At 44.6% G+C, this 144,179-nt stretch overlaps 4 protein-coding genes across 7 annotated transcripts in view; 1 reads left to right on the top strand and 3 right to left on the bottom strand.

Moving 5' to 3' along the window:
• LOC125892440 (uncharacterized) overlaps positions 1 to 5,174 on the bottom strand; it is a 15,761-nt gene extending 10,587 nt beyond the window's left edge. The window contains exons 1-5 of one of the 3 annotated variants that reach the window (XM_049582464.1): positions 4,697 to 5,174; positions 1,555 to 1,902; positions 1,235 to 1,268; positions 1,108 to 1,154; positions 1 to 458 (exon numbers count right to left, since the gene is read on the bottom strand). The exon at positions 1 to 458 is cut by the window's left edge and continues 919 nt beyond it. In XM_049582464.1, the coding sequence (XP_049438421.1) occupies positions 420 to 458; positions 1,108 to 1,154; positions 1,235 to 1,268; positions 1,555 to 1,902; positions 4,697 to 5,128 (900 nt within the window). In that variant the 5' untranslated portion in view covers positions 5,129 to 5,174 and the 3' untranslated portion in view covers positions 1 to 419. The remainder of the gene's footprint in view (positions 459 to 1,107; positions 1,155 to 1,234; positions 1,269 to 1,554; positions 1,903 to 4,696) is intronic. The other 2 variants (XM_049582465.1, XM_049582466.1) reach the window with 2 other exon arrangements.
• A 4,828-nt stretch (positions 5,175 to 10,002) lies between these two features.
• LOC125892430 (suppressor of tumorigenicity 14 protein-like) lies at positions 10,003 to 30,112 on the bottom strand. Its single transcript, XM_049582447.1, has 19 exons — positions 29,691 to 30,112; positions 25,715 to 25,877; positions 23,817 to 23,947; positions 23,586 to 23,656; positions 23,095 to 23,288; positions 21,883 to 21,918; positions 21,233 to 21,461; positions 20,985 to 21,121; positions 20,761 to 20,858; positions 19,114 to 19,214; positions 18,363 to 18,496; positions 18,128 to 18,232; positions 17,745 to 17,852; positions 17,465 to 17,581; positions 14,560 to 14,685; positions 14,278 to 14,461; positions 13,252 to 13,523; positions 12,139 to 12,275; positions 10,003 to 11,604 (listed from the first exon to the last, which is right to left on the bottom strand). The coding sequence occupies exons 1-19, from the start codon at positions 29,730 to 29,732 to the stop codon at positions 11,443 to 11,445; spliced, it is 2,547 nt and encodes an 848-aa protein (XP_049438404.1). The 5' UTR covers positions 29,733 to 30,112; the 3' UTR covers positions 10,003 to 11,442.
• Positions 30,113 to 37,863: 7,751 nt separating this feature from the next.
• Positions 37,864 to 129,977, bottom strand: kcnd1 (potassium voltage-gated channel, Shal-related subfamily, member 1). 2 transcript variants are annotated; one of them, XM_049582449.1, is made up of 9 exons: positions 129,735 to 129,977; positions 110,807 to 112,058; positions 101,218 to 101,463; positions 96,289 to 97,001; positions 43,620 to 43,782; positions 42,445 to 42,528; positions 40,079 to 40,174; positions 39,576 to 39,826; positions 37,864 to 38,421 (listed from the first exon to the last, which is right to left on the bottom strand). In XM_049582449.1, exons 2-9 carry the CDS (start codon positions 110,960 to 110,962, stop codon positions 38,214 to 38,216), a joined length of 1,917 nt encoding a protein of 638 aa, XP_049438406.1. In that variant the 5' UTR covers positions 110,963 to 112,058; positions 129,735 to 129,977; the 3' UTR covers positions 37,864 to 38,213. The 2 variants fall into 2 exon arrangements, with proteins under 2 accessions (XP_049438406.1, XP_049438407.1); XM_049582450.1 differs by lacking the exon at positions 129,735 to 129,977 and adding an exon at positions 129,435 to 129,507.
• Positions 52,824 to 54,901, top strand: LOC125892438 (tripartite motif-containing protein 16-like). Its single transcript, XM_049582462.1, has one exon. It carries the CDS (start codon positions 52,836 to 52,838, stop codon positions 54,522 to 54,524), a length of 1,689 nt encoding a protein of 562 aa, XP_049438419.1. The 5' UTR covers positions 52,824 to 52,835; the 3' UTR covers positions 54,525 to 54,901.
• Positions 129,978 to 144,179: the final 14,202 nt, after the last annotated feature.

The raw sequence follows: 144,179 nt of genomic DNA, 5'->3' as shown, positions 1-144,179 counted from the left end.
CTCCTGGTTTCTGTCCTCTCCTGGTTTCTGTCCTCTGGTTTCTGTCCTCTCCTGGTTTCCTCTGATGGTTCTGGAGACAGCTGTGGGCCTTTAAGCTTTACACGCTGATCAGTCAGCAACAAACCAGAGAACAGCTGAGGATGATGGGAATGTCATTCGTTTATGAAGCAATGAAATACAGACGAAACTCTGAATGTTAGCATGCTAACTTTAGCTAACGGTACAAGCTGTAAAAGCTAAAACACACTGATCTGATGAAGGTGAAAAAATGTCATTAAAACACAAATACAGAAAATATGAATCACAGTAGAGACATTTCATTTAAACCCTCGTAACAAAGCACAGCTCCAGTTAACTGATAAACATAAGAACAGATTAAAACACGGTGACAACATGTGACCGTCATGGCCGACACATCTTTACTGCACGCCGGATGGACCTGGATCCTCACCGCCCCCCTGTGGAGAGAAAAACACAGTTTCAAGGGTTAGTTAATTATCTTTATGTGAATACATCACCATCATCATCATCATCACCATCATCTCTGTATGTCGTGTATCATAATTGTAACACACAACATAAAGACTCATGTGTGCGCTCTGACCTGTCACTGCTGAAGTGGAATATTTCTGTTTGTGTGACTATTATTAATTAATTAATTAATTAATTAATTAATTAGTGAAATCAATGTGTTTATCAATGTGGCCAGTGAAGCTCAGTGTGTTCACAGATTGATCATCATATCTGTGATCCATTGTTTTTGTCTCCTCAAAGACTCCAGGTCAGTGAAATCTGATGCATCAGTGACCTCTGGTGGTCACACAGTATATTACATGTCAGTAAGTCTTAAAGTGAGAGTTTGTCTTAGTTTCTCTCATGAGCTGGCGTCATGGTGTCAATGCCCTGAGGACATGTAGCAGGAAGAGGTACAGTGTAACTGGATGGACAGACAGACGAGTGTGTGGACAGATGGAGGGAGGGATTTTCTGTTTCCATTTTCAGAAATCAAAATAAAAGAATGACATGAAGTGAGTGTGTGTACGGTTCATCTCTTCTTTTTGTTCCTCTGTCTCATCTGTGTGTGTCCAGCAGGTGTTGGCTCATTACCTGGTTTCCTGCTGCTCCATGACGCTCCATAAGAGGGAGATTTTCTCCTGCAACATGAAAACATTTCTGTCACTGTTACACATACTTGGTTTCATTTTGTCTGACAGAAACATGTGGATGTATTTACCTGGCTGTCCTGTGGCACGGTCTGTGTCATTGTCCTGTAAAGAGCCATTTTCAGAAATAAGAATAAAAATAACTGAGAAGCAATCAATATCTCATCTGTTTCTGTCCAGCACATCATGAGTTGTACTAAAATATTTAATTTAATTCATTAATACATTTTAAATCAATTCAAATTAATTCACAACACTTGATCTACTTTTCACAGTTTGGGCTCGTCCTCTAAAACTGGAGGAAACTGTGCCAGAAAAAATATGGACGGTCAGTAAAGCAGATTTTATTGTGAAGGCACTAACTGGCCGACTCATGAGATCAGACACAGACCTGTGCTCCGTCACGGCCATTGCTGTTGTTGCTGTTGCTCGGGTTTTTGCATTTCTTCAGGTCTTCCTGCTGTTGTTGAGAAAGGCTTGGTTCAGGAGATTTCTTTAGCACATCTTCAGCAGCAACATACCATTTGTCCCATGTGTTGTTAATGATGATTCCAGTCAACTGGTCTTTTGCTGATTTTGTCAAAATTTCTTTCAGCACATTTTCCTCTTCGTCCAAAACCACACTGTAATATTGAATCTTCATGTTGTAGCGCCTGGATTCTTCAGAGCAGTTCTTTGGTACAAATGATGATATAAAGGCAAGCAGCAGGATAGCAAGGAGGGTCGACATGCCAGCAATCTGAAGAGAGAGGCAACAAAGATGGTCAGATTATCACCACAGACGCTGAGAAACAGCCATAATAATTTTATTCCATTACAGCTGTAGATCGCGAGTTTCTCAGGAAAACAGACCTCATACACTTCCAACACACCAAATATACAGTATGAGAATCATTTCCCACAAGGTGTCATTTCTAAAGCCTCTTTTACACTGACTGTTCAAGGTGGGAATATCACAACGTTATTCTGCCTCACACTTCTGTACAAAAAAAGTACAATCATGGAAAAGGGGACTGAGTTGTTTCCTCTCTGAGCTGAGGACGAAGGTCATAACAGAACTGAAATGGTGTCTGTATGAAAGGGACAGTTGGCAGGACGAGATCAGGACGATGTGTTATGTGCGTGGCCCACAGCAGGAGATTAAAAAGCAGCTGATAGCAGTTAGCAGCTAACTCAAGAACAGCGGCTGTTAAGAGCTAGCAGCTAACTCAAAGAAGAAGAACAGCAGCTGTTAGCAGTTAGCGGCTAACTCAAAGAAGAAGAACAGCAACTGTTAGCAGTTAGCAATCAATCAATTCAATCAATTTTATTTATAAAGCCCAATATCACAAATCACAATTTGCCTCACAGGGCTTTACAGCATACGACATCCCTCTGTCCTTAGGACCCTCACAGCGGATAAGGAAAAACTCCCCAAAAAACCCTTTAACGGGGAAAAAACGGTAGAAACCTCAGGAAGAGCAACTGAGGAGGGATCCCTCTTCCAGGACGGACAGACGTACAATAGATGTCGTACAGAACAGATCAGCATGATAAATTAACAGTAATCCATATGACACAATGAGACAGAGAGAGAGAGAGAGAGAGAGATGCAGGTAATGACAGTAGCTTACAACAACATTATTTAAAGTAATAATATTATAGTTATAGTTCTGGTTACTGCGGTACAATATGTTGAATGTATGTATTAATATCTGGCAGTATACATGTGTGACAATAGTCATATGTGTATAATAACAGTAGAAGTATGACTAATGACTAATGATGGCAGCAGCACAACCACACACGTCACGCTGTCCAGGCACCGCTGTGATATGAGTTAATCTGAGAGACAGTGGAGCATAAAGGCTCCGGAGAAGAAGCCGAGTTAGTGACATCCAGAATGGCCGAGAGAGAGAGAGAGAGAGAGAGAGAGAGAGAGAAGGTGCCCGGTGTATTATAGGGGGGTCCTCCGGCAGACTAGGCCTAAGTCAGCCTAACTAGGGGCTGGTACAGGGCAAGCCTGAGCCAGCCCTAACTATAAGCTTTATCAAAGAGGAAAGTCTTAAGTCTAGTCTTAAATGTGGAGACGGTGTCTGCCTCCCGGACCGTAACAGGAAGATGATTCCACAGGAGAGGAGCCTGATAGCTGAAGGCTCTGGCTCCTGATCTACTTTGGAGACTTTAGGGACCACGAGTAACCCTGCGTTCTCAGAGCGCAGTGTTCTGGTGGGATAATAAGGCACTATGAGCTCTCTAAGATATGACGGAGCTTGACCATTTAGAGCTTTATAAGTTAACAGTAGGATTTTAAATTCAATTCTGGATTTTACAGGGAGCCAGTGCAGAGAAGCTAAAACAGGAGAAATATGATCTCGTTTCTTAGTTCCTGTTAGTACACGTGCTGCTGCATTCTGAATTAGCTGGAGAGTTTTTAAGGACTTACTAGAGCTACCTGATAATAGAGAGTTACAGTAATCCAGCCTTGAGGTAACAAAAGCGTGGACCAATTTTTCTGCATCTTTTTGGGTCAGGATAGGCCTAATTTTCGCAATATTACGCAGATGAAAAAATGCAGTCCGTGAGGTTTGTTTTAAATGAGAATTAAAAGACAAATCTTGATCAAATATTACTCCAAGGTTTCTTACAGTAGTGCTAGAGGCCAGAGCAATGCCATCTAGAGAAACTATGTCATCAGATAAAGAGTCTCTGAGTTGTTTGGGGCCAAGAACAACAACTTCAGTTTTGTCTGAATTTAACATCAGGAAATTGGTGCTCATCCAGGTTTTACAACTTGAATAAATACAACTGAGTATCAGCCGCATAACAATGGAAATTTACAGAGTGATTTCTAATGATGTTGCCTAAAGGAAGCATATATAGAGTAAATAGGATTGGTCCGAGCACAGAACCTTGCGGAACTCCAAAACAAACTTTGGTACCCAAGGACGATTCATTATGAACGTGAACAAACTGAAAACGATCAGATAAATATGTCAGTGTTATTGACATGTGATGTCATTGTTATTGTTTATAAAGAGCTGCTGACATGTATGTTATATGTCACACTAGAGGCCGACACTGTTGTGTTACATGTCATGCCTCTTTCAATTCTGTGATGTCATCATGCTGTCTGACATCACACTCATTAGTTCTGTGTAAACATGTAAATGAGGTGTGATGACAGGACTTGGTCGCCGCTCTTTGGCGCCACCTCTGTGTAAATGGTCTCATGTGTTCCACATATAATCTACCACATCAAAACCCTCCTACAACACTCAGTATAAACACTGTGACGCTGCTGCCGTAGTCTTCTCAGGAAATGACGAGTCTGGATAATTATTTTCTGAAGTAAATGGATAAATATCACGTCATCCTGAAGGACTCATCACAACAACACAGAAAATAAACTCATGATGTGGAGATAAATTCTTACAGCCGCAGCTGTTCTCAGCATCACAGTGAGCAGATACTGTGCACACACTGATGACAGAAGACGACCACAGTGAAACAAAGGAATGAGACAGACTGACATGATGTGGACAAACACTCACCAAGGACTCGATTTTCAGTTCAGCGATGGTTGTGTGATCCTGAGCCGTGAGGTTTTGTTGAGGTTTGCAGGCCAACTTTTTATCACTCTTACAGCAAACCCACCAGTCTCCATCGATCAGCACAGAGATGACCCAAATCAAACCTATGAACCCTGCTTTGATGATATGACACAATAAAGCCCAAACACTACTGATACAGGTAGAGGTACAGGCATATTTCCAGGCTCTCAGAAACGTCTTGTCCGTCCAGAGTTGGACAAAAAATATAATAAAGAACGGCATAGCCATGAAGGAATTGCAGCCGCGACCTGGAGCCTCACAATTGCACTTCAAATCCCTGTCGAGCACAACATTGTGAATAAAAATCACAATGATTGCGACAAAGGTGCCGAGTTTCTTGAGAGCAAAATTTGGAAAGACGCTCTTCTTCATCTTTGCTGCAGAGTCTGTGACTGCTGAGAGCTGCTGCCTGTATTGTCTAAATATACCAACTGAAACCAACCACACCCTCTGTGCTGACTGAAAGTTGCTTTCCTGAGAGAGTTTGACTGTAATGTTACAGCAACACATTTCTTCATATCTAAAACTGACTTCCTCTTTCACAAACAGTTAATGCTGTCAGCTGCATCTATTAAAACTTGAAAATTAAAGTTTTTACTCTTTACTTTCTGATCATTTCACAGAGAAAATGAATGCAGAGATCACTGGACACGACACTGCATGATTAATGATTCCCTCCACAACACATCTGAGAACAGCTGCAACAATACTTTGTGTTGTTTCAGTGAATTTTAAAAGTGCAGAGCTGATCCACGTGAAGAAGGTGTGAAGTGCAACAATACAGTGCCTCCATGCACACACACTGAGTAAGATTCATGTGTAACACAAGAAGGAAATGATTTGCCTGAGAAAAGAAACCACAAGTGTTCGTAGTTTCATGGTGTTGTTGGGTGCTCAATATCTTTTATTGTGCACCTCTAACTCTGCAGCGCACACTGTGTGATGATCATTAAAAACAGACTCGATGCTCTGTCATGGTAACTCGTCCAGTGAAAGCTTCGTCTACACATCAGCTGTAGCATCAGCGTCAGTATGGAGACAGGACAGGAACCTCAAACTGTGGCATCATAATGAACACTGACAATAAGACATGGACAGAGAAAGGAAACAGCAGCATTCAAACATCGAGTATCGACAGTGAAACAAGTTCCTCTGAAAAATGAAACAAGTTTTATAGATTATTTCATATTAATTTGGATTCTTTCACATTCTGGTGTTTTTTCTGACAGTGGTTTTTAGTTTCATCACTCTGTCACTGTTACTTTCCTTTGCCAGACTTCATGTTGAAACAGGAACACTAGCTGTTGATACTACATCATATGGAACATATGGCATCAACACGCCCTTATAAGAATGAGGACTTCACCATTTGGTTCTTTCTGCTGATTCATTCATTTGATTCTCTCAAACTTTATGACCATTCTTATTGAAATACAACTTCATTTTTTTTAATGCAGTGACTTTATACTCTCTGGTATCATTATATCTTCATGTAGTAACATTTTCCCCCTTAAGTTTTAAACCTTTGTTATTTGATTAATAATTAATTAATTAATTAATTAACAGTGGCCCTCATAGTCTCTAAAATTTGAAATGAGTACCTAAAGACAATACTAGGACTATACAGTACAGTATTACTGTACACACACACACACACACACACACACACACACACACACACCTAGTGGCTAAGTAAGGCTACTGACTTTGCCATGGAAGGTTGGATCTCGGTCAGGGCAGGTAACACATATCCAGTCTGGAACCTTATGCAAAGTCCTTAATGCTGCTAGACTACTTCAGGATGAGTGAAACCAAACTCAAGAGTCTTGAGAAATGGTCTACTGGAACAAAACGTGGATGGAACTGTTGGAATGCTTCTATACAAGTAACCCCAATGAGAAGACCTACATGCAGAGGATGTGGGATATTTGGATGCTTCAAAACCCAACATCTAGGCTAACAAAGAAACCACTCCGAGCCCAGTGTTCCAACATCCATAAACGGCAACTGCTATCACAACTAGAGATTGATGAGGTGCAACAAACATGCTACAGCAAAGGGGAACCAGGACAACAGGTCAAAGTAGGGATGTCATCATCATCCTCACAGATTGGGTGCCAAGCCCCAACAAGCCCTTACGACACAGATTCCCTCACAGCAAGGGCGAATGACCTGAGATTGAAAATCATGGACAAACTGGAAGCACAGCAACCCTGAAGCCGATTACCAAGGCTAAGTGACAAAGTACCTTCTGAAAGTCTGAAACTAGGACCATTACTGAGACAAATCAGTTGATATACACCACAGCAACAGTGATCCTGGAGATGCTTGGCTACAAGATGAACACCATGAGCCACAAAGAGAGCTTCCCTCCATGGAGAAGGAGGCTGGAGGCCAAGATCAAGGCAACACGGAGAGAAGCTAGTCAACTCTCAGAGCTACAGAAAGGTGTGGGGAAGAAAGGGATCCCTAGGAAGTCCAACGAACTGTCTATACCTGAAACACTGGAGACTGCTGGGCAAAGGCTCACAGCTCTGGCTACCCGCCTGAAGAGATGCACAAGAGAAGTAGAAGCCAGAGGAATAAACATGTTGTCCACCAAACCATTTACATATATATGTAAAGGGAGCTGAATGTCTCCCCTTCTGTTCCTGAGATATGACATTAAAACATGATGTCACAGTCAAGCTGACCTTTGACCTTTATTTTATTCTGTTAAACATTTGTGTCAAGTTTTGTCATAATTAGTGTATGAATTCTTGAATTATGGACTAAAACATGTTTTGTGAGGTCACACTGACCTTTGACCACAAAATTCCAATCAGTTTATTCTTCAGTCCAAGTGAACGTTTGTGTCAAAGTTGAAGAAATTCCCTCAAGCTTTTCTTGAAATATTGTGTTGACATGAATGAGATGGATGCAGGGTCACAGCGACCTTGACCTTCAGCCCCTGAGCACCAAAATCTGATCAGTTCATCATTGAGTCCAAGTGGACGTTTGTGCCAAATTTGGGGAAACTCTCTCAAGATGTTCTTCAGACATCATGGTCATGAGAATGGGACTCATGACGGACAGACCTACAAACATAATGCCTGAGGCCACGACTAGCACCGACTAAAACCTGGCTACATCAGAAAGACGCCAGACTGTGTGAGAAGTAATAAATAAAGGTAAATAACAAGTTAAAACAAATTATGGGATAGTTGTCATTACTTTGAACAGTTGATTTTTTAGCGTTTTCCACTGTTTACCTTGTTCTCCCTAACATGTATTAGCAGCTGTTAGCTGTATAAGAACAAACTTTTTCACTGACCGTTGTCATCCATCCACTGGTTTTACAGGTAAACATGAAAAAAAAACAAACAAAACATTTTTTGTGAATTTTTGTATTTTGAATGGTTTTTATTGCCTGAGTTACCCCCGACAGGGACAAGTTCAATTTCACCAAAATAACCAGAACATTTGTCTCCTGTATAAAATGAGCGGGTCCAGCACATTCATGATCACCTGCACCTGCATCTGTCTGTTTAATCTTAAAAATGAATTATAATCATCTGACAAAACTAAACTACAACTTATCAGACCTTCAGGAAGGTCACAGCAGAGTTTCCTCTGTATCCTTCCGGTGAGAAAATTAAAGGAGTTTAACTGAAACAGTTCTTTCATACTGCAGCTGAGCATCATCCATTAAGTTATATATGTATATAAAGCTGTTAATAATCCTGCAACACAAACTGAAAATACAACCAGGACAAAGGCAAAGACAGATGAACGAGGACACGCTGTACAAATAAATACAATCAGCAGGAAACATCTAACTGCAAAGACTACAAACATGGACATTAAGAATGTCACAAAAATAGCTGCTGTGAGGTCGTACTGCTCAAACATTAACAAGACTAAACAAATTTAACAACGGTGGAAAACTAAAAAAATATCTCACACGGTCTACTATATTTTATGAACACAAAACATTTTTAAAGCAATCATGTTTGATTTCTAAAGCTGAAAACAATCCAATCTAATATTTATCTAATTTTAATTAAAACAGATTTAAAGATTTTAGTTAAATCTTTTGCTTTTTAAAAATATTTTCTGTTAATTTTGTTTTGTACTGTAAAGCATTAATTGAAGAGCAACCTGGTGTAAAAGAGCTCTCAGGAACCTTTAAGGGTTCCTTCAAATATTAGCTTGGTTGTTCTACTGAATACTGATGACATTGAGATTCTCCGAGGACCCAGGATGGTTCCCTGAGGAGCTCCTTCATTTAAGTTTCATGAAAGCAGACAGTTTTTCTCAGATTTTCTTTTATTACTTTCTTTTCTGGGTAAACTGCTGGAGCCCTGTTTGGACTGCACAACAGTTTGTCCTCTGTTCTTACGTAATGATAGAGTTTTCAGTATTTCTACAAACTGATGTCACCAGAACAAGTTCTCAATCACACCTGCAGAAGTGCCTCTTGGCAGCAGTTGGCTGGATCACCACTGTCTCTTTTTGTTGTGTGTGGGATAGAGAAATGTAATGTAATTATTATTTCAGATGACAACATGCTTGTTAGTGTTAAATCATCCACATCTTTTGGTTCATTTATCAAATTTCAGACAATAAAGAGAGAAATATCTTCTATTACAATAACGAAGGCTCGACAGTAAGAAAAACAACAAACCCAATTTTAGTTTGGGACACTCTGAGTAAGAGAAATACAACAGACCAAGAAACTAAAATCTGCATTTTGAATCTATAATTTTACAATTATAGATTAAATAAATTAGTTCCAGTTATTAAAAACTTTTTGTTTAATCTGAGCCAGTTTCATAAACGATGGTTAAAGTAAAGATTTATTACTGAACTCTGGAAGGTTGATGTATGAGTTTTTGTTGCAGCATTTTAGTTCATGTTTGGAACATGTTTAAGGGCTCGAACACATGACACATTTTTTGCGCCCTTAAATTCATGTTTTCAGAGTAGTAAAGGGCCAACATCTGAGCCCTGAGATAAACAAAGTTCAGCTTTTGGACTTTAGCAACACGCATCGCATGTCATGTGACATGGTTATGGTTTCATAACATCTTGCCGGAGGACTACAGTTGCAAATTAGCCGGCTGGCTAAAACTGGCACATTTACAGTAATGTTGATTAATGTGTACGGTCCTTTTTTATAAATAAAACAAACTGAAACTGAATCAACCAATCACAACTCGTGGGTAGCCCCCCTTTCTTCTGTAAATATCAGTCTCTGAAGCTCGGGCCACAGTGCCTGCGTGAGCAGCTCGTGTGTGTCAAGGTACATCCTTGGGATTTGTTTCTTTTTTTTTTGCGGCCATGTTAACACATTAGTGTAGCCACACTGCCTGCATGTGCAGTGCTGCTCAGGTGCAGCGTGGCTGCAATATGTCTAGAGAACTGGAGTGTCACCGATTTTTTCTTTTAATGATCATATTGACATGACACCACCTGTCACTACAGTTTCAACGTCTGTAAACATCATCGTAGCAGCACCGCAGCAGAGACGCTGTCTTTGTGTTTTTGTGAACACCACAAGTGTGCGAGCTTCATCAGTTCAGCGAGGTAATCGTCACACGCTGCTCACACAGGCAGTGTAGCCCAGGCCTGATACATACAGAGAAGCAGTTGATCATTTTAGTGCAGGGTTACACGGAGCTTCACATGTCCCACAGACAATATTCAGTTAACAGTCAACGTCTGGAGAAAGATCAGCTCTGAACTCAGGGTTTCTGGTATGTAGGCTATGATATGGTGCTGGTTATGGTCGCCAGCAACTAGTTGGCACAGAAGAGGCACAGCAGCAGCAGCTAGTGCCGGACCTCGCCTTTTCCAGATGGTTGAAAACGCGGCATGTGTTCCAGCCTAAAGGTGGTTCCTCAGGTTTCAGTTTGTTATGAAGCCACAGTGTCTGCAGCCGTGACTTTAATCACATGACCAGCGCTCAGTGGAAACGGCCAACGGCGTGTCATCCTGGAGTTAAACCCTGAGGTGAAGCTTTCGTTCTGAGAGCGTGTGACAGAGTTCAGTGTTCTAACTTGTTGATCCTGTTTAACTCGTTCAGTCCAGTTCAGAGAGTCTAACTGCTGAAGAGCTGACTGTGGTTAACACAGAAACTGTCGTTCTGAGCGCATCAAACCAAAAACACAAACTGAATCCGTTAAATCATTCACTCTGCTGATGACTTAGTATTTAAGAGAGAAGACTGAGATCATGAGTCGACGTTTGAAGCTTGAATGTTCATAAAATCTGAGAATATTAAAGTATTTTCCTTTTTGCCCTGAGAATATTTTATCATCATTATTTACAGTACAAGTAAAAGTCCTGCATTCAAAACCTTAATGTGAAAGTATGTGCGTATCAGTAAAATGCAGTTAAAGTAATAACAGACAGAATGTATCAGTAAAACTGCTGCAGTAACGTGTCTGTGTTATTTGGTTTAATCTACAGACATGCGTCAGATCTCAGAGTCCCTGAAGGCATCAGATAGATGTAGTTGAATAAAAAGTACAGTATTACCTGTGAGATGAAGAGGAGCACAAGTATAAAGATGTTTTCATAGAAACATGATTTCTAAACTTTAAAACCTTTAAATAGATTCACAGACTCTGCTGTGATCGTCAGTAAAAACAGTCCCCGTCAGAAACGTCCAGGAGAAATCCCCGCCATGCTCTGCTCTGCCGCTACACTCCGCTGTTCTGCTTTATCCAGCTGCGGTATTTGGTGACTCTGGTGTAGACACCGGGTTTGTTCCTGCGAGCGCAGCCGTCACCCCAGCTCACCACGCCAGCCAGGAAGACCCGCCCACTGAGGCCGGTGACGGACAGCGGGCCGCCGGAGTCGCCCTGAGAGGATCAGAGAGGAGAGTTAGAGCAGAGACGATCAGAGCTGCGAGCTTCAGACGGGTGCTCTGAATACGAGGGGTGGATCTGACTCAGAGACGATGGTGACGCCTCGCAGACAGCCTGTCACTCAAAGAGGCCCCGCCCTTAATTATATAAATCTCAATAAAATGTGAACATGTGAGTTCTATAAAAGTTGTGATGAACGTTGAAATGATCTGCGGAAACCAAACAGGCTGTAAACATGTTTATTTCTACATGTGAACATGGAGGTCTGTGGGGACTGACTCACTGTTGGAGCCAGCCTCTAGTGGACATTAGAGGAACTGCAGGTTTGGATTCATGTTTCAGCCTCGGAGGATGCCATTTGTGCCAAAATCAGTATGATACACAATCAATCAATACGTAAACACAACAAGTTCAGATTCACGAGATGTGACTGATGGAGCATTTAATAATGACTGATGTCCTGTGACATCATGTTATCATGAAGGAGGAACACACGTCGCTCTGAGTGTCAGTGTGTGTTTGTGTTACCTGACAGGCGTCCACGCCTCCTTTGAGGATTCCGGCGCACAGCATCCTGTCAGTGACATCATCTTCCATCAGAGTCTTGCACACTGTGCTGTTGATGATCCGAACTTCCGCCTTCTGCAGGATGGTCGCGGCGAGGCCTGACACACAACACGATCACATCTTAACAAACATGTCTGTGACTGCACAGAGATTTAATGTTGATCTGAATCAAAGTGAGTTACAATGAACTACTTTTTACATACAGGATGAAAGTTTTAATATGATTATAAAGACATATGAAATCATGCTAATCCTGTATTGATGCAAACAGTAATCAGATTTTCTTCAGCAAATGTTTCTCTAGTTTAGTTTTTAAAAATATGTCTAAACTTTCAACACTGTAGTGAAGGTTTAATCAGACATTTTAATTATATTTTCCAGACATTTTATCAATTTTTTTTTTTACATTTTATCAACATTTTTTATTTATAATTTATCAATATTTTTTCCAGACATTTCATTACCACTTTTCCATTTTTAGAACATTTTTTTCTGGCAATATATTAATAGTAATGTATTAATTTTCAGATGTTTTTATTAACATTTTTTGGATTATTTATTAATATTGTTTGGACATTTAAATAACATTTTCTCAGACACTTTAATGACATTTTTCTGAAATTTTATTAAATTATTTTCAGACATTTTAGTAATTTTTTCAGATTTTTAATCCACATTTTTACGTACAATTTATTAATAGTTTTCTGACATTTTCTTAACATTTGTTCATACAACTTATTAATATTTTTCAAACATTTTATTATTTTTTTCAGTATTTTTTTTAAATATATTTTTGAACATTTAAATAAAAGTTTAATATCATTGTGAAGTCTGACTGTTTCATTTCGTCTCTGTCCTGTAAGACAGCCTGAGGTTTGAAAACGTCTTCAATAAAGTTAAAGTGACCACCTGTCAGTCAAACAGCGTGGGCGGGACTTTGACAGTCTGTGAGGGCGTCTCTCAGACTGACAACTAAAATCTTTTTCTTCCGTTTTATGTCAAACAAACTCAAAAACATGAGGAGCATCACTTTCTGTCAACGAGCTGTCAGGTCTCTGTCCTGTGGTGACTCACCTCCCTCTCTGGTGGCGCCCCAGCCGGTGATCCACGCATCTCGGCCTGCTGGGAAGTCGTAGGTGGCGGAGGGCAGACAGATGGGCCAGATGTTCTGGTTGAGGGTGACGTTGGCGTCCAGCTCCATCAGAGCGATGTCGTTGTCGTAGGTGAAGCCGTTGTAGTCCTTGTGAGCGATGATCCGCCTCACGTTCCTCCTCACCGTCCACTCATTGGTCTGACTCTGCACGTGCAGACCCAGCAAGGCCTCCCATTGGTCCGCCTGAGAGTACCTGCAGCGACACACACCGAGAGGTCAGAGGTCAAGTCTGAGAGGTCAGAGGTCATGTCTGCTGGAGGAAGCAGGCGAAAGTTCCATAAACATTTTAAGACATCAGTTTTCATAAAACAAGAGCGAGTCGAGTCAGTTAATCGAAAGAGGGAGACACAAAGCATCATGGGAAGTTTCTACAGCCAGGTATAATTAAGGTTTTGTTATGATGTCATGTTTGACATCACATGTTGAATCCCTCCAGCCTAGAAGAAGAATCTGCGAACTCGTGTTTAATTAGCTCTGTCAGACGTTTCTGCTGCTCCTCCGCTGTGGACTGACTTCCTGTGCCGGGCCAATCACAGCCATTTATCTAAGACGGGGGTCAAAGAGCGGCGCCAGCCAAGATGGCTTAAATGACATTAATCACAACCTACAAACGGTGTGTGTGTGTGTGTATGTGTGTGTGTGTGTGAGAGATGGTCTTTACTCTGAGCAGCAGCCAAATAACATTAATACAAGATTCAGTTCACAGCTCAGACAGCAGCTGATAAACTGTTAGCACATGTGTATCATACTGTTGCAGATTCATCAGCTGATCACCACTCATGGCCGCCTCACAGCTCGCAGCTTCACCTCAGCTGTACAGTTTAATGAAGTTATGAAAATGTTTCAACACATTTAAAACAAATATATATCCACAGACTGCTAATGAAATGACTTCAGAGAGTCAGCAGGTGGTCTGCTGAACGTCTCTGTGTCTTTACAGCTCCTACTTCTTTGGTCCGCTGTCCTGGACGCAGTGGGCGGCGGTCAGCAGCCAGCGGTTACTCAGCACCGACGCTCCACACACGTGACCCGTTCCCCGGATCTGGAGGCTGACCTGCCAGGGCCACTCCCCCTCCCGTGACACCTGACCGCCCACGATACGAGAGCTCCGGTACGGCCTCGTCCCGCACTCTGAAAACACACATACACAAGAATACACACTGACATCACACTGCAGTTGGCTCTCTGTGTGTGTGTGTGTGTGTGTGTGTGTGTGTGTGTGAACGTACGGCAGTCGTCCTCATCAGAGCCGTCCTCACAGTCCTGCTCTCCGTCACACTCTGGGTTCAGTTTACTGATGCAGTGTCCGCTCCGACACAGGAAGGTGAACTCTGAACACTTCTGCAGAACCAGAGCTGAAACACACACACACACGCAGACACACACACACACACACACACACACACACGATGTGTTACAGGTCACAGAGTTTTCCTTTTACGTCGGTACAAACTGCAGCTGCCCTGCACACAACATCAGGTCATGAACTTTGACCTTGAACCAGTGCGCTCTTGTCAGGTGAGCATGACGGACAACAAGCTGATGGACCAGCTGATTAAGGAGGTGAGTTCAGTGTTTGGCGGGAGGCTGGATTCAGAGGGGACTGCGGTGCAGAGACGCAGGTGCAGCGAGGAGCAGACCATCCTCAGGACCTGCAGCCACCGTCTCAACAACATCACAGCAGGACGGAGACGCAGGCGCAGCGATCAGTGTGTTGCAGGACTGAACGCTTCAGAAGATTGTTCGTCCCTACGACCACCAGACTCTCCAACACCTCCCCCACCAGACACACCTCAGAGGACCTTCAGTCATTTAGGAACTCAAGGACGTTTTACTTTATTTATTTCATCTGCACCTTTTTTATTGTTGTCATGGTGTTTACTGTAGATTTTATGAGCTACTGAATATTCTAATAATTCTAATTCTAATTCTAATTCTAATAATTATAGTATCAACCTATCTGTCTGTGGTTACATTTAGCCAACACACACACGTAGTTACATTTAGCCAATACACACACACGTGGTTACGTTTAGCCAACACACACACACGTGGTTACATTTAGCCAACACACACACGTAGTTACATTTAGCCAACACACACACGTAGTTACGTTTAGCCAACACACACACACGTGGTTACGTTTAGCCAACACACACACACGTGGTTACGTTTAGCCAACACACACACGTGGTTACATTTGGCCAACACACACACACGTGGTTACGTTTAGCCAACACACACACACACGTGATGTTTAGCCAACACACACACACGTGGTTACGTTTAGCCAACACACACACGTGGTAACGTTTAGCCAACACACACACACACACACACACACACACACACACACACACACACGTGGTTACATTTGGCCAACACACACACACGTGGTTACGTTTAGCCAACACACACACACGTGGTTACATTTAGCCAACACACACACACGTGGTTACGTTTAGCCAACACACACACACGTAGTTGCATTTAGCCAACACACACACACGTGGTTACGTTTAGCCAACACACACGTGTGGTTACATTTAGTCAACACACACACACACACACACACACACACACACACGGTTACATTTAGCCAACACACACACACACACACACACACACACACACACGGTTACATTTAGCCAACACACACACGTGGTTACGTTAGCCAACACACACACACACACACACGTGGTTACGTTTAGCCAACACACACACGTGGTTACGTTTAGCCAACACACACACGTGGTTACGTTTAGCCAACACACACACGTGGTTACGTTAGCTAACACACACACGTGGTTACATTTAGCCAACATACACACGTGGTTACGTTTAGCCAACACACACACACACACACACATGTGGTTATGTTTAGCCAACACACACACACACACGTGGTTATGTTTAGCCAACACACACACGTGGTTACGTTTAGCCAACACACACACGTGGTTACGTTTAGCCAACACACACACGTGGTTATGTTTAGCCAACACACACACGTGGTTATGTTTAGCCAACACACACACGTGGTTATGTTTAGCCAACACACACACGTGGTTATGTTTAGCCAACACACACACGTGGTTATGTTTAGCCAACACACACACGTGGTTACGTTTAGCCAACACACACACGTGGTTACGTTAGCTAACACACACACGTGGTTACATTTAGCCAACACACACACGTGGTTATGTTAGCCAACACACACACACACACACACACACACACACACACACGTGGTTATGTTTAGCCAACACACACACACACACGTGGTTATGTTTAGCCAACACACACACGTGGTTATGTTAGCCGACACACACACGTGGTTACATTTAGCCAACACACACACGTGGTTACGTTTAGCCAACACACACACACACACACACACACACACACACACACACACACGTGGTTATGTTTAGTAATAAAGAACAGGGTTTGGCTTTACAATCTGACAGGAAGTGAACACGGGCCTCCTGGGTGACAGTGGTTGGTGGACCCATCCACACGCCCCTCCCGCCCCGTTAACTTATTTTTTTTTCTTCCCCTGAAGCTGCTGGGTGCTGTTAAATGATGACAGTGACTGGCTGCATATCAAGTCACTGACCAAGCACCAGTGTTCAACGACTTCAGAGTGAGACCGGGTCGGCCCGGCTATGAAACTGACAGCCTTTCAGCCTGATCAATGTGGGATGAGGATGAAAGTTTGTTTTTAATTAATATCAACTAAGATTCAGCTGTGAAAACAGGAAGTGAACATATGTTCATTTGCAGCCAACTGATTATTGGTAGGCTATCATGGTCGTGCAGAGTCAATAAGAGATTGTGATCTCTGATCCCAGCAGCTGTTCAGATGTGATCTGTGACCTCACTGGAAGATATCTGAGTCGTTCAGGTGAGAGCCAATCAGAGAGCGACATGTTTGAACATGTTTACAGTGATGAACGGCTGATCAGCTGTCGGTCATAATATGTGCACAGAAACTACTTCATTCTTTCTCCATGACACACCTCTGGGCTAACAGATTTACTTGTACAGAGAAAAGGGGGCGTGGCCATGTGTTGACTGCAGATGGCGGGACGGCAGGCCTTTATCAGAGTAAACAATGCTGTTTCTTACATTTCTCACACGTAGACTCGTCTGATCCGTCTGAACAGTCGTCTTTCCCGTCACACTTGAGCTTCTCCAGGATACAGCGGCTGTTTCTGCAGGAAAACTCTCCTGCTTTACATTTTACTGCAGAGACAGAGACAGAGACAGAGACACACCTCTGACTCTCAGACATCATTCACAGAGACAACAGTCATGCTTCAGTCCCTCTGTGCACATATGAAGGTCTTTGTGTCTGACAGATTCTCAGCAGTTTGTGTTTGACGTATGAAGCGTGACTTTAACCCACCACAGTTCTGCTCATCACTGTTGTCTCCACAGTCGTCGAACCCGTCACACTCCCAGAACTTTGGTTTACAGCGGCCGTTTTTACACTTCATCTGAGACGCATCGCACTCTGAAAGAAGAAACAACATGTCTGACTTCCTGTCTGTGTCTCAGCTCCAAACCCACCGCTTCCTGCTGAAGAAGAATCCATAGCCTGATCAGTGATTTCCTCAAACAGCTGCTCTCTCTGGTTTCTATCAGACAAACAGGGACTTTGTTGGGGACTATTTTCAGCAGCAGATTAATCCACATGTGGTGCTCTGGTGTGAAGCAGATGTGTTTAAAGCTGAGTTGTAAACACCACATCTGGGTGTGTAAAGATCCACAGTCGGTGTCTGGACTCACTGCAGTTATCCTCATCGCTGCCGTCTCCGCAGTCGTTCCAGCCGTCACACTGCAGCGTGTTGTTGATGCAGAGGTTGTTGGTGCACTGGAACCTTCCGGGACAAGCTGGTCGATGACATCAAACAGTAGAAACACCATGAACTGAAGGTGTGTCTGAGACAGAGGCCAGAGTGTGTAGTGACTAGCTAAAAAACACAATTTAAATAATAATAATAATAAAATTGAAATATCTTACGATTCGTCGGGACGAAGGCTTCGTACTCGGCGGTGAAGCCCTGGTCAACGTAGGACGAGTCCGAGTTAAATTTGATGGTCATCTTGTTGCTGCGGCTGGTGATCACGGTGCTCTTTGGTTTACTGCCACACAGTCTACAACACAGAGACACAGAGACGACTCTCTGAGGACGCTGTCGAGGGCGGACAGACGAAACATAGACTTTAAACACTCGGTTGTGATTTTAACCAGCAAAATAAAACTGTGACCTGTAGAGCATCATCATGAGGAGCCGGTGTCGTGCACGTGGCCAAACCTCGAGTCTGGAGTCAACATGATATCACAGACCTGGTGGAGCGAGCGCTCAGGGGAAATTTAAGACTTGATACTTGTTGTTGTTGACTTGGGATTTGACTTGAAACTTGTCGCACTTAAAAGGTACAGTATGCAGCTGTGATAGGATCGCATGATGCCACCCTCATTGAGTTCTGTGTAAAAATACAAAGGCTGAGACGTCGTAGCGGCTCCACAGCACCATCTCTGATCCATTAAAGGACACGACTCAGTCAAAGAGGCCGAGTACAAGTTTGATGATATCACGTCTGAGTCACTGCGTCCTCGCCCGGTCGCCACCGTCATAACTAACCCACCCTGTCTGAGTCAAACGTCCTACAGATCACAACAGTGGCGTCAAAGTCACAGTGATCGTTCACGTCCAAGTTTCTGACCAAAGCTGACAGACAGGTACGAAGAAAGAAAACTCATGTCTGACCTTTGACCGTTGATGTCAACGTAATCAGTGTGACACTGGCTGCTGTAGTTTCCCACGAAGAACTTGTTGAACTGAACCTTCACAAACTTTTCCTTTGACGCCTGAAACAGACAGATAACAGAGATAACGAAGAAAAGACGATGATCAGACAGAATTACAGAATCAGCTGAAACTGATGAATATCCAGAGACCACCACATGTGGAGGTGATAATTACAACTCTAATTCTAGAAAAGTTGGGGCGCTGTGTAAAATGTAAATAAAAACAGAACGCAATAATTTGCAAATCTCATAAACCCGTATTTTATTCACAACAGAACGCAAACAACATTTTACGTTGAGAAACATTTTTCTGAAATTTTTAAACACAGTTTTTTGCAGGTTGGTGAACCTCTCTGCCCATCTTTACTTCTGAGAGACTCTGTCTCTCAATGCTTATGTTCTATTGGGAATAAATCATGGGTTTATGAGATTTGCAGATCATTGCATTCTGCTTTTATTTACAGTTTATACAGTGTCCCAACTTTTTTGAGTTGGGGTTTACTGTGGGCAGGTGCATCCTGTCGACCTGTGAACATGAAGCAAACAAAGACACAGAGATAGAAGACACTGAGACTTCAGTTACTCTCGGTGAACTGGAGCTGAGAAAATATTTTATATTCGTGTGTTAGCAGTGGTGTGACGGGGACAGGTAAATCAAAGGCCTGGAAGGAGGTGCCGTTATGTCCGTGTCCTCTGTTGTAAGAACCATCCAAGAAGTTAAAGGAAAATATTCAATATGAAACAACAATACAAAAACCCACGGCAGCTACAGGAAGAGGCTCCGCCCAGTCACAGCTGCAGACGAGTGCAGTGCTTACATCATCTGAGCGACAGCGACACTGGAGCAGTCAGTCAGACTCAGCAGGTTCGGTGATGATGTTATATTAAAAGATAAATCTCTGTACGTTCTGACATCATCACTGACAGCTCAGTGAGAGTCTCACAGTCTCAGTTCTATCTCCTGATTGGATCAACAGGACGTCGGAAATGTAGAAAACACATGTATTAAGTTGATTTAAATAAATAATAATTGAATCTGCCGATCACCAACTGATTCATCTAAATGTGTTTTATTTCTAATCTTTGTCATGCTTAACTTTAACGTGTTTTAAAGGCGTCTGTGTGTTGTGAACAAAACAGAACACAAATTAAAACTAATTTCTAATAACGACAAACAATATTTACGTGCATTCCTCATTCACACATTCACACTACGAGCAGTCGGGAGCAGGTGGAGATTCTGTTAGTATCAAAAGATGGGAGCTGCTAACATATTGACTGATTCCTTCTGTCAACAGAACGTATGAATGAGACCTGGTGAGTGGAAGCTAACTGATAATTCTGGTTACATTTAAGAGATGAGGGAAATTATTTGGTCCTGAAGTGGAGACATAAGTCCTCAGGATGAACCCTACAGTCATATATTCGGTGACCTCCTGACCTTTCCTTCTGCACCACCATGAGGCTAAAATCACTTTTAAGACACCATGTCCTGATCACATCCTGCTCCCCGGAGGATGAACCCTGAGGAGTTTAAGGACTTTCCTCTGACGTCACCCTCAGAATAAACTTCACTTGTTCATCTCACCAGAACATGAGAACCCACCTCGATGGTCCACACACACGAGGTTTTCGGAGAATAGTTGGAGGGGAAGAAAGGTGAAGAGAAGGAGCCTCTGTCTCCGGTCAGTGTCCCTCCACACTCTGCACAACCACACAGACAGATCACAGAGACACGTGAGGACAACGAGGAGACGTCAGCTGACAGCATGTAGCATGAAACTCTTAGATCGATTTATTTTGCTGTTGTGTTTGTTCTTCCTGTCGTACTTAGCTGAGCCTGAGGGATCTGGGAGTAGTTGGCTCTGAAGCCGGGGAAGTTCTTGTCCCCGCTGGTGAGCAGAGTCAACAACAGGACGTTTCCAGAGGACAGGAAGGACAGAGACTCATGAGGGTATCCACACTGTCTGAAGAGGAGCACACAAACATGCAGCGGTTAGTGTCACTGTCTCTCTGATAATGAACCAGTCGTATCAGCGCTAACACTGAATGTCGGTAAAGCTCTGTGAGCGTCTCACTCTGTCAGGACGCGCTGCTCGATCGGAGCCAGGGAGTCGTAGATTTTGATGAAGTCTTGCTGACAGTCGTCCTCCAGGATCAGAGTGTGGAAGTCCAGGCGGACTCGGTGGCCGGGGTCGGCCCTCAGCCTCCACTGCAGGTAGACGTTGGGAGGGTACGAAGAGTCCGGAAACCCCGGAGACTGGACGAATCCTGGTTTACTGACGTGGACGTTGAAGGACTTTTTCACTGACAACAGGAAAAAGACATTTTTCATGACTGGCTGTAAAACAAGAACTCAGCTGCTCTAAACACAATCAAACTATCAGAGTTCATTCAGTTTGACACGCTAACCTTAACTCCATCTGTACACTCTGTGTGTTTTACAATAATGTCAGATTATGTTTTTAAGTCTTTTCAGTGACTTCCCAGTGGACTGATCCTAAATTCAGACTGAGTGGAAACCTTCAAATCAAAGTCACCATCACAAACATGTCAATAAAGTTACTCCAAAAGACGGACATTTTGTTCCAGTCTCAGACTTTGATGAGGACAGCCAAAAGCTTCAACAACACCTCGACCCTTTTCAAGAGTAACTTTACTTTGAAAGAATTTGATATAAACAATCTCACCAGGAAAAATACAATAAAGAGAAATCAACAGTTCTCACCAAACAAAGAGCTCCTCGTCATGCGCGGGTCGATAGCTGTGAACACAAAGACAAACCTTTATTTAATCTCCACAAACTGAATGATTTTACTGAAACCTACAGACACGAGCAGCTCAGACTGTTCGAGTTAACTCCGAGTGACTTGAACTTTAAATCAGCAGGTTGGTAAAGTCCAGTTCAGACCAAAGACCAGTGACGAGATGAAACCGTTTCAGAACGTCACAGAGAAAAGTGTCAGCGGTGTGAACTGGCCGGTCTGAGCTCGACTCAAGCCGGCTGATGATGTCATCTGACACTCAGCTGGTCAAATGGCCGGCAGCTGGTTTGAGAACATGATGTCCAGTTCAGACCAGAGAGATTCACAACAAGACGAGTTGAAAGGGACGGTGGGTCGCTGCTGCTGCTGGCTGTATGTGCTTATGCCCCGCCCACACACACACACATTCTCACTGACTGATGAATTGGCGCTGGTTATTTATATTATTGTGGCGTATTGATCATGAATACAGTCCATCTGATGCTGGTTTTGTTTCATCACTGTAGCCAGTATCTCACTATCACTATCCTCATTCAGATTTTAAGAAGCTACAAAAATAGACTGTGTTTTTTAGAAACTTGACATGTTTGTCAGTCACTTGTGGTCGATTAAGAATGGACCTGCGACGCACATCTGGACTGTGTCCCAGTAGTTGGGAACCACTGGTTTAGCCCCTCTCTAGTGGCTTTGATATAAAATTATATGGAAATGAAAAACAATAATTTCTTAACATTCAGATTTGTCATTGTTTCATTCTACAGCTGTAAAAATGTGCAGCCTGTATAATGATGTCACCACATTAATGTTTTCTGCAGTAACTCAAATGAGCAGGATAATTTATACGTCGTAGTTTTTAACAACATTTCACACTTATTCTAAAGTTTCACACAACAAACTGCAAACGTTGACACGAAGATACTGAATGTCGAAACAGCAGAAAGTAAACAGTCAAAAGACGGACGTGATGCACGAGCTCTGTTGATTCAGTGCCTGTAGAATTAAACATGGTCACATGAGATGAAACTTAACCTCCTCAGTACACACCTTGTTACTGTCTGTGGAAATGTCACCAGCTCCACATTTAAATAAATGTATGGATTATTTATTAGTGATAAACTGGGATAATGATGTAACATCAGTCGTGTGTTGGACGTGGCGTCACTGAGCAGTCGAACCTTGTGAGACGACGTTGTTGACGTTGAGAGCGTCGGTGGGTTTCAGCAGCAGGCGTCCGTGTCGGCCCGACTGACTTCCTGCCGACGGCTCCAGAGACTTGATGGCTTCGTCCAGCGAGTCCTGCTGGAGGACGTGGACGTCAAACTCTGACTGGTAATACGCCACGATGCTGTCGCCGCCAGCGTCTCCCTCACTACGGGAACACAGAGAAGACAAACTGAAGGAAGACGTGTTCCTTTATGTGTTCACATAATTCAAACTGTTACTACATTCGGCCGCTCGCACACTTTTACTGCAGTAAAGTTTTCACTGCAGGACTTTTACCTGTAGTGGAGTGTTTTCACAGTACTGTTACTGCAGTTAAGTATCCGAGTACTTCCTCCACCACAGTCAGCCTCAGATTTCACTTATTGAACGCTACAAACTAAAACGTCTTCAAGCCAAAGTTTCTGTGTCAGAGTGAAACATGAAGCGTGTTTGTGATGCGTACCTGAAGGCCTGAACCGTGGAGCCTTTGAAGTATTTGGTCAGCACAGAGTTTTTGGAGTAAATCAGTTTCAGCTGGAAAATAAAAAGGTCAGAAATATAGAGACATATTCAGATATCTGACATCATGTCTGTCCAGTGTCGTCACAATCACATCAGCAGATACAGACACACACACACAGAGCAACAGGAAGCAGAAGAGTCAGTGTGTGACACATCAGGTGTGACGTCTCACCTGTCTGTTGACCAGAGAGGCCAGCTGTTTAAACTTGGAACTGCTGGAATCTTCATAGTCCGGCTCAAAGTGCTGGTTGTTGATCTCCATGGAGCCGATGTAAAGTTTCTTCATTCTGACATCACGGCGTACTGAAGACAGACAGACAGGCAGGCAGACAGACAGGCAGGCAGACAGACAGACAGGCAGGCAGGCAGACAGGCAGGCAGGCAGGCAGCCAGACAGACAGGCAGGCAGACAGACAGGCAGGCAGGCAGACAGGCAGGCAGGCAGGCAGCCAGACAGGCAGACAGACAGACAGGCAGGCAGGCAGACAGACAGCCAGACAGACAGCCAGACAGACAGGCAGGCAGGCAGACAGACAGCCAGACAGACAGCCAGACAGGCAGGCAGACAGACAGACAGCCAGACAGACAGACAGACAGCCAGACAGGCAGGCAGGCAGGCAGGCAGGCAGACAGACAGACAGCCAGACAGACAGGCAGGCAGACAGACAGCCAGACAGACAGCCAGACAGGCAGGCAGACAGACAGACAGCCAGACAGACAGACAGCCAGACAGGCAGGCAGGCAGACAGACAGACAGCCAGACAGACAGCCAGACAGCCAGACAGACAGGCAGGCAGACAGACAGACAGACAGCCAGACAGACAGACAGACAGCCAGGCAGGCAGGCAGGCAGACAGACAGCCAGACAGGCAGGCAGACAGACAGCCAGACAGACAGCCAGACAGGCAGGCAGGCAGGCAGGCAGGCAGACAGGCAGACAGACAGCCAGACATCCAGGCAGACAGGCAGGCAGGCAGGCAGACAGGCAGACAGACAGCCAGACAGCCAGACAGCCAGACAGACAGACAGGCAGGCAGGCAGACAGCCAGCCAGACAGGCAGGCAGACAGCCAGCCAGCCAGACAGCCAGACAGACAGGCAGACAGCCAGACAGACAGCCAGACAGACAGGCAGACAGCCAGGCAGACAGCCAGGCAGACAGCCAGGCAGACAGAGAGTCAACCTCAACCTATGTATTTTATAAATATTAAAATTGATCCACATTATATTCAGATTAAGTTACGTTTTTTTAAATCTTAAACCAGCTGCTGCGTCACGTGACTGAGATGTTTTGTCGTGTCTGTTACAGTTCATTTGGGAGAACGATCTTTAAACGCACATGCTGCTGTTGTGTTGATATTAACGCCCTCTGTGCTGTCTGATTGTGGCGTTCGCTCCAAACCTACATGTGGTGGGAACACATGGTTGTTTATGGTGGAGGAAATTATCTGGAGCTCTGAGGAGGGTCAGACATTAAGGAACACCACAGAAAAATCCAGGCTGTGATTTGGCATCAAAAACCTTTTACATTTGGAGTTTCCTGGACAAACCTTATTGTCAGTCTGCCTGTGAACATCCGAGGGCTCTACTTTGTGTCTGTGAAGTTTCATGAAGCTGTGATGATCCCAGAGGTCACTAAAGGTCTTTTTATACAGTGATGTCAGTTTTAAAACTAGAATCACCGCCCTGTGGTTGTATGACTCCGCCCACCAGCCCACCCTGTGGTTGTATGGCCCCGCCCACCAGCCCACCCTGTGGTTGTATGACTCCGCCCACCAGCCCACCCTGTGGTTGTATGACTCCGCCCACCAGCCCACCCTGTGGTTGTATGGCCCCGCCCACCAGCCCACCCTGTGGCTGTATGACTCCGCCCACCAGCCCACCCTGTGGCTGTATGACTCCGCCCACCAGTCCAGTTTCAATAAAAGTTAGAATAAAAAGCTTCTGTATCAGTGGAGTGTGTTTGCCTCCGGCTCCACACTGATAACAGGACACAGACTTCACCTCTGACCCAGAGTCAGCTGGCCTGTGTCAACAGGTGTTTAAATAAAGGTTGTTGAAATGAACTCACAGTGAAAGTGCCAGACGAGCAGTCCGCAGAGCAGAGCCACAGCAGCCGCCGCCACCACCAGACCCACTCCCATCCACAGCTTCCTCCTGCAGCCAGGCGTCTTCTCCAGCTGCTTCGCATCCGAGGCCGGCAGGAACTGAAGGGTGGTGTCCCACTCATGGTCCTGCAGATGGAGGGAGGACAGAGGGAGGACAGAGAGAGGACAGGGGGAGGACAGGGGGAGGACAGGGGGAGGAGGAGGGGAGACATAAGGACAGGTAGTTCATTTACAGATAAACTCTTTGCTTTGACTCCAACACCTTCAGCTCGCTGCCCGTCAGACATCAGCTGGACCATGATGGTCTCTATAGAAACACGCTGTCTGTCAGCAGGTCTCACTGAGACCACGTCTTTCTGGGAGACAGTTGTCCTGGTGACGGACACACAGAGACATGGACATGTTTCTATTTGTTAAACTAAATGGTTTTTTTTTATCTGTTTCCTGTATAAAAACATCTGTAGTATGAGAGGACAGTAACTGATGCTGTTTCCCTCCAGTGGCGTCACACACCAGCTGATTCACACAAATCCCACAGAGTCCTGAACAGAAGCAGTTTGAGACCCAGAGGCTCATCTGGTGTTAAAGTGCAGCTGATGTCGAGGAGACGTTCACACACATCACAGCTCTTAAATCTGCCACAGATATGAAGTGATTATTTAATGTGTTGCTGAAACAACAGATGAGTGTTGGTTCATAGACAGACAGACAGACAGACAGATAGACAGACAGAGAGACAGACAGACAGAGACAGACAGAGAGACAGAGAGACAGACAGACAGAGACAGACAGAGAGACAGACAGACAGACAGACAGACAGACAGACAGAGACAAGCTGCTGTCAGAGTGCAGCAGGGTGTTGCTGTTGGACAGGAATGTCTTCAGCTCTGATGTTTGGTATGTCAGCATGTTGTGTCCTGTATGTTAAAGAGTCTGTCCACACTCTGACAGACGTACAGCTGCTCCTCCTCCACACCCTGTTACACTGACAGACGTACGGCCGCTCCTCCTCCACACCCTGTTACACTGACAGACGTACGGCTGCTCCTCCTCCACACCCTGTTACACTGACAGACGTACGGCTGCTCCTCCTCCACACCCTGTTACACTGACAGACGTACAGCTGCTCCTCCACACCCTGTTACACTGACAGACGTACAGCTGCTCCTCCTCCACACCCTGTTACACTGACAGACGTACAGCTGCTCCTCCACTCCCTGTTACACTGACAGACGTACAGCTGCTCCTCCACACCCTGTTACACTGACAGACGTACAGCTGCTCCTCCTCCACACCCTGTTACACTGACAGACGTACAGCTGCTCCTCCTCCACACCCTGTTACACTGACAGACGTACAGCTGCTCCTCCACACCCTGTTACACTGACAGACGTACGGCCGCTCCTCCTCCACACCCTGTTACACTGACAGACGTACAGCTGCTCCTCCACACCCTGTTACACTGACAGACGTACGGCTGCTCCTCCTCCACACCCTGTTACACTGACAGACGTACAGCTGCTCCTCCTCCACACCCTGTTACACTGACAGACGTACGGCTGCTCCTCCTCCACACCCTGTTACACTGACAGACGTACGGCCGCTCCTCCTCCACGCCCTGTTACACTGACAGACGACGCGGCTGCTCCTCCTCCACACCCTGTTACACTGACAGACGACGGCTGCTCCTCCTCCACACCCTGTTACACTGACAGACGCGGCTGCTCCTCCTCCACACCCTGTTACACTGACAGACGTACAGGCTGCTCCTCCACGCCCTGTTACACTGACAGACGACAGGCTGCTCCTCCTCCACACCCTGTTACACTGACAGACGTACGGCTGCTCCTCCTCCACACCCTGTTACACTGACAGACGTACAGCTGCTCCTCCACACCCTGTTACACTGACAGACGTACAGCTGCTCCTCCACACCCTGTTACACTGACAGACGTACGGCCGCTCCTCCTCCACACCCTGTTACACTGACAGACGTACAGCTGCTCCTCCTCCACACCCTGTTACACTGACAGACGTACGGCCGCTCCTCCTCCACACCCTGTTACACTGACAGACGTACGGCCGCTCCTCCTCCACACCCTGTTACACTGACAGACGTACGGCTGCTCCTCCTCCACACCCTGTTACACTGACAGACGTACGGCCGCTCCTCCTCCACGCCCTGTTACACTGACAGACGTACGGCCGCTCCTCCGCCACGCCCTGTTAAACTGACAGACGACGGCTGCTCCCCCACCACACCCCGTTACACTGACAGACGAACGGCCGCTCCTCCTCCACACCCTGTTACACTGACAGACGGACGGCAGCTCCTCCTCCACACCCTGTTACACTGACAGACGTACGGCTGCTCCTCCTCCACACCCTGTTACACTGACAGACGTACGGCCGCTCCTCCTCCACGCCCTGTTACACTGACAGACGTACAGCTGCTCCTCCTCCACACCCTGTTACACTGACAGACGTACGGCCGCTCCTCCTCCACACCCTGTTACACTGACAGACGTACGGCCGCTCCTCCTCCACACCCTGTTACACTGACAGACGTACGGCTGCTCCTCCTCCACGCCCTGTTACACTGACAGACGTACAGCTGCTCCTCCTCCACACCCTGTTACACTGACAGACGTACGGCTGCTCCTCCTCCACACCCTGTTACACTGACAGACGTATCAAACCATCAGAGACGTTTGTACAGGAGGGAAAGTTGCAGCTGCTGGAACCATCATGTCTCATCTTTTCTCCAGGAGCTTCATCTTTGTTTTAGAATTGATGGATAGATTTTACTCATTACGTTTTAAGCTTGAGACCCTGAAGACCCTCCAGGACCTGTATGGCTCCAAGACCCCCAGGTATGTAACAGGTCAGTGGCAGGTATGTAACAGGTCAGTGACAGGTATGTAACAGGTCAGTGACAGGTATGTAACAGGTCAGTGACAGGTATGTAACAGGTCAGTGGCAGGTATGTAACAGGACAGTGGCAGGTATGTAACAGGTCAGTGACAGGTATGTAACAGGTCAGTGGCAGGTATGTAACAGGTCAGTGACAGGTATGTAACAGGTCAGTGACAGGTATGTAACAGGTCAGTGGCAGGTATGTAACAGGTCAGTGGCAGGTATGTAACAGGTCAGTGACAGGTATGTAACAGGTCAGTGACAGGTATGTAACAGGTCAGTGGCAGGTATGTAACAGGTCAGTGACAGGTATGTAACAGGACAGTGACACATGAGTTATTCTGAAGTTATAAAGATTTAAACTGTAAAGACTCGCTGCAGCGCCACCTTCAGGACGACTGGATACCACTGATAATGATGTTTAACATGGGAACAGGCTGGATTATTATTCATGGAGGAGAGGTTTGAGTTACTCTGAAGGAGGAGGAGGAGGAGGAGAAAGAGAGGCAGGAGGCCCAGCACAGACCCAGTGACACCAGAACAAACCCAGTGAGACCAGAACAGACCCAGTGACACCAGTACAGACCCAGTGACACCAGAACAGACCCAGTGAGACCAGAACAGACCCAGTGAGACCAGCACAGATCCAGTGAGACCAGCACAGACCCAGTGAGACCAGTACAGACCCAGTGAGACCAGCACAGACCCAGTGAGACCAGCACAGATCCAGTGAGACCAGTACAGACCCAGTGACACCAGTACAGACCCAGTGACACCAGTACAGACCCAGTGAGACCAGCACAGATCCAGTGAGACCAGCACAGACCCAGTGACACCAGTACAGACCCAGTGACACCAGTACAGACTCTAAACAGTTTCAGACCTCCTGAACTTTATGTTTATTAATCGTTTTAAACAGAAACTACTTCCTGTCTGGTTTCTGTTTTTAATCTCAGGCGATACCGAGGAACCTGTACGGCCTGTGACGTCACAGTAGGTTTATATTACAGGTAAAGAGCTCACCTGTCGGGGACAGAACTTCTGTCCTGAGTCCAGTGAATCCATGTCACTATAAAGTCCCGGGTCGTCCCTTTCTCTGTACGTTAATCCGTCTTTACCGGAGCTTCCTGTCGTCTCTGAGTCTCGCGCTCTGCGCCATCAGCCTGGCATGGTGACAACAGGTGAGCGGCGACAGGTGAATCTGTCCTCAGGTACAGAGGCTCACACACCGAGCGACTCAAAACAAGAAAACGTTTAAAGTTAGTTTGTAGCTCCGGGTGTCGGTTCCGGTACCGGGTCGGTATTACCGGGTTCAGACCGGAAGAAGAACCGAACAGCAACAGCGGCTCGGTTCTGAAACACAAACAAAGATTTGGCGACAAGAACGAGGAAACTGGACTGACAGAAACCAGAGAGAGAACAATGACGGAGATGAGTCACGGCAGGTAGACTCCTACCTGAGCGCCTCCTCTTCTTCTGTGGAGGTGTATATGGCGGCTGACAGCCACGTCACGCATTACCGCCTCCTGCTGGAGACTGTCAGTTTAACAGTGTCCTCCCATCACTCCCCCACCCTGCTGCCTCCATCACTGTCCCTGTCCTCTCCAGATATTATCCCTCACCATGCTGCCAGTCCCTCCATCAGTGTCCCTGTCCTCTCCAGATATTATCCCCCACCCTGCTGCCAGTCCCTCCATCAGTGTCCCTGTCCTCTCCAGATATTATCCCCCACCCTGGTGCCAGTCCCTCCATCAGTGTCCCTGTCCTCTCCAGATATTATCCACCACCCTCAGACACCTCATGACACCGTCAAGACCCAGCCAAAAGGTCACTTCCTGTCTCTTCTGTGAAAACTCAGCTGCCAGACTTTGAATTAATCCAAGAGACAAAACCTGGGACTGGTTGCACAAAACACTTTAATTAGGACTTAATTTCTCCTTAGCTGAGGGATTTAGACAGTTGCACAGTATCCTTTAGGTTTCCTTAATTAAAGACAAACTAATTCACTGTGTTGAAAGAGATTTTACAGCGTTAACAGTTTCCATGGAGACTGATTGATTGTTATCGTCTCACTGAGTCATCTTACAGTAGTTTAGTATAAACACAGGAAACGACTGTAAGGAAAATGAATTCAGTCGAATCTAAAGGTTAAAATCAGAAGTGGTTCTCCTGGTCGCAGAACTCTCTGCTCAGAGTCGGTCCTTTTTTTATTTATCACCATAAACTCGTCATGTTGCAGTTAAGACAGAGTCAGAGGCACCTTAAGGGTTATTTTGTTTTCATTTTACTTTGGTTGCTAAGGGCTTTTGTGCAACAATTGAGGGATTCTTTAAGTATCAGATGAAGACCAGGAGAAAACCTTAAATACTTAAGTTATTTTAAGGAAACCTTAGCGAGAGGATTTAAGTTGTTTTGTGCAACTGATTTTATTATGAGGAAACCTTAGCCAGGGCTTTAAGGAAAATCTTAAGGTGTTTTGTGCAACTACAGCTGTCAGACAGATGTAGGGCAGGAAGAAGATTTACCTCTGAGATGGAGCAGAACATGAAAATACTCGTCTCCAGTACCTGGAGCTGTGGATCATTTCTCCTCGGTTGTGATTGGCTGAGCTGTAACTCACCTTCTGGTCACTAGAGGTCGCTGCTCCATCAGTTTCTGCTCAGACTTCATGAGTTTATTCTGAAGTGTGTGTGTCAGCAGCTGAGACCTTCTGCCTCACATGAAGAGAGAGTCACGGCTCTGGATGTAGATTTCTCCATGTTGTTACCGGCTTCTTCTTCTCTTACACATTTAATGCTATTGGACTTCCGGGTCAAAGCCCGGGGCGGAAACTGTGGAGCATGCTCAGAGCGCCTCGGCCAGTTTGGGTCTGATTGACTGTATACATGCAGGAGTCACATGATCTGGGTGTGTTAGTCCCACTGTGACACATTCACTGCAGGACCATTTCACTCACACTGACATGTTTACAGGGGTTTGGGCGGCAGTAGCTCGGTCCATAGGGACTTGGCTTGGGAACTGGAGGGTTGCTGGTTGAAGTCCCTGCTCGGACCAGATATGGAGTGTAGACCGGTAGCTGGAGAGGTGCCAGTTCACCTCCTGGACACTGCCGAGATGCTGTGTGTGTGTGTGTGTGTGTGTGTGTGTGTGTGTGTATATGAGTGTTAGAGGTTGTCTTCATCAGTAAATGTGCAGAGAGACATCAGAACAAACAAACAAACACTCAGAACAAACAAACAACAACAGGTTCTGGTTTCTGTTGTCTTTATTAGTGGAATGGAATATACACCTCTGTGCTTTAATGCTGTTTTCTCCTTCATTCATTCATTCATCACGCCTCACTCTCTCTGAGACGTCACACCACCGTCAGTTCACTGGACGTCAAACATCTGTGGTGATGCTCGTCATCTGCACTCATCATTTATCATTACGTCAGTTTGTCTGCTCGCCGTCAGACGCGTGTGCTTCGATTTAAAGAGTTAAACTTCAGATGAGACGACAGCCACTCTGCAGACGCACAAACACCACCTCAGATGAAAAGATGGACGGCACATTAAAATCAGATCTAATAAAAACAGCTGTCAGACAGTTTGAGAGCAGCTTGACACGCCTCCACCTCAAAACATCGCTCAGTGATGAACTCCACACTGTCGACAGGTCACACCTGGATGCCGTCGACAGGTCACACCTGTACACATCAGTCTGATTTTTACTACACAGATTTTCTTTTGAAAAAAATCAGTCTTTGGTTTAACTGGTCACACTGGGAGACCAGTTAAACCACAGGGAGGGGTCACACTGCTTTGTTTTAAGGGGTCAAAGGTCAACAGAGGACAGCTGTGTCATGTGACTGTAATTTTTTTCCATCAACTTTTCAGCTGTTATGTCACATGTAACATTTTAAAATCACAGCTGATGATCAATACTCTGAATTATGATCAATATTATGAACCTGTCCCTGATTTGATGCACAAAATACAATATAAAATAAAACGGCTTCATCCCCCAAAAAGCTTTGTGACTCGTGACATGATGCAAAGATAATCAATAATAACTCTGAGAGCAGATCATGGTGATCAATGAGCATGAATACAAACTTTACAATGCTACAGGCAGCTCTCTGAATTTAAACAACTTGTGACTGAAAATATTTTTGTCTTTCAGCTGATGAAACAGTTCAAACTCATTAACCCGAGAAACATCAGATCAATAATCAACTCTGGATCGATAAACTCCAAATATTCCTGTTTCCTGTTTGTCGGAGCGACAGAATAAAGATCAGTGTGACGGGATCACGAGTGTGAGAGCAGCAGAAACAGACCATCCCAGTAAGGTCCAGTAAAACCACGACTCCCAGTCGTTCAGTGTCACAGTTCAGCCTCTCTGTGTTCGTCAAGTCCGAAAAACAAAACCAAAAATAAATTTAAAGAATCAGTGACTTCATTTAAATTTAACAATTTAAAACAAACAACAGCTTCATGACGCAGAACATTAAAATAAAAACACTGCTGGCTGATTAATGAAGAACAAAAAAATAAACAGCTCAGCAGCATCTCCTCTTCTCTTTGTCTGGAAACAAAAAAACCTCTAAACTAAACAAATTAAAGCTGAAACAGTTTGTACGGAAGCCCAAAGAGGACATGATTTAATTCATTGTGCAATTTCAGTTTCAATATTCTATATAATTCTTGTTATTAACTAAAGAGAAATATGAATAATTTAAGGTCTTTGACGGATCGTTTGAAGTTATAAATTATTATTATTATCAGAGGTGTGAACACGAGTCACATGACTTGGACTTGAGTCGACTTAGGTCACAGATTTGATGACTTTACACTCGACTTGATGAAATAAAGAAAAAACCTGCAACTCGACTGGGACTCAAACACCAATGACTCGTGACTTCACCTGGACTTGAGCCTTTTGACCTGAAAATACGAGTCACCTTCCCCCAACTCAAGAAAGAAATATCAGCAAAATGTCAAAAAAAGTTAAAATGTCAGAAAAATAAATGATTATATTGTCCAAAAAAAAAAAAGACAACATGTTGGCCGACAACAAACAAACTGTAGTAAACACGTAACAACTGCCAACTTTGTTCAACATGTGAAGTTACACACAGAGTCGTAGGACGAGGCTGATATCAACAGACTGAGTGAGCTGATGCTAAGCTACCGTTAGCTTAACAGCTCAGTAACTTGTTTTAACTCATTCATAGACATTTTAAAAAGTCTTCACCATTTTTGTAAATTTAACACGGCATTACATTTGGTGAGGAGCTCATTATGACTAGTCCAGGACTTGGGACTTGACTACAAAGACTTGAGGAACACTGACTCGCTCTCACCTCTGATAATCACTGTGTCAGCTGCTTAAAGTAACGATCTCAACTCAAGACACACTCACCAGCTTCTTCTGGAGCTTTCAGTCACATCAGAGCAAACTGGTGACGCTGAGGGAAAAACCAGTTTGGGTCATTTTGTCAAAAAGACAAATTTGTTATACACAGGAATTTAAGGAAATGTGTTAGATGTCATCGTGGTGTAAATGAGTCTGAGAGCAGCTGAGAGTCGCAGCTGCACAACAGAGTCAAACACTAAGACTCAGTGACAGATTTATATGAGACACATTTCATAAAGTAAAGCGGAGACACAGAGACACAGGTGGGTCCAGTGAACAGACGGTGGAGCGTTGCGCCTCCTCTCACTGACTCTTTAAACTGCAGGAGAAAACAGATAAAATACCTATAACGGTATCCATGCATATTTGTGACTGCTCATCATACAAACACACACATTCACACCAACACACACACACGCACACACACACCCGCCCGTTCACACACACTTTGCATTCTGGCGAGGAACATGCCTGAATGATTTTTATTTTGAAAGTCATTTATATAATGGGTTTAATTCTAACGTACACGTCAGGTGGTGCAAACACTCGTCTTGAAAAGTTTCGGGGAGGATGAGGAAACAAACGATGGCTGATAGGAGGAGAAAACAAGAGTCGTCATGCAAAAGAACGGATGATGAGATTTTTTCCCCCGTTGTGTTTGTGTGTGTTTTTTCTTCCTAGCTTTTTTTTTCTCTGATATGGTTGATAAGTTCCTATGATCAGTAGTGCTACTTCTACTGTACGAGGCTCATGCACGGAGGAACGCCGCTCTGACACCCGGCGACTTCCATCTCTATCTTTTTTTATTTCTTTTTCTTTTTTTGGTTTGAGGATTTGATTGGAAGATGCAGGTGAAAGTTTATGATACAAAATATGTTACAGTATGTACGTCTGTCTCCGTCTGCGTGTCACTCACTCACACTCGCTTCTGGATGGTCGAGGAAATGCTTTGCCAAAATTCTCGCAGCTGAGTCAGGCCGACGGCGTGCACTCTGTGTTGTGTTGTTTAAACAGATCTGTGTCTACAAAGAGCTGGCGTCTCTTTACAGCTCATTTATTTGGGACTTAAACGTGAAACCAAACGAATGTGTCGATGCAGTATTTAAGTTTTCCTCAGAGACTTTTGGAATCGACAGCCGAGCTGGAGAGACTCGAGACGAGACGACGCTGTTGAGGTTCAGCAACATTTAGCGGACAAGGCGCCAGGCTGCAGACGTACGACGCACATTTAGTTTATGAAATGTTCAAACTTTTTTTTTCAGTTTGGTGCATTACAGTGGGATAATGTAAGAATATAAATATATCTACTGTTCTTTGTTTCTCTGCAGTTTGCCGACCTCTGATCTGCAGGTTAATCTTTCTGCTCCATCGTTTCCTGCACTGGGCGCCAGCCTGGTTCGGGCGGAGCTGGCAGTGTCGCTCATTCGGCGCTATGACCCCACAAGAGATCTATTTTTAGCTCATTGTCTTGTTTTCATCGTGAAAAAAGGTTGTTGACGAAACATCTTCATCATAGTTTTCAAGACTGTAACTCAGTTAAAAATGTTAAAGGGCTTCTGAGGCTCAAAATGAGGCTGTTTTATCACCATGGTGACCTGGGTGGAGACCGGAGGGTGGGCGCCATGTTTCTGCAGCAACAAGACAGGTTGAGATTTAGTGTCATCGCTGTTTCTCCAGCAGCTTTATAAGCACCACACGTGCCTGTTGTTTAGCGACATGTCATCACGGAGAGCAGTCGTTCTTTTACAGTTTGTAATCTGGAGCGCTGCGCCCTAACAACCATAACCAAGGTGTTTTTGTACCTTCACCTCACGACACGCTAACCACAGTGTTATCTCCTCTCAGCATCAGCGGCGGCGCCCCAAAGGTCAAAGAAGTGTTTCAGGTAAGTGGGGAGGAAAGATGAACTTCAGACACTCGTGCGTGGAGCAGGACCAACCGGTCGCTGTTTTAATGTAAGCAGCCACATTGTTTTAATAAAAGCGAGTAAATTTGTTTCTGCTCCACACGAGTGCCTGAAGTTCGTCTCTTCTCTCGATGTGCCGACACTTTTCTTCATGACAGAGACGGTCCTGGAGCACCCTCCACCTGGTTCTCCTAACTTTGGTTCAGTTTACTGTCATGATAAATTATTATTTATTATTTATGTTTCTGTACTTTTGTTATCCTCAGTTTCCATCAGTGACGGAGGCACCAGGACTGAACGGATCAATGTCACCTGTGTGGGCTCATACTGGTTCTCGTTGCTGTAAAGTGGCAGCCATATTGTGGTGCTGACAACATAACAGTAACATTATAATCATCTGTTTGAACGAGGTTAAATATGATCTATCTGCATATTAGTTCTGGGTCTGGATTCATGTTAAGACTCTGCTGAAGTTACTGAGCATCAACGATAAATAAGACTGAGATGATTGTGAAGTGTCTGCAGGTGGATCCAAACCGCTGTCATCAACATGTTAAAAATGACCTTTTTTTTTCCCAGAGTGCACGTCATCAGGACAAACGTGACTTTACCGCTGAGGAGCTCGTGGCGTTGCGTTTCCTCTTCCTGTTTAAATCTATTGCAGAATACTTGTTGTGTTCTCTCTCTCACTGAAAAGATCACACAACAAATGAGTTTCTTAGTTGCTTTACATTAATGTTCCCTGCAATAATTACTGTAGTTGAATAACACACACATTATTATTGGTATTATTATTATTCTCTTCATTTCTTGATGCTATTTTCCTGCTTGTTGTATTGTTGCATATTTTGTAAAGTAAAAGGCTTTCGTTCCTAGTCTGGACGTCAGCGTTACACTGACAAACACCTCTGAGCTACAGCCAGACCAGAAGAGTCCACGTCAGTCCACAGTTAACCCTTTCCTCTCTACAGTCCCGTTTAGAAAAACCAGGTAAGTCCAGCGCTGCTCAGACCTGCTCAGACCAGCTCAGTGACATTGTGTGAACAGTGTTCAGGCTCAGCATAGATCAGTTAAACCCAGATGAGTTCGGTTCGTGTGTTTCAGCAGCGTCTGGCTCATCACTCAAACATTTACAGGTTCCTTCACCTCTTGGATTCTGACAAAGTCTTCTTGTTCCAGATTTCCTTAAAATGTGACCTGAAGTGGATTCAGCTGCTGAATTCGTGCCAGTGAAGAGATCGTCCGTACAAACTTCAGTTTCATCCTTCATCCTCTCTGTCAGGGTTCAAACCTACAACCTTTAACCTTTCAGGTAAAATACGTCCAACGCTTCACACAGCTGAGCAGCGTGTTCACTCAGTCTGTAAAGAAAAGAAACCAAATCCAAATCCATACACATGTTTGAGCCGTATCGACTCCCCACAACAACCAACATCCGAAGAATCAAAGGTTTGTAGCCACGGCTTCTGAAGTCGCTGAGGGTTGTTTGGTCGTCTGCAGATCGTCTCCGTCACGTCTTTTTCCATCACAGATGAGTCTGACATTAAATCAGCTGAGTCTGAATGATCCTGCGGCGGTTGGCAGTTCCTCTGATCAACAAGTTGGTGTCTCTTTCTAAAAGTAAGACCTCTCAAGCTGCTCACGCCGGGTTTAGACTAAAATATAGGACCATCGTCCCGGCTGTGATTTGCTTTCCCTCTTCTAAAGAATCATGTTTTGTGGGGACGCAAAATGGACCCATCAAATCCAACCTGTCAGCTGGTCTTGGGATGCTGAACGTGTTGGCGTCTTCTCCATGGTCGTCCTGGATGAACCCTCCCAGGTTTGTGCAATGAGACTCAAAGGGTGGGGACAGTGCAGGAAGAAGTGCGTGTTGGGCTAAAATGCAGGGGGGGGGGGTCGTACGACTTAGGAACGTCTTCAGGAGAACAATTATCGTTCTTTTTTCAGAATTCATTGCCTTTGATTTTAGCAGCTGCTTTGTGTCGTCTCCTGTTCTCAAAGTCTTTTTGTCTCCGTCTCTGTTGGTCTCATGTAAATTCACAGGATGGTGACAGGAAGTGAAAACAACCAGCGGTACTCAAAGTTTCCACCTGAGTCGTGTTTGTCCCCAAAGTCTCAGCGAGCAGCGCCCTGGGTTCAGGATCAGAAGTTCAAAGGAAGTTCAGAGTTCATGGGGAGGTTGGCTGACGGGGCGGCAGGGTGGGTGTCGAGGAGGAGGTCACGGAGGAGGTCGGAGGTTATAAGGAGGAGATTTTGACGGTGTCATGGGTGTAGGCGGTGGCCCGGGTGTTGCGCAGGATGCCGGGGATGGGGGCAGGCGATGGAGGGAGGCTCTCGTCAGGCGTGTTGGCGGGCGGCGTGGGGATGCTGATGATGGCAGCGGTGAAATCTTGTTCTCCGCAGTTCAGCTTCAGGTCACCCATCTGGGCATTCAGACTGGAACGACTGGGGAGAGAAACAAACCCACAGAACATAGAGACAAGAAAAGACAACACCGTCAGTAAGAACGAGGAGGACGTGAACGAGTGTGAACAGACACAAACTGAGCACGTCACACGCTGAGAGAAAGTCTGCGTGAACTGAGTACGTGCCAACATGAGCAAATTATACGTGTTTATCCTGAAGCTTAAATGAAATCACTTCATGCACTGTTAGCTAGCTTACAGCTAAAGTTTATCGGCTGTTGTGGCAGCAAAAACAGACCATAGATTAAATCACCATGACGTCCCACTGACACTTTGAGGTAGACAACTGGCAATTCATTTGAATTACAGAGATGTTTGAAATCAGCGTTGTTTATTTCTGTTGTCACTTTCAGCCGTAACTGTAACATTTTAAGATTTATCGTTAAACACGGAGGTCCGAGCTTTCTGATGTTTCTGCTGCCGCAGCTGTAAGTTTTCAGAAAACAGAAGACTCCGTCCGTCTCTGTCTCCGTCTGTAACACTGAGCATAAATGAGAAGCATTTGGGAGCACAGGTTGCTAACGTAAGCCTACAGAGCAGCAGCTACTGACCTGGGAATGAAGCAGTGTTCTTTTTTATTTCATGACTTCATCAATTAAAAGCATGTAACTAAAAGTGTCATCAGCATTCATGCTTTTTATCTCCATCAGATAAACAGCAAATGTTACTGTGATAAAACCATCACCACAAGAGTCACGTTTGTTTGTATAAATGCTACAGACGATGACAGTGATGACGTATCGGGGTCTTTAAGGGTTGTTTCATTTCAGTGGGGAAGTTTTCAACCACTGAACCCTTTGTAACTCTGTTCTGAGGCGTTGGGATAAAAGACAAGTTCTTGGCGCGTGTCATTTACTTATTTTAAAGAACTAATTGTATTTTTGTGATGAAACATCTGTATTTCCTGCAGTAAAATATGGTGTCCATCAGGGCTCTGTTACTGGACCTCTTCTGTGTTTGACCTATTGACTCAACAGCCGATGTGTTTCACAGTGTGTTTATCAGTGCAGCAATGTATCTTTATGTCCTCTACAGCTGTGTGTGTGTGTGTGTGTGTGTGTGTGTGTGTGTGTCTAAAGTTGTGTATTGTTACGTTTCTTTTATCATTCGTCAGTAACGATAATCTCTGTTTACGTTTGTGGCGGTATGGAGGTGGTCTTGATGTGCAGGGTGTCCAGCTCCTGGACGCTCCCCCGACTGACGGACACCGTGGAGTTAGCCAGTCGCATGGCGGCTCTCCTCCTGGCCCGGCGGGGGCAGCAGCCAGTGGAGTTATTCTGCGCCCCCTGCTGGCTGGACAGGGAGGTGCTGCGACTGGTCCTGTAGCCCACTGATTCGGTCATACACAGCTCGCTGTAGTTCATCTCGTTAGTGAACTCGTGGTTCTGTGAGGAGAGACAGGAGAACAGATGTGTGTAGGAGGATCATGTGATATGATTAAAGCTCCAGAACAGACGATAAATGGAACTTTTAACTGTTTTGTCAGCATCAGTGATGAACTCTCCGTCGCCACATGAAACAGAGTTAAATTCAGAGGTTATGTGACGGCAGCGTTCAGAGTCACAGACGTGCTGACAGAATCTTTAAACTCTGTCAGATGGAAAAAGAAACTTGAGATCTGTCTGAGATGAACTCACCGTGGTCTTCTCCAGACAGTGCAGCAGGTGGTTGTGTTGATGCTCAAACGCTGATCTGTTCTTTACACACAGAGCCGTGCTGTCGCTGTCCCGGTCCTAAACACACAATATACAATATACATAATATACACATATATATATATATGAATTAGTAATACAAATTATTACAGCCACACATTCAAAACAAATAAGGTCAGACAAGTTTCTGATTATCTTCAAGTCCGTCATTTTCCTGAGTTGCAGCTGAGCCCAGATCGTTCCTCTGGCGCCACCATCAGGACAAACATTATTAATCTTAAAAGAATAAATAAATGATGATAAACACTCTGTGATGAATCTGAGGATCAGATCCACATTTAAACTTCACTCAAACTATGACTTGATCTTTTCTCCCCTGAGAGCTCTGAACTGACGGCCGTTAGACATTTAATAATCTTCTCTCATTTTAATCTGATCCCTCCTCTCTTTTTCTTCACCACCTCACTAATCTCTTCTTCTCCTGTCGTCTCTCCTCCTCTTCCTCCTCTTCATCTCTCTGACTGATAACTGATATGTTTCAGAATAAATTAGGCTGGTTTCCCATCTTCTCCTCAGATAACAGGAAGTCTAATCCTCCTCTTCCTCTCCTCACTCTGTACTGCTGCTCTCCTCCTCTTCATCATCCTCTTATTTCATACGTCCTCCTCCTCCTCCTCCTCCTCCTCCTCCTCCTCTGCTGTACCCTCTCATTTGTCTCCTCTTCACCCTCATTATGTGTCTTTAAATCCAGCAGTCATCCGTCTGGATCACCTACACACGTTATCGTCAGGTGTAAACAGGCTCCTCGTGGTCATGTTGAGTCCTGATTGGCACGTGTTCATTTGAGTGATATCTTGCAGGTGAAGCTTCGGGGGCCCCTGAAACTTTGGGCCCCTGGGCCTGCGCCCGGCAGCCTGGTTCAGTAACCCATCCATGGGGACGTCATCACAATCCTCGTTAACCTGCTGTCGCTCTCCATCGTCGGCGGCTCGACCCTGACCTCCGACTAACACATTTAAGGATTTCTATTTTAACCTCTGCAGCGTCTGTAGCGTGTGTCAGCGACTAGGAAACTCACAGACGTGATGTGGATGCATTAAGTCATCTCACGTGATCAGCCAATCAGATGTGAGTATTCTGATCAGCAGAGAGCTGCCAGGTGTCTGTTGGGAAACACTCTGATGGAGCTGTTTGTTGGTTCAGCTCCAAACTGCTGAGACAGCAGCTCCTCATCCGTCTCTGTCTCTGTCTCCGTCTCTGGACCTGTCTCTGGACCTGTCTCTATCTCAGTCTCTGTCTCTGTCTCTGTCTCCGTCTCTGAACCTGTCTCTGTCTCTGTCTCTGTCTGTCTCTGTCTCTATCTCTGTCTCTCTCTGTCTCTGTCTTGTTGTTTCTGTTCTCCTGTTCTTGGTGTCTAATCTCTGTCTCCATTTCACACGTTCAGAAACAAAAGTAAATTCCTGTCAGAGCAGTATCATCTATAAAGTCCTCTTTGTCTTCCCACAGACTGTCTCTGAATCTGACCTTCATCTCCTGACAGCTTAGGATTTCTCTGGAGCTCCTAAATATTGGCAAAAGACACGAGTCCTTTCTTAAAGGTCCAGTGTGTCAGATTCAGGAAGATTTATTGGTGTCTTTTGGGTTTGGCTTTACATCTTATAGGAAGTGAACTCCGGCGTCCTGGCTGAGAGTCAGAGGTTGTTGGACCCACCCCCCCCCCGCCCACCTGCCCTATATGGACTTTTGCTCCCTTAACTTACATTGCTGTCCCGTCACGTTTCCCCCGACACACCAGGTGCTGTCAAACAATAACCGTGACTGGCCATGTATCATGCTGATGTGAAAGGACGTCTTTTTTTGTTGGCATCTGGCGCTAGAAGTGACCGACCAAGCACCGTTTTTTGACAACTTCAGCATGAGACCAGGTCAGATGAGTGACATCAACATTTGCTGGCAGCGTGCTGGAGAATGAACCGAGGTCTGACCTGGACTGAAAGACTGAAGCTTCGTCAGGACCGACTTCCTGTCTTTGCTTTAATGCTTTTTAATGCAGTTTGTATCGATGCATTTAGGACCGACTCTCCCTCTGATTCAGACCAGAGCAAATCAACTGGAAGTCTGTAAACACCCCTCGACAGTCAGCCTTTAAATATCTCTCTCTTTCATCTCGTCTTTCTCTTCGTCTGAATCGTCTTTTTTTCTCCTCACTCTGTTTCTTTCTTCCACTTTCTCCATCTCTTCATCACTGTCTGAGTTAACTGGACTGTAATCCACCTTCCTGCTCGATAGTGAGAAACTATGGACTGTCAGTGTGTGTGTGTGTGTGTGTGTGTGTGTGTGTGTCTCACCCCGAGGGCTCGGTCTTCTTTGTACTGGAGGAAGGCGTTGGCTGTTCCTTTCTTCGCCATGCGGATCCGAGCCAAACGCACTTTCTGTCGGACAGAAACACACAGGGAAACAGCAGCGTCAGCACTGTCTCTCTCTCTCTCACACACACACACACACACACACACACATACACACACACAGTGTGCAGGAGCATTAAGGTTAAAGTGAAGCCCGTCAGCCTTCATCTGCTGTGTGGTGAAGAAGAGGAGAAACCAGTGAGCTGTAGTGGTCTGACTGGGCAGAGTCAGAGTCTCTCAGATGTTTCTGGAGCGTCAGGTCGACCTGCAGCTGAAATAAATCAGTAAACGTATCTCTGACTGAAAATGTCATTTAACAGTCAGAAGGATCGTTCAAACACACAGCAGGTTATTTTTTGTGTTTTCTTTGTTGAGAAACACGTTTGGAAAATTTCCCTCAGATCGTCAGAGCTAATTGAAAATAAAATAAAGACATTAAGTATTAATTTTAAAGGTGTGTAGTAACTTAACTGTTTAAGTTAATTAACCACAGGGTTCTGTTTTTATCTGCTAAGACTAAAAACAGTTGAGTCTGAAACTTCTCTGTCTTTAAGTAAAATATCACATTTATTAATTAGCAATATTCTCAAATGATGTATCCTTCAATGCAGTGGTTCTCAACTGGTGGGTCATGGTCCAAATGTGGGTCCATCCCTATTGGACCACGAGGGACCCGTGAACAGGGCCTTCAGAAACAGTGATACGGTACGTATGAATCGTACAGATGTATTCATGGTTTGCAATGCCACCATTTTCTTCTGGTGAATGGGCCGGCATAAAGTATTCATTCTGTTTGCCGTCCTGTGAACGTGCTCACTGATGTTTCCATTTTCACATTAGTTAAATAAGTCATTTGATTTTTAATCAAACTGATAAACTTAACTCAGAGGCTTCCACACTAACAGACAGAGGTTTGTGATTGTGCTCTGGAGCTTCAGCTGCGATGTGACAGCTCCTGAGTCAGTCTGTCGTGACGGACACTTACAGCTCATTTCAGTGTCAAATAGCATAAAGTAAAAATACTGCTGATCTCTGGAGGAAGAGCTGTGGCAGTTTTCTAACAGGCCATCATTCCAAGCTGATGTAAAATAAAGCAGGAGTAAGACACAGAGACCGACCTGCTGCGCTCTCATCTTGTCCGCTCTCTGGTTCTGGTGGTAGATTCGGCTGAAGTTGGACACGATGACGGGCACCGGCAGGGCGATCACCAGCACGCCGCTGAGAGAGCAGATGGAGCCGAAGATCTTCCCTGCTATGGTGTTGGGAACCATGTCACCGTACCTGCAGGGAGGAAACAGTCACATTGTCAGTCAACATGCAGACCAGTGACCTCTCAGACATGTTCTGGGTCTGGGTTTTATCTGACTTCTGGTCACGGTGAGTGATTCATGATATTTGGTGACTGAATCGAGTCAGAATTTCCACTGTGGCATCAAATACAAGAGAAGTAGGACGAAGACCAAACGCCATGTCCAACAAGGACAACACATGTCCCCAGCCTCACCTTGATCCCAGTATCAAACTTCAGACCTCCACCAAGGCCACATGTCCGACCTCACAGTGTAAAATGATCTGTGTATCTGCTCCGTGATTCAGATCTGATCAGAAATGTAATGGGTACTTTCTACGTTGACGCCGTGTCAACTTCAGCCTGTTACATGCATTGTCTGTTTTCAAAATACACTTCTGTTTTCACAGGAAATGTACAGTTTGATACAGTCTCTTTCAAAATAAAAGCACTACGTCAGTACAACACCACCAACTGATGTTTTTTTCCTTCAACAACACACACGTGGTTACGTTTAGCCAACACACACACGTGGTTACGTTTAGCCAACACACACACACGTGGTTACGTTTCCCATTGTTTTTAAGATATTTCATTCACAAGACTGAGACGGACAGACCTGATGTGTCTCCAACATGGAGGTATTACAGCAGCTCAATCAATAATACAAATACACACACAGTAAAAACCAAACATTACAGATGGTACAGACTAAATACTGGTGTCCACACATCAGGAGAAGAGGCTGAATATAAACAGATAATGTTACAACACATTCAGACAAAAAGACATCAAGACATAAATAAAATGTTCTGCTCTGTAACAGGAACAGTTTGTGTTTAAAGATTCAGATTCTGATCTCTGAGAGGGTCGAACTGCTGCACAAGATATTACTGTCTGCATGCACACACACACACACACACACACACACAGGTTGCTGGTTGTTGCCTCATGCGGCCTTCACCTTTCATCGTATAGAGCCATAAATCATAGGTAGAGAGACGAGGAAGAGGAGGAGGAGGAGGACATTAGGGAGCGGGCAGGAGGCCAGGACACACTTTACTGAAGCTTCAGTTATCTTTATGTATCACTGCAGCTGATGACACAACATCTGGAAGCAGCTGCTCATCATTTATACTCTTGGGACACAGAAGACGCTCACAGATTTGTGATGTGTTGTTCAATATTTAAACCACAGACTCATCTACAGTTGATATCAAACACAGTCTGATGTGTCACAGTTATTATTACTTAACTTTAAAAATGTGTGCACCTTCAGTGTGTGAATTATCTCTTTAACTTTCCTGGGGATGAAATTATTTTCTTTCACTTTCTCCCCTCTCTGGAGCGCCGTCCGTCTCACGGTGGAATTAAACTCTTTATATTTAAATATGTAAATGCTGTGGGACTGTACAGTGGATCAGATATAAGGTAATGAAGTGCAGCTCTACCTGCTGCGGTGGATTATGTCTGAGTCCTTCAGAAAATAAGGCCACGACCCCATCGGCTGCACTAACGCTCATATCAGAATATCTGGGAGGTAATTTACTTTTTTTCTACTGTGAAGCTAATTTCACAGCAGTGCAGCGTCGTCCTGTGCACGCGTGTTTCATAATGAATCTCCTGTCATTAAGAGCCGGCCGTCAGAGCTGCTGACTGTCCAGTTTCTGTCTTCTGAAAATAAATTCATGCTGTTAAATACATTTATAAACATTATGCATTAGATTTAAATACGTTCATTTATTTTACAGGGAGTGTTCTCTGCTGACAGATCTGATCTAAATCCTCCGTAAGCTCTCTGAACATTTTATACATTAATACTGAATAACATGTTCTCTGCTGACAGATCTGATCTAAATCCTCCGTAAGCTCTCTGAACATTTTATACATTAATACTGAATAACATCACAGAAACTGTCGTCCTGCAAACTGAACATCTCACATTATTTTACTCTGTGTGCCGCTGAGCCTCTGAACCCTCACCCGTCCACCATGATCTCAACATCAACACAAACAGTGACGCACTTATAGTGAAACTCTGGGTCGATACCGACGTTTAAAAAACCTGTTTGGCCGATACTGAAGCTTTTATTTGTTGATGGGTTTTTTGTTGTTATTTGTTCCCACTTTGTTCCAGGGACACAAAAAAATCTACATGATAAAAAAAAATATCACAGTTTCAACCTCTGAGTGCACCCCATACAGGCCAAGACCTTTTAAGCCTAGGGGCAGCCTAGGTCCTTTGGTGCTACATTTAACAAGATTACATTGAACACATCATCAGAATGTTATAATTTACCATCGCCTAACGCTCATTTCTACTGAATAAAGCTTGAAGGCATCATAATGTGACTCAATGCAACCTGTTAGTTGTGGCCACCGGCTGCTTACAGCTAATGTTAACTAGCTGCTAACTGCTAACAGCTAATGTTAACTAGCTGCTAGCTGCTAACAGCTAATGTTAACTAGCTGCTGACTGCTAACAGCAAATGTTAACTAGCTGCTAACTGCTAACAGCTAATGTTAACTAGCTGCTGACTGCTAACAGCAAATGTTAACTAGCTGCTAGCTGCTAACAGCTAATGTTAACTAGCTGCTAACTGCTAACAGCAAATGTTAACTAGCTGCTAGCTGCTAACAGCTAATGTTAACTAGCTGCTGACTGCTCTCAGCTGACATTAACTGCCTGCTAACGGCTAAAGTTAACTAGCTGCTGGTTCTGCTAACAGCTAACTTTAACTGGGTGCTAACTGCTAACAGCTAACATTAACTAGCTGCTAACTTTGACTAGCTGCTAACAGCTAACGTTAATTAAATCTCCTCCTGCTGATGCCATCACAGATTTGTTGTTCACAATGTAAAGTCATCAGGGAAACAACAGGCTGCGTTCTCTGACGTGTTGACAGTGAGTTTACTGTACTGTTCTTTTGTTTGCTTATAGGGAAATATCAGCTGATATGTTCAGCTGATAAATCAGTGTATCTCTAGACCGTAGTGAAGATGTTTATAGCCTAACGTTAGCTTTACACTTCTGGTGATCGCATTCAGCTTCAAAAATCATAAAAGAGGTGTGTGTTTGTGAAGATTATCTTACTGAACAAAACGTGTTTTATAAACATTTGTTTGTCACAGAGTTTATTTTCTACAATAATCCAAAATCAAATGGGTTTTTGACGAGGGATTCAGGGCGATGCTGAGTTCAGGGTCGACCTACAGAAAAGCGTCACCCCTGGAGAACAAACCAACGGCTGCCTTGAAGGAAAAATGTAAAAACTGCTTGAAAGACTTTTTACAAAACTGTTGTTGTTGTTGTTGTTGTTGTTAAGAATAAAGGTACATCTTCACTCTGTAACAGAAGCAACTTCACATTAAGCTTTGTGAGATAAAAAATATTCAAGTACAAATAAAACTGCTTAAAAAAAGAGAAAAACACAACTGTCACAGTAATGAGAATGAATGTTATTTATTTCCTTCCTCCCTCAGTACAAGTCATGAGCAGTTAAGCTAACAGGATAATACATGCACAACCACCGGTGTGATTCTCTGAAACCTAATCGTCCCCTTCGTTTTAATTTACTGTGATACTGAGCCTGAGTGTGTGTGACAGTAATTTGCTGAATGAGTGTGTTGGGTCTGTGGGAGCTGTGTGTGTGATGACAGCACTCAGGTCAGTTTTACTGGACCTCCGGCGTCCTCAGCCGGGAGCGATATTGGCAGCAGTGAGCAGATCAATGGAGATAACAGAGTGGGCCGAGTGGAACAGAAGTCATCTGTAATTGTTGGCAAAAAGCACTCAGAAGAATCGACGGAGATGTCAGACTGCGGCCAAACAGCCGGGATGAATCTGTGCTGGATCACTAACTAAATCCACCCTGAACATCAACTGGACCTAAATCTTGACCTCGACACTTTACCCAACATTTCTCTCCAAGCTCTCCTCAGTTAGTCAGGCTTCTTTTGTCAGGCTACAGAGATGGTAAAATTAGCTAAATTTATGACATCACTTGCGTTTCATGGGCATAAATAATAAAAAAACAAAACTTATATTTTAAATCACTAATATGTAATAATAATGATAATAATGACAATAATACCACATTTGATTTATATGGCGCTTTTCTGGATATTCAAAGGTGCCTTACAAAGAGCAACAACAAAACTAAACTACATAAACAAACAAAAAAAAAACATTCAAAGACAAAAAACATACAAAGTTATGTCGGCCTGCACATCAAAAATATGTTAAATATCCAGTTTACAGAAAAAGACAAAAGAAGTTTGATATATTAAGATCTTTTTAAAATTAAGTCACACACAAAAAAAGTCTGTAACAGTTTATTTGCTGACGTAACAATTTGGTTCAGTCCTATTTAGCAGCTAAAACCTGTTAACTAATGCTAAACAGTTCTATTCAAGTTAGCTTATTGGTCATTTTAAAGGCTACAGTTCGGTTCGGGTTAGCTAATGGTCTGATGAGCAGTTAAAACAGCTTGACTCAGTTCAACGCATGACTTTAAGCTGCTAAAGTAGTTTAGTTCAGATATGCTAACAGGTCATTTTAGCAGCTAAAACAGTTTAGTTTATGGAAGCTTGTTGTAGCTGGTTTAGCTAACTGTTTTTGTCAGGTTATCTAAAGGATCGACTTAGTGGTTTAAACAGTTGGGTTTATGTTATCAGGTCAATTTAGCTAGTGCTTCAGTTTGACGGCTAAGCTACAGCTGACGAGATGTTAGCTAACAGGTCAAGTTATCTAACTGATCTAGCAGCTAAAACAGGTCAGTTTGCAGTTAGCCAATGGGTCACTTTACCTGCTAAAACAGTATGACTTTAGTTATTCTTTTATCTCAGACATCCCTTGACATCAAGGTATGTAACATCCTAACATGTCAAGGTATGTAACATCCTGTCTGAGATAAAAGAACAACTAAAGTCATTGCCAGAAACTAAAGACAAAATGAACACCATTTAACTACTGTGCTAAAACAGTAGCTCAGATTAGCAGCTAAAACAGTCAAGCTTAGGTTAGCTAACAGTTAAGTTTAGTAGCTAAGTAGGGCGAAGGTTAGCAGCTAAAACAGTTGAGCTAAGGTTAGCTAACAGTATAGGTTAATAGCTGAAACAGTCAAGCTAAGGTTAGCTAACAGTATCCACCTTATTTATCACGGAAACACAGAGGCAAAACAGAACGCAGCCAGCTTCCGTTTTTTTGTGCGACACTTCCGGTCCAGCACTCTTACCACTCTGTAAATGGGAATCGCCTTGTTGTTTACCTTGCTGAGTTTAGCTATATATATGTATATATCACATTTTTCACGTCACTATATCACCGTTTAGACTAATCTGATGTTTGTAAAGTCTATAAACACAATGACTGAACAAACATTAGTATTTTCTCTGTGTGTAATTAATAACATGGTTATTGTAGATTAGCTGGGCTAACCGTTAGCTGTTAGCCGTTAGCCGTGTCTGTAATAACTCACTAAACTCACCAAGTGGCCCATGAAAAAAAAATTTCTCCAGCGGATGTCTTAGTTACAACATGATTGAGCTAATTGGAGTAGTTTCATGTCGTATCCGACAACGGGAGGCTTTTAACGGATGACGTCCTGATGTTAGCTTTGCTGCTAGTGTTAGCTGTCCCTGTCAGCTGCAGCCACTGATGCTTTCTAGACATCGTGATTTCCCAAAACTGAATAAATACCACACATAGCAACACAAAACTGCTTTGCTAGCTCAATCATGCTGTGACGGCTGGATGGTTGATGCGTACATGCTGATTCAGGTGCTATCAGAGCCGATCCGCGCATCACTGTGGCTTAATGATCAACTCAGTCAATTAAAACAACCTGTCCTGTGTTAGGAGTGTATGTCGCCGACAGAAAGAAAGAAAGAAAGAAAAGCAGCGTACACCTCACATATTTATTTCTCACAGTTGAGCACACGTGTGGCTGGCATGCAGAAGCACCGTCTGTGTGTCGAGGGTGCGAGCCGCAGCTTCAGCTGCTCAGGTAGAGAGGCTGTGCAGCCCGGTGTGTTTTTTCGCTGATTCGGTTCTGCAGGTTCTCTGCTGGTACACTGGAGACGGGGATCAAGCAGTTTGTCTCACTCGGGATAGATTTTTGGTTCATAGTTCATGATTGACGTGTGATTTATTCGCATTTAGAGGGAATAAATTTCCGTTATAACGGAAACGTGGGCACAGTTATCTATACAAAATACACAGACTAACTAACTAACTGATTGACTAACATAAACAACTAAAAATTGAAAAAAACATAGCTTGCACCGTTAGCTCCGGTAAGGGAAAGCATGAGGGAAAGTGGCTGACCGGAAGTCACGCACAAAAAACCGGAAGTTGATCACTATTTACTTCCGTGTTTGAAAATAAGGTGGATAGGTTAGCAGCTTAAACACTTGAGCTGAGGTTAGCTAACACTTAAGCTTAACTCGCCTGTCCCCTGTTGAGTCCAGTAATTTAAGCAATAATAGCCAGGGCTACTTATTGGATTTTATTGGTGTACAATATGAGTTTTGAGGCTTGTTTGTTTGAGAAAATCTTATCTATAAGCACCAACAGTCAACTCAGAAGTTCCATATCCGAAACTCTCCATATGCAGATGACTGACTCAAATTAATAGGTGAGGTAATAACCCAAAAAACAAATGAAGGACAAACTCATAAACATCCCAACTCCATCTCCTGGTGCTGTGGGAACAGAGCGGCAGCCACAGAGCTGCTGTCGGCCCTGTGAGTACAGCTCAGAATGTAAATGTAGATATAAATGTAAATGAATGAAGCTGTGATGGGCAGACAGCCGACTGGAGCATCTGCCAGCTGTTAACTCACAGTACAGCTGGAACATCAGCCTCATTAGCCTGCAGTTTATGGACCTGGTGCTTCATAGCTTGTAAAGTTTCACTGTGACTTTTGGAGGAAGAAGAAAACAGCCCCGACACTGAGGCTGCATTCATCAGGTAACACCACCTGATGAACACCGTGGTTACCAGCTGTCAGGGTGGGGAGTGTCCACATTAAAAATATTTCTCAGTTCATCTTTAAGGATCTCAGTTCTTTAGCTCCCTTCCTTTTAAACAAATTTCAGTTGATTGCAGCTGTTCAGTAGGTTCAAAATTGGATGTCATAAACTGACTCAGTATTATTCTAGTTCAATATCAAACCCTGGCACTAATCTACTGCTAAGTATTTCTCTGCAAGCTCTTATTCATGACTTTATCCAAGACCCAAAAATTCTCATCAAAGTTAGCAAAATTAGCCAAAGCTGTAACCACATATATATAAAATATAATTTCCAAACCACAATATTTAAAATGTGTCAGAAAATTAGGCTTTAAAAATAAATTCACAGAGCGAGACGATACAGCAGAAACAAACATGACATTTTACCATTATTGTCATATGGAAAAGCTGAATTGTCCAATTGTGGTTTACTGAGGTTTCAGTGTAGCTTTCTGTGGTTTAAAAGAGTCCAGTTTAGTAGGAACACTTTTGTTTGTCTAACAGGTCAGCTGAGCAGTAAAAACCTTCAGTTCAAGTTGGCTAACGGATCAATGCAGCAGCTACAACAGTAGGGTTCAGGTTAGCTAACTGGTCAGTTAGCAGTAAAAAGCTTAGGTCTGAGTTAGAAGGGGTTTAGAAACTATAAAAGTTAGTCAATGGGTCAGTTAGGCTACGTACATGGTAAAAGCATTATGTTCAACTAAGCGGACAGGTCAGTTTAGTGGTAAAAACAGCTGGATTTAGCTTGAGTTTAGCTTAGCTAACAGGTCAATCAGCACCTTAAAAAACTGTTTCAAATTAGCCAGTGGGTTTAGCAGCTAAAAACGTTGGTTAACAGGTCAGTTTCATAGTAAAAGCTGTTGGGTTTAGGTTAGCTAACAGGTCAGTAAGGCTACGTGGTAAAAGCATTATGTTTGAGTTTGCTAACTGATCAGTTAATAACATGATAACCTTTAGTTTGAGTCAGCTAACAGGTCGGTTTAATGGGTAAAACTCTTTGGATCAAGTTATCTATCAGGTCAGCTTAGCGGCTTAAAAGCCTTGGTAAGAGTTAGCTAAGGGGTCAGTTAAGAAGTTAAAAATGTAGCTAAGATTTTATGTCACACTTTCTGGTGAAAAGCTTTGCTTTATCTGTGGGAGTCAGATTTAGTACATGTCCTTTTGTTAGTTTGTCTCACCGAGGCTTAGTCAGCCCTGTTAGAGATCGTTGTTTGTTTGTTGTTTTGACATTAGTTCACCTTGAATATTAATGCTTCAGTTTGTTGTCAAAATTTATCTTTTTGTTGTAACAAATAATTTCACTTTTATTGCAATTCAGAGACTTTGGTTTGGAGGACTGGGGACGGAGCGACCTTTCAACTGTAATGTTGTTCTCTCCAGACGGCACCGTTACAAAAGCAAAGTAAACACGTTAAGACAGTGACAATAAAATAAAAAGACTTGTAGTTGGATACCTGTGTCATAAAGTCCTCAGTCCTTCTTTTCCCATGCTGCCTCTCTGTCCTCAGACTCTGCCTCCTGTCACATAATACTGTTTAATTGTGATTTGCTACAGTATTGGACTTTCACTGCCTTCACAGCTGTGACTGATTTATGTCTTTCATCATGTGCTGTATCTAATTCATTGTAAGCAATAAATAGTCAGATTAAACTTAATGACAGGAAAACTAAGTCATCTCAAACTGGGGAGTGTCTGTGAACAATTTGGTTCTGAGAAGAGTTTACCTCTTAAAATCTGACGTCAGCAGAGTTTTTAAATGAGAAATGCGCTCTATTATAAACACAATGTCTCTCACACCGCTCCTCTTCCTGGAATGTAGAAAAGCTTGGTCAGCCCTCCCTCCTCTTCGTACAGCTCCACCCCGGTTCCTCCCCCTCACTTCTGCACTGTGTCGATGGGTGCAACCAACATGGTGGTGACGTGACAGAGCTGACAGGCTGCACACACACATGTTGTTCAGATCACAGCTCAAAGTGGTTTCACTTTTACAAAGTGAAACTCAGACAGGCGTTGGCACTGAGAGGTGAAATGGCGCAGCAGGGAGTTCAGCTGGACCCAAAAAGAATCTGTTGTCCTATCTGTGTGGATCTACTGAAGGATCCGGTGACTCTTCCCTGTGGACACAGCTACTGCATCAACTGTATTCAAAGCTACTGGGATGGAGAGGATGAGAGGGGAATCTACAGCTGCCCTCAGTGTAGGCAGAGCTTCACACCGAGGCCTGTCCTGATGAAAAACAGCATGTTAGCAGATTTGGTGGAGGAACTGAAGAAGACTGGACTCCAAGCTGCTCCTGCTGATCACTGCTATGCTGGAGCTGAAGATGTGGCCTGTGATGTCTGCACTGGGAGGAAACTGAAAGCCTTCAAGTCCTGTCTGCAGTGTGTGGCCTCTTACTGTGAGAAACACCTCCAGCCTCATCGTGACTCGGCTCCATTCAAGAAACACAAGCTGGTGGAGCCCTCCAAGAAGCTGCAGGAGAACATCTGCTCTCGTCATGATGAGGTGATGAAGATGTTCTGCCGCACTGATCAGCAGTGTATCTGTTATCTCTGCTCTGTGGATGAACATAAAGGCCACGACACAGTGTCAGCTGCAGCAGAAAGGACTGAGAGGCAGAGAGAGCTGGAGGTGAGTCGACAAAACATCCAGCAGAGAATCCAGGACACAGAGAAAGATGTGAAGCTGCTCCAACAGGAGGTGGAGGCTATCAGTCGCTCTGCTGATAAAGCAGTGGAGCACAGTGAGAAGATCTTCACTGAGCTGATCCGTCTCATGGAGAAAAGACGCTCTGATGTGAAGCAGCAGCTCAGATGGCAGCAGGAAACTGAAGTGAGTCGAGTCAAAGAGCTTCAGGAGAAGCTGGAGCAGGAGATCACTGAGCTGAAGAGGAAAGACGCTGAGCTGGAGCAGCTCTCACACACAGAGGATCACAACCTGTTTCTACACAACTACCCCTCACTGTCAGCACTCAGTGAAGCCACACACTCATCCAGCATCAACATCCGTCCTTGCCGCTACTTTGAGGACGTGACAGCGGCTGTGTCAGGAGTCAGAGATAAACTACAGGACGCTCTGAGGGACACATGGACAAACATCTCACTGACAGGGACTGAAGTGGATGTTTTACTGCCACAACCAGAGCCCAAGACCAGAGCTGAGTTCTTCAGATACTCACGTCACATCACACTGGATCCAAACACAGTGTACACACAGCTGTTATTATCTGAGGGGAACAGGAAAGCAACACGAACAAGTCAACAACAGTCTTATTCTGATCACCTGGACAGATTCACCATCTGGCCTCAGGTCCTGAGTAGAGAGAGTCTGACTGGACGGTGTTACTGGGAGGTGGAGTGGAGAGGGACAGGAGTTTTTGTAGCAGTCGCATACACAAATATCAGCAGAACAGGGAGCCCCAACGAATCTTTATTTGGACTCAATGACAAATCCTGGGCATTATATTGTGTCAATAACAGTTATAACTTTTGGTACAACAATGTCCAAACTCCCGTCTCAGGTCCTCGGTCCTCCAGAGTAGGAGTGTACCTGGATCACAGTGCAGGTATTCTGTCCTTCTACAGCGTCTCTGACACCATGAGTCTCCTCCACAGAGTCCAGACCACGTTCTCTCAGCCTCTCTATGCTGGACTTTATCTTTACTGTCACGGAGCCACTGCTGAGCTGTGCCAGCTCAAATCCACAGACATCATTTAAAGGAAACTGGGTTACATTTTTAGTTTTTAAAATTCTTTATTCTCCATGTTTGTTGCTGAGATCAGACACGTGCACAGACAGATCCCAGGTGGTGATCTCTGGCCTCTGACTGGATAAATGCTCTTCTGGAAAGTTTTTTCTTTTTTCTATTCCTTTTCTTATTTTATATTTTAGTTTGGCCTGTGGACTCAATCCTCAGTTCAATTGATAACCCTCAGTATAATTATTGATGCATTCAGGTGTTCATTTCTTTAATGTTGCAGCTGGTAAAGGTGAAGCTCATTTCATTTTGACTTTATATCCTGTTGTGTGTCTTGTGAATTTCCCCTGGGGATCAATAAAGTTTTATATTAATCCTACATCCTGATGGATTTATTGAATATACTAAGTTGTATCATGCAGTGCAGTAAAAAGTACAATATTGATATTGGTGTTGGGAATAGTGTTGCACGGTATACCGGTACTAAAATAGTGCCGCGGTACTAGAGTATTCCAAACGGTGCTATACTGCATTTGGAAAATACTGGTACTTTGAAACTGATTCAATTCATTAATTTAGTTAATTTATTTTACTCATTTATGCACACAAATGCCTTTCTTGTTCCTATTGGAGCACAGATTGCGCAAGTGGTGTGTATGACAACACCTGTATCAACATTCGCAGCTGGGACACGTGAAAAAAGACAAGAGAAAGTCTGCCTCGCAAAGGGAGACAACACGAGACAACACCAACTTGGTGGAACATTTGAGTTACCAAACCGTGACGTCTGTACCGAGGTACTGACCGAACCATGATTTTTTTGGTACCGTTACACCCCTACTATTTATTGTTCTAAAGGTTTGCATCCAAAAGGACTTTTCCTTAGGAAGAGTATCGAAAAGTATCGAAATTCATATTGGTATTGGTACCGAAACAAAAATTTTGGTATCGTGACAACACTACTTGGGAATGTAGTGAAGTACAAGTATTAGCAAAAATACTCATGCAAAGTACAAGCACCTAAAAATTGTACTGAAGCACTGTACTTGAGTAAATGTACTCAGTTACTTTACATCACTGCATGTGTTCAGGGTGGATCTGAGAAACAACAGTCTGAGGAGGTGCAGGGAGACTCCTCCTGAACTGGAGGTCTGATCTGTAGTTTGAAGGGTCGTTTAGTTCACTATTTTAATTATCCACTTTTTTAAATAAAGAGTTAATGATTTTTGTGAGTGTATTAAATAAAATATAGTATGAGTAAAAGATGAGCTGCTGTATGAAACTTTATTTTCTACAATTAATTATAAGAAAAGTTACCGTTTTTTCATTCAAGCACCTGCCCCCCCAAAATGTGTCTGCACGGCACTGGTTAACAGGCCAGTTTAGCAACTAACAACCTTTGTTCCAACTTAGCTAACAGGTCAGATTAGCAGCTCAAAGAGTTAGCTAGCAAATTATTTTAGCAGCTAAAAACATTTAGTTCAGTTTAGCTAAGTAATGAGTCAGTTTAGCAGCTATAATAGTTAGTTAGCAAATCAGGTTAGCAGCAAAAAGTGTCAGCTAACTGGTCACTTTAGCTAAAAACATTTAGTTGAGGTTTGTAACAAGTCAGTTTAGAGCTAAAAATATTTACTTCAGGTTCGCTAAGTAATGACTCAGTTTAGCAGCTAAATAGTTAGCTAACAGGTCAGTTTAGCAGTTAAAAACCTTTAGTTAAAGTATGCTAACACTAATAAGACAGCTCAGCAGCTAAAATAGCTAACAGGTCAATTTAGCAGCTGAAGGAGTTAGCTAACAGGTTGCTTTAGCAGCTAAAAACCTGTTGTTAATGCTAGCTAACGGTAGCAGATCAGTTTAAAAATTATAAAGAGTAGCTAAAAGAGAACAGGCCAGTTCAGCAGCTGAAAGAGTTAGCTAACAGGTCAATTTAATGGCTAAAGCAGTTCAGTTTGGGTCACAGATTGGTGTGTCAGTAAGTTGGGTTTAGGTCCAAGTTTTTAATAGATTAGTAAATGTTAAAGTTAAAGCTGTAATGTTTTGTGAGTATTGTATTGAGACAGATTCCAAACAACAACAACAACAAAACTGAACCCCTCCTTTGAACCGGGCTGATCCATGTGAAAAGGAGGCTGTATTTAATGCAGTGTTGTGTCTTTATATTCAACAGGTTATTTCCTCTTCCTGTGTGAGCGTGTCCCTGTCAGTCTAATTGATCCTATAATAGCTCAGCTCCCAGCGGACAGTAGAGACTAACCTACATCCAACAGAATCTCTGTGACCTCACTAAACCTTACACAACTTAACTTTTTGTTTTGCTTCCTGGGAAGATTAAAAAAGGCCATAATTCACCGTCCGTTCTTTCTTTACCCTTCATCATTTGGTCTGTGTCACACTGAACTATCAGACGTCCATCAGCTCTACAGTGACATCAGTCACCATGACGACCAACATCAGCCATCTTTGGTCAGTAACTGAGAGCGTCGCAGAGTGACGTGAACGTCAAGTCCTTCAGAGAAACATACGTGAACAGAGAAAAGCCGTCGTCATTGATTAAAGGAAGACTCCGACGTTCAGTGACGTCCTCGTGTTCTCTGTCTGCTCCACAGTCACATGATAAGTTTTCATCTCACTGTGTCCAGTGCAAAGATACATCCAGGATGTGATTAGCCTAGCTTAGCACAAAGACTGGGGAGCAGGCAGAAACTGTTAGCCTAGCTGCTATATTTAGATTTTATAGCATATTACACATGCCAGTACAATACAAGCTGAATTAATCACAACACCAAACCCTGATGTAAAAATGTGCCACGTCTTGTTCTCTGCAGTGTTTTTGCCAGTGAGCAAGAATATTTATAATAAACTTAATTTTTATAGCACTTTTCAAAACACAAAGTGTTTACAGAACAAGATGATTTAAACTATTGAGATGAAAAGAGAAAAAACATAAATGAAGACAAATAAAACAGTGAACACCAGATTAAACATTGTCGTGTTAAATAATGTAAGATGGAAAGAGACGAGACAAACAATGGATGTAAACGAAGCTTTCCTGTTAAAGTTGGTTTCGAGGGCTGATTTAAAAGCTTCCATATTCTGTAACTGTGCTGTCTCTGCAAACACTGCTGTCTTTGTGCTAAGCTAGGCTCAACATGTCAACATGCTTCCTGTTTCTGTACAGCAGGCGAGTCCAAAGTCCGGCCCAGTGGCCAACAGAGCAACTTTAAACAGCCACGGTTTGTTTTCCAAATCATATGTGGCCACACAGTACAGCTTTATCAAGCAAGATCACTTTGCATATTTTACTGTAGCCCCTGACAACAGTGCTATCATCCAGTTTGTAGACATGCACATAGTAGGAACTGTGCAGGAGGAACTAATGTGTGTCCATAAACATGCAAACAGTTACCTAGCAACAGACACTTCCTGTTAGGTAGCAGACATGGGCACAGCAAAGCTGCATCAAGTCACCACAAAGGGCTGTCGCTTTCAGGAGCAGCGTAAAGGTTAATACTGAACCACACTGAAAGATGAAACAGTCGTGTTTGTCTGATTTGCATGTGATTTATTTATTTACTCTCTCTAAGCCGTATGACGTGAGAAGCAGCTGGGACCCGTCCAAAACAAGTTAGACACAACTGAGGTACAGAGACAAAACTTTAATCCATGTGAACACCTGACTCAGGAGAGTGAGGTCATTTTACAAAACATCCAACTTCAGATTAATCAAATATAAAAAAATGGGTGAAAATGCAAAAACGTATAGAAGACGATCAAACGTGACGACCTAGAGGAAGATAAAGACGTGACAAGGTTTCTGTACATTTACTTAATTTCTTCAACTTATTTTTGAGTACTGACAGTAACTTTGTAATGGTCTATTTTATTCTATCGATCGATCGATCGATCGATCGATCGATCTATCTATCTATCTATCTATCTATCTATCTATCTATCTATCTATCTATCTATCTATCGATCGATCTATCTATCTATCAGCCTCACAGTCCAGGTTTTCATTTACACTGTGGAGCTGCAGTAACACACACATTTAGCTTGTAGCAGTTGTAATTCTGTTGCACATGTTGTGTTGTGTTTATTATTCTGGGATGTCTGTGAACATGAGGCTGAGAGAAACCATCTCTTCAGCTGACTCAGGTCCATCTGACTGAATGCTGATTAATAATCACTGTCTCCTTTCAGATCACACACAAATAAATAAATTAACAACATCCACACAGCTATAAAGCATCCTGCTGCTGGCTTGTGTGTGTGTGTGTGTGTGTGTGTGTGTGTGTGTTACTATCAGACAGCAGTAATAAATCTGCAGCAGCCTTGAGTCTACAGCCAAACATCACACGCAATGCACCTTTAATGGACCATAAATGAGCTTTGATGCTTCTGCTGTGTATGTGTGTGTATGTATGTGTGTATGTGTGTATGTGTGTGTGTGTGTGATGAAGCTAACCTGTCTGACCTGATGAACCTGGAACAAAGAGCTGTCAGGGTCTTGTGTGATTAAACTCAGATTAAATTCTGTTCACGTCTCTGAAACTTCGTAGACTTTGATTTTTGTGCCGCAGAAATCGATGTGAATCTTTAACTCAGGTTTAAAAACATCTTCAGACTGATTCAGAATATTCCGCCTGCACTGCCACGTTAGTCTGCGCACAAATAAAGATAGAAGAAGAAAAGAAGGTCAAGAGTTCAACCAATTACTGCCCTGAACCCCCGCAGGCCTGCACACACACACACACACACACACACACACACACACACACACGAGTAGCATGATGCATGTTCAACCTACTGACACAACCCCCACCCACACACTGAACTGAATAGGTCCCATACACTGTATATACACACACACACACACACACACACACACACATGCACACAAGGTCACAATGAAGGCTGAATATATTTAACTCTTTCAGACAAAAACTACATCATACATTTAACTTATTCACTGACCTGAACACACACACACACACACACACACACACAGAGGAAGTTAATACAGGAGGTGAGCAGCGGGGTGAAAGTCTCCACCTCCCCTCCCTCCGGCCCTGCTCCTTTTATTATGTTGTTACCAGCAGCATTTCAAACAGTTGCCATCCGTCAGCGTTATACACTGACACACCTTTCCTGGTGGCGTGATGCACCGCGGGGCGGTCTGATAAACTGACACCACCTGCCATCACATCACATCACAGTGCACTGAAAGATGCCTTTTGTGTCGCTGCGTGACGCTGAGATCACTGACAGAGCAGCTGTGTGTGACGAGTTCAGAATGAAAACGAGCTGTTGATAAATGTTCGGTAATGTTAGCTGTGTGATGCTAACAGTTAGCCCTGTCTGTGTGTCCCCTGAAGCTTAGCTCCACCCAGGACGACTGTGATTGGCTCACAGAAACAAAAACAAACCGTTGCGTTTTTCCCCCCTGCAGCAGAATCATAACATGATGACCTCATTCAGGCGCTGACACGTGCAGGGCTGTGGAGGTACGTAGGCTGTTAGCCTCGGCCTCTGTGTTAGCTCGAGCTAACCAGGCAGGTGTTGAACTGAGCGTTCACCTGAGGAGAGCGCTCAGCACTGCGTCTCATCTGTAACACAAACACTGAGTCTTAAATGTCTCCAGTGTGCCGTTTCACCAAACTCTGTCAGGCCTTGTCTCAGAGTCAGAGCCTGTTGTTATAATATCTATTTATTATTAAGATATTTTTAGCCGCAGTTATCGTCCCGTGAACGTTGGACCGACCTGCAGCAGGTGTTGAACCAGCAGAGGTCAGTAACACGAAGCCTTCAGCTCAGAGCTCCTCTTTAAGATGTCGGAGGTTGTGACTGCAGAGAGAGAGGTGATTAAACCAGCTGTGTGTGTGTGTGTGTGTGTGTGTGTGTGTGTGTGTGTGCTAATGTTAAATAATGGATGGCAGCAGCATTAGCAGCTTGTAGCTGGTTAGTAGAGACAGACAGACGGAGGGAGGAGAAAGTTTAGATTCTCTCTGCTCGCTCTATACGTTTCCTTTACTTCCTTCCTCCCTCGTGTCCTTTCTGTTCTCTCCTCCATCTCCCTTTTCTTTCCCCCCGTCTCCTCCCTCTCCTCCCTCTCCTCCTTCTCCTCCCTCTTTCTCTGGGGTCATTATGTGCAGCTGCCGGAGCCAAGTCTCCGTCCTGCAGCAGGAGAGGAGAGGAGAGGAGAAGAGAGGAGAGGAGAGGAGAGGAGAGGAGAGGAGAAGAGAGGAGAATAGAGGAGAGGAGAGGAGAGGAGAGGAGAGGAGAGGAGAGGAGAGGAGAAGAGAGGAGAATAGAGGAGAGGAGAGGAGGGGAGAGGAGAGGAGAAGAGAGGAGAATAGAGGAGAAGAGAGGAGAGGAGAGGAGCGGAGAAGAGAGAGGAGGACAGCACATTGAGTAGTGGCTTGACACGAAGCCAGAGGACGGAGATGGAAGAGGAGGAGGGGGAGGAAGATAGAGGAAGATGGAAGGAGGAGGTTGAGTGAGGACAGATGAGAGGAAGGGTGGAGAGAGAAAAGAGGAGAAGGAGAGAATGCAGAGAGGTCAGGAGGGAGGAGGAGAAGACAAAGTGAATATCTGTAAATATGATCAGTGTGTGGAGGTCGAGGGTCTCTGATGATCTGAGCTCATGTTTCAACACACCCCTAAAAAACTAAAACTAAATAAAGTCTCTAAAGTATTTTATTATTTCTATTTGTCATCATTTATTCAGTTTTGTCTTTAATTATAAATTATACTGGTTCAAACTTTCTCCACACGGCCGGAGGAGAAATATTTATTTATTATTTATTTATTTATTTGGTCTGACGATGCTCAGATTTTAAAATATTGAGTTTTAAACAGTGGATTTAGCCTCAAACATAAAAGATTTTCTAAAACCACCAACTTTAAATAATCCTTGAAGGCTGTGCAGGATGCTCTGCGCTCACTGCGGCCCTGAAACTGACTCACCTTCTGATTCTAACTGTTTCCTTCCTCTGGCTCAGGCGTCAGAGGGAAATATTGGCACTGCACACGTCTGTAAACAGCTGGTGTCATTTGTACGTTTCATACGAATAATATCAACATTTATAAAGTGACGGAGGAGACGAAGCAGGACGAGGCTGTTGATCGCAGACTGAAGGCTTGGTGAATATAACGTGTGTTCAGCTCGTCACTGTGTCCTTATCCCGTTAGATTTTATATCTTAACCTGTATGTGTGTGTGCACGACGAAGCACGAGGAACACGCTGATACGAAACTGTCCATCATCTGTCACTGGGTCAGTTTGAACAATAAAACATAAACATGCAGCTGAGTTAACGTTCAGATTAAATAAAGTTAGTTTGAAGATTCTGTGACAAAACTTTAACCCTCTCTCGGTTATTTCAGGACTTTAACAGAGTGTTTATACTCTGTGGTGTCACTGCAGTTACTGACCTAACAGATCTGCTTCCATCACTGCAGATTCATCTCACTCACAGATTTGGATTTCCTGCCTCCAGGAACGCCCAAAAAACAGTGATCAGAAAACTACAAACTGTCCCTTTAAAGCCCCGCAGTGACATCACAGCCACTTTCTCAAATCATTGTCAAAACAGAAAGTAAATAATGCTTCATAGTTTATCAACATCTGATCAACAAGCACACTCCAACACTGCTGCTGGTCATGTGACCCTCTGAGGGGCGGAGTCAACTGTCCAAATAAATGACGGTTTTACAAAGAGGGGCGGGGACTCTCAGGAGAGCCAGGTCAGCCCAGTTATTCTGAGCCGCTCCGCCGCTACGTTTAATATTTCATGGTCAGGATGATGTCATCGTGTGTCGAGACGCCACACAGACTCAGACCAGAGCGGGAGGAAGGACTCAGATACTCAGATACTCAGATACTCAGATCAGAGGAGTGAAAGTACCAAACATTCACCTCTGAGACGTGACGCAGCTACAACAGGAAGTAGAAACATTAAAGTACAAGTTCCTCAGACTGAACTCAGCTGTGACTTCATCACAAACAGAAGTAAAGGAAACAAAGAGAAAAGAGACGGTCGTCTGCTACGTCCTGATTGGAGCAGATAGTGAATCCATTAGTGCCGAGTCAGCCAATCGAATGTGCAGACCGATCCTTATCTCCACCTGTGAGAGGGGAGCCGGCCAATCACAATCTAATATAAGGACAGGCAGCCAATGGTAATTACTTTAAAGCAAAGAGCAGGAAGGGCAACTGAAGTGCAGGGTGATCCCTCCGATCAGACGAGAAGAAGAAGAAGAAGAAGAGATGTATACTTCATCAATAGTGTTTTACAGACTCAGCAGAGACACAGAGTCAAAGTGCAGCTTCAGATCGTTCGTCTTTACTTTGTTAGTTTAACTTTATTTATTCAGGAGGTCTCAGACCAGATGTGACAGAGTGAACACACTGATGTTGAACATGGACGTTTGAGCCTTGGCTCCACATACTCTGGTGTATGTGGTACTTTTTAAAGTACTAAACAGTATGAAGGGGTTTTTTTGGTGGGCGGGGCTTAGCTGGAGGCAAAACAGTTCTCCACAGACATTAGCTAGCACTAGCTAACAAGTTGTGTTGTCTTGTTTTAGACGATGGAGGAAGATGATGTGAGTGGTGCGTTCAGAAACACTCATTGTGAGTGTGGGAGCGCACTCTGACACAAACTGGAGCGTTGATAAATTGGGAGCGCTGTCTGAATGTAGCGTTGGGTTATCCAGAGCAGCGCACTCTCAGAGTGGCAGAGCGCACTCTGGACACTCTGTCTGTGGAGACGGAGCAGCAGAGCGCCGAGCGGAGTGAATGTGTGATTAACTTAACCGTTGGTTCATTCATGTAGAAATATAACGCTGCGTTTCTTCCACCAACAGGGCTCTCATTTTAGTGTAGAGCGTCAGACTGAATTTACCAACGCACCATGTCAGGTCACTCACTCTCCGGGACCGCCAGTGTTACTTGAATAAGTAAACACTGACCAACGGGACCAGACTGGCCGACCCGTATGCTCTCACTCAGTGGATGGATGATGTCACAGGAAGCCAATCTTACAAAGGAGGACCACACTTGTTTGTTTTGCTATGGAAGCTAACGTTAGCTAATGTGCTAAAAAGTTAGCGTTGCAGAGAAATCCAATCTTCCTCTTAATCCCTCCCCAGTTTCTGATGAGGTGGACATGATAACCCTTAATACACATAACCTTATTCATCCCTACAACAGGAAATACTTTTTCCCTAACCTGATATGAAGTGTGCGCTGCACATGTGAGCATTTTTGATGATGGCCTCCGTCCAGTCCTTTGGTCTTATCACATTTAACCATAGTTGTCTTTGTTTTTGTTGGCAAGTTGTGTTTTGTCTCCAGATAATAAAATGACGTCATTTTGACGTCGGCCCTAAAAGGGTCGATGTAACAAGATTAAAACACGTCTTCGTATCTTCATGCAGGACTCACGTGGAGTGTTTTTATTTTCTGCTCCTGTGTCAAAGTGTCAAGCTGGAAACAAATATTAAAATTTGTTTGATTTGAAAACTACTGAAAATAAGACGTCAGGGATTATTGCTCCTCTCTGTTTCTCCTCCTCTGATTTTCTCCTCCTCTCTGATTTTCTCCTCCTCTCTGATTTTCTCCTCCTCTCTGTTTCTCCTCCTCTCTGATTTTCTCCTCCTCTGATTTTCTCCTCCTCTCTGTTTCTCCTCCTCTGCCTCTGATCTGGGATTGTTCTTCACAAGGACACCAGTATCGACCGGTCCGGTCTGATCAGCAGCTCACTTTGTTTTTCCTCTTCGAAAACTTCTATTCTGGGTTACAGCCGGCTGCTAAAAGCCTCCCTGCTCTCCTCCTCTTTCCCTCCCTCCTCCTCCTCGTCTTTCCTCCTCCCCCCTCCTCTCCATCACCTTCTCTGCTTCTCCTAAATCCTCCCCTCCCTCTGTCCTCTCCTCTCTCCTCCTCCAGTGTAATCCACTTCCATGTTTAATTGATGGAGTGATGATGAAAGTTGCAGGAGGAGGGATGGTTGTTCCATGTTCTCTCCTCCTCTGGTGAAGGAGATACGACTCTTTAAGCAAAATGAAATCCTGCCTGTCTTTCTCTCCTCCTCCTTCTGTTTGTTGTCTTTATATCTTGTTGTCGTTCCTCTGTATTCCATATCTATAACCATGCAAAGGGCGGCTCAGATCATAGACTCACACCGTGAGATTAAACCATCCGTCTCCACAGTTACAGTAAAGGCTGGGAGCTGCTGTCACTCCCAGCCCGACTGACGGATCTTTAAACACTCAGAGTGATGTTGTTCCTCTGAGTGGTCGTGACGGATGACGTAGAGGACAGGAGAGCAGAGAAAACTTCATACTGCCACAAAGCTTTTGTTTTTTTATATTGGGTCATTTTTTCTCTTCAGGCCCACAAATTATATTTGAATTGAATAATCTGTGAAGGAAAAGTCAAGTGTTGAGTGACCTGTTCACCACACTGACACATTCAACCTGTGATGACACACTGCAGTTTTAGTTTAAAACTGCTCGTCTGGTTAAATTGTGAACTCCTACAACACCGCCTGACTCAAGATGGACATTTAAGGAGAGCAGTACGGCTACAATTATCTTATCTTCAAGTATCTCTTCAGGTTTACATCCGTGGCCACCAGGTCTCACTCTGATGTACGTCACCTGCACCCAGTGGTGTGGTGGTAGTTGATGAGGTGGGTTTACTCCGAGCCGTCCTTTCACCTCAGCATGATACACGACCAGTCGCTGTTATTGTTTAACAGCACCCAGCAGTGTCATGGGAAACGTGGTGGGACAATATTGTAAGTTAGGGGGTGGAAGGGCGTGTGGATGGGTCCAACAACCACTGACTTTCACCCAGGAGGCCAGTGTTCACTTCCTGTAAGATTGTAAAGCCAAACCCTGTTCTTTGTTCCTAAACCCAACCATGTCTGTGTGTGTGTGTTGGCTAAACGTGACCACGTGTGTGTATTGGCTAAACGTCACCACGTGTGTGTGTTGGCTAAATGTGACCACGTGTGTGTGTGTTGGTTAAACGTAACCACGTGTGTGTGTCGGCTAAACGTTCCCCTTCTGTTCCTGAGATATGACGTTAAAACATGATGATGTCACAGTCAAGCTGACCTTTGACCTTTGACCTTCATTATTTTATCCTGTTAGACATTTGTGTCGAGTTTGGTCAGAATTAGTGAATGAATTCTTCAGTTATGGACAAAAACAGATGTTTGTGGAGGCACAGCGACCTTTGACCTTTCACCAAATCTAACCAGGTCATTGCTGAGTCAAAGTGAATGTTTAGTGCCAAATACAAACAACTTCTGTCGAGGCCTTCATGAAATCTTGTGTTAATGAGAATGGGACGGACCACCTGAAAACACACTGCCTGAGACGTAAAAATCGAGCTTGTCTTTTATATCCACACATTCTTCTGTCTTGTCAAAACCTGGCACCTACATCACCCACAATGCAACTGAACCTCAACAGTCAGTCAGGATTAACTGAAACCTTTTATCTATTCATTAAAAGTCTGACTTCTACATTACACAGGATTTAAAATGAAATGAGTCAACAAACAGACGGCAGGTGTAAAGCACCTGAAAACAGCTTCTTTACAAAAACAGAGCTGATCTGAATTACAGTGAACTGAAGGGATTAGAATGAAAGGAGGAGAAACTGAGAGAGGAACCAAAATTAAACAACAGAAACGAGACGATAAGAAAAGTGACGACGTAACAATGAAAAGACAAAAACCCAACAATAAATAGGAAGCATGAAAGTCAGACTGCGTCTATTTTCAGCAGTAGAGTGGTTATTTCAGGCTGCAGAGTGTTTCAGGATCACAGCACATCAAAGTCCTCATAAATAACGTTCACATGTCCTGATAAAAATATTCTACAGACAACCAGTTTGGAAACAAAAAGACTTTGATAGTGAAAAACTTCGCCAAGCGTCCCGTCCAGTCAGCGCTGGATTCTTTTAACCATCATACATCGACCTCAACACTCAGGTTTGTTCCTGGATATCGGACTCTCTGACCTCAGAGCCTTAAGGTTAGCAAAACTTGCCAAAACATATACACCATCATCCTGTACGCTGACGACATCGCCCTGTGTGTATCAGCCGTGGTGACGAGTCAACATGGAGACAGAAAGATAAAAGATGATGACGGACGTGAGGTCCAGAACACAACCTGCTGCCTCAGGAACGTCTCACCTCCTCGCTCAGCACTGAGGACACTTTGTTGCTACAAACCTCACCCTGCAGAAGAAATACAGAATCGTCTCTGATATTCTGTCATGACTCGGACTCGACTTGGACTCGACCCTGTGAAGCAGCAGCATGAAGGAACAACTCAGGATTGATTTGTCATCAGACCTGAAGTATAAATATCACCTGAGAATCGATGTGACATGTGAGCAGGAAGCTGAGCGGAGCTAATATTAGACTCCAAACACTCTGGAACCAGCTGATTGTTCCCAAAATAACACACACACACACACACACACACACACTGCTGATGCTCTGATGTTCTAACTGTTCATTAAACAAGAAGCAACCTGTTAACAATCAGCTGACTCACATGAAACACACGTGTTACTGTGTGAATACAAATTGTGAGCAGGGCGAACTGTGCGTACATTAATGTTTACAGAGTTCACTAAGGTGTCAGATTATTATGCTTCAGTAACTGTGTCAGAAAATATGATGTTGTCATGGTGTCATGGTCCATCGTATCACATTATCATGATCTTCATCACTAAATGAAAACTGACGGGTTTTTTGATGTTGATTATTTTAATGAAACCTTAAACCATTTTTTAACATCAGGTTTTTGTAAAAACTCTGAAAGGCATTAATATTATGACCAGTTTGTAAATGAATTACATTACTCTGTTACATGTAACTAGTTACTTCCCAACACTGTATACTGAATATATATATATGTACATATATGTGATCAATAAGCTGCTATCCTGAACTATTTAAAGTGTTCCTGACTTTGGTTTCCTTTCTTTCTTCTTCTCTCCTCCTCTTTTCTATTTCTGGCTGTTTGTAAGTCTCTCTCTCTCACACACACACACACACACACACACACACACACTTCCCGTTGATATTCCCGTATTATTTATCGTGTGTATGAAGCAGGTTTCCGCTGCAGAGTTATCTGATCCATCAGTCACCTCTACCGAATCAGATAATACGATACTCACAGGTCATGTGACTGTGTTTGATGTGTGTGTGTGTGTGTGTGTGTGTGTGTGTGTGTGTGTGTGTGATCACACTGAGTGTGTGTTGATCTCTGAGTGAAGAGACGGAGGACGAGCTCCACAGTCTGACTTCTAAAGTTCACATGGAAACAAAACGAGACTTCACAGATCTCCCAGAGTTCCTCTGAGCTGTGGCGGAGGGATACGTCCTCATGGTCACATGTAGGTCCTCTGTTGTGACCAAGCAACGGCAGTAAACCTGAACACACCTGTCAGGACGAAGACCTGCACCTGATCCGTGATTATCTGCTCTGATATGAGCTCTTTAACCCTTCACTCCTGTTACAGACGTGTCTGAACTCTGACCCCTCGTCTCACTCATGGTCTCATGGAATATTTGGGGCTGATGGGAAATGGTGTTTATAAAAAGCTACAAAAACCATAGATATTAAAAAACAACAACATTAGACTGTTTTTAAAAAAAACAAACAAGTGTCCTACTCTATGAATGAACTAGGGCTGTAGTCTCCTGGTCGACTGGTCGATTATTTGGTCGCTATTCTCTCGTCCGACCAAATTCTCATTGGTCGAATAATCGCCATGTCATAAGGAGAAAAGTGCTACATCAACAGCTTTCCAGGATTAATCCATTATTTCCTGCGGCGGGGGGACAGGCTAAGTTACCTGTGAAAATGACAGAAAGTTGAACTCGCCCACCCTCACGCTCAGCGTCACAGTGACGCAGACCTCCTGTCTGTCTCTGTAAGCTGACACCATTTCTCTCAGTGGAAACAAAGCTTGTATTTCTTGTATTTCACAGATAAGAAACAGTAAATTGTGAAGACAGTAAAGCCTCCACTAAAATAGCATTTTAAGATGCGTGTGTGATTTATCCTTCAGGATTTATCCTGGCTTCATACGAGCAGAGGAAATCTCCGCTCATCGCTAGGCTAATGTGTACAACGTAAAATGCCATAGGCTGGCGCTAATAACGTTAGCATGTTGTATTAGCTTGGAAAACATGTTTAGTGTAAGACAGTTGTTTTGTCAGTGAATGCTGTGAGCTGTAATGGAGCTGAATTATGTGCTGTTACCTTTGTTACATGTTGGTGTTGTACCTGGTTTTATATGAGAACAGGAAAAGATCGCTAGACGCTAGGCTAATTTATACAATGTAAAACGCCATAGACTTGTGCTAATAACGTTAGCATGTTGTATTTGTGGGGAAATGTGTCCAGATAAAGACAAGTGTTTGTCTGTGAATGCTGTGAGTTATAGTGAAGCTGAGTTGTGTACTTGTCTTTGAAATTGTCTCTATTAAGCCACGTTTAACATGTGTTTAATGTGTGTTTAACATGTGTTTAATGTGTGTTTAATGTGTGTTTAATGTGTGTTTAGTGTGTTTAATGTGTGTTTAACGTGTGTTTAATGTGTGTTTAACGTGTGTTTAATGTGTGTTTAACATGTGTTTAATGTGTGTTTAATGTGTGTTTAATGTGTGTTTGATGTGTGTTTAATGTGTGTTTAACATGTGTTTAATGTGTGTTTAACATGTGTTTAATGTGTGTTTAATGTGTGTTTAACATGTGTTTAATGTGTGTTTAATGTGTGTTTAGTGTGTTTAATGTGTGTTTAACGTGTGTTTAATGTGTGTTTAACATGCGTTTAATGTGTGTTTAACATGTGTTTAGTGTGTTTAATGTGTGTTTAATGTGTGTTTAACATGTGTTTAATGTGTGTTTAATGTGTGTTCAACATGCATTTAATGTGTGTTTAACGTGTGTTTAGTGTGTTTAATGTGTGTTTAATGTGTGTTTAACGTGTGTTTAATGCGTGTTTAATGTGTGTTTAACATGCGTTTAATGTGTGTTTAACATGCGTTTAATGTGTGTTTAACTTGTGTTTAATGTGTGTTTAACATGCGTTTAATGTGTGTTTAACGTGTGTTTAACGTGTGTTTAATGTGTGTTTAACATGCGTTTAATGTGTGTTTAACGTGTGTTTAGTGTGTTTAATGTGTGTTTAACGTGTTTTTAATGTGTGTTTAATGTGTGTTTAACATGCGTTTAATGTGTTTAACGTGTGTTTAGTGTGTTTAACATGCGTTTAATGTGTGTTTAACTTGTGTTTAATGTGTGTTTAACATGCGTTTAATGTGTGTTTAACGTGTGTTTAACGTGTGTTTAATGTGTGTTTAACATGCGTTTAATGTGTGTTTAACGTGTGTTTAGTGTGTTTAATGTGTGTTTAACGTGTTTTTAATATGTGTTTAATGTGTGTTTAACGTGTTTTTAATGTGTGTTTAATGTGTGTTTAACATGCATTTAATGTGTTTAACATGCATTTAATGTGTTTAACGTGTGTTTAATGTGTTAAATGTGGGTTTAATGTGTGTTTGAGTGACACAGACACACCACCGCATCAGATTTTTTTTCCCACGACTAATCGATCAGTTGAAGACGATGTGTGGCTGCAGCCTTAGAATGAACTGAAGCACGTGACAAACTGCAGACAGACTCTGATCACAGGCTGAATGATCAGTGATCAGTTTTCTGTTTGAGACGCAGGAAGTTGTGTTTTCTCTTCAGCCTCTGGAGCCCACAGTCTCCGTCAGTGACACACAGGTGATGTCATCAGTTGCTGACGTCAGTCACAAATATCAAACACGTTCAAAACAACACAGACAGAACATCTGTCAGCAGCTGGATCCGAAGACTGCAGACTCTTTACAGATCAACAGCAGCTGACTCTGACCATAACAGACCAGGGACAGAGTCCTGGGGCACAGGGCCGGGGGCCCAAAGTGTCAGGGGCCCCCCTCAGGTCCTCACCTGCAAAATGTCCCTCAGATGAACAAGCAGCGACCAGGAGGAGACGCACTATGAGCACAGAGACACAAAGACACCACACAGTCTGTCTCCCTCCTCTGAAGGAGACACTGGGGGTCCGTCTTTGTCCCATCAGTCATCACAGTGATCTCCATGATGAGAGACATCGTCCTGATGTCTGTCCCCACCACGGTGACCACGGTGACCACGGTGACCACGGTGATGTCAGAGGAGACACGCAGAGACCTGTCAGTTTGAGGAGGCGCAGACAGGAGACGTCGTCCTGCTCCTACATGATGTGTCCAAGGACTTTGTTGATTCTGGAGGACGTGTTGGTTTGACTGAGAGACATGAGGACATCTGTCCCCCTCATGGACGGAGCGGGGCGCACATGATCATCATCCACCATCTTGAAACAATAAAGAAATCCCTCTGTGACACAACCCCCACCCCTCCACCTCCACCTCCTGTACATGGACAGTTTTATATATCAACATGGATTTGAATAAATATAATAAAACACACACACACACACACACACACTGGCCTCAGGCTGCAGTGTTACGCTCTCTCTGTTTCTTCCTCTTTTTTCCGCCCTCTCAGTTTCTCCTGTATTTACAAATCCCACGCTCCCTCCTCTCTGCCTCCTCTTCCTCCTCTCTGCCTCCCCCCTCCTCTCTGCCTCCTCTTCCTCCTCTCTGCCTCCTCTTCCTCCTCTCTGCCTCCCCCCTCCTCTCTGCCTCCTCTTCCTCCTCTCTGCCTCCCTCCTCTTCCTCCTCCTCTTCCTCCTATCTGCCTCCTCCCTCCTTCTCCCCCCCCTCCCCCGCTTGTTGTCCTCTCTGCCTCAGCTCACGTTGTTTCTCAGCATCTGTTTTATTTCTACATTTTGTGTAATCCACATTTTTACTTTAAACACACACACACACACACACACACACGTGACAGTAACAATCCATCTGCGTGTGTGTGTGTTTAAATATCACATGATGAGTGTTAAATGTTTCAGATCGTCTCACAAGGAGAGGATGAGAGAGGAGATGAGGAGAGAGGAGATGAGACAAGGCAATAAGAGAGGAATAAAGGGGAGACATGGGGGAGTAAGGCAAGAGGAAAGGGAGGACAAAATGAAGCAGAGGGTGAGTTGAAAATGAGGAAAGAAAGAAAGAAAGAAAGAAAGAAAGAAAGAAAGAAAGAAAGAAAGAAAAAGAAAGAGAAGAAAAATCAGTGGTTGAAGGAGAGATGGAGACAGAAAGGAGGGATGAAGGAAGGATGAAGGAGGGATAAAGCTATCAAATAAAGAGAAGGAATAGAATCTAGGAGAGAGGAGGAGGGATGGGAGGAGAACATGGAGGGTCAATAGGAGAATGAAAGAAGAAAGAAGGGAATAAAAGGAGGAGAAAGAACATAGTTATGTTCTAGAGAAGGGGGGGTGAGTGTGAAAAATAAAGGAGGAACATGAGACGAAGGATAGAGAAAGAAGTGAAGAGATGGAAGCTAGGAGAGATAAAAACAAGGAGATGAAGGTGGAAAGTGGAGGTGTGAGAGGAGAGGGAGGAAGAGGAGAGGAAGAGGAAGAGGTGAGGAAAGAAGTAAAGGAGGAAAATATAAAGGTAAAGTTCTCAAATGAAAGGACAGAAAAAAAGAACCAGAAGAGGAGAGGAGAAGAGAGGAGGTACAAGAGGAGGAGATGAAGATAAATAAGTGACAGAGAGACAGAGCAAGAGGAGAGAAAAGAACAGAGGAGGAGGGGAGTGAGGAGAGATGACAGTACACAGAGCAGGAGGAGATAAGGAGATGAGGAAGGATAGATCAGAGCAGAGGAAAAAGAAAAAAGAGTAAAAAGGGAAAGAGAGGAAGAGAAGGAGGAAGGAGGGGAGAAGGAGGAGGAAGAGGAGGAGGAGGGTGCACTGAGAGGAAATAATTGATGAGAGGTAGTTTCTCCTCCGTCACTCTGTGGCTCTCTCTCTCTCTATCTGTTTTTTATCTGTTTATCTGAAGCTCGCTCGCCCAGACACAGCAGCTGCAGCAATTAGGGTCAGAACGGAGAGGAAGAGGAGGAGGAGGAGGAGGAAGAGGAAGAGGAGGAGGAGGAGGAAGAGGAAGAAGAAGAGGAAGAGGAGGAGATGAAGGCCAAAAGATAGCAATAAGAGAAAAAGGGGGGAGGAAAGAAACATTTGTTTTAAAATGTTATAAATTAAAACAAGGAGGAGGAACGTTTAAAAAATGCTGACACGTTCCATAACCTCAGCTGTGACTCGTTCTTGTTGTATTTGATATCAGATAAATGTTGGGGGCGGAGCCTGTCTCCATCAGGTTAACTGTGCACTAACAGTGAAGGATGCTGGGAAGTCAAATTGTGTCAAGTTAGTTTATTTTATGAAAACAAAGCCAGCTGATGGATTTTAATTGACTGTAAACACACACGTTCTTCTTCTGTGGTGTTTCTGCTCCGTATATTCAGACTGTATAAAATAATGGACACGCTGTCAAACCTGAACCGCTCAATACCACTCCACTGAAAACATGGCCACCCTCAAAACGACATGGTCAACTGAAGTCTTCAAATACTGGCGCTTGGTCAGTGACTTCCTGTGTCAGACACAGACGAAAAAGTCGTCCTTTCATGTCGACACCCTCACTGTGACCTCGTCACATGACCACGTTTGGTCACTGACATATGGCGTCCAAGGTACCCTGGGTGTGTTGGTTGTTGACGTTCTGGGACGCCGTGTCAACTTCAGCCTGTTACATGCATTGTCTGTTTTCAAAATACACTTCTGTTTTCACAGGAAATGTACAGTTTGATACAGTCTCTTTCAAAATAAAAGCACTACGTCAGTACAACACCACCAACTGATTTTTTTTCCTTCAACAACACACACACGTGGTTACGTTTAGCCGACACACACACGTGGTTACGTTTAGCCAACACACACACGTGGTTACGTTTAGCCAACACACACACGTGGTTACATTTAGCCAACACACACTCGTGGTTACGTTTAGCCAACACACACACGTGGTTACGTTTAGCCAACACACACACGTGGTTACGTTTTGCCAGCACACACACGTAGCTCAGATCAGAGTCGACATGTTGCAGACTGTTTATTTAAACATTTGATTCTTCTCCAGAATAAAAACCTTAAAGTGAAGTTGCTGATGTAGAGTCAGTGTTAGAGACTGTAAACTGAGAGGGAGGAGGAGGTGATGGATGGAAGGAGGGCAGAGAGGAGGAGCGTGGCGGTGTGGAGGCAGAAAGAGGACTTAGGATGGAGGAGGAAGGAGGAAGATGGAGGAAGTGAGTGGAGCAGCAGGAAAGATTAAACGACGGAGGGAGGAAGAAGAGAAGGAGGGCGAGGTGTGGACAGATAGATGGTCCCTGCAGAGCGTCCAGTCATCTGGAAAACTAGGACACACACACACACACACACACACACACAGTTTCATACTTTATATCTCAGACAGAGAGCATCCTGGCCTCTGATTGGTCGGCAGGTGTTTCTGTGACCTCGACTACAAACACATAAAACAAACAGCCTCTCCACCTGAACAACACAGACTGAAGCTCCGCCCTCTGTCTAACGTCTGACACAGAAAACCTCATAACCTCAAACTGTTGTCTCACCTGCTCTGCACTACACAATATTTATTTTTATCTCTAAATTCAGATGGTTCAGAAACCTGACGCTCCTCTTTGAACTAAAACTAAACGATCTTTAACACGTCACAAACATCTCAGCTCCTCTTTAACGACTTATTCTGTCCATCCATCTTCTTTAAGTCCAAACTCAAAGTAGAGATGAAACAACAGACTGTGGCTCCTTTGAGTTTCAGCTCAGCCAACATGTCGCTTCAGTCAAACTTGACATTATCAGCTCTAGACTGTGATGTCATGTTTGCACCAGCAGGGTGTAGCTCTCTTTCAACAAGCCAGCTGATGACATCACTGAGATGGTTTGTCACCCTCTGGACCTGCAGACTGAGCCCTTGAGGACGTCAGATGTACGTACTGTGACGTACTCACTGTCATCATGTAAAGTCTGCGAGGCCTCAGTGAAGTTAGGTGTCGGCATCAGGGATCCCATTCTCTCCCACTGACTCTTCCCCATGTGGCTACAACAACTTCCTGTCTGTGTCTCACCTCTGCCCCTCACCATGTGAAATATGATCCTCCTCGTCTTTATTCCTGCTCAGAGATTTTCTCCTCCAACCTCTCTCTGTGTAAATCAGCTTAATGTGAAATCTGTGCTGAAGGAAACGAGCTCTGATCCTCTGAGCTCTCAGCGTTATCAGAGACATGATGGTCCACAGGTGGATTCACACCTGCAGAGCTCATTTCATTTCCTCTGTCCTCACTGCTCGCTCTGAGGACGCCAGGCAGGAAGTTATTTATCTTCTTATTGTTCAGGAACAGGGAGACAATCAAGGAGCGACTACTGAAGACTGTGAGCCAGGAGAGGCAGCGAGTCGGCTCACTCCAAACTTTATTAACACCATCACCCCCTCACTGTGACCTCGTCACATGACCACGTTTGGTCACTGACATATGGCGTCCAAGGTACCCTGGGTGTGTTGGTTGTTGACGTTCTGGGACGCCGTGTCAACTTCAGCCTGTTACATGCATTGTCTGTTTTCAAAATACACTTCTGTTTTCACAGGAAATGTACAGTTTGATACAGTCTCTTTCAAAATAAAAGCACTATGTCAGTACAACACCACCAACTGATGTTTTTTTCCTTCAACAACACACACACGTGGTTACGTTTAGCCAACACACACACGTGGTCACGTTTAGCCAACACACACACGTGGTTACGTTTAGCCAACACACACACGTGGTTACGTTTAGCCAACACACACACGTGGTCACGTTTAGCCAACACACACACGTGGTTACGTTTAGCCAACACACACACGTGGTTACGTTTAGCCAACACATGCACATGGTTACGTTTAGCCAACACACACACGTGGTCACGTTTAGCCGACACACACACGTGGTCACGTTTAGCCAACATGCACACATGGTTAGGTTTAGCCAACACACACGTGGTTACATTTAGCCAACACGCACATGTGGTTACGTTTAGCCAACACACACGTGGTTACATTTAGCCAACACGCACATGTGGTTACGTTTAGCCAACACACACACGTGGTCACATTTAGCCGACACACACATGTGGTCACGTTTAGCCGACACACACACACACGTGGTCACGTTTAGCCAACATGCACACATGGTTACGTTTAGCCAACACACACACGTGGTTACGTTTAGCCAACACACACACGTGGTTACGTTTAGCCTACACGCACACGTGGTTACGTTTAGCCGACACACACACGTGGTCACGTTTAGCCGACACACACACGTGGTCACATTTAGCCGACACACACGTGGTCACGTTTAACCGACACACACACGTGGTTACGTTTAGCCTACACGCACACGTGGTTACGTTTAGCCGACACACACACGTGGTCACGTTTAGCCGACACACACACGTGGTTACGTTTAGCCAACACATGCACATGGTTACGTTTAGCCAACACACACACGTGGTCACGTTTAGCCGACACACACACGTGGTCACGTTTAGCCAACATGCACACATGGTTACGTTTAGCCAACACACACACATGTGGTTACATTTAGCCGACACACACACGTGGTCACGTTTAGCCGACACACACACGTGGTTACGTTTAGCCGACACACACACGTGGTCACGTTTAGCCAACATGCACACATGGTTACGTTTAGCCAACACACACACGTGGTTACATTTAGCTGACACACACACGTGGTCACGTTTAGCCGACACACACACGTGGTTACGTTTAGCCAACACATGCACATGGTTACGTTTAGCCAACACACACACACGTGGTCACGTTTAGCCAACACACACACGTGGTTACGTTTAGCCAACACACACACGTGGTCACGTTTAGCCGACACACACACGTGGTCACGTTTAGCCAACATGCACACATGGTTACGTTTAGCCAACACACACACATGTGGTTACATTTAGCCGACACACACACGTGGTCACGTTTAGCCGACACACACACGTGGTTACGTTTAGCCGACACACACACGTGGTCACGTTTAGCCAACATGCACACATGGTTACGTTTAGCCAACACACACACGTGGTTACATTTAGCTGACACACACACGTGGTCACGTTTAGCCGACACACACACGTGGTTACGTTTAGCTGACACACACACACGTGGTTACGTTTAGCCGACACACACACGTGGTCACGTTTAGCCAACACACACACGTGGTTACGTTTAGCCAACACACACACGTGGTCACATTTAGCCAACACACATTCGTGGTTACGTTTAGCCAACACACATACGTGGTTATGTTTAGCCAACACACACCCATGTGGTCACGTTCAGCCAACACGCACACGTGGTCACGTTTAGCCAACACACACACGTGGTTACGTTTAGCCAACACACACACTCGTGGTTACGTTCAGCCAACACGCACACGTGGTTACGTTTAGCCAACACACACACGTGGTTATGTTTAGCCAACACACACCCATGTGGTCACGTTCAGCCAACACACACACGTGGTCACATTTAGCCAACACACATTCGTGGTTACGTTTAGCCAACACACATACGTGGTTATGTTTAGCCAACACACACCCATGTGGTCACGTTCAGCCAACACGCACACGTGGTCACGTTTAGCCAACACACACACGTGGTTACGTTTAGCCAACACACACACTCGTGGTTACGTTCAGCCAACACGCACACGTGGTTACGTTTAGCCAACACACACACTCGTGGTTACGTTTAGCCAACACACACACGTGGTCATGTTTAGCTGACACACACTCGTGGTTACGTTTAGGAACAAAGAACAGGGCATGGCTTTACAATCTTACAGGAAGTGAACACCGGCCTCCTGGGTGATAGTCAGTGGCTGTTTGACCCACCCGCCCTACTTGCCCTTCTGCTGCCTTAACTTTCATTGCTGTCCTGCTGTGTTTCCTCCTGATCATCAAATCAGTTAAACTTTGATCAAAATCACCAACATCATCCGGCGACCTGCAGCCACAGAGGACAAACTGTCAGAGCAAAAAAACAAACCAAAGTAATCCCTTCAAGTAATCTTTGTTTATACACAGTAACTGTAACAGAACACTGAGACTAATATTTTGTATTTGAACGCTGTCAGGTACTCCTCAGCCCTGGTATGAAGTGTTTCAACCTTTCAGTGTCTTCAGGTATGAAAGAGAATCGGCTGCATCATGATCACATAATTATCCATGCTGACCAGCTGACGCAGCGTGTCTCAACTCCCCACACTGCTGAGATCAAACCAAACTACAGATTTAATAAAACACAGCCGTCACCACTGAACTCATTTTAAACAATTCAATCTTCTCTGAACGAGCACAAACTTCACAGTCTCCTGTCTGATCCCAGCTCACTGACATGTTTCAGGTGGAGTCATTTTTAATCTTGATACTGAAACTCTGCAAACCTTTAATCCTGCTGCAGCCAGACGTACGGTGCTCCAACAGGGACAAACTTCAGTTCACTGTCTGAACAGTCACGTCTCAGAGCTATCACAGGAATATACTGTAATATAAAATCAGACTTCTGTTTGACACGACTGAGCAGAGACCAGGGTTTATAATTAACACACAACCAGAGAGACCTCACACACACACACACACACACACACACACACACACACGCACACACACAGTATATTTATTACAGACCATCTGTCTCAATATGTCATATGAAGTCATATTTTAATCTGATTATCAGACTCGCCGACCACCAAAACTGCCCAAAAAACACACATGTAACCATGGCAACAGCCCCGCCTATTAGCTATTTAGGGGTGTGTGTGTGTGTGTGTGTGTGTGTGTGTGTCGGGGGGATTTGTAGCGAAACAAGGATTTCCTAATCGCACAGCAACAAGATAAATTGCTTTCTTGACATGTTGAAGGACGCTGAGAACGTGAGTTTGTGTGTGTGTGTTTGTTCGTGCGTGTGTGTGTGTGTGCGTGTGTGCGTGCGTGTCTCTCTTAGGGGTAAAAGTAAAGAGTCAAATCCTTAATTACATTTTGTAATAAATTCCTGGTGCTCACTGAAGGACAGAGACAAAGTGTGTGTGTGTGTGTGTGTGTGTGTGTGTGTGTGTGTGTGTGTGTGTGTTTTGTCACTTTGACATCTGACTGTCTGACTGAGCGCTGCCTTGCTCATGGGCAACAGGAAACAGATCCAGAGTCTGACCGCTGGTTTTAGGTCAGAGTTAAGAGACATAAGACGAGTGACAGTGAGGACGGATATTAAACTGTCAGGCCCCGATCACACAGAACGAGTTTTGCAGGTTCCAAAACCTTTTTCTTTAATTTAATGTCACTAGTGAAAAAAACACCTGCTGCACCTTGTTATTGTTGCCAGGCAACCACCCATCACCTCCTCACCCTAACCTTCCTGTGTGATCAGTCTACAGTTTGTGTATCCTGCAGTGATCAGTGTGTAGCTGCTGCCATGTTGAGGCAGAGGGTGCTGTCTGTAGCTCTGGTTGAGGGTGAGAGGCTGTCAGCAGATAAACAGAGATCTGTGTGGGTACATGAGACCCTAAAAAAGAGGCTGGATCATGGGGAGTACCACCAGTTGGTCCAGGAGCTTCTCCTCCATCATGGACGTTTACAGTACTGCACTTATCTGCTGTTTTCTATTCAGATGGTGCTAACTGTGCTTTGTAAAGTCGTATAGCTCTGGGTATCCAGCAACCACTACCACCAGTTTCTCCTCCATTGGTTACCAGCTGTAAACTGGTTGTCGTGACCACCACAGAAGCCCCGCCTCTCACATCATCCCATTGGACAATGAGGAAAAGCAGAGATGACGTGGGGCCTTTTTACTGCTCTGATTTGAAGCTTTTCAACTCAAGGAGTTCAGAGCGCTCCCAATAAAACACCAGGCGCCAAGAGCGCAGAAACAGGAGGCGCGTAGCAACAACACGAGCAAAAATCTTCGTTCTCATTAAAAACTGTTACAAAAAGCTGCTGAAACACTTCCTGTGTGATCACGTCTTACTATGATGTTCTGTAAGCTGACAGATTCAGAATAAAGCCGTGAGATTCTCACAGATGTAAATACTGTACTTGAGTACAAATTTGAGGTACCTGTACTTTACCTGAGTATTTTCTGTTCATGAATACTTTTACTCAGAGACAAATATGGTTCTTATTACTGCCCTCTAAGTCTTCATGTGGCATCAGACCTGCTGGTCTTCAGCTGAGGATCACTGTGCAGGCGCGGCGCTGCAGCATGTGACAGAAAACTCTTAAAGAGCTCAGAGGACAAAGTAAATTCATCAAAGTAAACACTGAATGTCTCTGTACTAAAATCAGCCTGACGTCTGTGAACAGTCACACAGATAAAGGTGACTGGACCACCATCAAGACAAGCTGTCATCAGTTACAGACACACCTTCAACAGTTCGACCTGTTGTCATGGAGACGCAAATCCCTGCTGTGCTGGGCTGATAGCCCAAACCAAACCAGACCAAACCAGACCAAACCAAACCAGACCAAACCAAACCAGACCAGACCAAACCAAATGAAACCAGACCAAACCAGAGCAAACCAAACCAAACCAGACCAAATGAAACCAGACCAAATGAAACCAAACCAAACCAAACCAAACCAGACCAAATGAAACCAGACCAAACCAAACCAAACCAAACCAAACCAGACCAAATGAAACCAGACCAAACCAAATCAAACCAAACCAAACCAAACCAGGTCAGGTCAGACCATGACTGTCTAACAGGAGCAATAGTAGAAATACATCTTTTAAATTCTCATATTTCTGTGTGTCCAAGTTCATGATGTCACAGCTTCGGAGAAAAAGCAGAACTGAAGATAAAATGCAGAAACTGAATCAGTGTCTGGTGGACACGTTTAGCCAACACACAGATAATGGAAAACAAATCTGCTGAGTGTCAGAACAAATGCTGTTTTACTGTTGGTGAGTACACTGTTACTGTTGGTGTTTCACAGGGGGTACAGGATGTACGGCGCCATCAACGTGTGACCACGACACGCCGTGTCTTGAATCAAACGACAGACTTCAGCTGTACATATCAGTGATGATGTCAGCACACAGCTCAAATAAACATTTAACACAGGTCTGTTTGTTTTTAGACATTTTAATACAGAAATGTTTCATAAAGTGAGGTGATATTTAATCTGTGAGGGAAAGGTCAGCTGAGGGGAGACACCTCGCCACTGCCGCCGCCGCCACCTCACGTGGAGACAGGAAGTGACTTCAGTACATTTTATTATGTAACAAGGAGTTTAATTAGCGTTTAGACGACACACATGACGCTGCGTTAATAAACACAGAATCTGGACACTGAATGTTTGACATGATGGAAACATGATGCAGAAACTAAAAATATCCTGCTGTGTGTGTGTGTGTGTGTGTGTGTGAGCAGCAGCATGTGAGCGTCACGTTCAGCTCAGGGTGACTGTGGGACAGGTGGAAAATAACACGTTTACTCTCTGTGATGAATAAAGATCAACACACACACACACACACACACACACACACACACACACACGTGCAGAAACAAAGGTCAGTGGCGTTGAGTTAAAGCCTCCGAGGAGCTGCTGCTGTTAAATGTCCGACACATTTTTTCTCTTTTAAAACACCGACTGTAGTTTCTATGATAAGAAGTGAGTTTGTCTTTAAATCAAATATGAGAACAAACATTTCTGAAGTTTCACAGTGACGTTTTGTTTCCACTCCTCGTCTCATCTGACATCTCATCATTCATCACTGAGATTTATGAACACGTGAAGAGTTTATAAAATCTGATAAAACGTTTTGTAACCATCATCATCATCATCATCATCATCATCAGTTTGTACCTGACAGAAAATAACTGTGAAACTATTTTGACAGCTGAAGTCATCTTCACTGTAAAAACATTTCATAGTTTATTAACTAAATACAATATTGACGATAACGATTGTAATGTGATTATAATAATGTTATATTACTAACATCAGTAACTGTAATGTATTAATGACAACATTAATGACTGTGTTAGTAATAATATTAATGTATCAGTAATTGCATGAAGAACTCTAACACATTAATAATAATAATGCTCGTGCTTGTAACGTTTTGGTGACAACATTAATGATGTAATGAATTAGCAGCAGTAATGATATTAATGGAAACTTTTAAGTTTTTATATTAATAACATGAATTATTTGAAGTTATTAGTAATTAAGTTAATAATAACGTCAAAAACAGTAATGCATCAATAATAACGTTAATAACTGTAATGAGTTAATAATAACGTTAATAACTGTAATGAGTTAATAATAACGTTAATAATTGTAATGAGTTAATAATAACGTTAATAACTGTAATGAGTTCATAATAACGTTAATAACTGTAATATAAGAAATATAAGTATCCAAGTATTTTCACTGTAACGGAGTATTTTTCACTGTAATGGAGTATTTTTCACTGTAACTGAGTATTTGTACTATAACAGAGTATTTTTCACTGTAACAGAGTATTTTACTGTAACAGAGTATTTTTATTGTAACAGAGTATTTTTACCATGTGGTATCAGTACCTTTACTGAAGTAAAGATTTCCTCCACCGCTGAGTTCACACCATCAGAACTTCCTGTCAGCTGTGCTTCTGTAATGGCAGCTCTCTGATTGGTCCGTTAAAACACTGAGCGGAGGTAAAGATGATTTTCAGAGTTTCAGTCACAGACTCAGTGAATAATTTATGACCATGTCCTGCGGCGTGCAGCGCCACGTTACTGTAATGTCTCATGCCATTAGCATACTCTGATAATTACTACAACCTGCTCATTAGCATATTACATAAGGAGCGGAGCGGCAGGAAATGTCATGTTCCTGCTGTGTGTGACATCATATTATACAGCTGTGACCTGTTACATAACACACACACACACACACACACACATTTACACTCACGTTCCCATCATGCCGCGGGACAAAGATTTAAAGATGGTATTTAGGAGAATCCAGAGGTCAGCACGAGGGACGAGACGCCGCTGTACCGGTGTTACGTGGGTTTCACCTATGCCCCGCCCCTTTAGGGAACCAGCAGCATCTTGAGCCCGTTGACTTTAACGAGAGACGTGAACGTCAGGAAACCACAGGAAATACTGGACCCAGTGTCTACCAGACACACTGTTGTTCCACGCATGTCTCCGTCTCAGCTCCGTCTCACCAGGTGTGCTAACAAACCTTATTCTCAGATGACATCAGACCTGATGGAGACTGCTCTGATCAGTCCACACCATGGTCACAACACTGCTCACTGAGGGGGCGGGGCCACTTGTGAAACAGGAAGAGTACTATTTCACACGACTGACGCAGCTGGTAGTGCATCATCTTTTATCATGGAGCATCTTTGATGTAACTCAGTCATGTGTGAACAACAGGGAGGTCAAAGGTCACCAAATCCCGACAAGTTCACTGTATGAATCCAACCAACACATCCTCACTGTGACCCTGTCACATAGTGATGTTTGGACGCCGACCTATGACCTCTGCCCCTCGGTGTCCACATCACCATGTGAAATATGATCCTCCTCGTCTTTATTCCTGCTCAGAGATTTTCTCCTCCAACCTCTCTCTGTGTAAATCAGCTTAATGTGAAATCTGTGCTGAAGGAAACGAGCTCTGATCCTCTGAGCTCTCAGCGTTATCAGAGACATGATGGTCCACAGGTGGATTCACACCTGCAGAGCTCATTTCATTTCCTCTGTCCTCACTGCTCGCTCTGAGGACGCCAGGCAGGAAGTTATTTATCTTCTTATTGTTCAGGAACAGGGAGACAATCAAGGAGCGACTACTGAAGACTGTGAGCCAGGAGAGGCAGCGAGTCGGCTCACTCCAAACTTTATTAACACCATCACCCCCTCACTGTGACCTCGTCACATGACCACGTTTGGTCACTGACATATGGCGTCCAAGGTACCCTGGGTGTGTTGGTTGTTGACGTTCTGGGACGCTGTGTCAACTTCAGCCTGTTACATGCATTGTCTGTTTTCAAAATACACTTCTGTTTTCACAGGAAATGTACAGTTTGATACAGTCTCTTTCAAAATAAAAGCACTACGTCGGTACAACACCAACTGATGTTTTTTTCCTTCAACAACACACACGTGGTCACGTTTAGCCAACACACACACGTGGTCACGTTTAGCCGACACACACACGTGGTTACGTTTAGCCGACACACACACGTGGTTACGTTTAGCCAACACACACACACACACACGTGGTTACGTTTAGCTGACACACACACGTGGTTACGTTTAGCCGACACACACACATGGTTACATTTAGCCAACACACACACACACGTGGTTACGTTTAGCCGACACACACACGTGGTTACGTTTAGCCAACACACACACACATGGTTACGTTTAGCCAACACACACACACGTGGTTACGTTTAGCTGACACACACACATGGTTACGTTTAGCCAACACACACACACGTGGTTACGTTTAGCCGACACACACACATGGTTACATTTAGCCAACACACACACACACGTGGTTACGTTTAGCTGACACACACACATGGTTACGTTTAGCCAACACACACACACACGTGGTTACGTTTAGCCGACACACACACATGGTTACGTTTAGCCAACACACACACACGTGGTTACGTTTAGCTGACACACACACATGGTTACGTTTAGCCAACACACACACACGTGGTTACGTTTAGCTGACACACACACGTGGTTACGTTTAGCCGACACACACACGTGGTTACGTTTAGCCGACACACACACGTGGTTACGTTTAGCCAACACACACACACATGGTTACGTTTAGCCGACACACACACACGTGGTTACGTTTAGCCGACACACACGTGGTTACGTTTAGCCGACACACACACGTGGTTACGTTTAGCCAACACACACACGTGGTTACGTTTAGCCAACACACACACACGTGGTTACGTTTAGCCAACACACACACACATGGTTACGTTTAGCCAACACACACACACGTGGTTATGTTTAGCCGACACACTCACACGTGGTTATGTTTAGCCAACACACACACACATGGTTACGTTTAGCCGACACACACACGTGGTTACGTTTAGCCAACACACACACACGTGGTTACGTTTAGCCAACACACACACACATGGTTACGTTTAGCCAACACACACACACGTGGTCACGTTTAGCCAACACACACACATGGTTGGGTTTAGGAACAAAGAACAGGGTTTGGCTTTACAATCTTACAGGAAGTGAGCACCGGCCTCCTGGGTGAAAGTTTGTCCTCCATCACGATCCAGACTGACATATTTCAGCAACAGCTGGATGGATTGTGAGAAAGTGTGGTTCATCCTTCATGTTCTCCTCAGGATGTAAAGAGGAACCAAGAATTCAAATATTTAATGATAAAATAAAACATAAGAAACGTCATCAGCCGTCAGACTGTTTCTGACGACGTAAATAATAAACACAAACTGATAATGTTCCCACAGATCTTCAGATGTGGATGTGCCGTTCACACAGAACCACAGATCAGAGCCTCGTTACAACGCTGCTGCTGCTGCTGCTGCTGCTGCCAGGACCCGATCGATTAATCACAGCTTATTGATCATTTTCACACTGTGTTCTCAGGTGCTGGTTTCCTCTCCCAGTATCCCAGTTTGGATCTGTGCTGGAGTCCTCAGGTTTTTACTCCACTGCAGCCAACAGGAAGAGAGGATAGATGTACAGTCGCACAGATCAGCAACTGAGATTTGTCAAACTACTGTTGACTCTGATCGCAATGACTCAGTTATCACTCTATACACGGGTCACATGTGGGTCACATGACCACAGGAGTTGTGGCAGGGAGCTCACAGCAGTGTGGTGTTGTAATGACGAAGGATTCAGACTCATGAATGGGCTCAGGCTGACTGTAGATCAGTCTCCTGTACACACACACACTGGTACAATCAGAGTTTGTGTTGGATAAAAATCAAAGATCTGAAATCAGACTCATTTATTTTTCTTCTTCTTCAGTTAACTGGCAGCACTTTCATCTCTGACTGCTCCTTCTGTCTGTAAACACTCGTTTCTAAAGAACTGATTATCTCCTTTAAATTCATTCTAAACTGACATGTACAGTCATTATCAGCTCTGTGATCACTTTACATGCAGATATCTAACGTCTCTCTGCCGGCTCCCTGATGTTACTTTGCTCTTTATCACTTCTGATAACTCATCTATAAAAACCCACTTCATGTGAGTCATTATAATCAAACAATCTCAAAGAAATGACTCAGCATCTCAAAATAAGGACAAACGATGCTCAGTCATTATTTTGAGAAAGTTTCTTGTGATACAGAGCAATGTGTGCTGCATTAGTTATTAGTTACCGTTCTTTTAAGATACTAACTCCTTATTATGAGACACTAGATCATTATTTTTAAATGGCAACTCATTATTTTAAGATTTTAAGTGATTTCCTTTTTTCTGACTGTAAATTGTGTCCCAAAAGGAAAATGTTATCAACATCTGTTTTATCTGATATAATAATAAGTTTTCAGTCTGTTCATCTCACATCAGTCATTTTTATTGCAGCAGATTCTTGTGAACAGTAAAAGCAGTTTACTTTATTATTGTCACAGGCCACCCAAAGTTTAATTCATCCTTGTAATATTAATGATTTATTTTATCAATTAAAAAATCAATTCTTGGCGTCTGTGTATTGTTAAGATACTGTCACACAAAAATATCATGACGATGCTGCATCAACATTTCCCCACCCAACAGACTGACATGATGTGAGTGGACATGTAAAAACATGTGTTAGTGGTTTGAGGTGGAGTTTGGTGTTGGACCTGTTTCCTGTTGAACCGTCATGTGGAGCTGCACCATAAGGTTTCAGGGACTAGTTTCATTGTGTCTGTTCAGAGACCAAAACCAAAGCCAAACAGTTTTACCAACTTCTCTCAGTGGGCGTCTGACGGCCGCAGGAGGACCTCAGACGCCATTTTCTCCCCCGTCAGTCAGCTGGAGGAAATGGAGGCGATAAACTGCGAAGCTTTACAGCATCGAACCCTCTCAGCCTAACACTCTGCGTCTTTGATTACATTCTTTTGATTTCTTTTGACCCCCCCCCCCCCCCCCCATCCTCCCCCGTCCTCCCCCCTCTCTATTAAAACATTAACAGTGTGCAGCGTGCACTGAGATGCTCTATAATTCCATCCAGGCTGTTTTATAAGGCCTGCTCCTCTCGCTCTCAGGCTCATATACATCCTGTTCCTCAGAGGAAATGGCTGCTTCCACTCTTGTTCTTATAAATAATGTTGATGATAAAGTGCTCTGCAGCAGCAGCAGCAGCAGCAGCAGCAGCACAGACTCTATACACTGAGTATAAAGCTGGTCCTATATACGCTCCTTTACTCTCAGGGGTTTTATGTAAACGTGACTAAAGATTAAATTCTTTGGATGAATTATTTTCATAAACTCAGAGCTGTAAATCATGTTTGAACCACAGAAGTTCTTCGGTCACGAGTACAGTCAGAACCCAACGGCAGCCCCAAAGACACATGGACAGTTTGTGTAGTCCTTAATGAAACTACTTTTAAACTCAGAGTGAGCAGGCCGGTGAAAAAGCAGTGCGAGTCAGTCTGTTGGATCAGAAACTTCCAAAACACGGGTTCAGTCCAAAGCACTTGGTGTGTCACACCGAAGCAGAGAGTGCACAATGGCAAACTGCTCCAACGTGTGCAGCGGTGACCGTGACGGAGCAGGTGGGAGACGATATCAGACGAGCAGGGAATCCAAAACCAGTGACTTTACCTGTTCATCCACCCGTGGGATGGATGAACAGGTAAAGTCACAATGGAGAGCTGGGTGACGATCTCTCCAAACAGCCACGGGGAACAGGCGAACAGGAACCAGCAACGTAGAAGCAGAGCTCTTGGTCGAGGACTGAAGGCTGAGTGGTTTACCAGGGAGCAAACGAAGCAGGAGAGTCAGGGGTCGGCGGGGTCGGTACATGGGTCGGAAGATACACTGGAATGTCTTGCATCCGAATGGCGAAGAACAATCTGGCAACGAGAGTCTGTGACAGGAGGTAATGATCCACAGGTGAGAGGCGTTAGCTTGATGAGGTGGACCGGCAGGAGCGGGAAATACGTGGGCAGGTGATAGACTGGCCGGTAGGTGTGGCGGCGAGGCGGAAGAGTGGAAAAGGACTGAATGAGCTGAGAAGACAGTATGGCAGGTAAAAAGTGCCCACTGTGACATCTACATCATTAGACAGAAAGTGTCACCAGTTGAATCTTAATTTCGGGACACTTTTTTCCTCATAAAATTATTATGGTAATAAACTGTTTGACCAAATCTCTCAGCTAACATCAGGCAGTTCTCACAAATTTCTCGTATGTTTTCCATCGAAAAGTAATGAACACAAAGTCATACATATCCCACATATTTTGAAAGGCTGTGATCATGTGACCAATGTGCTGACGGCAGTGAACAAGGAGGCAGAAGGAGGCAGGTTGGGATGGAGTCACGTGTCGGGATGACGCACTGAACCTTCTCTCTCTCTCTCTCTCTCTCTCTCTCTCTCTCTCTCTCTCTCTCTGTCTCATTGTGTCATGTGGATTACTGTTAATTTATTATGTTGATCTGTTCTGTACGACATCTATTGTATGTCTGTCCGTCCTGGAAGAGGGATCCCTCCTCAGTTGCTCTTCCTGAGGTTTCTACTGTTTTTTCCCCGTTAAAGGGTTTTTTGGGGAGTTTTTCCTGATCAGCTGTGAGGGTCATAAGGACAGAGGGATGTCGTATGCTGTAAAGCCCTGTGAGGCAAATTGTGATTTGTGATATTGGGCTTTATAAATAAAATTGAATTGACTGATTGATTGATTGACCTTTACGCTTCAGATCACGTTAATCACAGGTGGAAACACAGCAGGGACAAAAAGGTGAGTTTAGTTTCTATGTGTTGAAACTTATCTGTTCTCTCTTATTTCCAGCTGCTCATCGAAAGAAAACCAAGTTGAGATAATTTCAGCTTCTTACTGGAAGAACAGAAGAACATAAGATTCCTCCTGTGACACAAACGACTAATTATTCCATTGAAAGAGTTTTGTTTTTTTTACAATCCGAGCAGCTGAAGCAGAGTTTGGATTATCTGGAGTCCAGACACACAGACAGTGTTCATGTTTTCCTGGAAGCAGCAGCAGCTCTGAACGAGCTCCAGCAGATTATGTTTCCCCTTGCACACACACACACACACACACACACACACACACACACACACACACACACACACATATTGCTTGTGGAGGGGCTGCAGCAGGTTTATGATTTCACTTCTAGTTTATTTGCACAGTGATAAAACACAGCAGCAAAGCAATAAAAGCAACATGATGAAAAACAATGATAACGAAGTGAACAAAGAGAAACAGATGAGCAGGTCGAGGAGGGAGGAAGAGGAGGGAGGAAGAGGAGAGGGGGAGGAGGAGAGGGAGGAAGAGGAGGGAGGAAGAGGAGGATAGAGTGGAGAGAAAAAGAACAAATGGTTTAAACTGAATTTAATGGATAAATGTTTCTCCATCATGACGCTGTAAAACCGTTTAAACGCCGTCTGAAACATGACAGGAAACTGAAAGTCTCCTCTGAAACCAAGAAGTAAAAAACTATAAACAAACTTTACGATCATTTTCTAGATCATCCATCGGTGTCAGAATGATTTCCTTCATTTAGAGACTGAAGTTGATCCGTCAACAATTAGTTGTTCCAAATTAGTCTGCACAAGGTGATGCTGGGTAAATCTTCACTGGCCTCCATGCTGCTCTCTACTGTTTCCTGACTGATTTTCTGGTTTGTTTGTGATGCTGAACGTGACACACAAAAATGAGAAGTCCCACCCTGTGGTTGTATGACTCCGCCCACCAGTCCACCCTGTGGTTGTATGACTCCGCCCACCAGTCCACCCTGTGGTTGTATGACTCCGCCCACCAGTCCACCCTGTGGTCGTATGACTCCGCCCACCAGTCCACCCTGTGGTCGTATGACTCCGCCCACCAGTCCACCCTGTGGTCGTATGACTCCGCCCACCAGTCCACCCTGTGGTTGTATGACTCCGCCCACCAGTCCACCCTGTGGTCGTATGACTCCGCCCACCAGTCCACCCTGTGGTTGTATGACTCCGCCCACCAGTCCACCCTGTGGTCGTATGACTCCGCCCACCAGTCCACCCTGTGATTGTATGACCCCGCCCACCAGTCCACCCTGTGGTTGTATGACTCCGCCCACCAGTCCACCCTGTGGTCGTATGACTCCGCCCACCAGTCCACCCTGTGGTTGTATGACTCCGCCCACCAGTCCACCCTGTGGTTGTATGACTCCGCCCACCAGTCCACCCTGTGATTGTATGACCCCGCCCACCAGTCCACCCTGTGGTTGTATGACTCCGCCCACCAGTCCAGTGTCTCTGACAGTCTCCATCCATGTCAGTGAAAACATGGATGCTTCACACACAGAAGATCTATACAATCAGCACAGTTTCAAGATTAGAGTCACCAATTCAGTATCTGACCAAATGTCTCCCCTTCTGTTCCTGAGATATGACGTTAAAACATGATGATGTCACAGTCAAGCTGACCTTTGACCTTTGACCTTCATTATTTTATCCTGTTAGACATTTGTGTCAAGTTTGGTCAGAATTAGTGAATGAATTGACCTTCAACCACAAAATTCTGATCAGTATATTTTTCAGTCCAGGTGGACGTTTGTGTCAAATTTGAGAAAATTTCGTCAGGCTGTTCTTGAGATATTGTGTTCAAGAGGATGGGACAGGTGCACAGCCCAGAAACACAGTGCCTCAGGTCTATCGCCGGCACAGAGACATAAAAACAAAAACAGAAAGGTCTACTGGCAACGGAACGGAAGTCTACCAGCTATTTTTAGCGTGTTTTCCCGTGTCTAACAACCTGCATATACATGCTTATTTTGGCGGGAAAAGGGTCTAAGATGGTTCATTTTTAAAACATAATTAAGGTGAAAACAGCATGTATCCACGGCTGCTTTATAAATTCACTTTCCTCTATATCAACAAAAGGCCTAAATCTCTTCTTTTACTCAGTAAGTCATTTATACTTTGAACTCTCATTTCAAGTGTCTCATATCAGATTAAATCCAGAGATGATTTCATACACGTGCGCGTGTTCATACTGTGCTTTCCTCTGTTGGACACATCACACATCTGATCACCAGGCCCAAACACAATCTGCAGATTGAACTGTTTTCAGCGCTGATCCAAAATGACAAACTGTGGACCACCTGGTCTCAATCTGAAGCACTTGGTCAGTGACTTCCAGCGACGGACACTGACAAACACGCCAACTGTCTGGATACGTCTGTGTGATTCCTGCTGCTCTGGGATGAGGGCAGATATTTAATAATAGATTTAAATAAACTGATGTTCTGTGACATTTATGATCAGACGCAGCACAGACTGAGTGTGTGTGTGTGTGTGTGTGTGTGTGTGTGTGTGTGTGTGCAGAGACTAGTTAAAGCTGGAGTAGGAAGTTTCATTCTGACATCACTGGGCAAACATCCCATAATAAGCTTTGAGAATACTGTGACTCAAATTTCCTCTCAGAGCACTTGGCTCCTGCTCCTCCTCTCGTTTTCAGGAGATTTTGTCCAATCACAGGTCATTTCAGGCAGAGAGCGTTCCTATTGGCTGTTTGCAGATGTTTGTCGTCCCTTCAGACGGTGAACGTCTGATTCAGAGGAGAAGAATCCTGCAGAGAAAGTTTCTGTTCCAGCACCGAAAACAACTTCCTGCACTGCAACACCCAAAAACCAAGATGGACGGATCAGAGTCAATAAACTAAATCAAACACGAGTCAGGAAAGAGTTTCAGAGATTGAAATAAATTGTTGCTAACAGTTTAGCCTTCTGCTAACAGAAGCTAAAGGCTAACAGCTGCAGCTTCATGTTTACGTAGCTAACGTGTCCTTCGCCTCACTCCCCGCCGCTACAGACCACCTCACTGGGAGAAGAGTGGGCAGCAGCTCCGCAGACTGACCCCCAAATTCCACCAAATGGTTGTTGGTTGCGTCTGCACTCCGGAGCGGCAGCGGAGCTGATCCACTTCAATTCTAGCCAATGTCCTCCGCAACAGATACGCAGGACTTCTATTTTTGCCGGACGCTGGAGCACAACACAACAATTCAGCACGGAGCAGATCGTGCGGGGCAGGAAGTCATGCACAGAAAATAAAACATCCGGTTAATTTTCAAAGTAAAATACACAGTGTTCACGGCGGATCATATTTCCCTGCACTACACCTTGAAAACGTCATAATGGGCGGAGGCAGGTTTGAAGTCAACAGGTCAGAGGTTTTCAGATGTCATTTCACCCCGTTGACACCATGGACGAGGAGATGTTAATCATGGAGGTGCACCCAGATGTCTTCCTACTACTCCTCTGGTTCTGTGGTTCTGTTTATAGAAACTACATCTTGTTATATCGCGTGATTATGAGTGAATTTGCGAGATCTCATGGGTCCTCGTGACTCCCACTGTCCAGCAGACCTGCACCGCTCCGCATAGCAAACGCAGCCAGTGGGTGTTGACGGACGGCAGAGCACGCAGCAGATAACCAGCGCTGCCGGTCCGCAACGGACACACATCCAGTGGAATTCCAACGTGACCTCCAGTCAGCGGCTGCAGACATCAGATCAAACTCCAGCTCAGAGGGACCGGACAGCCCCGCCTCCCCACCACATCAGAAAACTTTCTGTTGCTGCTGTTACACAGGTTAGACCTGACACTGCTGCTGGACACCAGCTCGCTGTGACACCAACACCTGGAGGGTTTGAGCTGAATTTGATCAGCTACAGCTGCTGAGTGAAGGTCTGTCTGCCCGCTCTCCTCCCAGGGAATCAAAACACAGCAGCGGGGAGCGAGGCGGTTCCTAACAGCTATTCCTTGTGTCACCTGTAGTCTGGTAAACATTTAGAAAGCCAAACAGCATGACTTTCAATACAGTGAAAAGAGTGAGGGCTGGGGCACCACTGCTGACATGTTTTAAACACAAATACAGTCCGACAGGCCGACACCCATGAAACATCAGAGAGGTAACACAGATACCACCAGAGCTAGTGACAGGGCAGACTGATGTTTGTCTGTTTGTCGGCTGGATTTATATAAAAAACCTTTCTCAGTGAGCTTGAATAATTCAGAGACTTAAAACAGTGACTGTTCTGCAGCTCCACGTGATGCAACTGAACGCTACATCATTTATTAATCGATCAAACTGAAACTCTGACGAACTGATCTCATGTATCTGGAGCCACATCTGGACCTGATCAGCTCTGGTCAATGATCAATACGAGCAACAAGAGAGAAGAGAGGGGAGGACAAACAGAGGGACACTCCCCACAAGAAAACAGGGAGTAGCTGAGAGCTGGAGGAGAGGAGGAGGAGGAAGAGGAGGAGGAAGAGGAGGAGGAGGAAGAGGAGGAGGAGGAGAGGTAAAAGCCTGAGTTGTGTTTTTCTGCCTGGAGAATCCATTTAGAGGTCGGCCTCTCCCCGCTGATAACTAATGGACCTGAAGACTGAGGAAACAAGGAGAGGAGAGGAGAGGAGAGGAGAGGAGAAACAACGAGGAGCTGATGGAGGAAGTGAAGGGACCTTTCAGAATAAAAGCCTCCAGTGAGTGTCAGAGACATAACCAAAGTGTCCTAACAGAGGTTTCCTTCAGCTGTACGAATCAACATCTGCACCTCATTATTCTCGTTAATATTAACATTATGGGTTTTTAATTAACATAAGCTGTCCAATCAGAGAGTGACCTGTCTGTCCTCTCAGGGTGAGCAGGAAACAGGAAACAGGTGTGAAAGACTCCTCACTCACATATACTGTTTGTAGGCGCTGCATTGACTGTGCCGCCAAGTTTATGATCTATGTGGGGTAGAAAAAAAAGTGAATTATAATCTATATATTGAGTCTGTAATGGCTGCTGGACGCTCAGTAGACGACTGTGTGTGTCAGACTGACAGGAACTGAAATACTGACGTGGAGGAAAATGATTTATTGTCATGAGGAAGAATAAAAACTCACATTTGTCAGACACGACTTTGGTGTATTTTCTCTGGTTAAATATTTGTGGAGACGTCCCTGTAGAATATAATTTAATGTGGAAGTAGACAACTGACCGACTAACTGCGCACTAGCGAGCTAACACTGTCTGTTTATGAACTCCTTTATTATCATATCAGAATAAAGTAACTGTCAGCACCGCTCACTTTAAAAAGGAAACACATCAAACAGATAATGGATCATAGATGTTTGTTTCTGACGGCCAGCGATCAGCCATTGCTAACGCACCTTTCAAGCTAACATAGCTAGCATGTTAGCGAGCCTTTCAGTATCGTGGCTGGATGGAAACCAATCTGAAGTCACGTTAAAATGAGCAGTGGGTAAAGTTACTGTATTGTGTTATGATCAATGACCTGATAAAAAGCAGACGGTGTTAGCTCGCTGGTGGAAAGTTGTTCAATGTTACTTCCACATTATATTTCATCGGATCGTCTCCACAGGTGTTAACAAGGAAAATAAACCAAATTATGGATACACAATAATCCATATATATATCCAATATATAACAACTTGACTGGGTGTGGTTACATGATGGCTTCTCATTCTGAATGAGGGTTTACACGGAGATCAGTTTATCAGGGAAGGTTTCTGATTGGATAGGGGGCGGGGCGGATGTTAAGTGTTTACGTTTACCGGAAGAAAACACTGTAGTCCTCGCTCCGGATAACAAGATGCTTGACGACGCCGTTCTTAGTGCCTTGTTCAGGCTTGTTTTGCTTATATTCTTGAAGCAGCAGTACGACAACAACCTTGTTCTGCTAATGCTTCGTCTGTTGAGGAGGAGAAGGGAGGTAGAAGGTCAAAGAAGGGAGGTAGAAGACCGTGCTGTGGAGAATGGAAACCGGTGAGTGCAACGAGTCCGACTGCTCTATCTCAGCCCGTTGCTATGCGCGCTATATACGTCATGGCGCCAGAAGGGCAAGGAAACGAGCATGTGCAGAAAGACCAGAATGAACTTAAAGAGGAATGAGTGTATACAAGTGAGAGAAATTCTTTCATTGGGAATTAGAAACAGAATATTCCAGCCCCTTACATCAGATTGAATTTTCAGTCACGTTGGTCATTTTCATTGTGAATTAGGTGTTTACAAGATCACTGTTAATAGGAATGAACTTTCATTCTGAAGGAAAAGGGAATTAAACTGTCGATGTAAACACACTCACTGACTCATAACTGATATCAATATATCCACTTTATCCCACCTGATGTCAGTGATCATCATCAAGTCTCTTCTGTAGTGAATTAACATCATATCATACACACAGACTGTGATGGTGACGGCCCACCAGCAGGTGGAGACATGAATTTACTGTGTCTGTGACGTTTACTCATCATGCTAAATAAGAAAACAACATGTTGGCTGATTGTGATCATTTTAAAGCTGATCAGCTGATAACGTGTCATATCATCGTGCATCCCTAAACCAAAGTCGTGTCTGACAAATGTGAGTTTTTATTCTTCCTCATGACAATAAATCATTTTCCTCCACGTCAGTATTTCAGTTCCTGTCAGTCTGACACACACTCTCGTCTACTGAGCGTCCAGCAGCCATTACAGACTCATTAACTGCAGACACTGCGATCAGTTGACAAATATAATCGTTACAATACTTTATATGCAGATCATCCTCAGCTGCTGTTCACTGTCATTTATTTACAGTTAGTCTCGACCTCTCAAACATGGCGGCGCCTCTGACATACGATCCAACGTCCAATGAGGCCTCCATGTTCCTGGATCTGTGCTCAGAGCTACAGACACACTCAAACATTTAACCCTTCACTTCACTGAAACAACGTCTCTTTATTTCTCTGAACAAAACAAAGCAAAGCTCCAAACTGAGTTTCACACTGGTTTACTACACACACACTCCACCATTCACACCTCCCAGTATCACACTCCATCTCTCACTCTCTCCATTCACAGACAGGTAGGAGTGTACGGACATATAGAGGAGACACGACGCCAACTGTGTGTGTGTGTGTGTGAGTGTGAGTGTGTGTGTGTGTGTGTGTGTGTGTGTGTGTTATAAAGCGGTATGGTGATTCGGTCGGAGCTTATGGCGGCAGTTTTCCTGACTCACTCTATTTCTGATGTTTCCAAAGGCTCTTTGAACAGCAGATAATAGATCAGTGCTGGAGAGCTGTAGGGTGAAGACACCATCATCCTCACACACACACACGCACACACACACACACACTCTCCATCCACATGGCAGCAGCGAGCGTGTGTGTGGGCGGCGGCAGGGTGAAGATACACCACCGTACTCGAGAAGCAACGAGTGGGAGGCAAACGCACAAACACACACGGTTTCACACTTCATCTCTTTTCATGGTGGAAACAGACTGTAGAGCCCTCCTCTGTAGCCAGTAATAATGACACAGCACATGTGCCGACACGCAACAGGACGACCACGGCGAAGGACACACACATTAACAGCAGTCCATCAGCAGCTACAGCAGCTGGTGAAAATCACACACAACGTTAAACTGATGTCAACTCACCCGAGCGTGGTCATGGTGACGATGGTGTACCAGAAGGAGGCTGGGATGGAGGTGAAGGTGGAGCCCTTGGTGCCCTTCTCGGCGTAGAACATGACGGTGGCGAAGATGATGATGGCCATGGTGAGGGAGAAGAGCAGGAAGCCGAGCTCGGAGGCGCAGCTCTTTAGCGTGTAGCCCAAAATCCTCAAACCCTGCGAGTGACGCGAGAACTTGAAGATCCGGAAGACGCGGAAGACTCGGAGGGTGACGAAGGCGCCGCTCACGTCCTCGTTCTCGGGCATCACCAGGCCGATGTAGTAGGGCATGATGGCCACCACGTCGATCACCGACATCACCGAGCGCATGAACTTGCAGCGGCTGGGCGCGGCGAACAGACGCATCAGGTACTCAAAGGTGAAGATGAGCACGCAGGCCGTGTCCATGCAGAAGAAGGCCAGCTGGTACTTCTCCCCGCAGGGAAGGTCTTTGACGCTGCCTTTGGGGGGCCGGCAGGGGACCGTCTCCACCACGTTGGCGATGACGGAGACAGCGATGAAGAAGCCGGTGACGTAGTAGAAGACCAGCGCCATGGTGGAGGTGTGGGGGTTCTCGAAGGCTCGCCACAGACGTTCCCTGGAGGTGCTGTGTGGAGGGAGGGGCGCGTCCATCGCCTCGTTGGCCTCCGTGTCCTCCGCCAGACGCTCCTGGTTCTCCTTTTTCCTGTCCCGGTATTCCTTCACAAAGAGACGAAGAGGAAGACGACATCAGCCAACTTATAATTCATCATCTCCTCCACCCAGCGCCACCTGAACCGCACCACAATCACACTGTTCCAAACTTCAGAAGCGTGTCAACAAACGGCGTGACGCCTCTAAACATCATTCATGATCAGCATCTGACCAAATGTCTCCCCTTCTGTTCCTGAGATATGACGTTAAAACATGATGATGTCACAGTCAAGCTGACCTTTGACCTTTTGACCTTCATTATTTTATCCTGTTAGACATTTGTGTCAAGTTTGGTCAGAATTGGTGAATGAATTCTTCAGTTATGGACAAAACATGTTCTGTGAGGTCACACTGACCTTTGACCTTTTACCAGCAGCTAGCAAACACACACACACACACACACACACACACACACACACACACACACACACACACACACACACAGCAGTAGTGTCCACTGTTTCAGATGGTTAATAATAATTTTTGGAAATGTTATCAACATTTTTCTGACATTTCAATAATTATTTAACAGTTTCAGTTTTTTTCAGATGTTTTTAACATATATTTGGAAAATTTAATATTTTTTATTTTATAATTTTTTCAGACATTTTATTAATTCTACTGATGATAATAATAGTTTTATTAATGTCACTAATGTGAGCCTGTATGTTGACCCTGCAGCATCACTCAGTGTGTGAAGCTGTGACATCATAGCCTGTGATTCAGTGGGCGCCGTCATCGTACAGTCTGCTGACATCACACTGGATGGTTGTTAGCTCCATGTCTCACAGAGCAGCTGACTGATCAGATGTTACGGTCTGTGGGACGATTAAAGACAAGAGGACACTGAGACAGTATAAAGTTTGTCAGTGTGACTTTTCCTCTCTGAGACGAGAGGTGTTAAAATAATCTCATGTTTGTACGAAGCTTCAGCCATTTTGATTTTATTTTTGTTGTCATGACTTTAAGTTACTGCTTCTGTCTGCGAGGCGTGGCCACAGTCTGTGAGTCAGCTCCACCCCTCGCTCCTCCTCAGCTCCACCCCTCGCTCCTCCTCAGCTCCACTCATCGTTCCTCCTCAGCTCCACCCCTCGTTCCTCCTCAGCTCCACCCCTCACTCCTCCTCAGCTCCACCCCTCGCTCCTCCTCAGCTCCACTCATCGTTCCTCCTCAGCTCCACCCCTCACTCCTCCTCAGCTCCACCCCTCGCTCCTCCTCAGCTCCACCCCTCGTTCCTCCTCAGCTCCACCCCTCACTCCTCCTCAGCTCCATCCCTCGCTCCTCCTCAGCTCCACTCATCGTTCCTCCTCAGCTCCACCCCTCGCTCCTCCTCAGCTCCACCCCTCGCTCCTCCTCAGCTCCACTCATCGTTCCTCCTCAGCTCCACCCCTCGCTCCTCCTCAGCTCCACCCCTCGCTCCTCCTCAGCTCCACTCATCGTTCCTCCTCAGCTCCACCCCTCGCTCCTCCTCAGCTCCACCCCTCGCTCCTCCTCAGCTCCACCCCTCACTCCTCCTCAGCTCCACCCCTCGCTCCTCCTCAGCTCCACCCTCTCATCCTAACATGGTCACTTCTGGCTCCAAAAACAAGATGGCGACAGTTGAAATGCCAAACTGGAGGCATCAGAGCTGCAGTCCACAAACCAACAGGTGATGTCACCAAAGCTGCATCCATCATTTATACAGTCTGTGGTTACTGACAGTAAACTGAGTCTGATTTCATGATGATAGTTTTGTACCTGTGAGCTGATCACTGTTAACATCATGTCAGCTGCTGACTTCAGCTCCGGTCACTGTTCATAAAGCCTGATATCACAGATTTACTCAGGGCTTTGATCTTTATCTGACCTCTGACCTCTCGCTTCCACTAAGGAAAACTCCCCAGAATAAACCTTTACCAGGGATAAATCATGACCTGACAGTGAGCTGATACTGGGACCAGCACAGAATTAATAAACCAACACACCTCTAAAGGAATTAAGAGCCTTTTCTTCACCACAAACTGATTCAGTTTCCACCAAAACACCAATAACTCACTTTGAGCTCCGTCATTTTAATGATCGTTCTGAGGTCAGATTCACTAAGGTTAGCTCTCCTGTTAGCCCTTAACGAGCTAATATAGTCATAAATTAAACTTTAAACTTGTGCAGCAGCCAGCGACCTCCACAGCCACTAATAAACTGATCTGAGGGACGTTAAAGTCCTTCGTCAAACCCTGGATAACGAGCCAAACTCTTTCATTTACCGAAAGAAAAGCAGCAGAACATGTGAAATTACTGAAGGAATAAAAATAAAAAGCATGTGGACGTTTCTCCAGGGAAACTGTGGGGGAAGTGTGAGCAAGTGAAAACATTGAAATCCAGAAATGAGAATCTCTCACAGCTGAATCAACGTTTGTGAAGATGATGGAGTCTGCCAAATCTGAGGAAGCACGCCACCGAGCAGCTCGTGAGTCAGTGACGGGTCAGATCTGAAAACAAGGATATAAAGACGTGAGAGCCTCCGAGGATAACGTGACAAACGGCGAGATAAAGAGCTCTGAAGGTGATTTGTTACTGAGACAGCGAGCGGCCAGGAAAATGACTTGTTTATGGCTCGTTAAAGAAATCACTCAGAAACACGAAGCCAAAAGCAGCAGCTATAAAAGAGCTAAATCAGACTCCATGTGAGCCGCTGCTGTTTCAGAGGGCTCATCACTGCCGTCTTAATGAGCCGGAGGTTTATCATGCAGTCTGTTATAATCCCCCTCAGATCCATCGCTGCTCTTACACTGTAGCCATTTAGCTGATCATGCTCTTCTCCAAAGAGACTTAATGAGAGCAGCAGCAGAACAAGCCACACTACAGTCAGGCATTAGTAGGAAATCAAAGGTCAAAGGTCACAGCACACACATGAGTACACCAGGAAGGATGTAGACGTTATAAAGATTAGAATCTGTCCTCCTTTATTGGACTGTGTTGAGCCGAAACAAAACAGGTCGGCACTCGCTGCAGAATACAGACGACAACATTTAGACACAGACGTGTTTCAGCTGCAGAGCCGTCATCACGTGTTGTTGTGTTGAGCTGCGACAAAAAACACAACAGCGTCGAGGATCACAGACGTGAGTCCATGTCCAACATGTTCCTGCAGCTGCTTCACAGTAAAAGTCTGTAATGGACCGAAGGACTGAGCTTGAGATTTGGTCGTTAAATACAAATATGCATCTATTAATATTTTGCAAAATAAAGTGCAGGAGCAGAGAAGAAGAGCTGCTGCAGGAGCTGGTCTGTACAAGCAGAAAGCGAGTGGGGGAACTTAATTCAATTCAGGCGGCGGCGAAGCTGGAAATAGGACAGAGGCGTGAAGTGCAGCAGGGCGGCGGTTCAGGAGCGCTGGTGTGGAGTTGCACAATGAAAATAATAGGGGCATATGTTTTGACGCGTGGCGTTGGCCGCTGGTGTGTTGTGGCCTTTACAGTGGAAAGTTTCTCCTCCTCCGTGCCGCTGCATCACGTCCACAGCTGTCTGTGCCAAAGAGTAGTGTGAAAGTCAAGAGCGCTCACTCTGCAGCAAAATCTGGGAACCAAAACATCCCCAGAAGTTCAGTGAGCAACACACTGAAGAGGAAAATTAAAATACAAACATGACTGCCTGAATTAAAGTGATGTGAAAGACGTCATTTACACCAATGATGCTATGAAAGTGGAGTAATTTACGTCTTTTCAAGTCAGTGTTGCATGCTGCGGCTTCAGGGCACGTGGATTATGACAGACGAGCCGTTCCAATGTTTTTGAAATGCATTAGCAGAGTTTTATTACATTTTCAAAATGTGGGCTCCGTGCACTTCAAGTGTAGCTGTTATCCTCCGATACCCCGAACGAGTTTTGTGGATTAAAAACTACACTGGACTTCTTGTGGGCACGAGGGTCAGTGAGTACTGTCTGTGTTTTCATTCTAAAGTGGCCATTTGCTTTGATCCTCAGCCCTAGCATGTCTTCATACGTACTGTATTGCTCATTAAAGACACGACATAAATGTTCATCACTAATTTAAATCTGTCCTTTTAGCTCCGTCACAACGTCTGGGAACATTTTACTTTGCTCTATGTATGTGTTTTTTAAGTTTCGTCAGGACCCAAGCAGGGGGGTGATGATCAGCGGCTCCTTCTTGGTGCCAAACACAGCAACTTTAAAAACTCTAAACCAGATCACTTCCTGTCACTCGACAGGAAGTGGAGGTTTACCTCCATGCAGCAGTCTCCGATGATCTCTGGCACGATACCGTAGAAGGCCAGCTCTTCGTCGAAGGCCTGGATGCACTCGTTCCGCGGGTAGTGGAGCTTCCCAGTGCGGTAGAAGTTGAGAATGTGCCGGAACATTTCGGGGTCTCGGTCGAAGAAGTATTCCTGCGTGTCCTCGTTGTAGAAAAACTCCTTCTCTGAAGAGCCCAGCAGCGTCTCTGGATATCGATCCAAAGTGTTCTTCCATGTCTGCAGAGACGGAGGAGAAAAGAATAGATGTTTTTGTTTTTGTTCCACTTTTGAAACTCTAAAACTGGATGTGATGTGGGTGTCCATGCTGCTGAATCACGAATCTACACTCACATCCACAACACAATCTGCTGCTCAGTATTTGTCCTCAGAGGAAAAGAAATGCGGCAGTTTTTCTGAGACACATGAGCAAGTTAACAAAGTGTTGATGAGAGTTAATGAAATGTCTTTAGATGAGCTCAGAGACTCCACATCAACAATCTGCTCTCGTCTAATCACTGACTTCTACATGATAATATTTCTAATGACGTTTCACAGGTTGAGAGGCAGCGCTGGGAAGTAACTAAGTACATTTACTCAAGTTCTGTACTAAAGTACAATTCTGAGGAACCTGTACTTTATTTCCATTGTTTTGTCACTTCCTCCTTCGCCTGCTCCACATCAGAGAGAAATTTACTGCACATGGTTAACCTGAGAGCTTCAGTTTACAGATTCAGATTATTGATAATAAACAAAAACATGATGATCCACCTCACAGGATATCACCTGGTTACCATTTAATAGCTGTGACATTAAAGTGACGTCCCTGATGCACTGCCACGAGATGAACTCAAGAGCAGCAGCTGTCCAAAAGACACAGCGCTGGAAAAACACAAATATATTAAGGAGAGAGTCCAAACAAGAATCTGTGGCTGGATTTTACTTTCACTTTCTCTGACAGTGCAGAAAACACCTTGAATCAGTCTCTCATTAATTCACCTTCAAGTAATCCAATACTGTGTTTTATGACAGGAATAAAGTAAATTAAGTAAATAAGTACTTTTACATTTGGTACTTTAACTACATTTTTACACTAACCCTCTGACTTAGTGAAAGTAAAGTATTCTGACACAGTGCTGCTTCAGTGAGAGACGTGACAACTGTTTCCACCCTGTCAGGTGCTTCTGTGACATTTAATGTTAATTTTCAAAGCTAAGCATATTTTATAGGCCTCTCCTGGTGTCATGGTAAAGGGGACACTTGTCAGATTTGTTCAGATGTGTAAATATATGTGTTACATGTGAGGAGTAAATGAAGATGGCACACAGCACAAATGAAATATTTTGAGGTTCGCCTACAAACAAAAGCATTTTCAGGATGAGTATCAGTTTGTAACGATGCAGCTGCAGCTCTAAACCTCGATCACATCATGGTACAACATGTGAACATGAACTCTGCAAAGGCTGACTCTGATAAAGTGAAGCAGAACAATATTAGAGAGGTTTTAGTACAGAAAATTCAGGCGAGCTCTCCAAAACTGCTCCATGTTTGCATGTGATTTTTGTCATGTACAATCCTCTATCTTTCATTTTTTGTTCCTGTAAGTCCCGACTGATGTTTAGGGTAAACACATACAACTGTCTGTTTCGTTTTTTTCACACTCCAAACTGACCAATACACACCTACTACATTTGGACCTGAGTTTCTATTCTGAGCTTTGGAGGCCCGTATCTCCGCGACGGCTCGGCCCATTTGAGTGACTGACACCTCGTTTGATTCGTTAGAGCCAATAGAATGATGCTATGTCCATCAAAACGAGACCGACACTGTAAGCCAATCAGAGTCAGCAGAACACGTTGTGGGGCGACTGTGAGTGGTCATGGTTATGCTTCCCCCGGAACCTCCGGCCGTCAAGTTTTCCGCCCGGATTCATTTGAATGACGGACAACATCATGGTAAAACGGGAATGAAGCGTGAATCAACAGCAGAATGAGCTTTTCACTTCAAAAACAACAAGGTAAGAGACACATTACAAATATATTTTGGCAAAAAGATTTCTGTTGTTCTCTGGGCTGTAGCTCTCTGATGGTTTGTGGTAGAGTGCACATGTGTGAACACAGCGGAGTCTCAGCTTTCATTTGAGATGAACAGCGTGTGTTTTGAGTAACACGTGGTCGAGTTAGAGCCCGAAATATACCGAGTGGGTCGGATATCGGTGCTGTATGAAGTTGGATTTGTTGTTGTTTATTTAGTTGTTGTTTGAGCTGTGTTTGGGGCGTGTAAAAAGGGTTTTTACAGCCGTGTAGCCGAGATTCTGCTGTTTAATTTGATGTGCAACATCACTATATTCCTCGTGATCAGTGTACCGTTTCACACTGTGTTTGCAAAGTCGCTCTCAACGTCTCCCAACTGGGGGACTTTCAGGCTTACAAGTAAAATTTGATTTACACTTTCTGTGAAAGGAGCAGTGACTTTAATAATAACACTGCAGCTTTTGATCTTATTTTCTAAATTTTGAGAAGAGAATAAAACTGTTTTTGGAGACAGCTGACTGAGTCTGACTGAGTCTGTCGGAGTCTGATGGAGTCTGACAGCTGACGTTGTTCGGATACGAGAAGAATTTTATTCAATGATACGTTGCGTCAAGATGTTTTTTCAATGTTTGGGAGCAACATTGTCTCATTGTGTTTGTTTGACAGAGAGCAGGAACCAGTTAGCTTCCTCATGTTAGCACCAACTCGTCACAACGTTTATCAGACTGGGAAGTCACGCTGAGATTAAAACCTCTTACAAATGAGACGAGTCAAGCACAAACAGGAAACAACATCAGGTCACAACAGCGACAGCACGTCTGTCAAAAACACATCACATAATGAAACAGTGCATTAACGACATATTTAGTCTGGAGTTTGTTGGTTAATTAGAGCAGCTGCAGCGAGCAGTGACCACTTCCTGTAGGCTGCGTCCACCAAAGCTGAAAACACCAAGCGCTCCTTAGAGTTTTTCAGCTGAGATGAGTTGGTTGTGTCTGATTGTTATGATGTGGAACTTCCATAGTAGTATTTTCTCTGGTTGAAGCGAAGGCAGAGCATGCAGGAGTGTGTGTGTGTGTGTGTGTGTGTGTGTGTGTGTGTGTGTGTGTGTGTGTGTGTGTGTGTGTGTGCAGAGTATTCACAGGTTTCTCCTCCAGTGTTGTTGTTGATCAGCACATGTCAGATGTGACGGTCTGTCTTTGTGGTATTTGTCACTGTGACTGAACAGCTGCAGTGACGGCGACAAACACAAGGTTTTTACTTAGAGTTGAAACTATCTTAACTCTCTGCGCTCAGGAAACAAACACCTTAGTGTCAGCGCTCAGTGCAGAGTTCAAGCCCAGCGCCTCGTCACACTGCTGGTATCTGTAGCACAGTGTAAATACGCAGTGTTCCCTTTGCAAAGCTTTACAAAAATACACTGGCCTCGTATAAAAACACTTTGGTGCACGTGGCCTCTGAGTTTAACATCTTTTAAAGAGATAAAGGATGGGGAGTTTGAGCTCAACCTGCAGATCAGTCCAGGACCAGAGACCACAGCAGAACCTCTCTGCTCTCTGTGCTGCTTCACACTGAATCCATTAGTGACCTGAGATCATGTCTGCTTCACAAAGATAAACTCTTCAGTCTTAGGTAAACTGCAGCTTTACCTGAGATGATCTTACAGAGGAGAATGTGTCAGTGTTGTAACCTACGCAGAGAGAGAGAGAGAGACAGAGAGACAGAGAGACAGAGAGAGAGAGACAGAGAGAGAGAGAGAGAGAGAGAGAGAGAGAGAGAGAGAGAGACAGAGAGAGAGAGAGAGAGAGAGAGAGAGAGAGAGAGAGAGAGAGAGAGACAGAGAGAGAGAGAGAGAGAGACAGAGAGAGAGAGAGAGAGAGAGAGAGAGAGAGAGAGAGAGAGAGAGAGAGAGAGAGAGAGAGAGAGACAGAGAGAGAGACAGAGAGACAGAGAGACAGAGAGAGAGAGACAGAGAGAGAGAGAGAGAGAGAAAGAGAGACAGAGAGAGAGACAGAGAGAGAGACAGACAGAGAGACAGAGAGACAGAGAGAGAGAGAGAGAGATGACCATCCCACTGTGCTGAGTCCTTCCTTTTGTTTGTATCATTTCAACACCTGCTGACTCATCAACAGCTCACACACAGATTCACAACAGAGGACTGTGAAGCTGCTGCAGCCGCTGAACCTCCACAAATATATATTCACATACATATATATACTCCTTATACATTTATACTGAAGTTCTCAGATGATGCTGGTGTCTTTGCTGACGAAGACGATCCCAGCGTTCATCAGGGTGGAACAGACAGACAGACAGACAGACAGAGCGTCGTCTCTGGATGGAGACATTACGTCCGACCGCTCTCACACGTTATCTGAGGACTCTCACATTTTGCCATCACACAGACGGTGTGAATGTGCCGTGCTCTCGGTCCAGCTGTGGATAACTGCTGGAATATTTCACCGTGCAGACGACTGCAGAGCAGCGCTGACGTGTTCAGGAAGAATCAGAAATACTTTACTGATCCCAGAGGGGAAACTGTGATTCACTGCAGTCCAATAAGGAAGAATAAAAGTATGAAACCAAAGTATGTAAATAAAAGGCAAACTGCACGCAGCTGCTAAACTTTATGTTCTTTGTTAATCAGCCCTGGAGCCGGGGCAGACAGCAGATGCAACAGAGTGATGCACAGTTTATGACGCCATCAGCGGCCATGATCCATTCTCTGTGTTCTGTGTCCTGCGTTAGACAGAAGGAGAAGCAGGAGGCTCGCTAGTGTCAGCTGTCTCTCTTTTATTAAAACGTGCTGACGGCAAATACGCAGAGCATCAGATCTTACAACAACAAGTCTTCTGTGACCTCAGATCTCTGCACATCATGGACAGTGACCAGCTCACAGACAGAGGTGACAACAGCTGCACTTCCTGTTAGCTTGTTGGAACTTAACTGACATTACAAACTGTTTTTAATGCTCTCAGTGTCCTCGTCAAACGTTGAAACACAGAACATGATGTTGGGAGAGAACGAGGCCACGTTAGATATTTTCCTGAGTTTAACTGAGCTCTCTGAACACGTGTTAAAAACACGAACACAGCGGCTTCATCTGAAGCAGAGACGTTGAGTAAGACGAGAGCGTTGAAGTGTCACTAACTGACGCTAACAGTGGAGCCTGTTTTATGCCTCCATGTTATTATGTGTTGTTACAGAATGTTTGTATTTATATCTCAGAACTTCATGCTGCTGCTTTTACTTTTTAACAACGAGGACAAAGTCAAAGTCCTGACAGGAACTTTCTTCTCGTTCTGCCGCCGCAGCAGAAAAGGTTTGATTCCTGAAAGCCACCAAAATCTATTTTTACTGTGGAGCCATTTTGTTATTATTTCAGCCTAAATGCACATCGATGCTGATTAGACGCTCAGTTTTTACAACCTTGGGCCGTGGAAGGAGCAGAGGCAGAGCGCAGCACATCAGGAGCAACATGAATCTCTGCAAGTTAAAGAGCTTTTAATTTTCCTCATGGACGAAGAAATGTGACCCGATGATTAAACACTGGGGCAGGTGCTGCCTTTATAATAACTTCTGATTATTTCTGCTTCATTAAAAAAGCCAAATGAACAAAACTGTGTCTGGAACATCTTCAGGAGTCGACTACAAGTCCCAGAGAGCCCTGCTGTGACTAACATCCAATCAGAGAGCTCAGATTCTGTTGCTAGGCCTCTGATGGAGCTGAAATTAGAGCCTGTTGGATAAATACATGCAAATTAATCTGACAGATGAAGTTGATATTTTGTTTGTGTTGTTAAGAAAGTGAAAACCAAAGACCTCCGAACGTGTCATGCCGACGACATCTTGACCGTGAGGTATGAAGAACAAAACCCAACGTCTGCAAACCGACACATTCTCTCTCCCAAATCATCACAGATCACTGCTCTGCCAGTCCACTTGTGTCGTCTACATAGGATGCACTAAATAAACTTATAACGTCAGTAAAACACCTCAAATTAATGTTTATTTCATTCTGCAAAAACAGCACGTGTTTAGGTTTAGAAAGAAATCATCATGGTTTGACTCTACATTCATACAGGAAGTGAACAGCAGGCTCCTGAGTGAAAGTCCTGGGTCTGTTGGACCCATCCACCTCCCCTCCCGTCTGCTCTGTAGGGACTTTCCTGCTCCTTAAATTACGTTATTGTCAGGTGGTGTTTCAAACTGATGACATCCATTGGCGTTGTTTAATGACGCCGCCCGACAGCGTTATCGTACTGTCGCAAAAGGAAGTCTGTTTTGTCGTCTGTGTCTGACACAGACGTTAATGACCAAGTCTGGCAAAAGGTCATAATGTGAGCATCCACACAGACTGTCCAACATCTGTGTTGCAGTATTTTAACATCAAACCTTAAAATTCAAGATGGCCGCTCTGCACATCAACAGCAGTGAAGCTGCAGGTAAACATTGTTTATTAGCACTTCTGTCTCAAACAGTCGCACACACAGAACTTCCATCTTCCACCTGTGGACGTGTTGCTACAGTGTTTGTGTGTATGCGCCAAATACAGCTGATGTGTTTGTTATCAACTAGAATTACTGACGACACTGTGGTTTGCCAACATGTGCTACAACGCTGTGACATCACTCCCAGCTCTGACCAAGTCCTGAATCTGTGCATGAGAAATCAGTCAGCAGTTATCGAACATGTGTACGCCATATGTGCTCAACAACATCTCTTTAAAAGCTTCAGTGCAGAACGACAAGAAACAACACAGACTAAATAAAAGCTCTGATTAGATCTGATCTGATGGATGTGTTCTCGTTCCCTCAGGATGAGACGTCTACACAGATCACCATGTTGCACCGCCATGTTTCTACAGTAGTCCAGAACGGCCAAACCAAACACTGACTCTAGATAGAGACATTCATGTGTTCATAGTCAAATACTGTCGTCAGCAGATCCTGCATGACGAGCAGCGTCAGAAAAACACGTCTTTCTTCAGAGTGTGAATCAGCTGGTGTGTGTGTTTCTGAGAGGAAGAGATCATTCAGCTCCTCAACAATCAACACTGAAGGAATTCTGACCAGGAGAAGTTTCAGATGGTTGTAATCTGTAATCTGTAATCTGTAATCTGTAATCCTCACTGACAGACGCCACTAGCTCTGACACACTGTTCCTTTAAGGCGGCGCTAACACACAGTGGCAGAGGTGAAGACAAAGTGTGAGACTTTAAAACGACGGCATGTTGCACAGAGGAGACACAGAACGGCTCAACACATGACGAAATATTGCAGGTTATCGGACGGATGTCTCCTGGTGATGATGAAACTAAAGATGAGACTCGTGTGAGCGGTGACTCAATGGTTGCACTCCTCTTAATCCAATTAAAACGAGAGGAACGACCACTTTGTTCTGATCCCAGGATGGTTATAAGTGAGTGCCGTGAACAGGAACAGACACGTTGGATCTGCAGGACGGAACACAGAGCTGCTGGTGAGGCAGAAATACCATGAAAGAGGCGGCGTTGACATCAAAGAGGGACAGCGGGGGGTTAATGTAAATTTAAAAGAAGTGATGTCCTTGTTCTGGAGATAAAGAGAAGCGCCTACAACCTGTGTCAGACTTCAGAGGAAGAAGCTGCTGGTTATTAATGAGACTGTTCTGCAGCAACACCTGCTGACAACAGGTCTTAACAACATGTCTGAAAGGTCATGACTGTATTTTTGAGCTGAATGTTTTCGTATATTAGTGACTGATGACAACAGTTTTTAAATGTGTCCAGTATTAAGAAAGGTCTGCAGCAGTGAATCAGGCTGTGATGTCACCACTCTCTTCACAGCATCAGTGTCCGTTCACTAACAGTGTTTTTGTCACTGACAGGCTCAGACTGTTATTATCAGTGTCTGACAACATGATGACAGGATCCCTACAGAGATAGAGCTTTGTGTTAAAGAGTCAGATCCTTTTTGTTTAACCAGAAATCACCATCACCGAACTCTCCACGCTCCGACCTCTCTAACTCCACCAGGACACCGACGTCCTCGCTCCCCCCCTCCTCTGTTAAATGGTATCTCCCAGGCGCACTACGTCATCAAACCATGTGATGTTTGGTATTGCCGGATTCAGGAAGCTCTCGACTTTTCAAAAATAACATTGTTTTTCTTTTATTTATTATGTATTTGGCACCAGAGCAGCCTAAACACACACAGTCCAAAATCACGATGAGTGGTGACAAGTCATGTCATGCTGTTTTTCGACAGGAAAAGTTAAAGGATTACTCACGATCTTATGTGGAGCTGTTAGCAGGGACTTAGCTGGTTTATAAAAGGTAAGAGTCTCACTCCTACCACTATTTTTGGCTGAGATATACCGTCTAGAAAGTGGGATCATAACTTTCACGTTTCATATGGCTTTATTTGGTGATATTTTATGGTGTTTCTGTGTCATAAACAACATCAGCTATCATAATCACACCTGATTTCAATAAGGTACAATGTTTGAAGCTGGCTGAGTGTTGTTTGATCACTGATAGTACTGTTTTGAAGCAGAGTGACCCACTTGTCATTTGGAGCTCCGCCTGGATCTTTTCATGGTAAAAACACTGTAGAATGGTCATACTTTGAGCAGTCTTCTTCAAATTTGAAACAAGTGTTCATTGATAGTGTGCCTACAGCCCCACAGTGTCATTTACCTGCTCAGATGAAGCCACAGACAGTTATTCATCCTGAAACACATTTTTTATTTTATTTTAGGCAAAATCTTCAACTTTTTACTGACTTCAGAGGCCCATTACTCTGTCTCTGTATCACCTAGAGTGTTTCTGACACTTTCACAAGAAACTTCAGGGAGTTTTCTTTCTGGCAAGACCTCATGCATGCATGTAGTCAGAGTGGTTCAGAAGCTACAGGCATTTTAATTTGGGTATGTCATTTTAGGCCTTTTTGCTGCAAAATGGGGGTGGAGTGCAATAATCAGTCATGTTAGCCTGTATAGATCCAGCACTGTGTGAAGGATCTATACAGGCTAACATGACTGATTATTTAAATGGAGTCTGGAGGGTTTCAGGTGATTTCAGGGCTGTGCAGGTCAGGTCCATCAACAGGTCTGAGACCAGTGTTCAGGCCTCATCACAGACCTGCTCACAGGCCTATTTTAAAAAGATATAAACACACTTTATCTCAACGTTAACAGGTGTTAACACACACGGGTATTTTAGGAAAGGGTTCCAGGGTTTTGCAGAATCGTCTGATGTTAATGTTGCAGGAAGTGAAACAACCGTCTCTCTGTCCACGACAGGACAACACAGCAAAGCTTATATTCAGCTACAACATTTTTCTGCTCACATGACGGTCAGTTAAAGCACATGAAGTACTGCTATTACCATCAGGCAGCTGAGCTCATATTGAGCTGATCTTTAGACGACAGGTGTTTGTGGAGTTTGGACCTCATCAGCTGAAGCTGACCTCGACTCTCCACTGTCTTTATTCTCAAGGTCACTGGACCCGAAAGGTGAAATATTCCCTGACTATTTTGGAGCATGCTCAGTAGACAGCGACACCCACCTGAAACCTGACCCCGCTGACGTTGACGTACAGGATCTCATCTGATCTGGACGAGTTGTCCACTGGAGGCTTGGGCATCGTCTTCTTGGCCAGCGGCAGCCATCCCACGGCCGCAGCCCGGGCAAACGGCAGCCACGTCGCCACGCCGGCCGCCATCTTGCATCAGCGCGTCCCACCTGTAGAGAGTCGAGTTCTGTCCTCTGGTTGGACGGTGGAGCTAATGAAGGGAAGTCAACTGAATCCTCACTTCTTGTCCTGCCCTGATTTCCTGGAGTGGTCGTGGCGGCGAGAGCGGAGGTGGGCGGACATGTTGACGGGGGAGGATGGGGGGAGGAGGGGTTGAGGGAGGGGCCAGATGGCAGTTAGGTGTCAAGCCATGAAAAAAACCCCGTAAAGGAGCGAGAAAGACGATGCATCTGACAGGTATGTGGCCCGTCTTTGATTCTGATGAGTTTATCACGTCCTTCCTGTTGCCCGCCAAAATAAAAGCAGAGCTGGCCTGTTAGGTGCTCCTTTAAAACCCAGAAACTCTGAGCAGTAATAATCTCCAGCTGACAAAATTTCAGCCAACAGGAAACGCTCAGTCCTAAATAACGAGATGCTCCTCTTCACAGCTCAGACTCTCCAGGTAGGAAACATGAAACTGAGCCTCAGAGTCTCACAGCAGCTCAACATGTGTGAAATAATAATCACAGCTTTATTTCTGCAGGGACTCCTCAACAAAAGAAACAAAGATATAAATCCAGGCAGGAAGGAGTTAAAAGATTTGTGTCTGGCCTCCACCTCTCTGTCTGTCTGTCTGTCTGTCTGCCTGTCTGTCTGTCTGTCTGTCTGTCTGTCTGTCTGTCTCTCTCTCGGCCCGCCCTCTCTGCCTCTGAAGACAGATTTGTTGCAGCGCCGCAGCCTTTCAAATTCTTATTAAATTGTGATGATGGTTCCTGAAGTTGCAAGATAGACAGAACGGGCCGGGCGGCCTCTAAGTGGAGATTATGGATGTGCAGCCTTCCTCTTCCTCTTCCTCTCTGGCTCCTTCTGCCTCTGCTGCTGTTTCTGCCTCTCTAACTTCCCTTTATCTGCCTCTGTCTTACTGTATCTGTCTGTCTGTCTTACTGTATCTGTCTGTCTGTCTGTCTGTCTGTCTCTCTGTCGGAGGGGCATTAGTGGTGGCGATGGAGGAGATACAGCAGCTCTGTGTTGGAGAGCGAGGAGGAGGCGTCAGGCGGTCCTTACTCCATGTCCATGTATGGCCGTCCTGTCAGGAGACACACAAACAGAAGGAGAGACAGAGAGTGTGAGACAAACCAGGAGGAGAGGAGAGGAGAGGAGAGGAGAGGAGAGGAGAGGAGAGGAGAGGAGAGGAGACCTAAAGCTGTCAAAGGAGAGGAGGAGGAAGGAGGTGTGGGAGGATAAAACAGGAGGAGAGGAGAGGAGAGGAGAGGAGAGGAGAGGAGAGGAGAGGAGAGGAGAGGAGATGAGACCTAAAGCTGTCAAAGGAGAGGAGGAGGAAGGAGGAGAGGAGAGGAGAGGAGAGGAGACCTAAAGCTGTCAAAGGAGAGGAGGAGGAAGGAGGTGTGGGAGGATAAAACAGGAGGAGAGGAGAGGAGAGGAGAGGAGAGGAGAGGAGAGGAGACCTAAAGTTGTCAAAGGAGAGGAGGAGGAAGGAGGAGAGGAGAGGAGAGGAGAGGAGAGGAGAGGAGAGGAGAGGAGAGGAGACCTAAAGTTGTCAAAGGAGAGGAGGAGGAAGGAGGTGTGGGAGGATAAAACAGGAGGAGAGGAGAGGAGAGGAGAGGAGAGGAGAGGAGAGGAGAGGAGACCTAAAGCTGTCAAAGGAGAGGAGGAGGAAGGAGGTGTGGGAGGATAAAACAGGAGGAGACGAGGGAAAAGATGTGAGCAAAGTGAAAAGCAGGAGAAAGAAGAGGAGTAAGAGAAAAGTGGAAGTAGTGAGGGAAGGAGGTGAAGACAAGGAACAAAGACAGATGGGGAAAGGAGAGAGGAGAGGAGACAAAAAGAAACGGAGGACTATGGGAAGTAGGAAAAATAAAAGACAGAGTTATTTTATGGAGAGGAGGAAAGAAGGAGAGAGGAGAGATGGGGAGGAAGAGAGGAGGAAGGAGAAAAGGATTTGTCAAAAGAAACAAGAAACTAAGAAAAAGAAGAGTAAGGAGCCATTTAGTCTAAACTCAACCCTGAAAGTCTTAAAGGACCAGTTCACTGTTTTCATCAAATCTCACGTTCAGACTCAAACCAGCAACACAATCGTCTGTCTGACTTCCTGTCTGACTTCCTGTCTGACTCTCAGCTCTGACCTCATTGGCTCCTCCTTTAAAACACAGATCTAAAGTCTCATCAGTACTTTCACTGTTTTTATCAAACCAACAGGAGGAACTTTGTTGGGACTATTTTCAGCGGTGGATTAATCCACATGTGGTGCTCTGGTCAGTGTCGGTGTCAGCAGGACGGCGTATGTTTATCATGGCAGCTGGATTCTTGTGACATCACAGAATCACATGAGAGTCCATCATGTCAGATTACAGTAATGTGTTCTGGACCAATCAGCGTCCTGTGAGGAGCGACTGGCAGCTGTGGGCGTGGCTTATGTTCTGTGATGGACGCTGACGGTTCGTCTGATCACCTGATCCTGAGTAGGTTTAGTACTTTTTGATCTTCTCCAATGACAGCTTCTCTGATTAGGTAACTGTCAGGTGAGTCAGGTGTACGTGTTGTTCACATGAACCAAAGTCACACAATAACTACAGACGCAGGTAACGTATCCTCGTACAGCTGGTCGTATGATAGCTAACACATTAACATCCTCAAAGTTACGATACGACATAAAGTTACAGAGGTTAGGTTCAGGAAAACAAACACGGTGAGACAACCAGGAGCCTCGTTTATCAAACAGTGCATCGGATCCAAACTACCAACAAAAGCCAAATATGGCGTGCGCAAACAAAAATATGACAGTTCCTACAGTCAGGCTTCTGGCTCACCGTCTGCATCGTCAACTTCCTGTCTCCAAAATGTTCATCAGCATGCGTCAAAGTGTCTCCCATCAAGTCTGTTTTTGTAGATCACAACTTTTGCGTGGGAAGTGGCGTGCGCCTCTGTCAGGCCTCGTCCTGTGTGTACGCAGTGTTTATACATGACTGTCTTTTTAAAAAAAGAGGCCTTTGACGTTGACATGGCACACAGCCGGTTGCCATTATTGTTGAACGGCGCCCGGCAGCGTCAGAGGTAAACACGGTGGGACAACAACATAAGTTGAGGAGGTGAAAGTGCGAGTAGGGCGGGTCCCTTTGTGACCCGTCAGCCATCTCAACCCGCCTCCTAACACGACCACCTCCTGATTTATTTTTCACTCCAGTCAGCGCATTGGTCATGTGATCACAGCCCTCTGATTTACACGCTTTACACCCAAATTACTGGCCCATGTTAAGTAGGAATTTTGACTTTTTGTAAAAAAGCATACGTTCACCAGAACAGCCTGATGAAGGCAGCTGTGCAGCAGCAGCAGCTCTCGTGTTCAGAGAGTAAAATTACTGCTGAGTTTCACCTTCAGCTCAGTTCCCCATCGTAAAGTCGTGTTAGTGAAGTCGACTGGATAAATGAGCCTGTGCTTTACCTGCAGGAGGCGTGAAATGTTCTTAACAAATTCATCGTAACACAGGAGAGTAACTGACAGACAGACAATCATCGGGGGGGGGGGGGGTCGCTGTGTCCCTCCAGATTAACAGCAGCTCTTCACCATAAACAACACGTTTACTAAATAATAAGTTAATAAGTAAGTCATGGTGATATTTATGATTTATTTACACATATAAATGATATTTTTAATGTCTGTCAACATGGAACAAGTTCAGCCTGCAGACACATGCTCATGAATTCATCTGTTATTTACTGCTCTCTGTTTTAAAACAGTTTTGATCTATTAAAGACATGAAAACATAATGTTCTTAATAAAAACATCAGGCCTGTGTGGTATCGATCCTTCTGTCCCAGCGTCCCCTCACAGACACATGTTCATGTGTTTAGGATGAAGATATAAGGCTGCAGGTTATTAAAGATGAGACCAACGCAGCAGCGTCCTCAGTCTGCAGAGGAAAAACACAGCCTGCGCCTCGCTCTTTATTTCTCCCTCTGCGTTCTTCATTCAATAAAGAAGACACAATAAAGTTTCCTGTGAAACTGCTCTTCGTCAGATGAAAAGTTATTGTTGCCGGTTTATTGCATAAAGTCCACAGTGGGAGCAATAAAACTTTTCCTTCCTCGGGTTTGGTTTGAATCACAGCAAGTCTGAGGTTTAACCTCTTCATCACCAAACAACCATCAGCAGGTCGTTCATCACAAACTCCTGCTGGGTATAATTATGATCATCAAAGTTTACTGAAGAGATATGTCTGAACGTCTCTCAGTGATGGAGTCAGTGTTTCAGGCAGTTGTTTAAATTCTGTTGCAGCTGCACAGTTTATGAAATATCATCAAAACTGCAACATGATGAAGTGAAATATCTAAATCACAGGAGCTGACACTTTTTGATGAAGGTTAAACGTGTCACAACATCCTGACGAAGAAGAAGGAGAAGATTTACGCAGAGTAGAATCACCTCACCTACAGTGAACACACCTGTCTGCCAACACACACACGTGGTTACGTTTAGCTGACACACACACGTGGTTACATTTAGCCGACACACACACGTGGTTACATTTAGCCAACACACACACGTGGTTACGTTTAGCCGACACACACACACGTGGTTACATTTAGCCAACACACACACACGTGGTTACGTTTAGCCAACACACACACATGGTTACATTTAGCCAACACACACACACGTGGTTACGTTTAGCCAACACACACACGTGGTTACATTTAGCCAACACACACACACACGTGGTTACGTTTAGCCGACACACACACACGTGGTTACATTTAGCCAACACACACACACGTGGTTACATTTAGCCAACACACACACACGTGGTTACGTTTAGCCGACACACACACACGTGGTTACGTTTAGCCAACACACACACATGGTTACATTTAGCCGACACTCACACGTGGTTACATTTAGCCGACACACACACGTGGTTACATTTAGCCAACACACACACACACGTGGTTACGTTTAGCCGACACACACACACGTGGTTACGTTTAGCCGACACACACACATGGTTACATTTAGCCGACACACACACGTGGTTACATTTAGCCGACACACACACATGTGGTTACGTTTAGCCAACACACACACACACTTGGTTACGTTTAGCCAACACACACACACGTGGTTACATTTAGCCAACACACACACACATGGTTACGTTTAGCGACACACACAACACACACGTGGTTACGTTTAGCCAACACACACATGTGGTTACATTTAGCCAACACACACACCTGGTTTCGTTTAGCCAACACACACACATTTATGTTTAGCCAAAACACACACCTGGTTACGTTTAGCCAACACACACACATTTGCGTTTAGCTAACCCACACACACGTGGTTACGTTTAGCCGACACACACACCTGGTTTCATTTAGCCAACACACACACGTGATTTCGTTTAGCCAACACACACACACGTGGTTACATTTAGCCAACACACACACCTGGTTACGTTTAGCCAACACACACACGCGTGGTTACGTTTAGCCGACACACACACGCGTGGTTACGTTTAGCCAAAACACACACGCGTGGTTACATTTAGCCAAAACACACACGCGTGGTTACGTTTAGCCGACACACACACGTGTGGTTACGTTTAGCCAACACACACACATGGTTACATTTAGCCGACACTCACACGTGGTTACATTTAGCCGACACACACACGTGGTTACATTTAGCCGACACTCACACGTGGTTACATTTAGCCGACACACACACCGTGACACACACACGTGGTTACATTTAGCCGACACACACACATGTGGTTACGTTTAGCCAACACACACACACACTTGGTTACGTTTAGCCAACACACACACATGTGGTTTCGTTTAGCCAACACACACACACACATGGTTACGTTTAGCCAACACACACACGTGGTTACGTTTAGCCGACACACACGTGGTTACATTTAGCCAACACACACACACGTGGTTACATTTAGCCAACACACACGTGGTTACATTTAGCCAACACACACACGTGGTTACATTTAGCCGACACACACACGTGGTTACGTTTAGCCGACACACACACGTGGTTACGTTTAGCCAACACACACACATGTGGTTACGTTTAGCCAACACACACACACACACACACACACACATGGTTACGTTTAGCCAACACACAAACACACGTGGTTACGTTTAGCTGACACACACACGTGGTTACGTTTAGCCAACACACAAACACACGTGGTTACGTTTAGCCAACACACACACGTGGTTACGTTTAGCCAACACACACACGTGGTTACGTTTAGCCGACACACGTGGTTACGTTTAGCCAACACACACACGTGGTTACGTTTAGCCGACACACGTGGTTACGTTTAGCCAACACACACACGTGGTTACGTTTAGCCAACACACACACACACTTGGTTACGTTTAGCCGACACACACACGTGGTTACGTTTAGCCGACACACGTGGTTACGTTTAGCCAACACACACACGTGGTTACGTTTAGCCAACACACACACACACGTGGTTACATTTAGCCAAAACACACATGTGGTTACATTTAGCCAACACACACACACACTTGGTTACGTTTAGCCAACACACACACACACTTGGTTACGTTTAGCCGACACACACACGTGGTTACGTTTAGCCAACACACACACATGTGGTTACGTTTAGCCAACACACACACACACATGGTTACGTTTAGCCAACACACACACACACTTGGTTACGTTTAGCCGACACACACACGTGGTTACGTTTAGCCAACACACACACACACTTGGTTACGTTTAGCCGACACACACACACACTTGGTTACGTTTAGCCGACACACACACGTGGTTACGTTTAGCCAACACACACACACACTTGGTTACGTTTAGCCGACACACACACACGTGGTTACGTTTAGCCAACACACACACACACTTGGTTACGTTTAGCCGACACACACACATGGTTACGTTTAGCCAACACACACACACACTTGGTTACGTTTAGCCGACACACACACGTGGTTACGTTTAGCCAACACACACACATGTGGTTACGTTTAGCCAACACACACACACACATGGTTACGTTTAGCCAACACACACACGTGGTTACGTTTAGCCGACACACGTGGTTACGTTTAGCCAACACACACACATGGTTACGTTTAGCCAACACACACCCATGGTTACGTTTAGCTGACACACACACACGTGGTTACGTTTAGCCAACACACACACGTGGTTACGTTTAGCCAACACACACACATGTGGTTACGTTTAGCCAACACACACACACACACACACACGTGGTTACGTTTAGTCAATACACACACACACACATACGTGGTTATGTTTAGTCAACACACACACACGCGTGGTTATGTTTAGTCAACACACACACACACATACGTGGTTATGTTTAGTCAACACACACACACACACACACACACATGTGGTTACGTTTAGTCAACACACACACACACGCGTGTGGTTGGGTTTAGGAACAAAGAACAGGGTTTGGCTTTACAATCTTACAGGAAGTGACCACCGGCCTCCTGGGTGATGGTCGGTGGTTGTTGGACGTTATTGTCTCACTGTGTTTTCCCATGACACTGCTGGGTGTTGTTAAACAATAACAGCGACAAGATGCACACGCTGGTGTGAAAAGATGGTTCTTTTGGTCAGTGTCTGACACAGGAAGCCCAAGCGTCGGTATTCAATGACCTTGGAGTAAGACCTTGTTGACCCTGGAGCACACCCACCTCATCAACTACCACTACACCACTGGGTGCAGGTGACGTACGTCGTGAGAGACGACAGGTGGAGTTCACTGAGTTGTTTCACACAAAACTAAGTCAACAACAACAAACTGCAACTTTCTTAACTTGCAGATTATCTTTTAAACCTACAGATATCATCTGTGTGATTCATGGCACAAATTAAAAATGATTTGTCTCTTGCCGTTAACCACCGCATGTTTCTTCTACAATGTAGGTCCCATGGGGGACGGAGGAAGAGGAGGGACTCTGCCTCTCTGTCAATCCAGATTCACAGTGTTACTCATCACACTTCTGTAAAGCTGCGAGAACACAGTGATCAGATGATCAGCAGGTGACGTTCAGTCGGTGAAACACAGAGTTCAGAAACGTACCTGAGTCGTCTCAGTGTAATTCCAGCACACAGAGACTCATCATATGACCACATGTTCACAGAGCTGCTGTTAGCGCAGCGTTATTCTGTTCATGTTGGAGAGGCTGTCGCCACCACAGATCAATACACACTCATCACTGGATTATACACACAGGCTGCGGCCGACAGTAACGTCACACATGGTGAATCGTTTGTTCATGAAAATCTTGATCTTGATGTGGGGACAGTGACGTGTCTCATAGCTCGCTGTCTTGTTGTTAAACATCCTGTCAGATTATATTTACTGTTTGTTGTTGGCTTTGAATCTTGTTAGCATCACGTTAGCTTTCTGGCTAATATCTGAGCTAAAGGGTTCCATGTGTTGGGCGGACCAGACTATCTCCTGTTGCTACTGTAGGTCGTATCTGAGGTTTGATCTATTTACTGGAGAAGTGAATAATACTGCATGAGAACTTTACGAGGCTGCAATGATTGTTCCAGGTATTAGTCAAGCCCTCAGGTGTTACCATGGAAAATGGGTTATGGCCTGTGATTCTATTAATATCTTAATATTATTATTTTTATGTCTTTGGTAAGTGACCATGGTGTAACCAGGACAGTGTCCTTCGAGATGTGCGTCAGACAGTTTATGCCTCCACATCGGCAGTTAAAAAGTAATGAGGGACACCTTGCTGGGCGTTCGCCCGTACATGTATGTATACTGTATATACTTTTCTGTTAAGTGCCTGCTTAACGTTAAGGTAAGGGATGGAAGGCCTTATGGATCGGGCCCTTTGCCTCAGCAAGTCTGGACCCTCCCAGCGTGGCAGGACGCCCCCAGAGCGCTGGCGCACGATTTAAAAGAGTCACGTGTTAAAACACATTTTAAGGTCTCCTCTCACAAAGGGACAGATCTGTCTGTGACACCTCCGCACTGCCTTTCAACACACATCAAAGTGTAGTGCGCGCACACACACACACACACACACACACACACACACACACACACCTGTACTTGCCCTGCCTCTGTTAAATCTCCAGTGTGTGTTGATGAATTATGAATCAACTTTGAGCCTGACTGGTTTCTCTGCGTTCAGCTGCTTCAGTTACCACGAAGAACATACAAACAAGCACACACATATAAACAAACACACGTAAACATACACACACACACACACACACACGCACACACACACACACACACACACACACAGCCTCCATGTGACAGGTGCTGGAACTGCAGTGTTTCCATCACTCCATCAAAAGGAAAGCTTTTACATGAACGCCCACCAGGAACACACACACACACACACACACACACACACACACACACACACACACACACACACAGGGTTGAGCAGTGTTTGATTTATTCCTGCAGATCTTCTGACTCCTACCAGCTGTCACTGAGAACAAAACCAACCTGTTTGAATCACAAAGGAAATGTGGGCAGCAGGTCTGAAACCAGCCGACTCTCACATCAGTGTGTTGTTTCACTCTGAGGCTGTAATGAACGCTGCAGCCTTCAGGGGGCGCTAAGAGGGAGTCAGCTTATTACACCGCTTGTCTAAAGCGTCAGTGCTTTCAGATAAACAGCCTGTGGCTCAGAGTGCTGCAGGAACGAGTCCTGAAACCCAGAGCCAAGGGAGCAGCTCGTCTCGTCATTCAGCTTCATCCAGAACAGTTTGAGAAGTTTGTCCTTTAGCTGCAACATTCTGGTGCCTTGAACGCTCCTCCTGATCGTCTGTCTCGTCTGAAACTGAGACACTTCTGCATTTGTGTCCACCTGTATCCGGCTTTCAGTACAGTTCTTGGATTCATTTTGAAATAAGATTCTAAAATCGTCAAATTCCTTGTGAGTCATTTCTAGACTTGCTTTGACGGATCATTGATCCTCCTGTTTTAAGAATCAACTGCAATCTGTACAAAGGTGTTGATGCTGTTTCCTGTTCAAGCGAGGTTCTGTCGAAGTCTTTCTGCCGCTCCAACAGGTCACACTTGAGCCACACTGATGTTCTGCTCAGAGCCGTTCTCCGCCCTTTCATCTATGCTGATGACCTCTGCATTACCACCCAACTTCCAGAAGATCGAGGTAGTCTTGGAAAGTGCCCTTCCAGATATGTCGGCCTGCTACAACAACAACCACCTGAAACCCAACCCGTCCAAAACCCAACTATGCAGCTTCCATCTCAAAAACCGAGATGCAGGAAAAGAACTGTGTGTCTCATGGGATGGTCACAAACTGTCCAATCGCCCCCACCCTGTGTACCTTGGAGTCACACTCTACAGGACACTTTCCTTCAAGCTCTACCTCCAGAACACCAAAGCCAAGGTCAACACTGCAACGACATTCTGCGCAAACTGGTGACCTCAAAGTGGGGCGCTGACCCATCTACTGTCCGCCCAACCGCCTTAGCCCTCTGCTTTTCCACAGCAGAATATGCCTGCTCAAGTTGTCGATCCCACCACACTAAACTGGTCGACAGAGCCCTTAATGACACTTGCCGGATCATCACAAGATGCATAAAGTCACCCCCTGTCCCATGCCTCTGTGCCCTAGCTGGCATTGCACCCCCTCACATCAGGACACAAGGCACCCCCTGCATGATCCAGCTTCCTGCAAACAGTCGCACCTCCAGACATCCAAGGAATCCGCAAGGACCAACATCTGGGAAGATGAATGGTTCAGACTCAACACCTGAGCCCAAGAATGGACGGAGAGAGGAATCACACCAACTGATTGCCTTGCCAGTGGGCACAACCTCCCATGGCCAACCTGGAAGACTCTCAACAGACTATGTGTGGAGCAGGGGAGGTGCAAAGTACTGATAAAAGAATGGAAATATCACACAGAAGACAAATGCAGCTGTGGAGCAGTACAGACCGTGTCCCACCTACTGGAATGTGACGATGCCCCCCAGTGCAGCCCCCAAGACCTGGCTGAACCGTCCCCATTAGCTGTGACCTGCGCTAGATACTGGCAAAACAACATTTGAGACTGCAAAGGACTCGAAGAAGAAGAAAAAGAAGAACATTTTACTTCTGCATCGAGGCTTCAAACATGTAGGTATGTAAGAATCATAAACATTTGTTTATTTTCTGCAATAAGCCAAAATCAAATGGAGAAATCCCACTGGTTTGGTTTTCTGACGAGGGAACCAGGGCGACGCTAACTTCCACATCGTCTCTGCACCGTTCTGTTAGAGGTTCACTGTTCGTGTTCACAGTCAGTTGTGTTACAAGAATGTCATTGGTTGGAGTAGTTGTAGTAGCACCAGTAGTCGTGGTCGTCATGTTAGTGGAGGCGACAGGTCATTTGGGACGGAGCGCCACCTGCTGGCAGCAGAACGAAGTGTAGTTCTAGTGGAACAGAGTCATTTAGAAGTAAATAAACTGATATAAACACAGTTTGATGCTGTTAGTGATTACTGACCTCCAGTCTGAGCAGCTGATGCCTCGCTGCAATCTGATTGGCTGTTGTTGTCAGTGGCATGTAGGTGGCACCAGGTTTTACAGTATTTCTTTAAAAACTGTGATCATCATGAACAATGTAGATTTATTTAATGAAAGTCAGTCAGGAGATGAAACACCTCAGTGCAGCACGACGTCGTTACAAACCAAACCTCTGGTAAAAATAAGCAGATTTATTCAGGTTTATCAGAGAAGTTCTGCTTCCTGTTTGAGTTGTTAGTCGGAGGATCAACAAGCATCTTTCTGAGAAGATTCAATGAAAGCAGCAGAAACAAAACTGTCCAAACTGAAGTGTCTGCTCATATTATCATCTACCTCCCAGCATTTAGACATCCTGGAGTTTTAGTTTGTAGTGTTTTATTCCTGGAGCTGTGGAGAGCCCAGAAACATAATCAAACTGGAACAGCAGGTCTGTAACGTCTAAATCACTCCCGAGAAAGTTTCCAGTAAAGAACAACGTAATCTCTGGCGTCAGTGTTGAAGGACAGTCTGTTGCTCTGAGTTAAGAAGAACTTATTTGTTTCTGTGAGAGAAGAAAACCTGCAGAAAAAAAATCTGAATAATCTTTGTTTTTTTGCATCATGCGTCTTTGACTTTGGCTCAGTTCTGTCCTCCGTCTGTCTGTCTGTCCTCTCTGTGGGAATCCCTGCTGACATCATGTGTTTCTGAGCTCCACATTTTACATTTACAGCGTCCACATGATGCTTTTTATCCACAGCCGCAGCTCTGGGATCAGCTGCTGCTGCGGCTTCCACCCTGGAAGCTTCCGGTAATGGGATGGCTGCTGGTTTTATGGTTATTACTGAGAGAGAGCTGAACCTGAGTCAGTGGATTTCCTGTCTCTTCACGAACCCAGAAGAAGAAGAAGAAGAAGAAGAAGAAGAGGAGGAAGAGGAGGAACAGCTTGGTGCTGTTTGAAGTTGTAAAAACCAAAATGCTGTGATGACATTTCAGAAACTGAAAGAACAAACTCACAGATTGTCTCAAGTTAAAATGTGAAAATATTTTAGTCAGTAAAAACTGATCACACACACACACACACACACACACACACACACACACACACACACACACACAGAGTTTGTGTGCAGAGTAAACTGTGTTCATGTCTTATTCATTTCAGCATCAGTCAGCGTTTCATCTGTTTGGCTTAAAAGCTTTAAACAGACGTTGCAGAGTTTGGTCTGATCGTTGTGTTTGCTCCTGATGAGACTTCTCTTTTCATCTGTTTGTGATTCAGTCTCATTAATCACTGTGACGGCAACGGTGTCACGTGTCCGTGTTCAGATCAACCTGAACATTTTTTCTTTTAGGCATCAAACACAACGTTTGTACTCGAGGTCTTCCTGAGATGTTAAATGGGACAGACAGACGTACGTATGTACGGATAACCAGTGGTGTAATGTAATGAACTGACGTGACAGTACTTGAGTATTTTCTGGGAGTATCTGTATTTTACTTGAGTTTTTATATTCTTTCAACTTTGACTTTAACTCCAACACATCTTCATAACTTCCTATCATGTCGATATGGACCCAGATCTTTGAGGAGTGTTTCAGCACTTTGTTGAATCTGTGACACCAAGAAATAAAAAGATGGTCCAACCTGGTGCTAACAGGGTGTACCTAATAAAGTGGACACTGAGTGTGTTTTAATCAATACTGATAGTATCTGATTATCTTCCTGTCGATAATCAACTTTACAATAACGACTTTTTGCCATAAAATTATGGCTTTTTAACGATTTTTAGTTAAAAGACAATCATATAAAAAACAGTAAAAAATAGTGTGTAAATAAAAAGTGTTGATCTCAAACTCCGTCAGTCTGACCTGAGTCACTCTCTGCTCCCACACACTGATCTCAGGTCAATATTTATATGATCGTCTGATATCAGTTCATTTTTATATCTCACTGACAAACTGAAACCGTCTAACGAGTTTCTGAAACAGAAATCATATTTTGATGAAGGAAACAGGATCAAAGCCGATCGACTGCTGATATGAAACATGTTTCTGATCCATGTCTGCTCTGCTCTGTCCACCTGATCAATACCAACAGTCTCTGATCACTGATCAATGGAGCAGAACACATGTTTGTGATCAATAACTAGGAAGCAGAGCTCTCTGATCTCTGATCAATAACAAATCTGTCTGCTTTAATCAATATGTATTTCATATGAAATAACAAAATACGTGTCATTTAATTGATCACAAAAACAACTTAATGAATCTTCAGACTGTGTTTTTATTTTTCTTCTTGACCGTCTGTCGTCCTCCATTTCCTGTCACCAGCAGAGGAAAGTAACTGAGTACATTTACTCCTGTTCTGGACAGCTTCAGGTACTTCACTGACTATTTGCATTTTCAGCGTCTTTGGACGACCATGTACTACTTGTACTTCTTCCTGGACTACACTGATATAGTAACTTTACTTTCTAGTTACTTTGCAGATTCAGATAATACAAAATATAATCAACAAATAAAAGATGACAAACAGCAGTTAGTTCTGATGGAGCGATCTGATTGGACAGGAGTCATCACGAGTGCTGATATACAGTATAACAGACCTGAGACTGTTAACTCTGCAGGTATCACTCCGCCGTACAGCTGCTCTGACACCTTCATTATGTTCACTGTTAATTAGCCACATTAACAAACACACATTCCTACAAATAACACCTGAGTTAAATAATGAACGCTCAGAAAAGGACAAACACCAACAACAGACACACCCTGCGGTATGTCAGGAATCAGTCCAATCATTTATCTTATTTTGAAATTCTGTGTAATGAGTACTTTTACTCATCGTATCTTTAAGTATATTTTAATGCTGATACTCTTTGTACAGAGTATTTCTTCTCGGTGGTGTCACTACTTTAACTGAAGTAGAAGATCTGAGTACGTCTTTTACCTCTGGTTAAATCTGTCTGTCTGTCACACACACACACACACACACACACACAAGGTGAAACTGAGCCTCGTCTAAAACATGTGACGACAGGAGGGATTCCTCAAACTACAGTCGGACTGCGTTAAAGAGAAAAACGTGCAGGAAAAGTGCCGTCACTCAAACTGTAACCAGAGGAGGAGTGCTGCTGCTGGAGAGGAAACACACACACACACACACACACACACACACACAGAGTGATGAAGAGCAGCACATGGCCGGGCTGTCTGAGGGTTTGTGTGAAACCATTAGACGACCATCAGTGAGCTGCACTTCACTGCAGCACACACACACACACACACACACACACACAGGATCCAAAACAACAGAAAAAGATGAAACAGAAGAATGAAATAGTAACGGAGCTGCGACACAGCTCAACACAGACGCTTTTATTGTGAAGGAGTCACAGAAAACACAACGTGTTCGTCCCGAGGTTAAAGATGACAACATTCGTTCATTCAAAACATCATTTTGGTGTTTGTTTGTTTGTCCGATGATGATGATATGATGGAAAACAGGAAATTTACTGACTGACTTCTTTTTCTAAACGTGACTTTGTTTGGCTGCACTGTAACACAGCAGCTGCTCAAACACTGTTTGCCGCAGATAGAAGCTCTGACCTGTAGAACAAGGATCAGCTTTAAATGACGCAAAAAAGAAAACAATTCAGTGTTCGTGAAAAGACGACTTCAAATTTTAGACTTTGCCGTTTCAGCTTCCTGCTGAGGGCACAAGCTCAGGAGGTCATGGCGTGTTTACAGACGCTCGCAAATCTCAAGAGTTGGTCTGAAGAGCATCAGCAATACTGTGAATTAACAAGACAAGATTGTATCGATTAAACCTGGGTTCAGGTGACTTGAGTGTGTCGCACTCGTCTACTGTAGCCGGATCTCACTGACTCGGTGATGTGGAGACAAGTCATGAATCACACGTTATCTCTAAGCTGTAGGGGAAGAAAATGCTCTGGCTTGTTTTTATTTCTTTAAACCAGTCACAGTCGTGTGGGGCGGAGCTAAGCCCAGGATCCAGTGATTGAGCGTTTGCAAAGCAGAGTCAGGACTTGTGTTGGTGGAACATTTGCACGTGTGGAGGCGAGCACCGTCTTTGAAACGACCCCACAACATGAAACACCACAGAAACATGAACAGTGATCTGTCTCTGTGTGATTCAGCTGTTACTGATAATAAGACAAACATGGTTTGATAATCGGAGCTCTGGAGGCGGAGCCTGACTTTACTTTAGCTCTGGAGGCGGAGCCTGACTTAACTTTAGCTCTGGAGGCGGAGCCTGACTTAACTTTAACTCTGGAGGCGGAGCCTGACTTAACTTTAGCTCTGGAGGCGGAGCCTGACTTAACTTTAGCTCTGGAGGCGGAGCCTGACTTAACTTTAACTCTGGAGGCGGAGCCTGACTTAACTTTAGCTCTGGAGGAGGAGCCTGGCTTTACTTTAGCTCTGGAGGAGCTCAGACGACCTGCTGGCTGTATGAGCAGAACTTTATTAGGACGATGTGACAGCAGCTGGTGTGAAGTGGAACAGATCTGTACATTAGTGAAGTCAGAGTCACCGGAGCTGCTGCTGCTGTCAGAGTTACAGACGAGACGAATCAACTGCGACTGTCAGGAAACAGATCGACATCAGGAGAGTCCTGAGAGACAGTCTGGGCGTTTGTGAGCTGCGTTCACTAGTTGTTTTATTTGTTGTAGATCTTTACAGCTATTCACTGAAACAAGAAATCAGGCAGGACTTACTGCACGATCCAAACCTTCGTCAGAACTTGATATTTCAGCGAGAACGTTTTTAGCTCAGAGGTTGTTTCCTGTAGTGAAGAGGATGTAAAAACGGTAACACGCAGATAGCAGAAGGAAGGGAGTATGCCAGCCAAAGGTTTATAACCACAGTCTACATCTGAGTCAGATCAATACTTTGCTAAAATGAAGCATCTGTGTTAGTTTAGTTTTCAGGAGATTCTGCATAACTCACCACCACATTACACAAAACTTTCTCACTCTTTACAAGACAGAAACTTGTATTTACGACAACTCTAACATGACCTGAATGCAGCGTAAAGTTTCACTGCGTCACTGTAAAAACCCTCAAAATATTTTCTTTAAGAGAAACTGGATGGACCTGCACTTGTATACTGCTTTGCTAGACCTTCAACCACTCAAAGCAGGTTTACGTTTCAAGTCACATTCACACACTGGTGTCCGAGGCCACCGTACAAGGTGCCTACTCAGTTTTCTTAGACACACAATGGCACAATCATCAGGAGCAATCTCGGTTTCAGTATCTTGCTCAAGGGTACTTCCACATGCAGACTGGAGGAGCCGGGGATCAAACCGCTGATCTCCTGATAAGTGGACGACCTGCTTTGCCTCTGAGCCACAGCCCCACTTAAATTCTAACATCCCAACATCAGCAGAGTCTGTTGTATTGACTGCCACATCAGACACAACTTTCTGACTCTGTACAGACAGAAACCAGAAATTACAACAACTCTAACATGACCTGAACGCAGCGTCAGGTCTCGCTGGGAACATTTCAACACTGCGTCACTTTAAACCCCTCAAAATATTTTCTTTCAGAGACACATCTGCAGATAGTCTTCATGTTGAGTCCAACAGTGAACGTGTCTCCTAACAGAGATACTCAACCTGCTCTGCTCGGGGGCCACTTTGCAGGATGACAGGAGTCCAGGGGCCCGTTCATAAACAAACATTTATATTCTTCATCAGGATTAATGAATCACCTGTTTTTAATTTTGCAACATTTGCTGTCCTCACTCGTCTCTGTCGAGAGGAAGATCCAGTCACAGGTCAGCTGCACACAGGGGCGCTCCTAGAGACCACTGGGGGCTCAGCCTGGACCCCTGTAACCTTATTTACATTCAATGTACAAAAATGTTCTCAATGTGAATCCATTAATATTTTATTTTGAATCATAAAATTGTCGGCACCTTGTGACGGGCCACAGGCTGCAAGTTGAGTATCACAGTTACTGTGTGTATCTACGGCTCGATGTATTGTCACTGTTAAACATCATCGTCATCAACACACACACACACACACACACACACACACACTGTACTGTATTTACACACCGTCCTGCTGACACTGACACTCACTACAGCACCAGACGTGGATTAATCCGCTGCTGAAAATAGTCCCCAACACACCTCCTCCTGTTAGTTTGACAGAAGTGACAGTGATCAGCTGTTTGACCAGCGAGCTCAGAGCTGAGACACAGAGACAGGAAGTCAGACCAGACAGAACAACGATAGATCACAGCTGACACGCAACACTCGCCATGACTCGACCTACGTAAAAAAAAAACTGGCCGACACTTTTCACTGAAGCTTAAACACAACTTCGAAAATGATCAAACATCAAAGAATTAAAACTTCCAACAGGAAAGAAAAGAACCACATTCAGCCAGTGTGCGACCACAGAGGCAGAAGGTGAGTGAATATTAATGAGCACTGTGTGTGTGTGTGTGTGTGTGTGTGTGTGTGTGTGTGTTTCTGGATGCTAACCACTGTTAATAGCAAACACACAGGACTTCATCACTAATTCATACCGCCGGATTACGTCAACCTCAACACACACATACACACACACACGTGCACACATGCACTCACACGTGCACACACACACAAACACACACTCAGAATTATCTATTTTCGTCCAGCCTCCACCTCTACCTGTGATTCTATTTTTCTACTTTTCTTCTGTCCTGAATCGCTGCGGTCGCTCCAAACAACTCAGACCTGTTCTGTCTGATTCTACTCTGTCTGATTCTACTCTGTCTGATTCTACTCTATCTGATTCTACTCTGTCTGATTCTACTCTACTCGACCCTGTTCAGTTCTACCCTCTCCATCCTGTTGTTCCACTTCTGTCCTCTTCTTTCCTACCTTCTGTTTTCCCTCTGGTTGTTCTTCCTCCTTCCTCTCTGATCCCTCTCTCCTCTCCTCTCCTCTCCTCTCCTCTCCTCTCCTCTCCTCAGCTCTTTACATTAAGTTTTTCTACTCTGACTCTATCTCCTCCTCCTCCTCCTCCTCCTCCTCCTCCTGGTCCAAACTCTTCCCTCCCTCCACCCCTCTGTCCCGTCCTGCTCCTGCTCTCCACTCGACTTCTCCGCTCCCTTCTCTTTCTATTCTCAGCAGCAGCAGCGGGAAGCGCTTTGTATCTGGAGCAGTTTTCATCCTACTTACCACAGCTGATGATGATGGTGGAGGTGATGAAGATGATGATGAAGGTGTAGAAGAAGAAGTACAAGAAGAAGAGGATGTAGCAGGTTGTTGTTGTTTTTTTTGTTCCAGGTAGTAACAGGACGGACGGACGGATGCAGGAGAGATGGAGGAGTAATAATAAAAAGAGGAGGAGGAGGAGGAAGAGGAGGAGTGTTGTATTACTGTCTCAGATCAGTCCTGCTCTGCTGCCGCGGCAACGACCACATCTCCTGTCATCCTCCTCTCTCTCTCTCTCACACAGTCTCTCTCTCTCTCTCTCTCTGGCTCCACCTCCCATTCGCTCGCTCGACCCTCCCCTCCGCCTCCCTTTTCTCTCTCTCTCTCTGTTCGTTGTCACTCTCATCTTCCTCCTCCTCCTCCTCCTCCTCTACTTCTTTCCCTTGTGTCCCTCCCTTTTCTCTCCACACACACTGTAACACACACACACACACACACACTGTAACACACACACACACACACACACACACACACACACACACAGTAACACACACACACACACTGTAACACACACACAGTAACACACACACACACACACACTGTAACACACACACACACACACACACAGTAACACACACACACACACACACAGTAACACACACACACACACTGTAACACACACACACACACACACACAGTAACACACACACACACACACACACACACACACACACACACACACACACACACACACACACACACACACACACTGTGCTCCACATTAAACAGACTGATGGGAGTTTCATGTTGAGAGAACAGACACAGACACAGAGCAGGTCACTACATGTGATGATGCAACAGAGACGTTAAATATAAACTGATCTGGAGTCAGTGAACTTTTCTTCTTCTTCTCTACTTTATAATCTGCTCTTTGGAACAGAGAGATTAAATTTAAAACAACAAGTATAAATCACTTTCAGAAAGAAACTAATGCCTTACAATGATATTTGTTTCATTCATTTATTTTCCAGATCAGCTTCAACTGTTCGCGGTCACAGTGGAGCCAATGTTGATATCAGGAAGTAAAAAATTCCAATATATCAATATTAACATATTATTATATTAACATCATAAATCAACGTTAATACAGGCTGATAAATAACATTAAAACCAGCTGGACGGCCTGTTGAGCTTCAGACTGACACCAAACATTCTCTGTAATATGAACAAGACACTGGTAAAGAAAAAAAGACTTAACTAATGTTTGTAATTTGATCAGTGTTGATGAAGCAGGACTTGTTGATGTGTGACGCACGTCCTCCAAACTGTGCGTCCTCTCTTCAGGAGCTGAAGGCAAATTATTTCTGACTATTTTTCTAAAAGAAAATTGACTGAGAAACAAAAAGTACGTAAGTGTCTGATGTTCGAATTACATGACTAACGTTTTATCAAACTTCTGAGCGCGCTCCAAAGTCTCCACACAACACCCAGCGTCCCAACAATACTGTAGTATTGACTGTTAAGGGAGAGTTAGAGTCACCAACTAACCTGCATGTCTTTGGACTGTGGGAGGAAGCTGGAGCACCTGGAGGAAACCCACGCTGACACAGGGAGAACATGTCGGAGCACCTGGAGGAAACCCACGCTGACACAGGGAGAACATGTCAGAGCACCTGGAGGAAACCCACACTGACACAGGGAGAACATGTCAGAGCACCTGGAGGAAACCCACGCTGACACAGGGAGAACATGTCAGAGCACCTGGAGGAAACCCACACTGACACAGGGAGAACATGTCGGAGCACCTGGAGGAAACCCACGCTGACACAGGGAGAACATGTCAGAGCACCTGGAGGAAACCCACGCTGACACAGGGAGAACATGTCGGAGCACCTGGAGGAAACCCACGGTGACACAGGGAGAACATGTGGGAGCACCTGGAGGAAACCCACGCTGACACAGGGAGAACATGTCAGAGCACCTGGAGGAAACCCACACTGACACAGGGAGAACATGTCAGAGCACCTGGAGGAAACCCACGCTGACACAGGGAGAACATGTCGGAGCACCTGGAGGAAACCCACGTTGACACAGGGAGAACATGTGGGAGCACCTGGAGGAAACCCACGCTGACACAGGGAGAACATGTCAGAGCACCTGGAGGAAACCCATGCTGACACAGGGAGAACATGTGGGAGCACCTGGAGGAAACGCACACTGACACAGGGAGAACATGTTGGAGCACCTGGAGGAAACGCACACTGACACAGGGAGAACATGTCAGAGCACCTGGAGGAAACCCACGCTGACACAAGGAGAACATGTCAGAGCACCTGGAGGAAACCCACGCTGACACAGGGAGAACATGTCAGAGCACCTGGAGGAAACCCACACTGACACAGGGAGAACATGTCAGAGCACCTGGAGGAAACCCACGCTGACACAGGGAGAACATGTCAGAGCACCTGGAGGAAACCCACGCTGACACAGGGAGAACATGTCAGAGCACCTGGAGGAAACCCACGCTGACACAGGGAGAACATGTCAGAGCACCTGGAGGAAACCCACGCTGACACAGGGAGAACATGTCAGAGCATCTGGAGGAAACCCACGCTGACACAGGGAGAACATGTCAGAGCATCTGGAGGAAACCCACGCTGACACAGGGAGAACATGTCAGAGCACCTGGAGGAAACCCACGCTGACACAGGGAGAACATGTCAGAGCACCTGGAGGAAACCCACGCTGACACAGGGAGAACATGTCAGAGCACCTGGAGGAAACCCACGCTGACACAGGGAGAACATGTCAGAGCATCTGGAGGAAACCCACGCTGACACAGGGAGAACATGTCAGAGCATCTGGAGGAAACCCACGCTGACACAGGGAGAACATGTCAGAGCACCTGGAGGAAACCCATCCCAGGGTTTGAACCAAGAACCCTCTTGCTGTGAGGCAACAATACTAAATAAATTACATATTATTGCATCTGAAGTATGGAGTGTGGACGGGCAGCTGGAAAGGTGCCGGTTCACTTCTTGGGCACTGCTGAGGTGCCCTTGAGCAAGGCACCAGACCCCAATCTGCTCGAGGCACCTGACCAAGGGCAGCCACCTTTCTCTCTGACATCTCCTCATTTAATACATGTATAGGTCTTGTTTGTGTATGTCTGTGTATTTCAGGCCTGCGTGAGTGTGTAAAATCTAAAAAATAAAAACAGAGTGAAAAAACTGAATTTATGTTTGAGGCACGAATAAACACGATACTTGCTTTTTTCTCACAAAACAAAACTTATTTCACATATTTACTTATGTCTTGTTACATTATGACGTTTGCAGGAACACATACGATTAAATTTACTTGTGTATTTTGACAGAACACATTCTTTTATACTACGAGTATGATCATGTTCTCATATTAATTGTTGTGTATTGTTGTTTCATTTGCGTAATTAACTTTTTGTCTCGTGAAATAAAAATGTTATACTCAAAATATCACAAATTTTTTTCCACCAGTTTTAAACGTTCTATCCTCAGCACTGACACTGATACTTTTTTAAATTCATGGCTGATGTTTGTTTCAGTTGAATCAAACTTCGTCACTGTGGGAGAAAAACAAATGATTGAAAATATTAATGTGAATAAACATTATGATGTCAACACTGAATTCATCACATGTTTAAACTGAGTCGTCTGTGAAACGTGTCGGAGGTCAAGTTTTGTTTGTTCCCTCGGAGACGTGAAGGAAACTCAATCAGCTTAAACACTTAGAGAGACAAAACACTGCAGCACACACACACACACACACACACACACACACACACACACAGGAGCTGTGTACTTAAACATTTAGACAGCAAACTGAAGCTCAACAACAAACAGCTACACGTGATGCAACAAACGTTTCTTCATCTATATCTGTCGTATTTTAATGTAGTTATTTTTGTGATGTGGCACCTGACAGATTTAAAATGATTCTTATTTTCAGGTGATGAAAGAAATAAAACTGATTCTATCACAGACATATTAATTTATCTATGGTGGCCCGACATGTTCACAGCAGAGGCCACCGCATATCAATGTCTTTTTATTTCTGGAGCTGGACAGTTCATGAGGAGCACTGTTGAGTATACTCTGCTCCAAAAACAGGACAGGAACAATTAATGGTCACAGTCTAACAGGAAGTCAGGTAAACTTCAGGGATCAGTCAAGTGATTGTGAATCAGTTTCAGCTGCTTTGGTGCAAATCAAAGAGACAACAGGAAATAGTTTTACATGTGGTGTCCACAGACAGTTGCTCTCTCCTTATCCTTCCTCACTGATTCTTAGATTCTAATTTGGTCTTCTGCTAGTGTCCTTGGCACGACTGGTAACATGACAGCAACCACAGGGCCGGTGTTGTAAGATTCTAAAGCCAAACCCTGTTCTTTATTCCTAAACCCAACCACGTGTGTGTGTTGGCTAAACGTAACCACGTATCTGTGTGTCGGCTAAACGTAACCACGTGTGTGTGTTGGCTAAACGTAACCACGTATCTGTGTGTCGGCTAAACGTAACCACGTATCTGTGTGTCGGCTAAACGTAACCACGTGTGTGTGTTGGCTAAACGTAACCACGTATCTGTGTGTTGGCTAAACGTAACCACGTATCTGTGTGTCGGCTAAACGTAACCACGTGTGTGTGTTGGCTAAAGGTAACCACGTATGTGTGTGTCGGCTAAACGTAACCACGTGTGTGTGTTGGCTAAACGTTACCATGTATGTGTGTGTCGGCTAAACGTAACCACGTGTGTGTGTTGGCTAAACGTTACCATGTATGTGTGTGTCGGCTAAACGTAACCACGTGTGTGTGTTGGCTAAACGTTACCATGTATGTGTGTGTCGGCTAAACGTAACCACGTGTGTGTGTTGGCTAAACGTAACCACGTACATGTGTGTCGGCTAAACGTTACCACGTGTAGGTGTTGGCTAAACGTAACCAGGTGTTTGTGTCGGCTAAATGTAACCAAGTGTGTGTCGGCTAAACGTAATCACGTATGTGTGTGTCGGCTAAACGTAACCAAGTGTGTGTGTTGTTGTTTTTTTAAGATGTTTGGGGGCATTTTTAGCCTTTAGTGGATAGGACAGACAAGTGTGAAAGGGGGAGTGACATGCAGCAAAGGGCCACAGGCTGGAGTCAGACCCGGACCGCTGTGGCAACAACCTTGTACATGGGGCGCCTGTTCTACCACTAAGCCACCGACGCCCCACATGTGTGTTGTTGAAGGAAAAAAACATCAGTTGATGGTGTTGTACCAACGCAGTGCTTTGATTTTGAAAGTGACTGTATGCAAACTTACATTTCCTGTGAAAACAGACAATGCATGTGACAGGCTGAAGTTGACATGGCATCCCAGAATTCTTCACGTGTTTAAAGTGAGTCTGAGAAACGTGTTAGAGGTCAAGTTTCGTTTTTTCCCTTGGACAGGTGAAGGAAACTCAATCAGCTTAAACAGTTAGAGAGACAAAACACTGCAACACACACACACACACACACACACACAACTGGACACTGGAGCTGTGTACTTAAACATTTAGACAGCAAGACGGTGTATCATCTCTAGTCAACGACTCTCTGTGCTTCTGATCTGTAACGTCGACAGGAAGTGACCGCCATGAGACGGCGTATCATCTCTAGTCAACGACTCTCTGTGCTTCTGATCTGTAACGTCGACAGGAAGTGACCGCCATGAGACGGCGTATCATCTCTAGTCAACGACTCTCTGTGCTTCTGATCTGTAACGTCGACAGGAAGTGACCGCCATGAGACGGCGTATCATCTCTAGTCAACAACTCTCTCTGCTTCTGATCTGTAACGTCGACAGGAAGTGACCGCCATGAGACGGCGTATCATCTCTAGTCAACAACTCTCTGTGCTTCTGATCTGTAACGTCGACAGGAAGTGACCGCCATGAGACGGCGTATCATCTCTAGTCAATTCAATCAATCAATCAATCAATTTTATTTATAAAGCCCAATATCACAAATCACAATTTGCCTCACAGGGCTTTACAGCATACGACATCCCTCTGTCCTTAGGACCCTCGCAGCGGATAAGGAAAAACTCCCCCCAAAAAAAACCTTTAACGGGGAAGTCAACGACTCTCTGTGCTTCGTTCTGATTTGCAGCTTTTCAGACTTATTTTGTGGCAGAATATAATTTGTAGCTTCTTAAAATCTGAATGAGGATAGTGATAGTGAGATACTGGCTACAGTGATGAAACAAAACCAGCATCAGATGGACTGTATTCATAATCAATACGCCACAATAATATAAATAACCAGCACCAATTCATCAGTCACCAGCCCCTTTCACACTGCCAGATTTTCAGCGAATGTTGGGCCGTTTTGCCAGCAAGCTGCGAGCGTTTAGAGACACAGAGCCGGATTGGCGAGTTGATCCGAGGTGCCCAATTTTCCACCTCGTAGGGTAGACATATTGGTGGAACCCTTTTAGTTTAAACAGACCGAGGCGGCCTTCCGCAACGGGAGGGGCTGTTGATCAAATCAACTTCAAAATCAACTTTATTTATATGGCACTTTTCATACAACAGTAACACAAAGTGCCTCACAGAGGTTAAAAACAACAAAGATCCAAACAGAAAACAAAAAGAAAAGAGAAAACCCAACCCTCCCACCCAACAAAAAGCTATTTAGCTCATAAAATTGAGTTAGTAGCTAGGTAAGAATGATCTAAAACAGAGACATAAAATGCATCAAAACTAAAACCTATAGGCTAACTAAAATAACAAAAGATAAAGGTTAAATGAGATAAGAACATAAAAAGAGGAAGGGTAAGAATATAAAAAATAAATAAAAAATAGATAATAGATGGATAAATCAGTTATAAGAGAAATTTAAAATAGATAAATAAAGAGATCAGTTAAAAGCCTGATTAAAAAGATGAGTCTTGAGCCTCTTTTTAAAAACATCAACAGTCTCTGCAGCTCTGAGGTTCTCTGGCAGGCTGTTCCACAATCGGGGGCCATAATAATTAAATGCCGCCTCCCCGTATGTTTTGGCCTTCAGGACCAATGACTAAAACCTCTGTTTTGTCCTGGTTGAGCTGCAGGAAATTCGCTGCCATCCATGACTTTATATCTAAAATACAGTTAAAAAAGGCATCAATTGACCCTGTGTCATCAGGAGACACGGCGATGTACAGTTGCGTATCATCAGCATAACTATGAAAGCTGATGCCGTGCCTCCTGATGACGTCCCCCAGAGGAAGCATGTAGAGATTAAAAAGAGTTGGGCCTAAAATTGACCCCTGGGGGACCCCAAACTTTATCTCATGGGTTCCTGAGGAACATGTATCCATACTTACAAAGAAGTGTCGATCAGTAAGGTAAGAGATGAACCAGTTAAAAACAGTACCAGAGAGGCCGAACAGGTGCCTCAGTCTATTTAATAAAATGTGATGGTCTACTGTATCGAAGGCAGCGGTTAGATCCAGTAGTACCAAGACTGTGAGTTTATGGTTATCTAAATTGCACCTGATGTTGTTTAAAATCTTTAAAAGGGCTGTCTCGATACTGTGGTTCATCCTAAAACCAGACTGATACTTCTCTAAAGTGTTATTTGTATTTAAAAAATCATTTACTTGGTTAAAAACCAGTTTTTCTAAAATTTTGCTTAAAAACGGTAAGTTGGATACAGGTCGATAATTATTAAGAATGTTGGGGTCTAAATTGCTCTTCTTCAGAAGGGGCCTCACCACCGCTGTTTTCAAGGAGGCCGGGAAGACACCTGTCTGAAGAGAGCAATTCACCATGTACAGTAGCTGTCCCTCAAAGAATCCATAAAATGTTTTAAGAAATGGTGTGGGAATTTGGTCTAAAAGGCAGGTTGTGGGCTTTACTTAGGAGAAAACTCGACCAAGTGTCCTCGCATCAACCAGGGCAAAACTCGCCAGTGTTTCCTCAGGTAAAAGCAATGATCCAGGTGTGTCGACAGTTAAAATCTGTTGCGATAAGAGACTGGATCTGATGTCACTGATTTTACTTCTGAAGTGGTCTGCAAAGCCCTCACAAAGGGCACTGGTTGTTGTCTTAGGTGATCTGTTACTGTTTGTTAAAACATCAGTTGTGGAGAAGAGGATTTTGGGATTGTTTTTATTGTCAGAGATTAGTTTTTTGAAGTGGGAAATTCTTGCCTGTTTGACTGCGTTATTGTAGGTTTTGAGATGTTGACGTAATATTTCGTAGTGGACTGTTAGGTTTGATTTTCTCCACCTTCTCTCAGCAGTATCTTGCCAGTTGTTTGACTTCCTTATTTCTCCACGGGGATGTAGGTTTTGTTCTAATTGTTTTGATTAAAAGTGGAGCCACTGAGTCCAGCGTTGACTTGAGTTTGTTGTTAAAATTGTCCACAGTAAAATCACAGGGTGCTGGTAAAATCTCTGCAGGAGTGCTCTGTAAAATCTGGATAAAATTTGCAGCCACTTCAGAAGTTAGGTAGCGTTTCCTCACTGTTCTCACCGGGGCCTCCTCCTGGTTAAAACGGGTGATGTTAAAAAACACACAAAAGTGGTCGGACACAGCCAGATCCACAACAGAGGACACAGCCACGGACAGGCCATAGGTTATGACCAGGTCCAGGGTGTGCCCTCTGCTGTGGGTCGGCTGCGTGATATGTTGTTTAAAATCCAAACAGTTTAAGAGGTTTAAAAATTCTCTGGATACTGGGACTGAGGTGTTGTCAATGTGTAGATTAAAATCACCAGTTATTAAAATCCTGTTGTAGGTGGAGTGAATGATTGATAACAATTCAGAGAAATCACTGATAAAAGAAGTGGAGTACTGGGGTGGTCTGTAAACCGTTATGCAAAGGATGGGAGGGCTGCTAAAAACAAAGGCATGATGCTCAAATGACGTGTAACTGCTAAAAGAAACTTCATTTGAGGACATTGTGGTTTTTGTTACTGATGCAGGTCCGCCTCCTCTTTTACCTCCCCTAATAGAATATAAAAAGTTCAAATCTGGTGGGGAAGCCTCGGTGAGAACAACAGGTGCGTCGGTGCCAAGCCATGTCTCTGTAAGGAGAATACTGTCTAGGTTATTGTCTAAAATTAAATCATTTATGATAAAAGATTTGTTTAAAAGGGAGTGCATGTTCAGCACTGCCATTTTAATGTGCTGAACGTGCGCTCTTCGTGACTTTTCAAATGGATGTTAAAAACACGGTTAGGTCTAAAAACATTCCTGGGTTTCAACTTTCTAAGTGTAATGATAGTTTTTATGGTGTGAATGTCCTGTGTTTCCGGTTGCAGAGAAGGTGCTGCTGAGGGAGAAGTATGTGTGGTGCAATGTGTAGTGGAGGAGGGTGGAGGTGGGTGAGCAGTGAGTCAGGAGGTGCTGTGGTGCAGGATCGGACGGTCAGGTCAATGTTGACTGATAAAAGCTGTGATCCCTCCTGGTTTGGAGTCCAGCAGGCGGTCCACCAGGGAGACGAAGTCCTGCTTGAGGACCTCTGACTGCTGGTTCCTGAGGTCGTTGATACCGGCCTCCAGGACCAGCGTGGAGGCCGAGCTGTGCCGTGCAGTCAGCTGGAGGGCAGAGGATGCAACCTCACTGACACGGGCACCAGGGTGGCAGAAGGTGCGGCCGTTGTGCACTTCCACGTGCCTGACCATGGAGATCCCAGTCACTAGCACAGAGGGGGTGCACTGCTCCCGAGTGCGCGCCTCCGGCTGCCTGGAGGTTCGACGGTGACGGGATGGAGCCCGATGTTTGTGGTGCTGGGCCGCGGTTCCTCCTGACCGGGATGGAGGGGAGGGGTCAGGCTGGACAAGCAGACGCCGATTCCTGGACTAGTGAGAGCCACAGCCAGCTGGATGTAGGCCTACGGGGTCCACAGGCGAGCTGGACGAAGCATCCACGGGAGGAAATCCTGCAGGCTTAGGATGTCATACCTGTTATCTAGCGGCAGCTCCAGAGGCAGAGGAGGAGGAGATGGACGAGTCCCAGAGCCCCTGGCCACCACCGACCAGGGCTCCCTCGGCCTGAGTGGAGTTGAGCTCATCGGGGCTCCCGCTCCACCCTCCGTGATGAAGCGCTGCGGCTCCGCGGGACGAAGGCAGGAGGTGGAGAGTGCCGATGATTTGGGCTTGGCTCCCTGGCGGTGCCAGCAGGACTCGGCTAGTGCTGGTGTCGGAGTTCCGGTGGTTATGCAGCCGGTCCACAGCAGGGTGGTGTTGTTCGTGGCCATCATGCTCCAGTCACCAGCGCCGGATACCGTCAGGTAAGCAATATGTTTCGCCTGGGTCGTGGCGACGGTGGTAAAATCCAGGAGGATCTTTTCACTCTCCTTGAGGTCTGCCTGCAGTCTGGAGATGCTCTCCCTCAGTTTTGACAGGGTCGGGAGGCAGGACTCACACACCGGCAACATACCTGCGGCCTGTGCTGGAGATTCGTTCCCCGGGACACAGTATCAACACACGGACGTGAGTTAAAATTTTTACCCTCGGTCGTGGGGCCAAAATGTCCAAGGGGACCTTCCCCAATTTTAAGGGGGCAGTCCGCTTCAGGTGGTGAGTTGTAGGTCTCCCACAGTTAAACAGTTTTTAAAAGTTGGCGCCTCGCTAATGCCGTTCAGCTGGCGACTTCCACGTTCACTTCTGCGGTAGTCTATGATCCGTGACAACCACAGGCCCGATGGCTTAAAACCTTAGTCCATGTTTAAAAAGTACATACAATAAAAGCTGAGAGCAAGTGGTTCGTTAATAAAAGAAGCGAGAAACTGGATTAAAAGCCGCACGTGTGACCCACTGGCGGTGGATAAACAGGAAACAGCTGATAGCAGGAATTAGCGAGCAGCTAGTAGCAAGAGGGAAACACAAACCTGACAGACACTGTAAAGATGAGCAACTGGGGAGACAAGGAATTGTGCGCCCTCCTTGTCCTCGCAAACGAAGAGGCCATTAACCGTCAGATGACGGGGACGGTGAAGGACGGGCCGACTTACGAGAGCTACACGTTTTGTTACTTGCTCACGCCCCCCATTGCCCCGAAAAAGGCACATTCTGTATAAACAAAAGTAGGTAGGCGGCATTTTGCTGCACTCCCCGATTTTGTTTTTATACTGCCAATGCTGAAAAAACACTGATTGGGCTTTCCTGCAAATTTGCACAACTCCTGTTTAAAAACCTGTTACCTAGCTACTAACTCAATTTTATGAGCTAAATAGCTTTTTGTTGGGTGGGAGGGTTGGGTTTTCTCTTTTCTTTTTGTTTTCTGTTTGGATCTTTGTTGTTTTTAACCTCTGTGAGGCACTTTGTGTTACTGTTGTATGAAAAGTGCCATATAAATAAAGTTGATTTGATTTGATAAAACGGGCTAGTGAGAATGTGTGTGTGGGCGGGGCATAAGCACATACAGCCAGCAGCAGTGACCCACCGTCTGACACCGGCACACCGTGAGGACGGAAACAGAGGGCTCTGTGGGGACGGAGCACCTGCTGCAGCAAGCCAACACGCCGTCTGTGGTCATTTTGACTTGACCAGCTGACTTCACTACAAGCTGATTGGCTGTTGAAACAGGTGACGTGCTTTAAAACCAGCCGCCGGCCATTTGACCAGCTGAGTGTCAGGTGACACCATCAGCCAGTTCACACCGCTGACACTTTTCTCTGTGACGTTCTGAAACAGTTTCATCTCATCACTGATCTTTGGTCTGAACTGGACTCAACAGACACAAACTGTGTTTACTGTCGTCTCACCACGCTGGCTGTGGTTACAGCGTAGGACTGTTGGGGCGGGTGTAAATCCAAACAAACCAATCATGTCTGGTCTTTTGACGACTGACAAGTGGCTCAACCTCACACACCTCATCCCTCTCCTCACATCACTGGCTTGTGACTGCATTACCTTTGTCCTTCAGCAGCTCTCTCCACCTGGGAAAGGCTGCCTCGATGTTGACCCTCGTTTTTTGAATTCGCCGCTCACGTTGCCTTTTTGATTCCCTTTGTGCTTTCTTGGCGACGAGCATTGCGTCTCCCGCGATGCTGCATGTGCATGACCCTGCTCTATGCTCAGAGAGTGGGACTGTGTTATGCTGCAGTAGTGCCGGGGTCGTAGCGAAGCGCCTCTTGATCCTCTCCTTCGGCTCCTCAGTCACGCAGCGCTGGCCTAAGGCGGGGCTGTATGTCCCTCGCTGGCGGAGGTATTCTCAAGATGGCGAAACATTATGGAACCCCCCAGGCGACTCACCCACACAATGTACAAACACATCTGAAATTCTCCTTTTACCAGAATGAGTCAGATTATTGGTGGAGGTAATGAAACACCAGTGATGACATGTTTATGAATGCAGACATTGCCAATAAACAACTGGAAATGTTTCACACTGTCCCTTTCAACTAAGTTGCTGTGATGTCATGTGAAGCAACACCTCTGAGGAGGGCCTCCAAAAGTCTGGGGCCGGCCCTGTTTACTACAAATATGAATCTGATATGACGTGCAGTAGAAACTGATAAAGATATCTGCATCAATGAGGACATACACACACACACACACACACACACACACACACACAGCCTCAGGCTTCATGTGCAGCATGTGTCCCGCCCACACACTGACACTCAACATGCTGCATCCCATGATGGATCTGAAGACACACACAGTTCTGTTCCACCTAAATATCAATAATGAATGTAAAGAAACCTTGGTCAGAAACCTTGTGCTGTGGACAGCTGGATGGTCCATCAAACTTTAATGTTTGTGTGTTAAAGACATTTCACCATGAAGCTTCAGTTCACCTCTGTCTCTGTGTCTCTGTGTCTCTGTGTCTTTGTCTTCTACCCATGAGGTTTAAACAACATGTGAAACATTAAATACATTCTGAGACAACCCTGTGTCTCTGATCATAATGATGAAGTGTTGCCACATTAACTTACGAACGTCACAAGACTCAAGAATGTGGACTCTGAATGTTTCAATAAAATGTTCACTGACATTTTACACGCACACGTCAGTTCTGCCAAAATGGACAGACTCTCACAGCGCAGCCTCCTCCTGTGGTGACTGTAACTACCACTGTTTATATATTATCATTTAAAGGGATAGTGCACCTGAAAATGTAAATGCAGCCATTATCTACTCACCCATATGCCGAGGGAGGCTCAGGTGAAGTTTTAGAGTCCTCACATCACTTGCAGAGATCCAAGGGGAGAGGAGGTAGCAACACAACTCCACCTAATGGAGGCTGACGGCGCCCCAGATTCAAACGTCCAAAAACACATCATTGAAACCACAAAATATCTCCATACTGCTCGTCCGTAGTGATCCAAGTGTCCTGAAGCCCCGACATAAAAAGTTGTTTGGAAAAACCTCATTTGAACTCTGTTTTTAGCCTCACTGTAGCCTGTAGCTCTGACTGCCTCTCTGGGCACCGTGCTCACGTGAGCGTGGTGCCCAGAGAGGCAGTCAGAGTATTTTTACAGTGAGGCGTCAGTACTTTTACTTCAGGATCTAAACACTTCCTCCACCTGCTGCCGACACGTTTACAGCATCATTACAGGGTGTTTGATGTTCACAGCAGTTCTGACAGTCACATTTAAGTTTATTTAACGAGGTGTTGACTTCACTCACTCGTCTTCTTACGGCCTTTTCTTGGTGGCACTTCTCTAATTCTCTATCAAGTGTCAGAGTCTTTGCACACGGCACCTCACCTGTCCTGATACAGTGTTTACAGGGTGTTACCTGTGCTACCAGGTGACTTGTGATCAGGTGGGATTCATCATTCAGCACAGCTGGTCAGAGCAGATTCAGACAGTTACAAGTGTTTGCAGCATCGGGCCCAGCGACCATCATCCAGACTGTGATGACGTCGCCACAGCAACACAAGTTATTTTTATTTATTTCGATCACGTAAACAACAATGTACAAAAAATAAAAATAAAATAATAAATAAAGCACACATGTATACATACATACATACATACATATACATACACAGTACCTAAATAATAATAATCATAAGGAAATAAGTGTACAGAAAAAAAAAATGTGTACACAAAACAGTAACATCTCGTAAGCAACGTAGTTTACATGAGCGAAAGGGAGTAGGAAGAAGTATACACTTATCTAATCCTACCCCTATAATCTTAACTATTAATATGTTCTAATTACTTTCATAGCACAAAAACAAAAGGAATATTTATTTCATTCCTTCATTACACTATGTATCATTTCCTACCACATTTTAATTCAAATAGCAAGCAAACACCTTGTGTAAATTATTCAATGTACCTCTGGAGAATCATTTCTTTATGTCTCTTTTTAAACAGAATTATACTCGAAATGTTTTTGATTTCAGTGCTCAAATTATTCCACAGTTTTACTCCACAAATGGTGATACAGAAACTTTTCTTTGTTGTGCGAGCTCTGCCAACCTTTAGATTTGATTTCTCTCTTAAATCATAACCTTGCTCTC

This window comes from Epinephelus fuscoguttatus, linkage group LG7, assembly GCF_011397635.1.
Source record: "Epinephelus fuscoguttatus linkage group LG7, E.fuscoguttatus.final_Chr_v1".
In the NCBI taxonomy this organism is placed as follows: Eukaryota; Metazoa; Chordata; class Actinopteri; order Perciformes; family Serranidae; genus Epinephelus; species Epinephelus fuscoguttatus.
This window is presented reverse-complemented; position numbering and strand designations above follow the sequence as displayed.

Coding starts and splice junctions, on each gene's coding strand:
- LOC125892430 (XM_049582447.1), bottom strand. CDS start 29,732: ATGGATTCACTGGACTCAGGACAGAAGTTCTGTCCCCGACAG. Junction 21,122..21,232: donor GAGCAGCGCGTCCTGACAGA/GTGAGACGCTCA, acceptor GCTCCTCTTCAG/ACAGTGTGGATACCCTCATG. Junction 13,524..14,277: donor CAGGACAGCGGACCAAAGAA/GTAGGAGCTGTA, acceptor GTGTCGCTGCAG/GTACTCTCAGGCGGACCAAT.
- LOC125892438 (XM_049582462.1), top strand. CDS start 52,836: ATGGCGCAGCAGGGAGTTCAGCTGGACCCAAAAAGAATCTGTTGTCCT.
- kcnd1 (XM_049582449.1), bottom strand. CDS start 110,962: ATGGCGGCCGGCGTGGCGACGTGGCTGCCGTTTGCCCGGGCTGCGGCC. Junction 97,002..101,217: donor TCGGAGACTGCTGCATGGAG/GTAAACCTCCAC, acceptor CTCTTTGTGAAG/GAATACCGGGACAGGAAAAA. Junction 40,175..42,444: donor AAGAAGACCGAGCCCTCGGG/GTGAGACACACA, acceptor TTGTGTGTTTAG/GACCGGGACAGCGACAGCAC.